Source organism: Mesoplodon densirostris, chromosome 3 (genome assembly GCF_025265405.1).
Source record: "Mesoplodon densirostris isolate mMesDen1 chromosome 3, mMesDen1 primary haplotype, whole genome shotgun sequence".
NCBI classification, from domain to species: domain Eukaryota; kingdom Metazoa; phylum Chordata; class Mammalia; order Artiodactyla; family Ziphiidae; genus Mesoplodon; species Mesoplodon densirostris.
Window position 1 is genome coordinate 160,657,803 of NC_082663.1, and position 144,179 is coordinate 160,801,981.

At 43.2% G+C, this 144,179-nt stretch overlaps 1 protein-coding gene and 1 pseudogene across 1 annotated transcript; one reads left to right on the plus strand and one right to left on the minus strand.

The window, feature by feature from the left end:
* Positions 1-50,992: 50,992 nt before the first annotated feature.
* NSG2 (neuronal vesicle trafficking associated 2) lies at positions 50,993-107,672 on the minus strand. The gene is made up of 4 exons (XM_060092515.1): positions 107,544-107,672; positions 90,854-90,937; positions 54,916-55,026; positions 50,993-51,184 (listed from the first exon to the last, which is right to left on the minus strand). Exons 1-4 carry the CDS (start codon positions 107,670-107,672, stop codon positions 50,993-50,995), a joined length of 516 nt encoding a protein of 171 aa, XP_059948498.1.
* A 3,379-nt stretch (positions 107,673-111,051) lies between these two features.
* LOC132485909 (large ribosomal subunit protein uL11-like) lies at positions 111,052-111,622 on the plus strand (annotated as a pseudogene).
* Positions 111,623-144,179: the final 32,557 nt, after the last annotated feature.

Below are 144,179 nucleotides of genomic sequence, written 5' to 3' on the forward strand. Positions count from 1 at the left end.
CATCTGTAAAATAGACCTTTTAACCTTATAACCTAACAACCTTATAACATTATATGATGTTATACTAATGTCAGTGCCTGACACATAGTGAGCACTCAGTAAGAGGTGGCTATTATTTTCATTATTAAATTTAATTACTACTGTGACAATGGGTAGGAAGGAAATTAACTTCATTCAATAATAGAAAAAATGAGAAAGTACCTACTTTAGAAAAGGTCATGTGGTACCTTTCTTCGAGGGGACATTTAAGCTGGAACTTGAAATCTGAAAAGGCACCAGCCAGGCGAAGTATGTTCCTGGCAGATGGAAGAGCCTATGTGATGCTCTTGAGACAGGGAGTTGGTGGGCCTCTTGGAGAAGCTGTAAAGAAATCAGGTGGCTTCAGCCCAAGCAGGGAAGGGGAGAGAGTAGAGATGAGAGAGAGGCAGGGGCCCCTGCACCAGGGCCTCATAGGCACTGACACGGTTTTGGCAAATCTTGGTAAATGTTGGATGGATAGGTGCCTGTGTTGATGGACGGACAGGTGGAAGGATGGATGATTGGATAGTTGGATGGATGGATGTATACATGGTCAGATGGATGGCCACTCAACTCAGAAGTCACACAGATCTGAGCAAGCCATCTTTGCCTCTAAGCAGCTATGCAAACTCAGGCAAGTACCTTTCCCTATCCCAGCCCCTGCTTCCACATCTGCAAAAATAGGGTTTATAATAGTAGTGATGCCACAGGATTATTGAAAGAATCAAGTAAGATCATGCACAGAGGCTGCCATTTAGTAAATTTCTCTCACTGTCTCCCCTACCCCTGCCATGTGCGTGCATGCACGTGTGTGTGTGTGTGTGTGTGTGTGTGTTTCATACACCCACATGGTCAGGAGCCTTGCCTCAGCTTGGCAAAACCAGAAACAGGACTTGGTGAAGCACATGGAGCCAACTGGGCTCAGAATCCATCAGACTCACCAGAGTTGGATGCATTAATTGGAAGTCATGTTCTGTCATGCCCTGAGAAAGAGGGACTGGGCCATTGAATAAGGTCGGTCTTGGAGGTCATCAGAAGCTGACTAAGGCAGGGCAGGGTAAGGGAATAGATGGATCTCAGCAGCAGAGCAAAGCAAGGGAAAGGACAAGGAAAATGGTGAACGTGTACGCAAGTCTTCTTAGGATGCGAAGCACTTACACAGATTTTCTCATTTGATCCTCACTACAAAGCTAGGAGGAGAGTACTATTTTTATCAACATCCCCATTTCACAGATGAGGAACCAGAGGCTCAGAGAGGTATGTCAGGCTTCCCACCAAGGCACCCAGTTCAGTTAAGGGTGTGCTGAGAAAGTATGGATGGCCTTGGCATTGAATTCCTGACTGGGCAAACTCATCTGTCTTCTCCCTGGCAACAAACAAATGTGTACATTTTCTGTGTGTTTGTTGATATGGGAAATGATAAGCACCAGGGCGACTAATTTACTCAAGGTCACCCACTGGTGAGTGGTGGAGGGGAGATTCAGACCCTGGCTCCCAAGCCCACCCTCCACGTCAGGGAAAGCCCTGCTATGCACACACCCGAGCCCCAAGGTCTCACTCCATGGCCACCCTGCTCTCCTCACCTCCGGCAGGATGCAATCAGTCATGAGCCTCTTTAACCCTCCCACAGGCCTGGCGGGGCAAATACAACTCCATCCGCTCTACAGAGGAGGAAATTAGAGCACCCTTCATGCCCTCTTCCCACTTGTAGAACTTTGTCCAGGCTGTGCCTTCTCTGCCTACCCAGAACAGGGGCAGTGGGGCCGGGATAGACGATGCTTGGTTCTAGAACTTCCTGGGGCCCTCAGTCAGCAGCTCCTTTGTAAGCCTGGTGACCACTTCCTCACCCAGCCTTCCAGGCTCAGCTCAAATCCCACCCCTTTTGTCCCACCCCCAGAAAAACCTAGTGATTCCTCCTCACACCAAGGCTTCCTTACAGCAGCTCTTCCTGGGATTATAACTGGCTCTGAATCAGCAACATCCCATTCTTGAAAGAACTTTGGAGGGAAATATCTGCAGGGTGGAGGGCCATGCACAGGGCTGGGATTTATTGGGAGACAGAATTAAGAGAACTTGGAGATGAAGTGGATGTGGGAAGAATGCTAGAAGAAGGAGGCATAAATACTCCCAGCTCTCTGGTATAAGCAAAGGTGGAAGACGATGCCTTTTGCTGAGAGGGGACGGAGGAGGCCAGCTGGGGCATCCGTGGAGGGGTAATTGGAAGTCCCATGAAACCTGGAGTCCCAGCACCAATGACAACAATCTCACAGCAAAGAAATCTTGACAAGGAGTTGAAACCTTTGGCGGCAGAGTCACCAAAAGGCTCCCTTTCCCTCAAGTCCCAGCCATTACATTTCTAGACCTTTATTTAGATGATGGAAGCACCTAGAAAGAAATGGAACCAGGAATGTTCAGTGTGGATGAGCTCAGTCGAGCTCAGATGGCTAGGAAATCACCCACATTTTTGATTCCAGCTGCTGTCTAATGAACTTCCTGTTTGTGGGGAGGAAGTAGAGAAGGGAAGGGGGAGGGGAGATGAATGTCAACAGCATCTGGGGTCCTGGGCTAAGCAAAGGGTTGGCCTTGGAGTCAGGAGGTCTGCGTTCTGACCCCAGTGCCACCTCTAATGAAGGCTGTAAGTCTGGCCCTTTCTCTGGAATGCCTGGAAACTTTCTCCTTGTTTCAAGGCCCCTTTCTGTGACTCTTGTCTCATTCTCAGCAGAGTTAGACATTTTCCTCTTTGCTCCTCAGCACCTTGTTCATCCCTCAAGTACAGCGGCTGCCATATTTAATTATGATCATTCCTGGTCAGTGGCACAAGTAGAAAGAACCAGGAAATCAGACAATCTGGGGTTCCTGTTCCAAGCTCTTTCTCTCACTATGTATGACCCTGGGGAAGTCCCTTTTCCTCTTTGGGTCTCTAGCCCTCAATGTTGTAAGGTTTCAAACACAGGAAGAAAACTGCACATAAACTGCTTGTTATCATTATGGGCACATGTTAACTGCACAATAAAGATTAGATCCTTGCCCCAAGAAGATGGCAAGCTCTATTAGGGTTGGGACTCTCTATCTTCTGTATCTCCAAGGATCTGGACTTTGCCACCAGCTTGAAGTGTGTTCATGTCCTGGCTCTGCCCCTTACCAGGTAACTGACCTTAAGGCAGGTCATTTTATTTCTCTGAGCCTCAATTTCCTAATCTGTAAAATGGTGGCTTTTGTTAGGAAAAATCTTAAATGTGAAGTGTCTGGTAATGTCTGGCACTCATTACTATAAAAGCCTCAAATTGTTGAATTAAGCCTTTCAAACTGCAGAGTCTGAGATCAGGAACTGTTTCTATCTTCACTAGTGTAACCCCAGGGCTGCCATGTTCAGTTGCACAAATTGTGCACTGCACTATTCCAGAGCACCCTTCATACAGATTTGATGTGAATTGTGCCAACTAGAGTTGTGCAGTGCATCAGCCCTGCAAGTACCATGCCTGACATTGTTCTAGGTGCTGTAAACAGGATCAATTCCTGCTCTCATAGAGCTTAGATCATAGTAAGGAGGGGGGAAGATAAACAAGACAATAAATTAAATGTTACCAATAAATACAAGAGGAAAGAGGGTGATGTGACAGACAGTGACTAGGCTAGGGAAGCCTTTAAGGTGACAATGACATGAGCTGTGGCATGAATGTCAACTGTGCAAATATGGAGTGGGGTGTTACAGGGAAATCACAAAGGCAAAGCATGAGTGTGCAGAGAAGTGGGCAAAGGGCCAGCCATCGTGGGCACACAGTCCCAGGTAAGGACGGCATGCCCTTCTAAGGGCTCCAGGCAGCCTTGGGAGATTTCCATCAGGGGCAGGACATGATAGAGTTTGTGATCTACAAAAGGGAGGCATGGAAGCAGGGACCAACCAGGAGGCTGACGCAGTCATCCTGGTGGGAGATAAGGGCCACTAGGACCAGAGGGTGAGTATTAGAATCAGAGAATCCAGTTAGTGCGTAACAGAAGTAGAAAAGTAGTAGACACAAATGAATGGGCTCTGGAAGAGAAGGACTGATAATTGTTCACGTCTTGGGTGGATGGAGAGCTACTTATGGAGTTGGGAAACCTGGAAGAGGGATGGGTTTGAGGAGAGTTTGCAGTGCTATGAGGCAGCCTCGTGAAGCTGATGAGGCTCAACTGATGCTCAATAAAGCCCACTGGATGAATGAATGAATGAACAAATGAAGGAACGAGGCTCCATGTCCTCTCTAACCTGGGGATAATAATTCCTCCCTTTGTGAAGATCAAATGAGCTTGTGCAGGTCATGGAGAGAGAACGTTGCCTCTGATGCTGCCCTGAAGAGGGATAAATGGTCCCAGTGGTCTGACCCTGAGCTGTCCTCCGTCCTCCCATCCACCCTCTCCATGGTGGATGGGAGGTGGCATTCCTGGTGTCCTGTGGAGGGGCTGGGCCTCTGCAGGACAGAGCTGCTGCTCTTTCGCTGTGCTTTCCTGTAACTCCCTAACCCCGCTGTTCTCCACACTTCTCCGCTCCCTCCCCCCATTTGGTCTTTTCATTTTCTGGCAGGTGTCATCTAACACTGTGGATTTGTGAAAATGTCAATGCTCTTCTTTCTGCCTCATTTGATTTTAAATGCTCTTCAGAGAGATCTGCAACTTCACAGCAGAGCTATGGGGCCAGAGAGAAATGGGCTTAGATCCTGTTAGTTACAAGCTGTGCTGCCTTGAGCAAGTTGCTTCTTGTCTCTGAGCCTCAGTTCCTCACCTGCAAAACGGGCTACTTGTTCAGCCTGAGAGCTTACCCTCGGATGGACCCTAGACCTCCGCAGAAAGTCTGGCCCAGAAGAGCAGCAGATTGAATGCTAATGCTCAGCTTTCTCCCAAATGAATGTAAGACCCCAGGAAGCTCGCTTCCCGGATTCAAACATCTACTCTTCAGCTGTCAACTCATTCAGAAAGTATTTCTTGGGCCTGTCCTGTGTGCCAGGGCCTGGACCAGATATTGGAGCAGATGAAGTGTAAGTGAGATGTGGAATCCCAGTTCTTGGTAAAGGAGAGTCATGTGAATGGGCAGAGAGGGCGCTGCAGGATGACCTGGCAGTCAAAAGTCACCCCCAGTCAGACTCCAGGAAGGCTGCTGAGAGGAGGGGTGTCTGAGCTGAAACCTGGAGGAGAAGGAGGAGCTCCCAAGGTGAAGGTGGGGATGTCATGTTCTCTGAGGCAACCAAAAGCATGACGCTTAGAGAAAAGGAAGCACAAACACAAAGGAGGGAGGAGGAAGCATGAATACGGGAAGCAACGCCATCCCATCAAAGAGCGCCTGGCTCACTCGGCACACTATAAACCACTCACTGTTAAAAAGGGAGGAACTTTAGAAAAAAATAATATAGTGTTTCTGCATTTATATTATGAAGCTGATGTAGAATATCAAAAATTCTTTATTTTGAGAAACAATGTAATCAATTTGACATAATTCATATATATTGAACCTGTGGTACACACACACAATAAAACTTACATTCAAAAAAAAAACAAAGAGCACCTGGCCGCTTCGGGCCACAGGCAGCAGTGCTATTCAACTTAAGGAGTATCCTGAGGGCGCTGGCAGTGTGCGTGGGCTGTGGCAGGAGCACACGATCTGATTTCTGGTTGCTTTGCAGAGAATGAATAGAGGATGGTAGATGAAGCAGGGAGTGCTGAAATCAGGCAGGAAATCAAAGCCGAATTCCCCTTCCACTCATGAGCCCTGGAATCAGAAGGCCCTCGGTTTAAATCTCAGTTCCACCACTGAATATTTAGGTGGGATTGGATAAGCCACTTTTCCTCTCTAAATCATGGGTTTCTCGCCTATAAAATGGGAGTAGTTATAAGATGCATCTTGGAGTCATTATAAAAAATTAAATGAGTTGATCCATGGACAGTGGTTGGCACAGAGCAATTGCTCGGTAAACGGAAGCTATTACAATTGTTCCTTTTCCAACCTGCTGTGGGTGAAATCACCCACCGCCCTAATATACCTTTGGACTTCAAGGTATGTGAAGTTCAAAGTCCCTCCCCATTTTCACAGCCAGTTCCAAGGCAACCGCTGTGAGCAGGTCTGGGTTGAGGGGTGAGTGGCAGAGAGGCCTCAAAGGATTTGTGCTGTAGCTCCGTTGCCTAGCAACAGCATCAGCCTCTGCATCATTGCGGAGCCAGGCCGCATCAGGCACCCTCAAAACAAAGGCAGCAGGAGAGATGACTCACAGCCAGTCTTTGGGAATTGGTGGAAGCAGAGCCTTTTTTGGGGGGTGGGGGGGATCATGTACACCCAAATTCTAGCTCTAGGGAGGGACCAGCCTCAATTCTATCTCGTGCTTTCCCCCCAGGGGACCATCCCTCTCACCATCCCCTGGGCCTTCTGGTACAAGGTGGAGACAAAGAGTTGATTATGTGCCCACTGTATGCCAGAGCACTCTGTGTGCATGATGTGTGCCATCTTCAGAACGGTTCTTTTTCAATTTACCATGGAGGACTCCGAGGCCCGGAGAGGATACCATTCACAGTCAGAGTCTAGCTAGCCTCAAAGCCCATGCTCTTGTCATTATGCTGCAGGGTGCCTCCTAGATCCTGTTCCCCAGCCGTCACCTCTCTGCAGAGCTCTAGACCCAAATAGCCAAGCACTCCTGGAACCCATGGAGGAACCACGAGCACCACACTCCAGAGGATCCAAACTGGGCTCGTCTCCCTCCCTCATCCACCTCCCACCCCTCCTGAGTCCTCTTCTCTGTGATGGCACCAGTACCTACCGGCAGCCACGTCGAATAAAGGAGGTGTCATCGTGGGCCTTTCCCTTCCTCCTCGACCTCAAAGCCACTCACCAAATCAGCAACTGTCCCTTTCTCCCCCCACCCTTTCTTCTCAGTTCATCTGTCCAACGCTCATCTAGCCATGGTCTCCTGGACGGTATGTGCTCACCCCGGGCCAGCCTCAGCCTCCCGCCCCATGCCCCACCCCGCAGCTGCTTCCAAAGGCCAAATCTGACCATGGAACTTTTTTTTTTTTTTTTTTTTTTTTTTTTGCGGCACGCGGGCCTCTCATTGTTGTGGCCTCTCCCGTTGCGGAGCACAGACTCCGGACGCGCAGGCTCAGCGGCCATGGCTCACGGGCCCAGCTGCTCTGCGGCATGTGGGATCTTCTCGGACTGCGGCACAAACCCGTATCCCCTGTATCAGCAGGCGGACTCTCAACCACTGCGCCACCAGGGAAGCCCTGACCATGGCACTTTTTGCTTCACCCTATATGGCTCCACCAACCACAATTTGAAGCCCAAACTTCTTACCAGGGCCTGCAAGATCCCTCATAATCTGGTCCCCGTGCCGGCTGCCCACAGCACATGCACAGACATTCATGCACACACATGCTTACAGACATGCACTCACGCACACACACACAGCCATCCTGGAAGCGGGTCCTACTCTCCATCAAGGCTTCAGATGACCACAGCACCATCCAGTACCTGGATGGACAGCTTCATGAGAGACCCCGACCCAGAACCACCCAGCTAATTCACTCCGGGATTCCTGACCCACCGAAACTGTGAGATAATAAACGTTGGTTGTAAGCTGCTAAACTGTGGGGTAATTTGCTCCACAGCCATAGATAACTAATACCGTTTCCTAGAGTAGATCACCTAACCTCGCTATGCCTCCATTTCTTCATCTGTAAAATGGGGTTAATAAGAACACGTGGACAGGACTTCCCTGGTGGCACAGTGGTTAAGAATCCACCTGCCAATTCAGGGAACACGGGTTCGAGCCCTTGTTCAGGAAGATCCCACATGCCGCGGAGCAATTAAGTCCGTGCACCACAACTACTGAGCCTACGTTCTAGAGCCCACAAGCCACAACAACTGAAGCCCGTGTGCCGAGAGCCCATGCTCCGCAACAAGAGAAGCCACCACAATGAGAAGCCCGCGCACCACAGTGAAGAGTAACCCCGCTCGCCACAACTAGAGAAAGCCCATGTGCAGCAACCAAGACCCAAAGCAGCCAAAAATAAATAAATAAATAAATTAATTAATTAATTAATTTAAAAAAATAGTTACTGACTAGGAACTGCTTATCACAGTGCCCAGCGTATATGAAACATTCAATGATTATCAGGTATTACTATGCTTTGTATTATTATTTATTATAAAATGTTTCTTTTTTGTTTCCAAAGACTCTTTCATTTCCAAAGTGTGACTTTGCTGAGTAACACTGAGCAGGATTTTTTTAATTTCTAGTATTTTATTTTTAAATATAACTTGTTTTGTTTGATAGTTTGTGGAATAACATCCTCCAATATTCTCTATATTAGATGCTAAATATCAAAAAAAGAACAAAATTAAGGGCTTGCCCAATACCTGAACATGTGTTCTCAGCTTATTATGTCTTCCATAAAAAACCTGTGTACGGTGATCGCTGGAAGTCAATGCCATTACTCTGCTGAGAAAAAATTTCAGCCCGATGATTCACAGCCTTTTCCTGCAAAGTGACGCTTCCCCTAAAAAACAATAACAATAACAATAATAATAGGTAACCACTATCTTCCACCTAGTTCTCACTCTGATAAGTGCCTTACGTGCATAAGCTCTCACATTCAGGAGCATCCAGTCAGGGACCGATGGGGAACTTGAAGCTCAGAGAGCGAAGCACCGTGGCTGAGGTCCCCCAGGGAACGAGCGGCAGATCCAGGACACAAACCTGCTCCATCTGACATAAAGGGGCGTTTCGAGACCTGACCCCTCCTCTCATCTCCCCAGGCACTTCCAGAAAGGCTGTCATTGGCTGTGGCCAGAGCTGTACGCCTGCTCTGAAATCAGAGGCACTCCTTTTCTGAGGCTACGTCTTTAGAACATGCTCCCACCTGCACTGCAGGGACACAGGGATGCAGGGGGCCCTCCAAAACTGGGGACTGCCTTTTGTTTCAGGGTGTGGCACATGTCCCTAACCCCCATGCCATCCATTTGCTGCCCCACAGCCCTCTGAGGCCTCCAGATCCGAGGAAGGCCAAAGGCCTGGAGTGAATGAAAGTGCCAACCAGTCACAGCTGGATGATTTCAGCACCCCCTTAATGAGACATCACAAAGGCCAAGGCACCGGAAAGCAGGAGGGGCCTGGCTCCTTGGCTCAGGACTTCCACACAGAGCTCTGCCTTCAACACCCTCCTTGAACTTGTCTGTTTGGCAAGTCCTGTTCCACACCCCTCTCTTACCCAACAGACACCCCATCAGGTGGCTGGCTGTGGCTGGAAGTCAAACAATGACCTCACCAATGGTCACCAAGAAAGCCGTCTCTTCTGGCCCTTTGTCCTGGGCTCAAGGACAGGAGAATGTGCAGGACTTAGACTCTGGCATCGGTGTGCGGCCCATCAGACGTTAAAGTTCAAATGCTTTGGGTCCATCTGCCAAAACGTGGACTAGTTTTCAGACCTTCTTTCTCACCCAGCAGGAAGAACCACACACCTCTCAATTAGAGCCTGAAAGAGGGCAGGCTCTGCTTCTGGTTATCTCCCAGAGGCAGGGGGACAGAGAGCCTTTATGCACCTGGAGATGTGCTGTTTGCACAATCTTACAATGAGAAAGCCAGACCCTGAGAGCGGGCAGAAGAGGCCACGTAGCTTAACTCTCACTCCATTGCCTCCTCTGTCTCCTTGTTTAGGGGATACTCAGCTTCTCCTTGCATACCTCAACTGACGGAGAGTTTACCACCTCCCAAGATGACCCTCTCTGGAACACAGATTTTGGAATCAGAGCCCTGGATTGGATATTCAGTTCAGCACATGACCCTGGGGAAGCCTCTTCACTCCTGTGCGTTCCAGTGTCTCCCTTTCCATAAATAGGGCTTATGGTCTCACAGGTCTGCAGGGAGATTCAAATACAATATTGGCTATGGATGTACTTTTGAAATGGAAAGCTACGTGCAGCAGTGAGGGTTATTTTTGTAGTAATTGCTGTCATTAGGAGGCTGTCATGCAGCACAAATTGTTCCGGAGCTTCTCTGATGTAGAACCCACACTCGCTCCCCATCAGCTCCTACGCTCTGGATCTTCCCGCTGTGGGTTAATCACAGTGGTTGTGGGGAGGGAGAGAATATTTGTCAGCTTTGTGAAGATGCCAATCCAATCTGAGAATTATCATTCTGGAAAAATATAGACCAAGGGTGCGCTCACCTAGACTCCTCACTAACGAGCTAGTCACAAGGCCACGTGCATGCAAGAGAGGTACATGCTCTCACCACCCCCTACTCCTTCTTTCTGTCAGCAAGCATTCTAGTGCCTTCTACGGGAGAAACAGAGAGATCACCCAACATAGTCCCAACACACGGCACCCCTCTACTCTGTCTCCTGCTGATATATTTCCTTCTTTCCGGCTTATCACTATCAGACGATTTTTTTTTTTTTTTTTTTTTTTTTTTTTTTTTTTTTTTTTGCTGTACGCGGGCCTCTCACTGTTGTGGCCTCTCCCGTTGCGGAGCACAGGCTCCGGATGCACAGGCTCAGCAGCCATGGCTCACGGGCCCAGCCGCTCCGCAGCACGCGGGATCTTCCCGGACCGGGGCACAAACCCGTGTCCCTTGCATCGGCAGGCGGACTCCCAGACACTGCGCCCCCAGGGAAGCCCCAGACGTTTTTTATTCATCCATTTCTTCCCCATCTGTACTCTCCTGCTAGAACAGAGCCTCCTCTGTCATGTTCTCCACTAGGTTCCCAGTGCCAGCCCAGGACCTGGCATATGAGATATTGAATCTACGTTTGTTGGATGAATTTATAAATAAATGGTGAGCAAAGTGCAGCCTCTGAACCCAAAGAATTCTGTCTGCTAGGGAACAACAGACAAGCATTCAGGTGGTATCAATTCAATGTGATCATGATAACAGATGAACAAGGAATAGTAAGGACAAAACAAGAAGAGGCAGGAACTCTGCTTCCACGGAGTCCAGGAAGGCTTCCCTGGGCAGAGACTTGAGTTGGGCTTTGCGGGGTGAGTAGGAGTTAGCCAGGTGGATGAAGAAACTGTGGTGCAAAGAACCAGGGTGTCGAACAACGAGGTGCATTGGTGGTAGGACACACTGTTCCTTGTGGCTGCAGCATAGGGAGAGGGCTCTGGAGCACTGAAAGAAGTGAGGCTGGGGTTCTGTTCCTAAAATGCAAGGTCAGGACTTGCGTGCTTCATCAAAGAGCAATGTGGTGCTCTGAGAGCGCTGGGCAGGAGTGTGGTGGGATCAGAATCACAGTTGGGAAGATCACTTCGGTGCAGTGGGTTAGAGAGGGGGTGACTGGAGACAGGGAGGCCAGGGAGGAGATGGTTCCAGGAGAGGGGCAGGTCCAGGAGGGGGCGGGTCCAGGAGAGGGGAAGGGCCTCATGAATGGGGCAAGGACAGGGAGTTAAGGAGATGGGAATGAGAATGTCTAGAGTCAAGATGAGAACAAAATTAGGAACAAAGAAGAACTGAGAGATTTTTGCATGAAAAACTCCTCCGCTTTATGGTGTTAGCACTAGTCTAGATTCCCCAGGTAGAAAGGGAGGAGATGAGACCACACGTTGATATTTACTACGTGCCAGATACTTTTCGTTCATTGCTTCGCTCAGCCCACGAGGTGGGCATTATTCTCTCCATTTAACAGACAAAGAAACTGAGGCTCAGAGAGGTTGAAGAATCTGCCCAAGTTTTCACATGGAGGGCAGAGCCAGGAATCAAACACAGTTCCTTCTGACATTAAAATCCAAGTTCCTCACCTTATATCACCTGCCTCCCAGAAGACTCAGTGGGGGACAGGTTTTGGAAAGAGGGGAAGAAAAGAAAATAGCAAGGGACAAAACTGTGCTGCCTGCTATGGTCTGAATGTGTTCCCCCAAAATTCATATGTTGAAATCCTAATCCCTAAAGATGATATTAGGAGGTGGGGCCTTTAGAAGGTGCTTAAGTCATGAAGGTGGAGCCCTCATAAGTGGGATTAGTGCCTTTCTAAAAGAGGTTCCAGGGAGCTCCCTTGCCCCTTTCACCATGGGAGGACACAGAGAGAAGGTGCTGGCTTGAACAAGGAAGAGGACATTCCCTGGACGGTGGCAACCATGGTGGCACCTTGATCTTGGCCTTCCAGCTTTTGGAATCATGAGCCACACACTTCTGTCATTTGTAAGGTAGCCAGTTGGTGGTATGGTGTTATAGCAGCCCCAACCTACTAAGACTCTGCTCTGGGAGCTCACCTTCAAGGGGGACTTTCTTTCTTGTTGCCAAATTCTGTCTTGTCTAAATGTCAGTAGTAAAGAGAACAAATTATCTTTTTTCTTCTGTGCTAATTATGCTAACATCAAAGATTTTTAAAAATCCTTCCTCATTCCTGATTCAGGCACTAATTTCCTTTTCATACTTTAAATTGAGAGTGTGGAGACATAAACTGTGACCTGCTTTTCTCCCTCTCTTCTGGTGCCAATTGTTGGGAAAACCCTTGGCTTTAAAATGAGAATTTCAAAGCAGACGGTCCAAGCTCTTAAAGAGAAGGAAAATCCAAGTTATTGAATAGCCAAGAAAGTGCTATTACTGTAGGTGCCTTCTATGCAAGATTGTTGAATCGTGACATGTTATCATCTTCATTTTACAGGTGAGAAAACTGTGAGTCAGAGGTGGACTTTTTCACACAGGGTCACACTGGTAAGTGAAGACCGAGCATATCAGGTCCATCATGTGGATCCATGCCGGCATGTGGCAGAGCCTATGGCCATTTTCTCATCACTGGGCACAGCTTGGGCACTGAATAAATGTTTGCAAAATGCACGTGTGGGTAGACAGATGAGTGTCATCTTGCTCACTGTGACATCAACTTCTATACCTGCATTTTCATTTCCAAGTATAGGCCTGATACCTAGTGTTTACTCCATCCAGGTTTGTTGAGAAGGCAGACAAATCATGTCCTCATAGGTGCAGAGTGGCAGAATGGTCTCCTGCTGGGGTTCTAACAATATATCCATAATACAGAGCTGTCCCTGCCCAGCTGACCACGACTGACAGAGGGCCGAGCCATGAAGGTGGGCTGGAGTGGAGCCACTGCAGAGAAGACAGGCTTGGAACTCACCATACCCATTTGTCTAGTTTCCAAGGCACAGAGGGACCTCCCATTTGCACGCAGGTGGAGCCATGTGACTGGAAGAGAGGGTATGACAAGAGCAAAGGTCTTGAGTCAGAAGCTAGCAGGATTCATGCTTGAGGTACAATAAGAAGGAAAGTGTAGCTGGAGTCCGCCATGGTCACTTTTACCTGACATGGCTTTTTTGAGGGTCATACAAAGTTAGATAAGGAAAAAACCAGCCCCAAATGACCATCTAGAGACATCATTCTGCTCTTTGTGTATCAGTTCTCTGCACAAGTAGGGGATCAACAGCCCAGGATTCCCCTCCCCTTCCTTCTTAAGGAGACTTCTGGGCAATGGGAACCAATCAGTCCCCTTAGCCAACCAGGCAGATGGTTTGGATGGAGGAAGAGGAAGTAGAAGCAGTGGGGGAAATTTTGAGTCAGAGTAATCTAGCTCTGCCATATGCTAGTCACTCTCTCTCTGAGCCTCAGTATTCTCATCTGTAAAATGGGGATGGTATCCCCTCCTTGAACCTGTTTTTTTCCTCCTTCTTTTCCTCTTCTTGGACCTGTGGCAGAGAGATGGACCAGCTGAAAAGATGGGCAAGAACTTGAGCTTAATGGGAAGTCGAAGATGATGGGATTGAAGTTGATGATGATCCAGGAGTGTACCACTGTTTGGCTTTCAGTTGAAGTGACAAAAAATAAAACACCCTGACTCTGGTTTCTGTACTAAGAACATTTATTTATCTCTCATAGAAAAAGTCAGAAAGGAAGTGCCCCAGGGTTGGTGTATCCGCTCAGCAATGTTAGTGAGCTAGATCAATACCCCCTGAGTTCTCTTGTCCTTCTTCTCATGGTTGCAGGATGGCTGTCATGGCACCAGGCATCACAGCCTCACTTGACCATCTTCAAAGGCAGAAGGCAGAGAATAGTAGTGGCATGCTGGAACAGAGTTTATCCTCACATGCCTCCTTTTTATTATGGAAAATACATTTCCCAGAATCTTGTCAGTAAATTGACTGGATCACTGGTCATACACTGTGAAGGGACTCGTATTTTAGATTGCTGTGGTCACCATGCCCACAAAGTCACTGCTCAGTCTCTAAAGTAATTCGTCAGTTCAGGATAAGTAGACAAATAAACACATTGAACTAATCAATCAGCCATCGGGAGTAACAACTCATCTTTGAACAATACCTTATAATTATAAAATGATTTCACATATATTGGCTCTTTACATCCTCATAGCCAACTTTTCAAGGAGGGGATACCATCCCCATTTTACAGATGAGAATACTGAGGCTCAGAGAGAGAGTGACTAGCATATGGCAGAGCTAGATTCGTCTGGCTCAAAATTTCCCCCCCTGCTTCTACTTCCTCTTCCTCCATCCAAACCATCTGCCTGGTTGGCTAAGGGGACTGCTTGGTTCCCATTGCCCAGAAGTCTCCTTAAGAAGGAAGGGAAGGGGAATCCTCAGCTATTGATCCCCTACTGTGTGCAGAGAACTGATACACAAAGAGCAGAATGATGTCTCTAGATGGTCATTTGGGGCTGGTTCACATTCTGGGTTCTACTGACCTTTCTTTAGACAGCCGGAGCCCTTGGCATGGCCTTGAGGGGAATCTGGGTTGTTTAAGCAGAAAGACCAAGAGACAGACATGGTGGATGTGTACTGACTCCCAAAATCAGCTCTGGAGAATCAACAGGGGAGGTTGTGCAAGAAGCATGGTGAAGGGCTTCCCTGGTGGTGCAGTGGTTGAGAGTCCGCCTGCCGATGCAGGGGACACGGGTTCGTGCCCCGGTCCGGGAAGATCCCACACGCCGCGGAGCGGCTGGGCCCATGAGCCATGGCCGCTGAGCCTGCGCGTCCGGAGCCTGTGCTCCACAACGAGAGAGGCCACAGCAGTGAGAGTCCCGCGTACTGCAAAAAAAAAAAAAGAAGCTTTGTGCAGAGTTTATGGACCTAGATTTGGAAAAGAGAAGAGGGGGACAGTTAAGCCTCTCCTGCCCCTGCTTGTGCCCCAGGTATGGAAGGAGGGAAGCCAGGGTGTGGAGGATAAGGTGGAATGTGACACCACATTGAGAAGCACAGACCAGCATCAGGAAAACAGGAGGGTACCTGCCGTTCTCAAGCCAGGGACCCCCAGAGGCAGCGACACCAACCCCACCTGTGGATGGTCCAGCGGAGACTTAGAGAAGCTGAGCCACATCCAGAACACTGCAGGAGGACACCTCCTTCCAGCAGCCAGGGTCACATATAAGCTCTCCCACCATATTCCTAGACTGAAAGCTAGGGCCTGTGACACCCACAAGGGATGCTTTGGTGCTGAAGGGTGGCCCCAGCATCTAGGACTCAGGTGGACAGGTCAGAGTCAAAGGTCCCACCACTGATCACATAGGCACAGTCTCTTTGAATCTCAACAATGAGCCTAGAAAAACATATATTGGCATTTTAGCATGATACAGAGCAGGAAACAGACTCAATGAAGTTCCATATCAATTACCAAAAGAAGGAGGAGGTAGGATTTGAACCCAGGACTGTCTGTTCTTTTTCTGCCCTTGAAAAGATTGTTCTGAAATCACAACGTGTCTTCTTCATACCATGCATGTTGCTTATTCATCATTATTTTCATCTATTATATATTATCACTACTATATCTTTTTCATTGTAGAGTATCGTTCTGTCTTCAAGAATTAGGAGTCTCCTGAAAGCAAAGATGCATAGATCTGGAGGAGAAATAAACTAGCCTCACCTGTATTTTAATAGGCTCTCAATCCTCAAACTTGTCCAGAAAGACCTAGAGGCCTGGGGACAGTGATTTCCTCCATCTGCAGATGCCTCCTTACTTGCTTCCTAGCCTTCGCAGTTTCCTCCCCTGGAGAATAGAATTAACTGTCTACTTTCTTTCAAAAAAGAAAGACACAACAGTCTCGTGGCAAAACTTTAAAGTATTTCTGATCTGATAACCAAGTGGACAAGCACAGTCGCTTTAGAAGGCATGTTCACATCCCAGGTAAACTTCTCTTGCTCCTGGGAGGGGGATAATCTTTGAACCTGGTGACTGGTATCCTCTCTCTTCCCTCCTCATCTTCACATTACTTTCTCTGCTCCTTGCCATCCCCTCCCCTGCCCTTGGGCCCATCCTGCTGGCAGCCTCAGGGGCTAAACGTGGGCAACTAAAGCAGAGAAAAGGGAGACTTCCTCCTGGCTTTTAAAAACCTAAACCCTCAGGGCAAGGAAATCTCCTCACAGAGCAGACAAAATATTTAGGAGAAAACATGAAGCTGTATGAACAAGGTCTCCCCTTCCTTTGTAGCTCACCACCCTTGAGATCAGAACCGATTTTTCCAGACTGGGGATAGCTCTCCTCTGAAGAGAGGGTCTTAGAGGAGAATCAAGATACTCTGGGTGGGTCCTAAAGAAAGATCCACAATCTCTCTCCAGGCTAAGCCCCAGGAAGAGAGCCAAATCCCCAAGATATCTGTGCAATTCCAGAGGAGAGAGGACCTGCCCCCTTGCAGCCCACAGGAGCCCAAGAGAGGGGAAAGAGACCACAGAAAGTGATACATGGTGTATCTTGGAAACAAGTCTATGAACAGCCTCACACAGATGTGTCGGGGGCCAGGAGCTGCGGAAACAATGAAATAACCTCTGAGCGTCCAAAGAGCCGGAGACTCAGTCAGGCGCCAGCAGAATCAGCACTGCTGAAGGAAAGCATCCCTTCATTCTCTCTCTCTTCTGTCTCTGTCTCTGTCTCTCTCTCTCTCCTTCCCTTCCTCTGTCTCTCACTCCCTCTGTTTCTTTGTCTCCCTCCCTCTAATCTCTCTCTCTGTCTCTTTACGTGTGTGCGCGCACACACACACACACACACACACTCACAAACACCATTAGAAAATCTCAGTCTGATCCTTCAAAACATATCTACATAAGAGATTGTCCCACTCGTATTATTATTTTCACTTCGACTTTCTCACCATCCTCACACCCTGGACCCAGCCATCACCGTCTCTCACCTGAATTGCTGCATGAGCCTCCTAACTTATTTCCACACTTATTCCACTACAGTTTTTCTGGCCACAGCAGTCAGCGTGATCCTTTAAAAACACAGGTTAGATCATGACATTCTGCCTCTGCTCGGAATCCTACAGCAGCTTTTCATCTCACGCAGCACAAAATGCAAATTCTCTCTGTGACCTACAAGGTTGTACCTGCCCGCCCCTCAGAACTCATCTCCCAGTTACATCCTCTGTGCTCACTCAAGCACCAGCCACTCTAGTTCTCCTCAGACACACTGAGCTCACACCCCACCTCAGGGCCTTTGCACAGGATCTGGAATTCTCCCGGGCTGGCATGGACTTACTCCTTTAATTCATTCAGGTGTTGGCTCAAACACTACCTGAGAACCCAATCTCTATAAGCTCTGAAAGCATGGTTTTGTCTTGTTCTTTCATGTCTGTATCCCCAGCACTTAGGAGAATGCTTGACACTTCCTTTGTGATCAATGACTATTTATTAGATAAACAAATGTCCCATGTTGGCAACCAACCAAGGGCCAGTCAAGTAAAATCCTGAGTTTGGGTTTTTTTTAATTAATTAATTATTTTTTAAATTTATTTCTGGCTGCGTTGGGTCTTCGTTGCTGCACCTGGGCTTTCTCTAGTTGCGGCAAGCAGGGGCTGCTCTTCGTTGCGATGTGCAGGCTTCTGACTGCAGTGGCTTCTCTTGTTGCGGAGCACGGGCTCTAGGCACACAGGCCTCAGTCGTTGTGGCTTTCGGGCTTAGCTGCTCCGTGGCATGTGGAATCTTCCTGGACCAGGGCTTGAACCCGTGTCCCCTGCATTGGCAGGCGGATTCTTAACCACTGCACCACCAGGGCAGCCCCCTGACTTTGAAAGGATGTAGTCAAAGACCAGAGTAGCCAGCCCCTTCTCCAGATCTTAGGCTCCACCCTAGGAGAAAGCGGGGGAATATTTGATCGTGTCCACCACCCTAGAATGGGGACTAAAAATACTATTAATGTAAATGATAGAAAATGACGTTATGTTTCTTGCCCTAAGCTTGTGGTCTGAGATTCTCAGTAGGCACACTTTCCTCGAAGCAGAAATCCTCAGCCAGTTGGTGGCAACCTCTCAACAGCCTCAATGATTTTCTGTTGGACCAGCTCACCTGCTTCCTTCATTTCCAGGCATCCTTAAACAGCACTGAATCCCTTTGATGTGCCATACCTGGGCTAGTGGGTACTAGGCTATTATCAATAATAACGATTAACATTTATTAGACTTTTACAGTTCCAGAAACTGTGCTAAAGGCTTCCTATGGGTGATGTCCTTTAATCTTCCCAGCGGCCTTGTGAGGTTTGTAAGGCTTGCACTATTATTAATCACCTGTTACAGATGGTCCCTGATGTAGAAGCACTCCGAGTTCCATCAGGAAGACAAAGACATGAATCAATTATCATATAGCACGAGCTTGAACAGAAGGAAGCACAATGCTGCAGGGACACAGACGGAAAGCTGATTAATTCTCTTTAGGATGGGGGTGGTCAGCGAATCCTGCCTTTTGCAACTACCAGAACCCTTCCAGCCTCTTCCTTTCTAAGGCTTTCAAATCTATTGTGCCCTCTCAGACACCCCATCCTTGGCCCTTCCCGTGGCTCCTCCTCTTTCAGCTCCAGTCTCCTTCCAAATGTCCCTCCAAAGTAGAGTCCCATCTCCCCCACTGGAATGTAAGCTCCCTGAGGGCAGGGCTCCTTCCTGTCTGGTTCATTACTATATTCCCCAAACCTGGGCAGGTGATTGACACAGCAGAGGTGCCCAGTAAGTATTTACTGAACAAATGTCTGTATGAGTGTGTGAGTGAGTTAACTAATTGAAATTACAACAGGCTCAGTAGGCGGGGGGGAGGGAAGAGAGGAACGGAGAATTCTCCTCTTTGAATGGGTAAAGCTGGAGGGAGGTTGCCAGAACATATGGCAGAGGGGAACAAAGACCCATCAAAGATGTCCTCCACCTCACTCTGCTTAGGGAGCCTCATGGTCAGTTCTCCTAGGCCCTCTCCCCCAAGCAGAGTTCTTAGAACATACTAGTCTCCTGATATGTGATGAATGAGGGAATGACTAGGAATCACCCCAGCTGAGCAAATGCATAGCCAAATGGGGTGGGGCTGCCTCTCCTTAGCATTCCTTCCTCAACGAGTAAATGGTCATTTCACTGTTTTTCTCACTAGCCCATTCATTGGAAGTTTTGATGTCGGGCAGATCTGAGTTGGTACCCCAACTCAACCACTTTGGACAAGCTGCTAAGCCCCTGAGCCCCAGTTTCTGCACCTGCAAATAAAGGTAACAGTACCTGCATGATAGCTGTGAAGATTGAAAGAGATGAGGCCTGCAAAGCCCTCTGCATAATGACCGGTACATAGTAAGTGCTCAATAAAGCACTGGATCAATGAAGGAATGGATGAATGAATGAATGAATGAATGAAAAAGGGAATACGTATTTTTGGCGAGGCCTTAGATTTAGTAAATTTGAGACAGCTTGATGCAAGAGAGGCTGCAAATCCTCCTTTCCAAGCATCTTGAGAGATGGTGCTTATTGAAAAGCATACTGAAGCCTCTTGACAGACTAGAGTGGTGGCTTTCAGGGCATGGGCCAGGGATGCTGACGTGATGATTGGCATCATCCTGTCCTGTGTCCTGGCCAACACAGGGCTGCCCCAGCACACGGAAAAGGGAGCCCACAGAGGGGCCTTGAGGCAGCGCTCCCAGCGAGTTTGTTGGTCCTTTGCAGATTTAGTTTAGTAAGTCTGAGAGTGTGGACTCTGGAACTGCCTGGGTTCGAAAGTCAACCCTGCTTCGTATTAATTGAGCAGGTTTATGCAAGTCACATGACCTCTCTAGGCCTTGGTTTCCAAATCTGTAAACTGAGAATAAAACAGCATCTGCCTCATTGGGTGGTGGTGGGGATAAGTGAGTCCCCACAGGGAAAGCATGAGAACAATGTCTGGCACACTGCAAATACCCAAGAGACAGATATTGGCTGAAAGTATAAATAAAGATTCTGGCCTTATATAACTACCCTTCACTCAGTGTCTCCTCTGTTCTGGATTCTGGACGTGGAAGATGCAGAGATAAATAAGCTATGACCTCATTGCTTCCAGGCTGGTGAGGAAGGCAGCTGTGTAAACAGACAGTGGCCCCCGATGACACTGAGGCTGTGGTGGAAGAATAATTAACAGACCAGGAGACCCTCAGCAAGGGCACCCAAGCCAAGCCTGGGAAACCAGAGAGTCCTTCCTGGAGGAGGTGATGAACTTCAAGTGGGAAAGGGCACTGAGCCGGGAAGAGGGGAGGGAAAAAGCATTCTAGGCCAAAGACTGTGTGAGCCGTGGCCCAGAGACGAGCATGGTTGGCACAGCCAGGGGATAGGAGGATGAGAACACAAGGGCAAGGTGGGAGATGATAGCTGTAGGAATCTTCAGAGCATACTCTGTGTGACAGACCCTGTGCTCAGCATGGGGTACGGGGAGAGTGAACAGCAGCAGCTCTCAAGGGGATTACAGTCTAGTTAGAGAGATGGAGACCTAGATTATGATATTATAGTCATAATAATAATGCCGTACGGCAGGTGCTATGGCTGAGCTTTGTCCAGGGGGCTGTGGGGATCCCTAGGTAAGCAGAGGAGAAGAGTCCTGAAAGACTTCTCAGAGGACAAAATGACTGTAACAGTGTTTCTTCCTTCCTTCCTTCTCCCAAGAGGTAGTATAGGATGTGGCTAAGAGTGCCAACTCTCTGATCATATCTCCATTCTGCCCACTTGGCAGCTGTGTGACCTTGGCCAAGTCTCTTAAGCTCTGTTTCCTCATGGGAGTGTTATAGAATTAAACAAGTTAATATATTTAAAGTACTTAAAACCATACCTACCACAAAAGCAAGTGCTCTCTGAGTTCGATGTGGTAGATTCACTTATTCAGTATCTGTGTATTACGGTGCACTGCATGCCAGACGTGGTTCTAATCACGGGAGACGTGATAGGGGACCAAATAAACAAAATCCTTGCCTTCATGCAGTTAAGATTCTAGGGAGGGAAGATAAGTAATAAAGATGTAAACAATAGATGAACAAGATAATGTGTGCTAGTGGTAAGTGCTGTGATGGAACTACATCAGAGGAGCGGGTGACTTAGATAGTCTGCTCAGGAAAGGCCTTTTAGATGAGCTAATTCTCTGAGGATGAGGAGAAGCCAGCCAGGGAAGAGCTGGAAACAGAGAGAGCCAGACATTGGCCACAGCAGGCCCGATGACCCTCGATGAATGCATGAAAAATCAGCTCAAGACTTCCCACTAGGATATCTCCCAAGATGTCAGGAACCAGCGTGGCATGTTCAAAGAGGGGAAAGAAGATCAGTGTGGCCAGGGAAAAATTCAGAAGAGGAAAAATGGGAGGAGATGAGATGAATAAAATATGGCCCAGAAAGATGGGATTTGATGGAGTTGGGGCAAGAAGACCCTTTACGTGGGAGAGTCCTTATGGGCAAAGGCTCACATGTGTGGGTCTGGCTTGCTCACGGCTATGGCTGGAATTTAGGGTGGACGGTGAGGGTAATGGCTGGAGCAGACGTTGCACGGATAAGAGGGTATTTGAGCTCTAGCTTCTATGCAACGAGAGCCACCACAGACCAAACTTGGTGTTTTAGAAAGATCGCTGTACCATGTTAGTTTCCTCGGGCTGCTGTAACGAAGTGCCACAAACTGGATGGCTTAAAACAGAAATTGATTGTCTCACAGTGCTAGAGGCTAAAAGTCTGAAGTCAAGGTGTCAGCAGAACTGTGCTCTCTCTGAAAGCTGGAGTGGAAAACCTGCCTTTCCTCTTCTGAGCTTCTGGTTATTTGACGGCAATCTTCGGCATTCCTTGGTTTGTCCAAGCTTCCTGCAGAGCTTCAATCTTTACCTCTATTGTCACATGGCTTTCTCCCTCATATGTTTGTGTCTTCTGTCTTTTTTTTCTCCTCTAATAAGGATACCAGTCAAACTGGATTAGGACCCACCCTAATGATCTCCACTTGATTAGTTATTTCCAAGTAAAGTCATATTCACAAGTACCAGGAATTAGGATTTCAACATATCTTTAGAGGATGAAATTAAACCTATAATAAGTATGGATAATACCAGAGTTGTCTCTGGCCCAAATTAGCAGATATCTGTATGCTGGAAAACACAAGAGGCTGGCCTTGGAGAAAAGGTGAAGACCCATGAGAACTGTTTTTTGCAGATTCCAACCATAAGCATTTGCCTTTAAGACCTTCTCGGACTTCCCTGGTGGCACAGTGGTTAAGAATCCTCCTACCAATGCAGGGGACATGGGTTTAAGCCCTGGTCTGGGAAGATCCCACATGCCGCGGAGCAACTAAGCCCGTGCACCACAACTACTGAGCCCATGCGCCAAAACTACTGAGCGCATGTACCACAACTACTGAGCCCGTGCTCTGCAACAAGAGAAGCCACCGCAATGAGAAGCCCACGCACCGCAACGAAGAGTAGCCCCGGCTCACCACAACTAGAGAAAGCCCTCGCACAGCAACGAAGACCCAACGCAGCAAAAAATAAAATTCATTAATTAGTTTAAAAAATGAAATAAATAGAGTCCATAAAAACAGAAAAGACCTTCTCAAAACAGTGTCTAGTGGGATTTGTTGCCTGGATCCACACAGCCGCCACCTTCCTGCTGATGATATGAATCAATAATCTTTTTTCAAAGGCTGTGAAAGTCAGGACCTTATCTTGTGACTGGAGATGGTTTTGCCTTCCCTGACTTCAAACGCACTTCAGAGACACACACTGTTTGCCTGCTACCTCTGCCTGAACAGCAGCGGGCCCCAGGGCCTGCATGCCGGCCACCCCCAAGAGGGGCATCTCTCTGCCTCTCTGGTGTCGGTGGTGGGAGGTAAGAGAAGGTGGTGGGGTGGAAGACTGAGACTTCCCACGCTCTGCCACGTGCCCGCACGGGTGCCGGGCTCCGAAAGGAACCAGAATTTGAACCCAAAGGCACTAAACTTCTCAGCCTTTGACACAGTCACGCCTCACCCATCCCACTCCCCCACCCCCAGCCTGGAAGCGCTAAATAGGCTGCAGGCTTGCAGAGTCCTTCTAGATCCTTCGCGTGTGTCAGGATAGACTAGTTGCTGTAACAAACACATTTCAGTGGATCATCATGAGAAAGGCTCTGGCTTATTCACACAGAAGTTCAAAGTGAGTGTTCCTTGGTGGTAGATTCCCTGGGTAATAAGGAAGAACCGTGCGGGTCTAAGAGATTACCCTGCTTGCAAGCTAGCAAGTTGGCTTGCCACCATTCTGCGGATGCTGGCAGAAGGCACAGGACTCTGAGTCAGAGGCAAAGGACGTGAGTGTCAAGTTCACATTTGTTCTCCTTGTTCCCAAGCTCCACAGTGGAGATGCAGAGCAGCCCAGGTGGGTGCTGTACAGCGGGCTTACATCACAGACGAGGAGCCCCATGCTTCTAGAACCCAAATCTTTTGGCCTGGGTGGTAAGTCGATCTGATCTTTGCCCTGAAAGGAAGTATTATCTTTATTCTATTAGGCAGCAAGCAAACCTTCCCTCTGCTCCAGAAGCAGACACCATCTTTATCTCCCAAAGCTGTTCACTGTTCAAACATCCTTGAAAAAATAGTCTGGAACAAAAGCTGTCAGTGCCTCTGCTCACAAGACATACAGAAAGGAGAAAGCCCCATGAACAATAATCTCCCAAGAGTAGCTCCCCAGTAAGCAAGGACTCAAGGGCCCAGGTTCCTTCCAAACCCTCCTCCATATCCTTAGAGCTTTCTCTATACAGATGGAAAATGGGGGAAGAGGATAAAGGATCAAGAGGGAGAGAGGATTTAACAGTGTACGCTTGAAGTAGTGTGCTGGTATTTCAGTTGCCAGGACTCGGTCACCGAGTCCATGCTTTCCACAGGAGACTGAGAAGTGTAGTGTAGCTTGTGCCCAGAAGGAAGAGAAAAAAGGAATGCTTTGGTGAACCACTAACCAGGCTCTGCTGTTCTGCTTTTTTTTTTTTTTTAATTGAAGTATAGTTGATTTACAATGTTGTGTTAGTTTCAGGTGTACAGCAAAGTGATTCAGATTCTTTTCATATTCTTTTCCTTTATAAGTTATTACAAAATATTGAGTATAGTTCCCTGTGCTATACAGTAGGACCTTGTTGTTTATCTATTTTATATCTAGTAGTGTGTATGTGTTAATCCCAAACTCCTAATTTATCAGTCCCCCACCCCCTTCCCTCTTTGGTAACTATGAGTTTGTTTTCTGTGTCTGTGGGTCTATTTTTGTTTTGTAAATAAGTTCATTTGTATCATTTTTTTAGATTCCACGTATAAGTGATATCATGATATTCGTCTTTCTTTGTCTGACTTACTTCACTTAGTATGATAATCTCTAGGTCCATCCATGTTGTTCCAAATGACATTATTTTATGCTTTTTATGGCTGAGTAATATTCCATTGTATATACCACATCTTCTTTATCCATTCATCTGTCAGTGGACATTTAGGTTGCTTCCATATCTTGTCTGCCATTCTGCTTTAATTCTAAGCTAAACTTTACAAAGATGCTCCAAGGATTTCCAGGAATCTCCTGGGAAATAGAGGTAAGGATAATGGGGAGTGGGACTGAGAAACAGAAGGAAAGAAGGGAGGACCACTCCTCTGAGTATATAGTAAAATATCTATTTAACAAGAGTGCTAGATTTGAAAAATGAGAAGCACAATTTTTTTTTAAGTTGTTGGGGATAGGAGTTTAATAATTTATTTATTTTATTTTTGCTGTGTTGGGTCTTCGTTTCTGTGCGAGGGCTTTCTCTAGTTGTGGCAAGCGGGGGCCACTCTTCATCATGGTGCGTGGGCCTCTCACTATCGTGGCCTCGTTACGGAGCACAGGCTCCAGACGCGCAGGCTCAGTAGTTGTGGCTTACGGGCCTAGTTGCTCCGCGACATGTGGAATCTTCCCAGACCAGGGCTCGAACCCGTGTTCCCTGCATTAGCAGGCAGATTCTCAACCACTGCACTACCAGGGAAGCTTGAGAAGCACAATTTTAAATCCTTGAGACTATACTTCCCTAGGATGACAACCATCCCAGACGGAGTGTTTCTCGAGATGTGGGACTTTGGGTATTAAAACCGGGAGAGTCGTGGGTCAACTGAGGCAGCTGGTCACCCAATGTCTGGGCTGCGTAGTCTCAGGAAATGATTTCCTCTTTCCGAGCCTCACTTTCTTCACTTAGGAAGTGAGACATACCCTTGTAGGCTACCTTACAGATACGTGATGAGGGACCCAAGGAGATGGTGCATGGAAAAATCTTTTATAAAGGCTCACACGCATGTGAGTGTATTTTGGAATATGTTTTTAGAACCCAGAAGGTTGAAGTGAGGCAGAAGAAATCGGATCCAAGTAGGGGGAAAGCTCAGAGATGCCGTCATTGAACAGCTTAACCTATAAAATGAGGAAACATGAGATTCAGGAAAATAAGCCAGAGGAAACGCACCCAAGCCCCACCCCAGAGAGTCTGTGGCAGAAATAGGCCTCTTAGCAGTGAGTTCAGTACCTCTCCTCTGCCTCTCATGGAATTTCTTGCCTTCTACTCCCTCTATCTAGCAGGACCCTGGTGGAGTCCACAACACCCCCCCAAAGATGAGTACTCAAAGCCATTCTTGTTGTAGATGGGGAGACTCCTTATAAATGTTCAAACCCACATTCACCCAGTCCTCTGTCTTTGTGGCTGCCAACTGGTTGGGAAAGGAAATTTTTGTCACTGTCATGAGTATTATTTCCTTCAGTAAACTCTGGCATTGTATTATGAGAGCCCTAAAATATTGATATTCCCCATGATTTGGAGTCAATAAGGAATAAAGTTCTTTGCACAAATCCTGGTTTATAACTCAGATATTTTAAAATAAACTCCAGTATTTCTGTTCAAATTTCAAATAAAAACCTCATATTCAGTCTGGGTCTGCTCAATTTTCTAACCTTCACTGGAGTATAAATATGATTTGCTTTCTTCTTGAGTCCAGAAATTTGCTTTACTAAGTCTCCTAACCATTTTTGTTTTAAAAGGCTAATTTATCATGGCAGCATGTGTAGGATTAAGCGGAGAATCTGCTCAAATGCACTGTCCCAATCTTTATCTGCGATGAAGCATTTACATGCTTCATCATGAACACACCATCATGTATTGACAACCAAAATGGAATTCATTTTTTTTCTCTCCAAACCTGGTTCTCTTCCCAGGTTCCCTGTCCTAGTAATGCCAGCACAGTCACTTAGATGCCCAGAAACACAAGAATACTCTAGACTCTTCCTTCTCGCTCACCACCCCCACACACACTCAATCTGGCAGGTGCCTCATCATCTCCGTCTCCTCAAGTATTATCTTCTAACTCAGTTGACATTGTTGCAGCCCTACTACTTACTCAGTTCAGGTCTTATCTTCTTTCTCCTGGACTATTACAATAGCCCCCCAACCGCGTCCTCTGTCCCCTGGTCTCCCACCTCTGATTTCGACACCACCTAGGCTAGCGGTCACACATCCTTCTGATTGTCTGCATTTTTCTTTATTTCGCATTTCTCTCCTTCCTCCCTGATTCTTTATGAGCATCACCCACCTCGGCACTCAGCCTAATGTGTCTCATATGTGGTCTTAAATATGTGCTGATTCTTATCAGCTAAGTGAGGTTGCTTGGTATAAAATGAGTTTTACTTTAAATAAATAGTATCATGCTATTAAGTTCATTTGGTTTTCCTTCTCTCTCTCAGTTTCGTTGCATGGAGACCTTTTCATGTAGCTGTAAATACACCGAGTTTGTGGTTTCTGGCTTCTGCAGAGTATTCCACAGTGCGCATCCACCATATTTTACTTGTTCTTGCTCCAATGGTGGCCACTCAGGTTGCCTTCCATCTTCTCTTCCCCTTCCATTCAGAGCCTAGCAATGACCATCCTAGGACATGCTCTTTTGCAGAACTTGGAAGCGATTTCTCTGAGCTGTATACCTAGGAATGTGTTAACGGGAACATATGGCCTATGGACATACGCATGCTTCATTTTGCTAAGTGATGCAGGGCACTTTCCAGAAGGACTCTGCCAGTTTATGTTCCTGCTTCTGAATAGGGGAGTTCTGGTCTCCCCACATCCCCATCGGCATGTGGAATTATTCACTTACTAATGTTTGCCAAATTAATACATGTAAATCCATTATCACAGTATTGTTCTCACTTCCATTTCCCTCATTACTAGTGACTTTGAGCCCTTCTTCATATAGTGCTTAGCCATATGAGTTTCCTCTTCTGTTCCACTCCTTTGCCCAATGTCCTATTGAATTCTGTCTTTAAAAAAATGATTTGTAAGAGTTTTTTACATATTACAGGTACCAGCAACTTGTTGATAAGACATACTGCAAAAATCTTTATTCAGCCTGTCATTTGTCTATTAACTTTTCTGGTGCAATTCTTCATTGAGAACAAATCCTCCATTTTGATGTCAGATTCATCCAGATTTGCTCTATGACTTGTCAGGACACCCCTTTCCCCCGCAGTTTACTCCCGGTCCTAACCATGTGATGATGGCTGAGACAGCCACGTGCCTTCAGGGTTATCTTGGCTTTGTGGACACAAATTGGGTCACAGGTGGGCACCTGGCCCCACTGGGCCAGTGATCCCATTATTAAGGGAGGTGAAATGGGGACTGAGTGCAAATCAATCAGTCTCTTTCCAGGTGGCTGTCAAATTTAGGAGCTGTTGATGACTATTTTCTACAGTGATAAAGCTGACCTATAGGATGACACTAAAATGTAATAGGTATGTGGAGAGAAGCAGAGGAAGAGCAGGATAGGAGGGCATCACAAATTTCCTTCCCATTCTCTGGTTCCTGAGTTCCAGCTCCGTAGAACAACCCAGCATATTCTTGACTTGTATTTTCCAGTTACCTTACAAAAAGCCATATTTGGGCATTCAAACACCATTTTTAAATTAACCACATCCTTTCGCCACATCTACTGCCATTTGCTTAATACTATTCTTTCAATTGACCAGATATTTTTTCTTAAAACTTTTGATTTAAAGAGGAAATTTCATATCAAGACTATAAGTAGAAAGTTAGCAGTATTTGCTATACCTAGAGGTAATGATGGAAGTAGATAGAAATAAAACGATGTAAACGTTAACTAGATACCATCACATGCTGAAGAAATGCATTCAGGCAGAGTAGACCTAAACTGAGACTTTCTTCTCAATGTAATCAGGATTTATAGAGATTTAGGGAGATAGATAGTAACCCTTTCTTGGTGTGATTCAATGTTATATAGTGCCTTCTCTCCAACCTCCTAAAAGCATCTCCCTGTCTCAGTGGTACCTTTAAAAGCTAGTGTTCTAATAAATCTTTCCTCTCTCCCTCTGACAGGTTTTTATTTTTCTTTTCCTTAATCTATGTTTAATAATAGGTTTCTGATCATTGAAACCAAAAACATAATAACAAAATGAGGTTTCTGCAGTTAAGGGGCCCAGTAGTTCTAATTTATCATTAAGAACCAGGCTTGTGGGAAAATGGTGTAGATCACCTCCTCGGACAAGTTGTCCAGGACTCAGGCATAGGAACCCCTCCTAGAAGCAAGGGAGTCTGGGAAATGTAGTCCAAAGCTCAACAGCTGATTCTTTGCAACAACTCTACACCATGGAATGAATGCATGGATCTCTTATGGATGGTGTCTGCCACACACTGTCACCAACATCTCACACAGGGCTGAATATGTTATAGGAGCTCAGATGAGAGAGGGAAGAAAGGTAGGAAAAAGGGACAGAGGAAAAATATGTGCCCTATTCCTTTCCTTTAGGTGAGAAAAATTCGATTCATCCTTAAGTCTCATTATTTTAAATGAGCATGAACTACTTTTTCCACAGCTATATGGATAGTCAGCATAAAGCAGTGAAAACCTTATGGTTTTATTAAGCAGATTAATTTTCACTCCCAGAATCTTTCTGGGAGTATATCATGTATAGATTAATTCCTGAAAGGTCACTTGGAAAATACTTTTCTATAAATTAAATCTTGTCTTCCCCTGACCTTCATGATGCTATCAGAGTTAAGTTTCTCTGGGAGCATATTTCTAAGTCTTATCACCTTTAAGAATCCAGTGAAACATATAGTATCACAAACTTGAGTGTGTGTGTGATGGTTCTCAAAACAAGTCACACAATAAAATGGCCTGGGACTAAGAATTGCTCTGAGGTTGTATTAGTTTTCTAAGCATGCAGTAACAAATTACCACAAGCTGGGTGGCTTAAACAACAGAAATTGATTTTCTCATAGCTCTGGAGGCCAAAAGTCTGAGATGAAGATGTTGGTGAGGTTGGTCCCACCCACTGACTATGAGGAAGAAGCCATCCCATGCTTCTCTCCTGGTTTCTGGTAATTTGCTAGTCATCTTTGGCATTCCTTGGCTTGTGGATATATCGCCTTGATCTCTGCCTGTATGTTCACATGGCATTCTCCCTAGGGCATGTTTGTCTTTGTGTCCAAATTTCCCCTTTTGATTGGGACACCAGTCATATTGGATTATATGACCTTAACGATCATCTGGAAAGACCCTACAGTATTTCCAAAGAAGGTTGCATTCTGAGGTTCTTGGGAGTTAGGACTTCAACATATGAATTTGTGGGGATGCAATTCAACCCATAGCAGTCATTGTCTCAAAATCAAAATGTTCAAAGGAGAAACAGTACGGACCATGTAAGAGAACAAAATGAACTGCACGGAAGCCAGCCAGCCTTTGTGATGCCTCCTGGTCCACAGCTAGAGAACAGAAAACACTTCTGATTTCTCCAACCTTCTTTCCCAGGACTTAAAATAGCAACTGACCCCTAAAACAATGGGCTGCGGGCTTGTCGAGAGGATTAGAAGGTGGGTCCTAGAGGTGGACGGCCTGGGCTCTGATCCAGGCTTACACTGAACCAACTATATGAATTTATACATGAGCCTCTGTTTTTTCATCTGTAACCTAGGCTGATGCAGACCTCATAAGATTGTCCCGATGACTCAGTGAGCAAAATGCCTGGTAAGTAGTTCCCAGCAGGCACTGTGCTAAGCGCTGGGTACAGAGTGGTGCTTAGAACAAGCTTACCTTAAAAGAGTTGTATGGTGACCCGCCACACGCCCATCGCCTAGATGTGATCAGTGCTTTGCTGCATCTCCTCCATCACATACCTCTCCATCTCTCCACCCCCTCTAGCCTTCTGTTACTCCATCTCATTTCTAATGCACTTCAGAGTAAGTCACCAACATCAATACTCTACCTCCTCAACATTTCAACATGCATATCATTAACCAGTGTTCAATATATTTTTTATTTTGAGATAAAATTTAGTACAGTGAAATGCACAAATCTTAAAAGCACCCATTGGTGGGTTTTGACAAGTGATATCACTGAAATGCAAGCATTTATCAAGACACAGTACATTTCCATCACTCCAGAACCTTCCCTCATGCCCCTTCTGAGTCAATCTCCACATCCATCTACTCCCCAGAGGTAGCCATTGTCCTGATTTCTATCATTAGAGACAAGTTTTGATTGTTACAAAACTTTATATATGGAATCAGACAGTAAGTACTCTTTGAGGCAAGCTTCTTTCACTCATATAATGTTTTTGAGATGCATCCATGTTATTGCATGTCTCAGTGGGTCGTACCTTTTGTTTCTCAGTCACCTTCCATTGTATAGATAGATCACAGCTTGTTTACCCATCCTCTTACTTATGGACACCTGTGCTGTTTCCTGTGTTTTGGCTGTTCTGAAAAACTCTGCTACGGATATTCTTACACGAGTCTTTGTATGCACATGTGCTTTCATATTTCTTGGGAATGTAATTGTGGGTCATACGGTAAGGATATGTTTAGTTTTATTTTTTTTTAAACTCCAGAATGTTCTACAAAGTAGATAAATCATTCTACACTCCCTTCAATTTCCTAAGATTTTGAAAAAGGAAGATGACCCTGGTGGCCTCTGAGGAAGGTAAACTGGAGGAGGAAGGGTCCAGACCAGGCAGGTGATGGACTGAAAGGCCTTTGCAACATTCTGGAGTAGGTGACAGGAGCTGCACAAGTGCCTCCAAATCACCAAGACCTCACTCTTCTTTTTAAAAGGTTTATAATGCAGCAGGATTTTGATCCTGTGTGTGTCTGCTCAGAATAATCCCAAACTACTACCAGGACAAAAGACAGGGCTGAGAGAGAGAAGTCTTCATTCTGAATTTAGACAGTAATTTCTTGGGAGAAAAGAGACTTATAAATGTGGACTATTTTAACATTTGTGCCAGTGTATTCTCTTATTAACTCTAACGAGGTTTCACCTATTTAATATTGGAGGGGGGCCAGTCTGGGCTGAGAAATGAGGACACTTCCGTGCTGTTTCTCCATTCCTTCACCGCCCTGCAGCTGGTGCAGTGAATGGCCTCCCCAGCAGCTCCCAGCAGCAGGGTGTGTGTGCTGCCCAGAGAGCTAAGCCTGTGTTGGGGTCTCCAGCCCTCTCAATGAAGCTGGGAACCCCTTAGCAAATTGTAATCAATTCCTTTTTCTCCTCTACTAGCTGACAATCTTCAAACTGGGGTGGGGTGCAGATCCCTGAGAGGATGCAAAGTCTCGGGCTTTAGGGAATCAATTTCCAGATCTTCAGCTTCCAAAAGCCCTTGTTTCTAAAATGGGCCCCCTGGTAACTTCCAGGGTCTGCCTGTTCTTTCCCACCTTCTCTTTCACAATCACACCTCTTGCACTTAACAAAAGAAAGGCTTGCTTCTCCTCCAGCTTATTATTGCTATAAAGGGCAAAGATCTCCAGGACCAAATAAAGGGGGAAAATGTCAGAAGGACAGCTCCAGAGTCAGGGAGCCCCTAAGCAAAGACCTATAGTGAGGAACACTGGAAAAACCTCTTTTCAGGGTCCCTCTAACTTTATTCAACCATCTATTTATCTGTCTTTCCATCTATCGGTCTATCTAACTTAGAATTGTTTGTTTATTTTTTAATTTTTATCGAAATATAGTTGATTTACAATGTTGTGTTAGTTTCAGAGTGATTCAGTTATGCATATATATATATTCGTTTTTAGATTCATTTCCATTATAGTTTATTATAAACTATTGAGTGTAGTTCCCTATGCTATACAGTAGGTCCTGGTTCCTTATCTAGTTTATATACTAACCTAGAATTAGAATTCAGAAGTGCGACGGTTGTCTCATGGTCAAGTTTATTTGAACTAAGTGATGAAGTCAGATGTTTTCTTTCAAACACTTTGATTTGGCTGATAGTTTCAGTAAGTGACCTTGCCACTTAGGCATGGGGGCTGACATTTTTCAAAATGGAAAGCACTAAATGTGCAGCTTCAAGATTTCAAAGAAAATATATCTAAATCAAATACTTATACAATGAATAATAAGGTACATCTTTTACAAGCATCTAAACTCGTGACTTAAAAGAATTTATGTTGTTAACCTGAAAAAGTGTGCAAGAGAAAACAAAGCTTTTAAAATTATTATTGTTTCAGGGGGATTTGGAGTAAAATTTTCCAAGACCTCTGCCGTGGGATATCACTCTTCATCCAAACTGGCTTCTCAAGGTGTCTCTTCCAAATAAATACTATGGTGCTCTTTTCAGAGGGAAGTCTGGAGAATTGAATTCTCCCCAGCTCATAACTTAAGGGGAAAGAAATGATAAAGCTGTCCCTTTGCTTTTGGGAAAGGAAATGCATTTGCAAAGGATTTGATCAGCCACAATAAAGCTGCCTGATGGGCCTTGATGAAAGACTGGACATATCAGAGACCAACAGAATCACAGGGTGCTCTTTTCGGCCAATCCATATCCCGAAGGCCTCCATTGAAAGAGGCTTTCTTACCAGAATTGCAGGAAGGGACTGCAGGCCAAAGCCCAACCAAAAAGTACCGCTTGCTGCTTTTCAACCAACAAGACTTTGCCACCTTCACTTGGAGGACAGCACTCTTCCAGCGAGGAGGCGTCCATATCAGCAGCGACCCCTCTGCTTGCTTAGGAAGTGTGGAGAGAGGATGCACCTGACTACAGGACTGGCTCGAGCCCAGCTCCACCGTTCATGCGTGTTGCTGAGAAAAAGGTCAAAGAACAAGTAATTAAAAGCACCACTTCTCACGCTGGAGAAAATACAATAATGACTCTAAAAGATTTTCCTGTTTTCTTTCCAAATGCAGTTAGATGCCAACCACCTTGACTAATCTCAAGTCCAAATAGCTGATGCTATTTTATCTAATTCATGATTACAAAAGCGTTGTAGAGCTAACAGCAAATATGCTAGGGAGAAAGTTTGTTTTCCAGCTCATCTAGTCCACGTGAAGTTTTTCTCCTATTTTTTTTCCTCCTGGCCAGCTCACGGTTGGGCTGCGGTGGTAGGTGTGGCAGTTGTTATTGTCTGTGGAGTGTGCTCCCCTCACCACACTGTGAAACTCCCAGCACCAGAGTTCATGGCGGACTCCCTTCCCATGGCCCCCTCTAAGCTGTGTGTAACACTGCAACCTGCCTTGCAAGGGTCAATCTGGGAGCTCTGTAAGGGTGGCGCCAGGTCCTCCCACCTGTGAGTCCCCAGCAGCTGATCCAGGTAGCCTGGGCACTGCCTGAATGATTGCGGGACATTTAAAAGGATGAAAGAGCATCCTTCTGTAACTGTACGTGTTTGGCATCTGTCACTATCTCCTTGAAGGTGGGGTCTGCATTTTAGATGTCACTGGCTCCCCAGTTTCTAGCGGAGACTCTACATGTGGGAGGTGATCAGTGAACACTGAAGTGGATGGATCACTCAACTTTGTATTCATTTATTGTAACAGCTACACAGTGACCAGTTGCTACACACAGCTCAGAGAAAGAGCACAGCCTTTGGGGTCTGCGTTCGTTTGCTAAGGCTGCCAGGACAAGGACAACCGACTGAGTGGCTTAAAATAACAGAAATTTACTGTCCTCATCGCTCTGGAGGATAAGTCCAAAATCCAAGTGTTGGTGGGTTGACTGGGTCTGGGCTGTGGGACAGAGTCTGCCCCACCCCTCTCTAGCTTCTGATGGTTTGCAGGCAGTCTTTGCATGTCTCGGTTTGTAGATGCATCGTTCCAATCCTCTGCCTGCGCAAGGTGCTCACCTCGTGTCTCTGGTTCTGTGCCCAAACTCACCCTTTTTAAAAGGACACCAGTCACATTGGATTAGGGGCAACCAATGACCTTACTTTAACTTGGCTACCTCCCTAAAGACCCTATTCCCAAGTAAGGTCACAATTTGAGACACTAGGGGTTAGGACTTCAACTTATCTTTTGGGGGAACACATTTTTAAAATTTTATTTTATTTAATACAGCTGGTTCTTATTAATTATCTATTTTATACATTTTAGTGTCTATATGTCAATCCCAATCTCCCAATTCATCCCCCCCCCACCCCGCTTTCCCCCCTTGGTGTCCATACGTCTGTTCTCTAAACTGTGTCTCTATTTCTGCCCTGCAAACAGGTTCATCTGTACCATTTTTCTAGATTCCACATATATGCATTAATATATGATATTTATTTTTCTCTTTCTGACTTACTTCACTCTTTATGACAGACTCTAGGTCCATCCACATCTCTACAAATGACCCAATTTCGTACTTTTTATGGCTGAGTAATATTGCATTGTATATATGTACCACATATTCTTTATCTATTCCTCTGCTCATGGACATTTAGGTTGTTCCCATGTCCTGGCTATTGTAAATAGGGCTGCAATGAACATTGGGGTGCATGTGTCTTTTTGAATTATGGTTTTCTCTGGGTATATCCTGAGTAGTGGGATTGCTGGGTCATATGGTAATTCTATTTTTAGTTTTTTAAGGAACCTCCATACTGTTCTCCATAGTGGCTGTATCAATTTACATTCCCACCAACAGTGCAAGAGGGTTCCCTTTTCTCCACACCCTCTCCAGCATTTGTTGTTTGTAGATTTTCTGATGATGGCCATTCTGACAAGTGTGAGGTGATACCACATTGTAGTTTTGACTTGCATTTCTCTAATAATTAGTGATGTTGAGCATCTTTTCATGTGTTCGTTGGTCATCTGTATGTCTTCTTTGGAGAAATGTCTCTTTAGATTTTCTGCCCACTTTTTGATTGGGTTGTTTGTTTATTTAATATTGAGCTGCATGGGTTTATATATGAGTTTATATATTTTGGAGATTAATCCTTTGTCCACTGATTTGTTTGCAAATATTTTCTTCCATTCTGAGGGTTGTCTTTTCCTTTTCTTTATAGTTTCCTTTGCTGTGCAAAAGCTTTTAAGTTTCATTAGGTCCCATTTGTTTATTTTTATTTCCATTATTCTAGGAGGTGGGTCAAAAAAGATCTTGCTGCGATTTATGTCAAAGAGTGTTCTTCCTACGTTTTCCTCTAAGAGTTTTACAGTGTCTGACCTTACATTTACCTTTAACTCATTTTGAGGATTCTTTTGTGCATGGTGTTAGGGAGTGTTCTAATTTCATTCTTTTACATGTAGCTGTCTAGTTTTCCCAGCATCACTTATTGAAGACCCTGTCTTTTCTCCATTGTATATCCTTGCATCCTTTGTCATAGATTAGTTGACCATAGGTGCATGGGTTTATCTCTGGGCTTTCTAACCTTCTCCATTGATCTATATGTCTGTTTTTGTGCCAGTAGCATATTGTCTTGATTACTATAGCTTTGTAGTATAGTCTGAAGTCAGGGAGTCTGATTCCTCCAGCTCCGTTTTTTTCCCTCAAGATTGTTTTGGTTATTCGGGGTCTTTTGTGTTTCCATACAAGTTTTAAGATTTTTTGTTCTAGTTCTGTAAAAAATGCCATTGGTAATTTGATAGGGATTGCATTGAATCTGTAGACTGCTTTGGGTAGTATACTCATTTGCACAATATTGATTCTTCCACTGGAAGAACATGGTATATCTCTCCATCTGTTTGTGTCATCTTTGATTTCTTTCATCAGTGTCTTGTAGTTTTCTGAGTACAGGTCTTTTACCTCCTTAGGTAGGTTTATTCCTAGGTATTTTATTCTTTTTGTTGCAACGATGAATAGGATTGTTTCCTTTATTTCTCTTTCTGATCTTTCATTGTTAGTATATAGGTATGCAAGAGATTTCTGTGCATTAGTTTTGTATCCTGCAACATTACCAAATTCATTGCTTAGCTCTAGTAGTTTTCTGGTGGCATATTTAGGATTCTCTATGTATAATATGTCATCTGCAAACAGTGACAGTTTTACTTCTTCTTTTCCAGTTTATATTCCTTTTATTTCATTTTCTTCTCTGATTGCCATGGCTAGGAGTTCCCAAATTATGTTGAATAATAGTGGCAAGAGTGGACATCCTTCTCTTGCCCTGATCTTAGAGGAAATGCTTTCAGTTTTTCACCATTGAGAATGATGCTTGCTGTGGGTTTGTCGTATATGGCCTTTATTATGTTGAGGTAGTTTCCCTCTATGCCCACTTTCTGGAGAGTTTTTATCATAAATGGGTGTTGAATTTTGTCAAAAGCCTTTTCTGCATCTATTGAGATGATCATATGGTTTTTATTCTTCAGTTTGTTAGTATGGTGTATCACATCGATTGATTTGCATATATTGAAGAATCCTTGCATCCCTGGGATAAATCCCGCTTGATCATGATGTATGATCTTTTTAATGTGTTGTTGGATTCTGTTTGCTAGTATTTTGTTGAGGATTTTTGCATTTATATTCATCAGTGATATTGGTCTGTAATTTTCTTTTTTTGTAGTATCTTTGTGTCGTTTTGCTATCAGGGTGATGGTGGCCTCATAGAATAAGTTTGGGAGTGCTCCTTCCTGTGCAACTTTTTGGAGGAGTTTGAGAAGGATAGGTGTTAGCTCTTCTCTAAATGTTTGATAGAATTCACCTGTGGAGCCATCTGGTCCTGGGCTTTTGTTTGCTGGGAGATTTTTTTTAATTAATTAATTTATTTATTTATTTTTGGCTGTGTTGGGTCTTCGTTGCTGCTCATGGGCTTTCTCTTGTTGCGGCGAGCAGGGGCTACTCTTCATTGTGGTGTGCGGGCTTCTAACTGTCGTGGCCCCTCCCATTGCGGAGCATGGGCTCTAGGCGCACAGGCTTCAGCAGTGGTGGCATGTGGGCTCAGTAGTTGTGGCTCGCAGGCTCTAGAGCTCAGGCTCAGCAGCCGTGGTGCATGGGTCCAGCTGCTCCGCGGCATGTGGGACCCTCCCAGGCCAGGGCTCGAATCCGTGTCCCCTGCATTGGCAGGCAGATTCCCAACCACTGCACCACCAGGGAAGCCCTGTTGGGAGACTTTTAATCACAGTTTCAATTTCATTACTTGTGATTGGTCTGTTCGTATTTTCTATTTCTTTCTGGTTTAGTCTTGGAAGGTTATACCTTTCTAAGAATTTGTCCATTTCTTCCAGGTTGTCCATTTTATTGGCATAGAGTTGATTGTAGTACTCTCTTATGATGCTTTGTGTTTCTGCACTGTCCATTGTAACTTCTCCTTTTTCATTTCTAATTTTATTGATTTGAGTCCTCTTCCTCTTTTTCTTGATGAGTCTGGTTAAAGGTTTATCAATTTTGTTTATCTTCTCAAGGAACCATCTTTTAGTTTTATTGATCTTTGTTATTGTTTTCTTTGTTTTTATTTCATTTATTTCTGCTCTGATCTTTATGATTTCCTTCCTTCCACTAACTTTGGGTTTTGTTTGTTCTTCTTTCTCTGATTCCTTTAGGTTTAAGGTTAGATTGTTTATTTGAGATTTTTCTTGTTTTTGAGGTAGGATTGTATTGCTCTAAACCTCCCTCTTAGAACTACTTTTGCTGTACCCCATAAGTTTTGGATCATCGTGTTTTCGTTGTCAGTTGTCTCTAGGTATTTTTTGATTTCCTCTTTGATTTCTTCAGTGATCTCTTGGTTATTTAGTAATGTATTGTTTACCTTCCATGTGTTTGTGTTTTTTTTACAGTTTTTCCCTGTAATTGATTTCTAATCTCATAGCATTGTGGTCAGAAAAGATGCTTGATACGATTTCAGTCTTCTTAAATTTACTGAGGCTTGATTTGTGACACAAGACATGATCTATCCTGGAGAATGTTCCATGTGCACTTGAGAAGAAAGTGTAATCTGCTGTTTTCAGATAGAATGTCTTATAAACATCAATTAAATCTATCTGGTCTATTTTGTCATTTAAAACTTGTGTTTCCTTATTAATTTTCTATCTGGATGATCTGTCCATTGGTGTAAGTGAGGTGTTAAAGTCCCCTACTATTATTGTGTTACTGTTGATTTTGTCTTTCATAGCTGTTAGTATTTGCCTTATGTATTGAGGTGCTCCTATGTTAGGTACATATATATTTATAATTGTTATGTCTTCTTGTTGGATTGATCCCTTGATCATTATGTAGTGTCCTTCCTTGTCTCTTGTAACACTCTTTATTTTAAAGTCTATTTTATCTGATATGAGTATTGCTACTCTAGCTTTCTTTTGACTTCTATTTGCATGGAATACCTTTTTCCATCCCCTCACTTACAGTCTGCATGTGTCCCTAGGTCTGAAGTGGGTCTCTTGTAGACAGCAAATATATGGGTCTTGTTTTTGTACCCATTCAGCGTGCCTGTGTCTTTTGGTTGGAGCCTTTAATCCATTCACATTTAAGGTAATTATAAATATATATGTTCTTTTACCATTTTCTTAATTGTTTTGCGTTTGTTTTCGTAGGTCTTTTTCTTCTCTGTGTTCCCCACTTTGAGAAGTTCCTTTAACGTTTGTTGTAGAGCTGGTTTGGTGGTGCTGAATTCTCTTAGCTTTTGCTAGTCTGTAAAGCTTTTGATTTCTCCGTCAAATCGGAATGAGATCGTTGATGGGAAGAGTAATAGTGGTTGTAGGTTCTTCCCTTTCATCACTTTAAATATATTGTGCCACTCCCTTCTGGCTTGTAGAGTTTCTGCTGAGAAATCAACTGTTAACCTTATGGGAGTTCCCTTGAATATTATTTGTCATTTTTCCCTTGCTGCTTTTAATAATTTTTCTTTGTCTTTAATTTTTGTCAATTTGATTACTATGTTTATTGGCGTGTTTCTCCTTGGGTTTATCCTGCCTGGGACTCTGTGCTTCCTGGACTTGGGTGGCTATTTCCTTTCCCATGTTAGGGAAGTTTTCAACTATAATCTCTTCAAGTATTTTCTCAGGTCCTTCTCTCTCTCTCTCTCTCTCTTCTTTTGGGACTCCTATAATGCAGATGTTAGTGTGTTTAATGTTGTCCCAGAGGTCTCTTAGGCTGTCTTCATTTCTTTTCATTCTTTTTTCTTTATTCTGTTCCACGGCAGTGAATTCTACCATTCTGTCTTCCAGGTCACTTATCTGTTCTTCTGCCTCTGTTATTCTGCTGTTGATTCCTTCTAGTGTATTTTTCACTTCAGTTATGGTATTGTTCACCTCTGTTTGTTTGTTCTTTAATTCTTCTAGGTCTTTGTTAAACATTTTCTTGCATCTTCTTGATCTTTGCCTCCATTCTTTTTCTGAGGTCCTCAATCATCCTCACTATCATTATTCTGAATTCTTTTTCTGGAAGGTTGCCTATCTCCACTTGATTTAATTGTTTTTCTGGGGTTTTATCTTGTTCCTTCATCTGGTACATAGCCCTCTGCCTTTTCATTTTGTCTACCTTTCTTTGAATATGATTTTTGTTCCACAGGCTGCCGGATTGTAGTTCTTCTTGCTTCTGCTGTCTGCCCTCTGGTGAATGAGGCTATCTAAGAGGCTTGAGCAAGCTTCCTGATGGGAGGGACTGGTGGTGGGTAGAGCTGGGTGTTTCTCTTGTGGGCAGTGCTCAGTTAATCCGCTTATCTGCTGATAGGTGGGGCTGAGTTCCCTCCCTGTTTGTTGGCCTGAGGCAACCCAGCACTAGAGGTTATAGGCTCTTTTGTGAGACTAATGGTGGGCTCTGGGAGGGCTCATGCCAACAGAACTTCTGCTGCCAGTGTCCTTGTGGGGGGGGGACAGGGAAACATTTCAACCCACAAGAGAGTTGACCAGACCTAGGTAAGTTTCCAGCGGTAGGACCCTATGCTCTAGGGTCCTAAGAGGATGCACCGCCTACTTGTGTGTTTTTCTGCAATATAATGTAAAGGAATATTCTTCCCTTACTGCCAGAGCACCTTGGAATTCCCAAAACATCTGGATCCTTTCTCAAAGTACGTTTCTAGCCATGGTATGTAGTAGGGATCAGCACCCCCACTTCACAGATGAGGAAAGTGTAGCTCAGAGAGGTGAAGTGACCTGACCTAGGGACCGTGGGCAGAGAGCAGTGAAACTGGGATTCAAATCCGGGTCTGTTTGACTCCCAGCCCAGGACTTGGATGCCACCTATTTGCTGATACCTCCTTCATTTTCTCTTTCAAGAGCTCACTGGTCTGAATTGTGTTGTTGTTGTTGTTTTCCTTGTTAATTAGTGGGACAATTTGCATAGAAGGGAATAAATTGCCGACATAGAGAGACACATCCTCCTAATCAAATGTGTTTGTTTAAAGCTGCAGGGGAAAGAGCTGACCTGTGGAGATGCTGTGGATGCTGTCATCCTGCAGGAGAGCGGGACTAGGGGCCTCCAAGCCAGATGGCAGAAGGCCACAAGGAGGATGGAGGATGGCGAGGGTGGGCACAAATGGACTTCACACAAGGGTGCAGAGACACACACCTGGGTGCCAGAGCAGCAGGGCGGGTGTAAACTCCAGCACCTGACCCCTCTGAGCCTCTGTTTCTTCATTTATAAAATGAAAGAATAATAATACCTACCACATATTCTACTGAGTATATAAAGAATTATAAAATAAGTAATGTAATAGAGGAATAGACAAGGAGCTATGGAGGCCCAGAAGAGGGACAAGTCTGTACCACGAGGCTGACGAGAGTGAGCCTGAGGATAGTGAGAAGGGCAGGGAGGGTATGAACCTCACTCCATACGTTCAGGTGGGCAAGATCGCTCTCTTTTTTTCCCCAAACTCAATTAAACTGCTATCTTGAGCCTTCATTCTGCTGGGCCAACAGGAGCTGTAGCCTCAGCCATTCAAGGAATTTGGTTCTGGGATCTGAAGCATCTCTTAGAGACACAGCATGCCTGTCTCCATGGTCTTTTCAGTCTGATTTTAGCCACAGATGAACCCCTACAGTCTTCTGGATGAAGACTGTACAGCATGTCCATTCTCCGGACAGGTCTTTGCTCTCTGGGTCCTAGGTGCCCTTGGGTGGGGGAGGGGGCACTTGGTGCCCTTAGCATGCAGGGTCCCTCTTCTCTCTGAGATCCCCAACCTCTCTGCTCCATCCCCTGCTCCCTTCAGCCCAGGGGATCCTTTCTGGAATGAGACAAATCTTTCTACATGTTTCTTCAAAACACTTCATCTCTACCCAGGAATTATCTCCCCTCTGTGGTGTAGATTTTGGAAACAAAAGCAAGAAGTTCAGGAAAGCGCTGTCTGCTTTCCTTCCTGCCTTATCCTTTTCCCACGCAAGAAGGATACTTATTTCAGTAAGGCATGGTTAGGAGGATGGAGGGAGGAGAATACATGAAACAGTGTCCCAGCTTACAGGGCATTTGAGGCTGTGGGTGCTGTGAAGGGCCATCTTGGTGGGACTGAGTGTGTGTGGTGAGGGGGGTATGGTCCATGGAAGACATGAGGGGGTGGGAGGAGCCAGGGTGCAGACTGCAATGGGCTTTCAATGTCAAGTTTGGGAGACTGGATTTAATCCTGAGGACCAGGAGGAGTATTGAGAGGCTACAGACAGGGGAGTCATGGGGTCAATTTAAGCCAGTGAGAAGGCTGGATGGGAAGAAAAACTAAAGGAGGGAGATTGTAAGGAGGCATCTGAGAGAGGAGTGAGGGGGACCTGCACTCAGATTCTGGCCAAGGAAGGGGCCAACTCAAGTCACTTTGAAACTGGAATGGTCAGAATTTAGCAGCCGATAAAATGTTCATTGATATAAAAGGAAGCATCTAAAATGGCACCTGGGTTTCCAGTCTGGTGACATCATCACCCAATTTAAAGGACATGGGCATATAACATATTTGGGGGAAATAAGATGAAGGTTCAGAGGAACATGTTGACTTTGAGGTGCCCGCAAGGATATTCAGTTAGCAAGAAACAGCATGAAGAGATGTATATGAGTATGAATCTCAATAGAAAGATCTGGGCTGGAAACAGACATTTAGAAGTTATTGGCATAGAGATTTTTTTTTCATCCATCCCTTCAACCATCCATCCAGGAGATCACTGACAAGTAATCTGATAATAAAAATAGATTGTAGCCATTCTGTGATACAGGGATACACAGGATTGGGGGGGAACTGCTATGGAGAATCCTACTCAGTTTGGAGAGATCAGGGAGATCACAGAAAAAGTGACACCTGAACTGAGTCCTGAGGTGTGAATTGGAAAGTGCTTGATGGATGAGAGAACTTGGAGGCTGAGGAGCTCACCTGAGAATGGAGCTGGAATCATGAACTTAACCTCAGAGGAAGGTCATTGTCACAACCAGTCCTAAACAAGGCATGGTGTTCAGATGGAAAATGGATTTCATTTATGTATTGGTCATGGTAATTCTTTTTACTGTAACAAATAAAACCCAGAATTTCATTAATAACACTATAAAAGTTGTTTTTCATTCATGTAACAGCCCAGTGTAGGCAGGCAGCTCTCCACATGGTGATTCAGGGATCCAGGCTCCTTCTATCTTGTGGCTCCATCATCCCCTCAAGGGTCCTCAGCTTTACAACATCGCAGAGTAGGGAGGAGTGGGAAGGAAGAGAGAATAGAGATTCTGCACTACCTGCTTAAAAGTGCCATCCTAGAAGGGACACACACCACTTCCACGTTCCACTCATAGTCAAATGCTGAAAACTAGTATATAATGAAGCTTAGGAACATGAGGGGGTGAGAAAGATGATCCCTTACCAACTGAGGCCCTCATGGTGACAACTCCATGCTATGGAAGGTGGTCATGGACTTTCAATAGAACCAGCGATCTCTGTCACTCTCAGCATCAAAGTGAGCGATAGAAGGAGCATGGAGAACTGTTGTAGGAAAATATGATTTGGCTGCAATAGGGCTCAGTAAGAAAGCTGATGTGACAGATTCACAGTCTTCCATGGGTGCAGATAGGAGTAGTTATGGTATGTGGCCAGTTACTTCCAACCCAAGCTTGATAGCTCTTCCTCAAATTTGCCTTTTAGTGAAGCCCCGTGGATTCATGTTGGGGTCCCAAGTAGAGTGTGGAGGAGGTAAAGGTGTTGTCAATATAATAAAAGAATAAAAGAGCTGTTTGGTTAAAACTCTGTAGGTCACAGGAAACACAAGCAGTCCTGCAGTGGTCTTCTGATGATAGACTGAAATACTAAGGGAAAAGGGCATCTTCTCCCATTACCCCACCAGAGCCTGATGAAAGTGGAAACTACAGGACCCCAGGGCATCAGTGGCCCTGCCCATCAGAGTCTGAGAAATTCTGGGTATCCAGGGAGCTCAGTGGATAACAGACCCCAGCAGGTTCACACCTGTTCTCCAGCACATGTGAGAGTCCACCTGGGCTAGGAAGAGTGGTCTTCATAAGAGGATGGAATCTCCCAAAGGCAGATGGGGGCAGGTGTCTATGACATTTAAGGTGCTATTGTTATTAAGACCCCATCATTACTCTCAGTGGTGAGGCCTGAGAAACTCAGCTTAAATATAACACAATACATTGAGCCGTTCAAAAATGTTAGCTTTCAGAAAATAAGTGGTTCTATATATATGTCTTACGATGAAACACAAATCAAGATGGTTACCCTGGGGCTTCCCTGGTGGCACAGTGGTTGGGAGCCCACCTGCCGATGCAGGGGACATGGGTTCGTGCCCCAGTCTGGGAGGATCCCACATGCCGCGGAGCGGCTGGGCCCGTGAGCCATGGCCACTGGGCCTGCATGTCCAGAGCCTATGCTCCGCAACAGAAGAGGCCACAATGGTGAGAGGCCCACGTACCGCAAAAAAAAAAAAAAAAAGACGGTTACCCTAAAACACAAAGTTAATGAATCAAAACGTGTCTCTAGTGATGTCAGAAATTTTAAATGTCAAAAAAGGCATGTATCTGAAACGACATTACATGTATACGAGAGATGAATAAGTAAATATATTGTAAATAATAGTCATCTTTCTCACTGTCAGAGAAAGAAGTTACAATCAAGCAAAGAGAGGATGTTAGAATAAACCCTTTGCATTGGAACCAGAGGTATCAAAATAAACTTATGTTTGATTTTGATAGAGATAGATAGATAATAGATGATAAAAGAGAAATATGGAGAGAGAGAGAGATGGAGAATGAGAGAGAGAGAGAGAGAGAGAGGTGTGTGTGCATACATGGACTGCTGTAGCTCCATCATTTCCTAACTCTGTCCACTGAGAGGAACTAGAAACAATGACACTCCTCTAACACAACTAACATCCAGATCTTGGTTTCTAAATACGATTCCTCAACAAAAAAGAATCAGAGCTCCTTGGAGTCATGGCTGATTCCAGGACTGGGAAAGGGAGAACACAAGATAAGCCTGGAGCATCTTGTAGTGCCAGAAACTAAGAAAACACTGAAAACAAGTGGGATGTGTATAAAATAGATAACTAATGAGAACCTACTGTATAGCTCAGGAAACTCTACTCAGTGCTCTGTGGTGACCTAAATGTGAAGGAAATCCAAAAAAAGGGGGTAGATGTATACGTATAGCTGATTCACTTTGCTGTACGGCAGGAACTAGCACAATATTGTAAAGTAACTATATTCCAATAAAATTTTTTAAGTTAAAAAAAATAAATAAAGTGGAGAAGACAAAAGTGGGATGTGTCAAAAGGACACAGAACCAACCTGAAAAAGCTTCCATTTACAAAAGCTGAAACAATCTGAGCAACAAAATAGAGTATTTGATTATAACCCAAAGAATATATAAATATCCTTGAGTCCACACTAATAAAATGAATGATTGAATCAACACATAAATGGGGACAAGAAACAACTCTTCCTTTCAGAAGAATTCTGATAAATAAAAGTAGAAGGAATAGAAGAAATAGAAAATTACTACTAGAACACTACAGTAGTAATTGCTGCAGGCAAGACCCACTGATGAATGCTAAAATTAGTGTCAGAAGGTTTAAGGAGAAACAGGATATTTGTACATCCTCCAAGTACCTTCCCCCAAATTTTTACTAATTACAGAGGGAAAAATGGTCACATTACAATGGAGAAACTTGGAAAACACCACCTAAACTGAGGGGTCAAAGTTAACAACACTAAGAATAAGACAGATCAATATCAGTATCAATATCAATATTGGTATCAATATCAATACCCCATAACGTGATGCACTAAGCACGGCATATCCCCTCAGAATCCCCAAAATCATATCTTCAGTGTAACTATGGGAAAACATCAGACAAATACCAAACTGAGGGACAGTCTACAGAACAGTTCTCTTCAAAAGTGTCAAGGTCATGAAAGACAAGTTAAGACAGAGGAACTGTCACAAATTAGAGAAGACTAAGGAGACAACTAAATGTAACATGGGATCCTGGAAGGATTTTAGTGGAAACCTGGTGAAATCTAAATAAAGTCTGTAGTTTGGTTGTTTCTTTTCTTTTTTTTTTTAATGCATGTAAGGAATTTGGTCAAAATTGTTTCTGGAAATGTGATGGAGACCTCAAAGATATTAAATATCTTCATTAAAATGATATATTTGTGTCTTAGTTTAGCAAATAAAAACTGTTAGTAGACAGAGGAAGATGGGATGCATGTGGCTCTGTGTCAGGGAGTCTGCTCTGACGATCTCTGGGAGGCCTGGAAAGAAAAGAGTGTGCCCATGAGCTTCCTAAGGGCCCATGGGAGGAAATCGACTTCTGGGCTATGGGCACTTCACAGCCACTGCATTATTTTAAGCCACAGCAACCCTATGGGGGGGAGGGGGTTATTTATAAATAATTCCAATTTACGAATGAGGAAACTGAGTGAGACTTATTAAGATATAGCAGCCACAATTTGTTGAGTGCCCGCTACAGGTAGAAATTTATTATTTCATTGCATTCTTGCAAAACAAGGTAGATACAATTATTATGCCCGTTTTAGAGATGGGGAAGCTGCAGCTTAGAGAGAGGAAGGGAACTGGCCAAGGCTACAGAGCCAGGAGGAGCACAGCCTGGGAGCCACGCTCCTCCGGGGCTGTCTCACCCTCTGCCACGCACCCCACTTCACACCCTGCCCAAACCCAGCACAGAGCCCACCATGGACCTAGAATTGAAGCATAAATTACAGCAAGTCAGTCCGCACCTCCAGACACCATTTCCCTTGGAAGGAGACAGGGAGGCAGAAGCACAGACAAGGACAGATAAGACAGAGAAGAGACGGAGCAGAGAGTCTGAAAGAGGTGTGGCCACCTCTCAGGGCAACTCGGACTCATGGTCTCTGGGGCTGGGTTCTCAGAAACACATCATTTCTGACAAAAGAGCAGAGTCAGATGAACACCCCTCTGTGCCAGACTGCATCTCATGGCATTGATGTTGCCAAGGAAACCAGCCCTCAATGGTTCCCGAGAGCTATTTTTCTAAAGAGACAGTGTTGTGTACTTCTTGAAAAAATTATCGGAGATTTATTTCTTATTCTTCCTCCACATGAGTTCCCCCTGGGATTAGAGCCCATCGTAGGGGTGGAGGGGGGATAAAGTGATTCACAGCAGCTCCAAGTGGTCTTTCAATTTTCCAGAAAAAATGTACATCTCCCTAATATGTTCAAACCTGATTGACTGCTGGGATCACCCCAGGCGCCATTCCTGCCTCTCCCCAAGGTGAAGCAATTGTGTCTTCATTTATCTCCCTCCCCTTCTCCCTGGCCTGGACCGTGAGCCCCAGGGCAGTGGCAGCAGCTTCCTGTACCTGCTTAAACTTTGCATCCAGCACTGGCACTGGGGAGACATTCCAGGGGCATCTGTGAGGAGCAGCCTTGGGCTGTCTCCTCGGTACCCTTATGACACTGTTCCCATGGCCTGGGAGGACGGCTCTGCGGTGTCTTCTCTCCACCTCCTGATTTCTTCCTGTCAAAATGCAATCGATCCTTCAAGGCCCAGGTCTAAGTTCAGTTCCTCCAAGAACCCCAGGCTGACACCTCTCTGCCACGCTCTCCCCTCCTGAGAACTTCTGTCCCAGCTCCTCTCCTGCACGCCTGATTGTCTGACCTCCCCATAAACTGTGAGCATCTTGAGAGAGGTACCCACTGCTGGAGAGCAGATTAAAAAATGTGCAAAAGCCATGAACAGATCTTGTTCTACAAACCAAGGCACTGTTTTTACCATCATCTCCTGGTTCCCTTTGGCCCTTTGTCAGCCAGCAGCGTCCTGCAAAACCCCATCCTCTAAAACCCAGGGCAGCTTTCCCCTGACCAAACCCCCTTTGGTTAAACTCTTCTAGAGCCAATCTCCCACTCCTTGGATATTTGTGGGAGGAGTTAAGAATCCTCCTTTTTTTCTGATGAGAAAATTCCAACTCCGCCAGGAATAGCACATGGCCCCAGGGTCGCTCCTAAAATCAGAAATCTCTATCCCCGTCTCCTGTCCCTGACATTCTCCCTTCCTTCGTCGTACTCCCAGAGCCTGTTCATTCCAGAAAAAAGATAGCTTTGGTTTATTTTCTGAGGCAATGGAGTGGCAAATCCATTTATGACAGAATGTTTGAACATGTGTTCACTAAGTCTTTAGCTGACTTTGTGTAATTGAGAAAAATAGTGGGTGTTTATGCATTGGCCATATGGATGAGGCTGCCTCTGAGGGTGGGAGGCCAGCCCAGAGCCTGGCCCCTGCCTGCCCAGCTCACCAGTCCCTGAACACAGGCTGCAATCTAAGGCCTTATGGGTGCAGGTGGGGTTGTCTAAGGCCCGTTTGTGCTCAGCCGCCTTTGTGCAGGAGCCGTGCTACCTCTCTCCTCCTTCCCTCCAGCAATGCCTGCATGGCCACCACCCCCAGTGCAGCAGTGAGGCTGGGGAATCAGCCTCCAGCTCTGCCCACAGTAAATCGTGACCTGTCCCCCAATGGTCTGCCATCTGAGGTTGAGAAGAGTTGTGAACACAAACTAGAAACTCCCAAGCAAAAGGCAGAGATAAGCGGTTACTGCTGGAATGGCACTGTGGTTGAGAAGCTGGTACCCAAATATGTGGGTTGGAACCACGCCTCAGCCGCTTCCTAACTTCAGGCCTCGTGTGGAGGTGCTGCGCTGCTCTTTCATCTCAAAATAGGGGTGATGATAACATGATGACGGTGATGTTGAATATGGGGGTACCTACCTCACGGAGCTGGCGGAAGGGTTACAGAAACCAAGATGCTCAAAACGCTTAGTGCTTGGAATGTAGAAAGGGACCTTTAAATGTTTGCTATCCTTAACATCCACTGCTGATACTGAATTCAGGCTGAGAATATGCTGTTCGCTTTTATAAGCGTGACTTGACTTTCTGAGGCATGAACCTTGACAGCATTGCTTGGGGTCTTACAGAAGCAGTCGAGGGGGATAAAGTAGTCATACACACACACCTGGGTTTGAATCCCAGCTCATCCGCTGTAGCCCCAGGGCATCTCTCCATCCCTCTGAGCCTCAGTCTCTTCATCTGTCAAATGGGGACCAATAATCTCTACCTGTCTAGGTAATAATAAGTCTTAAATGAGCTCATTATGAAAAGGGACCACTTATCACCCACCAGCTTCCTCCTTAAGCTGTTGGCCAAATGCATTCTGTCAATGGCACCCTCAGGCTCTTCCTGTGCCAATGTCTGTTTCCACATCCGACCCTACCTCCAGATTTCAGAGAGTGAATATGTGTCATTCATGGCTGAATGCCCCATGCCCAGCACAGCCTGGCCCTCTGCAGATGCTCAGCAGATGCTCTTAGGATGAAGGATGTTGGGCTGCAAGATAAGAGCCAGGTGCACCTCTAGGTCCTTGCCTTTGACCTCAGCATCATTTCAGGCCCTGTCAGCTGAGGATGGAGTTCCCTCCACAGCCCAGATCCAGCCCCAGCCTAACAGAACACTCTGCCCCCAGAGCTCACCCATCCTCGGGGACCCCTGCCCCCAACATCTTCCCCAGCAGGCTCACTGAGCAGAAGATAAAGAAAAATGCAAAGGAAGGTCAAGACGCTCAGACACATCTATCTTTATTTGTTTCCTGTCAGAAAAGTCCAAGGATTACACCAAAAAATACTTCAGCCTCTGCTACCTACTGACAAAAATACACCACAAAATTATAAAGCGCTCAGCAGTTTTGCTAGGGACAACTTGTTATTCCGCTTTAGATGACAAATGAATTTACAAGTGACTCGAGGTGACTGAAAGGTGGGGATGGGGAGGGAGGAAAAGTCAGATGATAGCTTTCAGCAGACTAGTTTGAGTTATGCTTGTCTTATTACCCAGCTATTATGTACGATGATTTCGGCATCATAGCAAGCCACACACAACAAAATGCCCTTTAAATGGCCTGTTTGAGCTTCGTGGGGAGCCAGTACCACATCTCATACAGCCTCTCCCAGCCAGTGCTGGCTTTGCTGGACCTGGAGCCAACACCACACAGAGAGGCTCTCCCCAAAACATTTGCAGGAGAGCTGCGTGGGAGCGCCTGAGGTGGGACCAGGGCCGCGGGAGGCCTGGGCAATATCAGATGCTGCCTCCTGGCTAGGAGCTTCCAGAACCAGACTGCGGAGTTTGGACGGTGCCCCCTGTCAACACAATGGAGTGGCCAACAGACGGCCACAGGTCTTAGCTTCCTTTAGAAATGATTTGGCTTTGCTGCAGCCCCAGTGGAAAGTCTCCCTGGCTGTCACCTGAGGTTCCTGGTTAGGACCCTTCCTGGTCTCCCTCGTGTTATTAGTACTTTGGGAAACAGCAAACAGACACAAATTTTAAACTTGGGTGCTGTGCTGATAGCTTGGCCAAATGTCACAGGCCCATGCTGTGCCTTCTTCTTCCTTCTGCCTCTCCTTCCTTCTCTTTCTACCCCTTCTGTGTCCTGGGCAGGACCCAGGTGTAGGGCTAGAAACACAAGAGAAAGACAAAGAAAGTCTGCCCGCTGCTCAGTGTTTGCTTATACCCTGCACATCCCTAGGCCATGCAGCCCGGCCCCAGCTCCGATGCCCATACAGACAAGTTTGTGCTAACTTTGTAAAACACACGAGGCGGTGGAGGATTTTCTCTCTGGGTTGTATGCATCCTGGGCTTACAAATGCCAAAATCAGTCCTTCTCTCCAACTCAGCAGTTCCTAACTTCCGGTATTCCTCCCCTGCAGACCGGAGGCCAAGCAAGCAGCCCTGCATCACTCACAAGTTCTGTACCTTCCGAAGCTCACACTGAAGCTACCATCTCTCGTGTGAGAAGCCCAGAGCATCTGTGCTCTTTAATACCCTTCAGTGTCTTCCAGGTGCAGCCAGTCTAACCCTTTTTGGTTCATTTTCTTTGTTTCTTTCCTCTTCTGTTTTTAAATTTTCCTAACAAATAATAAGCAGTGGCTTTGAAAATATCTTACATGGGAACAGTCAACACGAAACATGCCTTTGTACATGAGCCTGACTCGGGGACGAATCAACCATACCAAAGGACGAAAAGAAATATTGATTCAGACAACTCCAGTGCAGGAGATTTTCGGTGAGATCCCAACCCCCACCCCCGGCCCCACCCCCGCCCCCATATCCCGGGAGTACAGTGTTGTCTTGTAACTGGAGCTTGGCTTAGCCCACGGGGGTCCCCCTCTCCGCCCCCGATTCTGGCTGGGGGTGGGCCTCTAATGGCCCTGGGTCTTGGGCGGCTTGGGCTCGTGGATGACGGCGGCTGCCGACAGCCACGGCCCGATGGCCCGGGCAGTGCTCTGCTTGGCCACGCTGTAGTGGCTGATGACCGTGTAGAAGCGGCTTCTGGAACTGGGGTCCTGGGATGAGTAGTAAGCATCCAGGGAGGCCGGGATACAGCGCTTGTGCTGGGGAAGAGAGAGACAGAGTCAGGGGCAGCTCAGTGGACCGCTTCCAACCCGCCCTGCAACACGGCCACCCCACCTGGGGGCCACAGGCACGCCAGGCTCTCAGCCAGAGGGCAGGGGATGGTACCTGGCCTGTGCCTGGCCCTCATCAGGCTTTCCCCAGCGTCATCACCATCATCAAAGCTGCCACCTACTTGAAGCCAGAAGAAACTAACCTGATGCTAGGTTGTAGGTTCCCAGAGGTGGTAGGAGAAATGGGTGAAGGTGGTCAAAAGGTACAAATTTCCAGTTATAAAATAAATAAGTCCTGGAGATGTAATGCATAGCATGGTGACTGTAGTTAATAATACTGAAAGTTGCATTTTTGAAAGTTGCTAATAGAGTAGATCTTAAAAGTTCTCATCACAAGAAAAAAAATTTGCAACTATGCAGGGTGATGGATGTTAACTAGACATATAGTGGTGATTATTCTGCAATATATACAAATATTGAATCATTATGTTGTACACCTGAAACTAATATAATGTTATATGCCAATTACACCTCAATAAAAAGTAAAGAAAAGAAAGAAAGAAAGAAAGAAAGAAAGAAAGAAAGAAAGAAAGAAAGAAAGAAAGAGAAAGAAAGAAAGAAAAAGGGAGAGAGAGGGAGGGAAGAAGCTGATGATGATACTAATTCAAGGTCAACATCCTCTGCTTACTGACTGTGGGGTTACAGTAGACACGGTTGGTAGCTCTTTACCTGGCTGATTCACCCATCCCCTAACTCCTTCTCTGGGCCATTGCCTGCAGCCAATTGCTGTCCATTTCATTCCCTTGATTGGATAGTTGTAACTCTTTTCTCTTATACCAAAAGCCTTGGTTCCTGACAACATTAATATAATTATATATTTGCATTATCCTACAATATATATCAAATGGTCACAAAATAACAGCAATATTATGAGTAATAGTTAGACTACTGAAGGAACTATAGGGTTTCTCTGCGGCTCTCTGTGTCCTTAGAATATAGTCCACTGAGGGTGTACAGTCAATATACTGCATTCTACAGTCATTTGGAATATTTATTTTCTTGGCAAGTTTATGTTCCCAACTTGATATACAGCTAGATTTTAGCTTGTTTTTAATTTCAGCGATTACTTTTTATTTATTTATTTTTTACAAATACATCAAACATTGATACACATCAAGGACGAATGTAGAGCAAGATACATCCAGAGAAGCCTTGCTCCCCACCCCGATTCTTTCTGTCCCCTCCCTGCCCACCTGAGTCACCATTTTTCTTAGTTTTTTAAATTTATTCATCCAGAATTTCTTTCTGAAAATAGAAGTAAACATCCCTGACCTCCCCTTTTCTCACTCAAACGTAGCACCTTTTTTTCTTCACTATTATCCTGGAGGGTATTCTGTGTCCATGTCTGGAGCCCCCCCTCACTCATTTTCACAGTTGTTTGAAATTCCATTGTGCAGATACATCATAGTTTATTCCATTGTCTCCTATTGACAGTTGTTGCCAATCTTTCAGAACCTCAGCTTCTAACAAAAATGTCATCTTAGGAAGTCATGTAGCAGCACCAAAGGACATGTGGGGTTTTGGGGGTTTTTTTGTGGGTTTTTTATTTTTTGCGGTATGCAGGCCTCTCACTGTTGTGGCCTCTCCCGTTGCAGAGCGCAAGCTCAGCGGCCATGGGTCACGGGCCCAGCCACTCTGCGGCATGTGGGATCTTCCCGGACCGGGGCGCGAACCCGTGTCCCCTGCATTAGCAGGTGGACTCTCAACCACTGCGCCACCAGGGAAGCCCAGGATGTGTTTTTAAGACAGAACAGTCTCCATTTGATTCCCTCACTTTGAAACATAACATCTGTGATGTCTTAGAAAACTCATAACAAAACGCTCTTAATCTCTGTTTCCTCAGATGTAAAATGGAGGCAATAAAACCTAGTTTTCAGAATGGGTGGAGAGCTCAACTGAGATACTGTTTATGAAAATGTCTAGGAAGGAGGTGACATATAATGGGTACCCAGTAAATGGTAATTTATAAATATTCGTTTCAGCTCTGAAATGTTACTACCACTCACATCTGTCGAGAGCCCATTCTCTAGCAGGCCCTTCGCTGACCGATTTTGCTTAAATTTTCTCCAAAATCCTGTGGGCAGACATTATTGACGCCCATTGCAGGCAAGAAACCTGAGGCTCAGAGGGGCGAGGGGATGCCTGGGGCTCATGCAGCCAGTTCAGTTTTGCAAGGGAAGGAGCACAATCAGAGTGACGGTGACGGGCAAAGGGCCCAGCTGCAGGATTGGGGGAGGCCACCTCAGAAGCTTTGCTCCCTGTCTTCACGTCTCTGCAGGAACAAGAAACCAGCTGTCAAACCAGAAAGACTGAGGATATGGGGAGGGGGAAGTGTAAGCTGTGACAAAGCGAAAGAGAGGCATGGACATGTATACACTACCAAACGTGAGGTAGATAGATGGTGGGAAGCAGCCGCAGAGCACAGGGAGATCAGCTCGGTGCTTTGTGATGGCCTGGAGGGGTGGGATGGGGAGGGTGGGAGGGAGGGAGATGCATGAGGGAAGGGATGTGGGAACGGATGTATATGTATGACTGATTCACTTTGTTATAAAGCAGAAACTAATAAAAAAAATTTTTTTTTTTAAAAACCAGAAAGACTCACACCTAGGCAGAGCGCTCTGGAGGCGGAACAGTCTATTTGGAGCAGGAGTGAGCGCTCCCAGATGCGGATGGGCAGTCCGGAGCGAGGGCCAGCTGGGAGGAGGCCCTCTACTGCCTACCTGAGACCAAGTCCTTCATGCAAGCCTGAAAACTCCTTGCCAGACATATAGGACTTTTCTTTCTTGTAATTTTTTATTTCATATCAAAATTTATTGTGAAGATACAACTTTTTAGAAAATAATTTTAGATTGCCACCATCAGTTTTGTTTTGGTGTTACTTATGCATTTCTTTATACTAACTTTTTTATGTATTTCAACGCCTTTATTGAGTGCATAAGTTTTCTTTTTTATTGAGGTATAGTTGATTTATCATATTTTATAAGTTTCAGGTGTATAGTTTCATGAGTCACAATTTCTATATTTATAGTTAGTATAAAATATTGGCTATATTCCCTGTGCTGTACAATATATCATTACAACTTGCTTATTTTACACATAGTAGTTTGTACTTTTAAATCCCCTACCCCTATCTTGCCCCTCCCTATTTCTCTCTCTGCACTGGTAACCACTAGTTTGTTCTCTATATATGTGAGTCTATTCCATTTATGTTATATTTACTAGTTTGATGTATTTTTTAGAGTCCACATACAAGTGATATCATACAGCATTTGTCTTTCTCTGTCTGACTTATTTCATGTAGCATAATACCCTCCAAGTCCATCCATATTGCTGCAAATGGCAAACTTTCATTCTTTTTGTGGCTGAATACTATTCCATTGTATATATGTACCACATCTTCCTTATCCATTCATCATGGATGGACACTTAGGTTGCTTCCATGTCTTGGCTATTGTAAATAATGCTGCTATGGACATTGGGGTGCATGTACCTTTTCAAATTAGTGTTTCCATTTTCTTTGGACACATATTACATTTTAAACAGTCTGTAGGGAGGTTGCCATACCCAGAATTTAAATGTCAATGAAAAGAAGACATTGATAAACCCTTTAATTGAAGCTGACAGTCACCTGGGCCACTCCCCTGCCAGAAGCCCCTTACCTTATAGACAAATCCTTCTGGGCAGCTGTGGTCATAGGTGAAGGCTTTGTAAACCACCAGGAACACGATGCAGGCGAGGAAAGCTAGGGCCAGGCTGACGAGGATGGTGACCTGGAGAAAACAAAACAGAATCCTCCAGCCTCAGCTTGCCTGCCTTCAGTCCACATGGTGCAGCCTTCGAAACCCAGAGCCGATAGGCAGCCTGGTATGTTAGAAAGAGTAGGGGGTGGCCAGGGGCCCAAAGAACCAGCTCTGTTTCAGTTCTGTCACCAACTTGGAGCGTGAGCCTGAGCAAACCATCTGCAGTCTTTGGGCCTCGGTGTCCCCTTCTTCCAGAAACTCTCGGAAGCTCTGTCTTGGCCCAATGTGTGATTTCCACCCCCTCCCCATTTACTTTTCCTGTTAATTCTGTGGGGGCAGAGGGACGATCGTGAAGCCCTCATGTATGGGGCTTCTGCCTTCCATCACCTCCCTCCCTGCCACTGCTGAATTCCAGTCTCAGGTATCAGTGCTTATTCCACCTCCACTTGGACGTCCAGGACTCACCTGAAGTGCGTTCTCAAACCAAACTCCTGCTTCCCTCCCATCCCAAACCTGCTCCGTGCCCCACATTTTTACCCATCTCAGGAAATGTCAACCCCACCTTTGCAGTCACTCAGGCCAAAAAGTTTGAAGTCAACTCTGACCCTCTCCTTTTCTCACATTCTACATCCTAGTTACCAGCAGAAGCTGTCATTTCTGCCTTCCAACACATCCATAATCCAATCACTTCTGACCCCCTAAATCATCTCTTTTGTGGCCAAAGCCATCATCACCTCTCACCTGCAGTACTGAAACTTCCTTCTAACTAGGGGCCTCCTCGACCCCTACATGTATTCACACACAGCAACCTGAGAAGTCCATTCAAACTTGAAGTCAAGGCATGTCCCTTCTCTGCTCGGAAGCATCTAATGGTCTCCAAATTGCTCATAGTGAAAGCCCAGCTCCTAACCATTATCAATAAGTAAGCTTTTAAAAAAATATAACACCAAACAAACTGAAGTCACCACCAGGATTTACCAGAAAGGACTAAGTAGCTAATTTCAGAGGCACCTCCAGGTTTGCACTGGCCCCATCCCACCGCCTGTGTACAAAGTGGTACAACTGATGAATGGATAAACGAATTGTGGTCTATCTGTACAATAGAATATTATTTAGCAATAAAAAGGAATGAAGTTCTCGTACAAATGTGGATGGACCTCGAAAACATGCTAAATGCAAGGCCACATATTGTATGATTCCATTTGTACAAAAGATCCAGAATAGGTAAATCCATAGAGACAGAGTGCAGACTGGTGGTTGCCAGGGGCTGGGATGCGGGGAATAGGGAATGACTGCTAATGGGGATAGAGTTTCCTTTTGGGGTAATGAAAACATTTTGGAACTAGATCAAGGTGATAGTTGCACAACAACTGTGAATGTACTCAATGCCACTGGATTTTTCACTCTACGTTATGGTATGTGAATTTTACCTCAACTTTCTAAAAAATACCCAGAGCTCCAGCTGACTTTGTCAAATGGACCTTAAACTCCTGCTAGCATCCCCTCATCAAAGCTGCCCCCAAGACTGGGACAGACACACTCACAGTCGCCTCCATGGTCGCAGACCTTGAACATGCAAAGGAAAAGTCGAGAGCTGCAGCCCGCCCTGCCACGACCTGATGCAGGATCTGGGGGAACCCTCAGAGAGCTCCCCCTCCAAAGGACCCCATACAGCCCCAATCTCCGACTGAGCAGAGAGCCAGGCCTCTTAACTGACTCGGAAGCAGGACAAGACTCCAGAGTGGGCGTCCCCAGGCAGGGCTGGACGTTTCTCCTGGTTCCCAGCAGGCTGGTGATGGCGCTGGGAGCTGAAGCAGGGCCCGGCAGGCTGGCTGTGAGACAGGTTCCCTTTATGGTGTTTTTTTTTTTTTTTTTTTTGGTGTGTGTTGGGGGGGACCTCTTTCATTCCTAACAGCCCTGAGTTAACAGCCTCCACCTAGGAGGGGCAGGATCTGATTCACCATAGCACTCCTATGGCTTGACGGGGTGAGCACAGCAAATGTTTCTGAAAAAAGAAAAGAGGGAGGAGAGGAGAGAGAGAGGGAGGATCCTAAAGGATTCCGTGCTGATGCCTAGACGGCCACCACCCCATTGGATTCTGATTTACCTGGTCAGGGATGGTGGGTCCAGGACACTCTCCAGGTGATTTTAATGTACAACAAGACATGAGAACGACTACTCCAGTATGACTATGTATGAGGGTTCTTGAGCTTAGAATCACCTGGGCAGGGTTTTAAGCTCTCAGACCAATTACATCAGATCCCAAGGCAGTTGCTGTGTGCAGGCAAGTATCCAGAAGAGCGCGGGACACAGATCCCAGGCAGGTGGCCTATACGACCATCAGAGTCAAGGTCTGCTGCTGACTGGGACGCCAGGGGTGCAGCCCACCTCAGGGCATTCTTCCGAGCAAGGCTAACTTCTGCCACGTGTTCCATAGCCCCAGAACGAGGGTGACGGGAGGCCGTTTTAGGTGAAGATAAGTCTGCCTCCCCGCCCTGAATCTTGGTAACTTCTGCAACAACTAGAGGTCGGTCATTCCTTAAGAGCCTGTGGAGGTCAGAGAGTTCAGGGCTGTGAATCGGGCACAAGCCCTCCCTCAAGGCTTCACAGCCCACAGGGCGGGGGAGAGGTGGACAGGAGGACACAGGCACTTGTAACACAAGGGTGGCGCCGTGAGTGAGGACATCGGCACAGAGGGCGGCTGGACCTAACCAGCCTGCGGGTGGGGAGATCAGGGAAGGCCTCCTGTGGGAGGTGACTCCGGAAGTGACTTCAGGGAAGAATGCCAGGATAGGGGAGGAAGAAGGTTCTGAGCGGGAAAGTCACACATGACACAGTGTAGAAGCTGGGGCTGTTCTGGAAACATCATATGGTTTGTCATGGCGGGTCTGGAGGATGCAATTGAGGGAGAGACAGGCCTTGGGCAACGGGTAGGTAGGAAGAGAATAGATAAGGAAGGACCAAGCTAAAACTTGGGCTTTATCTCCAGGGTGGCAGAGAGCCCCTGAAGGTTTTAAGCAAGGGAATGACAGAATTAGAATTACGTTTTGGAAAGATGGTATGGTGGGGGAAGGGAGGAGGGAGGTGGACATGGAAGCGGGTTTGCAGGGGCAACACTGGAGGCAGGGAGGCTGATGCACCAGGATATATGCCCTAAATAGGCCAGACCTGGGGCTATAAGGGTAGAAGGGGTCAATGGCTTGAGAAGGCCTGGGAGGTGAGCAGAGTGGTGTGAAAAGGAAGGAAGAAGGGGCTGACCCCCGGGAGAAAGGAGGATGTTGAGCTGGGTCTGGATTCCTGTTCTTAATGACAGAGTCAGTGTTGGCTATTGGCTGGGGTGGGATGGGGAGACCAAGGTTTCTGATTGGTTCCAGGGTGAGATTTTTTCCTGAAGGCGGGTCTCCGTGGGGCATCCTGAAGCTGGCCTCTCCCTTTCCAACGGATTAGATTCTTGGAAGTCAGAGGTCTTAGTGCTTGGTCCCTGCAGCAAAGCTCCCGATGTGGCAGGGGAGCCTCAGAGGACCTGGGAGAGCAGTCCCCACTTCCCCCATAGAGCACCTCTGAATGTGAAAGCCAGCAGCACATCAATATTGATTGACTCCGTTTATATAACCTTGTTGCTTGGAAACATTCTAAAGCCCTTGGCTTTACCTCCTGAATGTAACAGCCTGGGATTAGAAATAAACAAGTTCTAGATGCTGATTTGAGTGTTTCCTTAGAGATCTGGTCCTCCCTGCTCCCCATTTCCCTGCTCATCCCTTCATTCACTCAGCACATGTTTATTAAAGGGCCCACTGTGAGCCAGATGCCGCCATACAGGGAGAGGGTCAGACGCTGAACTAGCAAATCACCAAATAAATAACTTCAAAACAAGACCACAGCAGGATCTGGAACAGCGAATAGGAGGGGAGCCTCGGATATGGTGGGCAGGGGTGGGAGAAGGAGCCCCACACATGAAGACCCTGGGCCAGAGCCACCTAGACTGAGGCACAGCCCCAAACTCCTAAAAAGAAGAGGAGCTCAGGGTCTCAGTGGACCTGGAAGAAGCAGTCTGACTGAGATGGGAGGAGGGGCAAGGGGGAAAGAGTGCTGAGGTGAGGCCCTATAGGCCTTCGGAGACCAAGATTACCCTAGTCCTGCCCAGGAGAGGAGCTTTCTCCAGCTTCCATCCAGTGCTTTCCAGGTAACGTCCTGCTCAGCCTGGCCTCCCTCTGCCACCCTCCAGCCGCCCCCCACCCCCAGGCTGCTGAGGGCTCCTGCTGTCATGCTTATCCGTGCCTTGCCCAGCCCTGGAACACACCATCCCCACTACCGTGTCCTTCCTCATCAACCTCCTGGTCCAGCCCTGGGGCCCCTTCCCTGAACACCTGATCCTGCCCTGCTCTGTACCTGGAGCCTGCTTGGGCTGCCCTGATGGGACCCACCATGCCGTCCTTACCTCCTCATACCTCTGAGCCCTCCCTCTGCTGGGGGTGCACTGGGCAGCCAGCAATCTCATCCTCTCCTCTGTACCCAGCACCATGGCTCCCACAGTGGGGGGCACCCGTAAACATTTCCTGAACTGAAATGCTGAATTGACTTAAGACCTGGAGGATGAACACACCCTTATACACGTGAACACACACACATGCACACCCCTTCTCCCCACATACACACACGCAGACACTCAACCTGGTCCAAACCACATCACATGGGATGGGGTGGGGCACTGAAATATCTGTACTTCTCCAGCCCCTAGTCTCAACCCCTTCCACCACCCGCCCATACACATGCTCAAAATAAAGTACCTTAACCTTGAAAAAACTCAGGATTTGGGTTAGTATCAGCTAAGACCTGGCCAAGGTCTCTCCTCCAGCTTTTGAGCATAGGTCAGGGAGAGAATCGAGGAAGAACTTAAAACAGCATGTGCAGCCAGGGCCTCTGGTGAAGGTGCACTGAAATGGCAGTCATCGTGACCGCCCTGTGATCCACACCTCCATATAGTGATAATAGCAGCAGTAGTGGTAGTCACAGTAACAAAATATGCTAAGAGTTATTGGGAGCTTACCGTATACTAATAACACCACCATCATATGAAGAAAGTAGAATTCTTAACCCCATTTTGCTGATGGAGAAACTGAGGCTCTGAGAGGTTAGGTGACTTGCTTCAGGTCCCACATTTAGTAAAAGATAAGTATGAACAATGCTTTGAGGTACCTCAAGGGCACCTTGAACTCACCATGCCAGAACCAGCCTGCTGTCTTCCCCTCAGCTGTGGTGGGAAGCAGCTCTGCCCACTCGCCTCTGGACCTCGCCCTCCTGCAGCCAACCCTGTCATCCATCCCACTTCTCTCCCCAGCCCCACTCATCAGCCACCATTTCCCGGAGCTCCTGCCTCTGGTGTGGTTTGTTCACTTCTCTCCACCATCTTCATCATAACTTCCCTGGGTAGGACCACCATCACCTCACCCCTGCATGCAGCGGCCTCCCTGATGCTCTCCTGGCCTCCAGCCTCCCGGTTTCTAAGACCACCCTAGACTTTCTAACAAGCCAACCTGAGCATGCTGCTTCCTTGGTGAATGAGCCATCACACCTACAGGGTCAAGTCTGAACTCGTTACAGAGCAGACAAGGCCCTTCCTGATGGAAACTCGATTTGCCTCTTCAGCCCCAACCCCTCCCCCACTGTCTGATTGCACCCTCATTTCCCCCACCTCGAAGCTCCGGCACCTCCTGGTCTCTCTGCCAAGAATGCCAGCTTCCCCTCCCAAGTCCGTCAAGCTCCTGCTCATCCTAGACCCAGGTCAAGTTTCTTCTCTTACTCAAAGTCTTCAGGTGGTATTTAGCCACTGCCCTGTCTGCTCACCGCTCCTGAGACACTTTTCCCAGAGCACTCTAATTAACCACCACCTGTATGCCTCCCCTCCTGAGAGGCAGTGTGGAATAATACAGCACACTTCCATTTACTAAGCACTGATTTTGTGCCAGCCAATCTTCTCAGCACTGGATGTGGATCTATTCTTTTTTTTTTTTAACATCGTTATTGGAGTATAATTGCTTTACAATGGTGTGTTAGTTCCTGCTTTATAACAAAGTGAATCAGCTATACATATACATATATCCCCATATCTCTTCCCTCTTGCATCTCCTTCCCACCCTCCCACCCTATCCCACCCCTCTAGGTGGTCATAGAGCACCAAGCTGATCTCCCTGTGCTATGCAGCTGCTTCCCACTAGCTATCTATTTTACGTTTGGTAGTTTATATATGTCCATGCCACTCTCTCACTTCATCCCAGCTTACCCTTTCCCCTCCCCGTGTCCTCAAGTCCATTCTCTAGTAGGTCTGCATCTTTATTCCTGTCCTGCCCCTAGGTTCTTCATGACCATTTTTTTTTTTTTAGATTCCATATATATGTGTTAGCACACAGTGTTTGTTTTTCTCTTTCTGACTTACTTCACTCTGTATGACAGACTCTAGGTCCATCCACCTCACTACAAATAACTCAATTTCATTTCTTTTTATGAGTAATATTCCATTGTATATATGTGCCACATCTTTATCCATTCAAGTGGATTTATCCTTACAACAGCCCTACAAGATGGTACATTTACACTTTTTAGACTAAGGCACAGAGAGGTTACATAATCTTCTCAAGGTCACACAGCTAATTAAGTAATATAGTCAGGAGTCTAACTCTCTAAAGTATGGCCTGGGATCGTAGCTTATGCTATACTTCTCATAAAGCATTTATTCACTAAATATTAAGCGCTTACATGTGCCAGAGAGAATTCTACACACTGGGCGTACAGTGCTGAGGAGGACAGTGAGGTCCCTGCTCCCGTAAAGTTTACCTTTAACTGTTTCAACAAGTGTCCACTTCTGCAAAGGGGAGTAATAGTAGTGTCTGCCCCTCAAAGTTCTGAGGATTAAATCAGATAACGGATGGGAAGCCCTATAGTGCATTGAATGGTGGCCTCTCAAAAGATATGCGCACGTCTTAATCACCAGAACCTGTAAATATGATCTCATTTGGAAAAGAGGTCTGTGTAGATGTAATTAAGCTAAGGCTCTTGAGATGAAATCATCCCTGGATTGTGCAGGTGGGTCCTAAATCCAAGGACAAGTCCCGTTATGTGAGACACACAGAGGGAGACAAACATACAGAGAGAAGAGAAGGGCATGTGAATAGGGAAGGAGGCAGGGATTGGAGTGATGCAGCCACAAGCCAAGGGACACCTGAAGCTACCAGAAGCTAGAAGAGGCAAGGATAGATCCTTCTCTAGCCTTCAGAGGGAGCATGGCCCTGCCAACACCTTGATTTTGAACTTCTGATCTCCAGAACTGTGAAAGGATGAATTTCTGTTGCATTAATCCAGTGTGTGGTCATTGGCTGTGGCAGCCCCAGGGTGCTTTCCCACAGTGTCTGGCATATGTGCTATATAGATGTGCACTCCTCCGTCTCTCTGTATCATCTGCAATGCTTCTAAGCAGGTACTTCAAAGGCTCCAACCACTCAGGTAGACTGCCATTTCTCAACATGTATTTCTCTTGTATACCTTTTCAGCCCTTTTTTCCTTGGAGTACTCCTGGTCATGCTTCAAAGCCTAACTCACAACATCTCACCTCCTCTGGGAAGACTTCCCTTGCCAATTTGTGTTCTCACCACACTTTTTTTCCCTTCACCACTTAGCACTCAGCCCCCTGTATCACGACTATCCATTCTATTGTATGTTTGCTTCTGTGGTCCCAGCTCATGACCTGGCACAGAGCAGAATGTACATCCCACATTCCCTACCCCCACACCTCTTTCTTCATTTTTGGCACAAAACACTACCAAGAGTGAATTTTAGGGCCCCTTTTAACTGTTCCACACCTGACAGGGTAACTGGATAAAATCATTGCATTGGGTCATCTGAAGTAGTCTGTATGATGCCGGGAAATGATTCATTTTGCCCCTGAAACAATCTCCTTGTCTGCCTGCTATGCCCTAAAAGACGGGAAGCTTTTCTCTGATGGCTGGGTGAATTAGGCCTTCATTCTAGTCAACGTCCGTGCAGTTCTCTGCAGTAGCTGTGGCCCCATCCCTACAAGGTTCCCATTCTGCTTCTGCCTCTGATGAGCTGTGTGACCTTCAGCAAGATGCTTCACCTCTCTGAGCTCCCGTTTCCTCTTCTGTTAAATGGAAACAAAAATCCCACCGCACAAGATTGGTGTGATGATTAAATGAGATGATGTGTGTAAATTATCCAGTGTTTTCCTGGTTTCTGGGCTTAACCAATAATAGCAATCACTTACTGAGTGTAATAGTGCACTGGTACTGTGTCAAGAGCCTTTCATGTAATATCTCCTTTAATCCTCATGATAGCCCTATAAGCCTAAGTATTACCCCCATTTTACAGTCCTCCCGTGCACACTAAGGCACAGAGTAACTTGTCTGAGCTCACGTGGTTACTGAAGTAGCAGAGCCTGACTGGAGCTCTGGAATATCTGATTCTGAAGCCCTCAATCTTAAACACTATCTTAACAGACTTTCTGATAAATATTCCTCAGTCCTGCTGCTGCATTTGCTTGCAATACTGCAATGAAGCAAGGCGATGTGTACTGTAAACGTATTCTAGGAGGATGTGTCACCACAGACATGAAACCCCAGGAGTTAGGAAGAGAGAGGAGAAAAACAAAAACCCTCCCACTGTCCACCAAGCCAGGGTGCTGATCTAGGACCTTCATTATGCCAGGAAACATGAACTTCATTAACATTCATGTGCTGCAGCATCTCGGCACCACGATACCAAATAAACGGTCCTTCTTTATGAAGAATGCAAACCCTGGAAATCTCAAAGCAATAGAACCACTCATAACAGGGAAATTAAACTTTGAGGGGAGATAAAAACAGAGCTGCCCAACAGACATTCCTTTTTTGTATGTGACAGCTGGAACCTCCAGAGACAGAATTAGACCACCCGACACCCTGCTCCTGGCTCTGCCCCAAAGACCCTGACAATAGGGCTTAAGAGGAAAGTGTGAAGGCATCACGGAATCCATAAATTCTGCCCAAAGGACACCCTGGTTTCCCTGGCCCTCTCCCTGGCACCAAGTAATGAATAGAGTCGAGTCTTTGGAGCCGGATTGTCAGTCTGAAAGCCCAGCTGTGTCACTTATTACTGTGTTCCTGGGCAAGCTGATTGCCCTTTGGAATCCTCTGCTTACTTCTCTCCACTGGCTGTTGTGAGGCAGAATGTGCTCGTGTCTGAAGCCCTCAAGCATAGGCCCGGCCCAAAGTAATGACCTTCATTAGCATCCAGGGGGAGCACACACATGGTACACCATTTTGTGTCCTCACAATTCTATGGGGAAGGCACTATCAATGTGCCCATTTTACAGATGGTCTATCAGAGGCAAATGGAAAGACTTTAGCTATATGAGGTGAGAACTGAGTATTTGAACTCAGGTCTGTCTAACTCAGAAGTCCAGCTGCCTAACCATATGCTATATTGCCAGTAAATCTATAACTATGTTAGAGTTTATTTTTATTAAAAATGTATTGTACCAATATAAGAACAATATTGGAAATCCAAGAGGAGAAACACCCATTACAATTCTGCCACCATCTCCAGTCCGTTTTTACACGCTTGTTAGCTACTCCTATCCACGTGCCTCCCTGCATAAATCCTGATTCCTTCTGCTCCTTCCCATTTCACCCATTTGTGGCCTATCCAACTTTCTCTGATCACATAGAACATTGTCACAAGCCTAGTCCGAGCCACCCCAGAAGAAGAGAGGCCTCAACTTCACCATCTGCAAAGTGGCCCCAAATCATTACACTGATCTACACAAAACTGTCATGAGGTACAACCAAGATGAATAATGCAAACAGCAAATTGCCATGTAAAGGCAAAAATGATAAGCTAATGCTTCTTGTTTCCACCACTGTTATCATTACAATTGTACAACATTAGAGCTGAATTTGGTTCAGTTATTTCCTCAGCACGAGGACCTTCAGCTGTTACACTGTGTTACCATCACCTGTGACCTGTCCTCCCAGACCAACTAACAGCTGCCCCTCAAGGGCAGGGCAGTGCCATGTGTCTTTGGGCTTCTGAGGGCCTGAGGGTCCTACTATTTAAAGGATTTGCTGGTGATTCATGTTGATGGGGGAGAAAAGCACCTCTGCCATGGGCCATCTCCTCCCTAGTCTCTGTTGCTTCTCACTCCTGACCCATCATCCCTGCCGGCCACCAATGGGATCTTCCTATATTAAATTACCCCTCTGAACCTTTCACGGTAGGGCTGAAGATCCCACATGAGCCTGCTTTGGAGCAGATTTTGTGTCTTGACACAGTGCGTCCAGGATCTTACTGAGCATCAGAGCCCTGATGCATCAAATAAAGGCAATCGATCAGATGCAGAGCCCTGGACCCTGCACCCAGAGATCTGGGTTCCCTTGGTCAGCCCAGCACTCACAGGTCAGCATTTCCACACAAGTCCAGGAGGTTTGGGGGCAAGTGACCTGGAAACTGTAGTTAGATCAAGATGAGGGCCAAAATGCTTTGGCTTCTGAAGAGAAGAAAGCAAGGAGCTCACGTCCCTGATGGTCAGATACTCAGCATTTTCCATAGACGATCTCGCTCAGTCCTACCCAGGGTCCCATAAAGTGGGTACTGTGCATGTTCCTGTTTCTCAGATGATGAAACTGAGGATTGCAGAGGTTGCATAATTGTCAGGATTTTCCAGACCATCAGTGGTGGAGCAAGTCCCAGAAGCCAGGTCTGTCTGGATCCAAAACATATTTTCTTCCCTCAGCACTGCACTGTCTTCATCCTCTGGCCCCCACTTACCTGTCCAACAGCACCAATTGCTTCGGCCCTAGGAGCCCTCACACACACACAGAGAAATGCACTGAGACACACACAAACACATGCAGACACACATACGCAGTTATACAAACACAGACTCACACGCAGCCACACAGAGACACATGGAGACACACACAGACACACACAAACACACAGACACACACAGACATATATAGACACACACAGAGACACATGGGCACAAACACACACAATAACGAAGACACACAGACACAACAAACACACACGGACTCACATAGATAGACATATCACACAGACACACACAGACCTATGCAGACACACACACACATACACACACACAGTACAGTCTTAGTTCCTGAAAGTTCTAGGCTTTCTGCTACTGGCATGCCTTTCCAGCTTTCTGCTACTGGCATGCCTTTCCACTGTCTTCGCCTGGAGGGTGTCACCCACACACACCAGGCAGCCTTCGCAGATCTCTCCCTTAGGAATGAGGTCTCTCTGGGTTCCCCCTCACTCCATCCTCACCACCGTCCTGTGTTGCTCTGTGTTATGATGACTTCTAGACCTGTCAGCACGCCCCACTGCGCCGTGAGCTTCTCAAGGGCAGGGAGTGTACCTCACTGACCTCCTGCCCAGCTCTCAGCTGGGGCTCCGCACCAAGAGCACATCTGTGAGCTTCGAAGGCCTCACATCCCTTTGCTTCAGCCAGCCCAGAGCCAGGCCCCAGCGCAGGGCAGGTGGTCTCCTGCCCCAGATGGCCGGCTACACGCGTCCTGGCCACAGTCGGAGGTGCACCGCTGCCTCACCGCATCCCAGCCGAGGCTTTTCTAGATGCAGCCTGCATCCGCATCTCCATGGAAACACCAACCCTGCAGGCCAAATAGCCTGTTCCATTAAAGCTACTTTCATTTCTCAATCCCCTTTCTTGGCAGAAGAATTGATTTAAAAAAAAAAAAATCAGGTCAGCAAAATTGGTTTGGAAAATTAGAAATCATCTTCTCCAAGTTCCAATGTGTAGCACTGCTAAGCGTGCCAGTGGGGGGTTCTGAGCCAGGTAAGCTACTCCACGTCTTCCTATAATTCCTGCAAGGCTGAGAACGAATGCCTGCCAATAACACAGCAGCACACACAGCAGGATCGCCTCTGGACAGAAGGTGGCCATCTCTGGGGGAGGCAGCGTTCCTGCCTCTCCTCAATTTCTGCCTCAGAAACTACTCAGAATTAGTAGTTTCTGCTACGTTTGTCCATGAGGAGGAAGGAATCTCTACCCAACCTTCTACCTCCTCACGCCTCCCGCCCTACACACACACACCCACACAGACACAGACACACACTCCCTACCTGGGAGGAGTCCTGGAGTGTTTTCACAAAAAAGAGTTAACACAGCAGACCTGAGACAGCTGCCCTTGGAAAAGTCCACTTGGGAGGCTGAGCCCTGGCTGGCGTCCTGGAACTTGGCTATCAGGAGGGATCCCACAATTCTCAGAACTAGTAAAACGGGCTCACCCTGCCTAAACCGTGCAAACAACGTGGTATAAGCTGAACACCTGCCTTCCTTCTGGAGTCTGGAACTTGGGTACGTGCTAGGCAGCGGGTGCCAGCCCCCAGCAGAAACCTTGGGCACTGAGTCTCTAATGAGTTCCCTGGTCCACCACTCTCCATGAGTGTGCTCACAACTCGTTGCGGGGGGGAAGGGAGCGTGTCCCATGTGACTCCACTAGAAGAGCCTTCTGCAAGCTCCTGTCTGCTTTCCTCTGGAGGGCGCCCCCTGCACCTTCTACCTTTGCTGCCTGTGCTTTGTACCCTTCCACTGTAATAAAGCATAGCCAAGACTACAGCTATGCCCTGAGTCCTGTGAGTCTTTCTAGTGAATCATCGACCTGGGGGTGGCCTCAGGGACCTCCAACACAACTCCCGTTGCTGTCCCCTTTTCGGTTTCCCCTGAAGGAGAGACACCGTGATCTTAGGTTTCAGAGCCTGGCAGCAATGGCTGTGCTATACTATGGATCCTGTGCCTTCCTTAAAGGCAGCACCAGGTTCTAGCTGTGAACTCTTCCCTTCCTGCCTCCCAGAGCCCAGGCCCCATGAACACCTCTTCTCTGACTCCCTGCCTCATGGGTCAGGATGGCTGTAAAGTTCTCCCTCTTCCTACATGCAAGAAGCCTGGGCCATCTCTTTCTCGTCCATTCCTCCCCTCCCCTGCAGCACCTTGACCAAAGTTATCTCTAGGTGAACCTGATATCAGGAATCAAGAACAGACACTCTCTCTCCTACCTCCCACCACAATTTTCCCTCCAGGGATGATGAGTATCCATCAGTATGAGATCCCTTCCTGGGGTGAGGGTGGAAAAAACAGGGTGAGAAGCTAGAGAACCACTTAGGCCTCCCATCCTGAGCCTCATGCCCAGCTGTGCTCATGGGAGAAGCTACCTCTTGGGTTATTGGGTGCCCATCAGGTGAATAAGGCAGTTCTTCATCTGCCATTTGGGGTCCATCCTTACGTACAGACCTCCTTGGCAGGGAGCCTCAGAAGGAAACAGCAGAAGGATTTTGGCACCAAAAACTCTTCCAACCCCTTGTCAATCTGTGGGTATGTAGGCTGACCCCTCAGCTACTTGGCTCTGTCAAGGGTTCACCATTCTCACCGTCAAGCAGCACCTAGAAGTTGAATCTACCCTCCAAGCCCAAATGTTCTCAGACCAGCTATGCATGTGTCACTGTGGCCTCAGATGGAAAACTTTCCATCCGTCTGTTCTGTTTCAAGAAAGAGAGAAAAATGGGGTGGTGGCCAGAGCCTTGGCTTGGAAGCCAGAAATGCCCGTGTCTGGATTCTAATCCCAACACCTCCTGGTTCTCTTATTACATTTCCTGGGCCTCAGTTTTCTCATCTGGAAATTGGGATCCTAATAACTATGTTGAAGCCCCGATGTAAAGATGAAATGAGATCGCTATGTGAAAACACAGACGGCGACACCTGGCACAGAGCTGGTGGCCGGAGATGTTCCTCCCAAGGATCTGGAAAGAATGAACGCGCCTCAGGGTCTAAAACCATGTGCCCTCTGCCTGTCCCATGGTTCCATGCTTTGAGTGATTTCTTTTTTCATGCCAAACAGACGGCATTCACTCAAGGCTAATGAATTCATTCTCCTATTTTGGACACATCAGACTCACGCACATAGCTGTGAATGGGAAATAACCAGAGGGGCCAAAACAATGACCCATGATGCTTTTGTTGGTTTGTTTGGACTAATCAGAAGAAAACAAACCGTTTCCTTTGGGTTTTATGAACTATTGGGACGAGGCTGCAGATGGCCATCGCTACTAACCAGAGCCAGTCTGGAGCCAGTGCAGACTCTGAGAACTTATATGCTCCCCATTGGCAGCTCCACCCCTACTATCTGTATGACTTCAGACAAGTTCTTTGACATCTCTAAGGCTCAGTTTCTTCATGTATGAAATGGGAGTTACAATGATCCCTAGCTCCCAGAGGCTTTGAAAGGCAGCATGAGGTCATACAGATCACCTGCCTGGCTTTGGTCTGAAGCAGTGTTCAGTTAAGTGCCTTCTAAGTGAACGTATCAGAATGATTTCTGTTGAGATGTTATCTCTTGGGTAGAAAAGCAAGTGCTGAAATGGCAGATCAGATCTGGAGGGTGAGCATCCGTTCTGTTTACTGCCCATATTCTGTTTCACTCCTCACTTGGGGTCAATTCCTGAAGAAAGAGTTGGCTTTGCTTATGGTTTTGCTTTATTTCTTATTGAAAACTTTTAAAACCAATCCTATAAGGTAGGTCTTATCATTTTTCCTGTTTTATAAATGAAGAATGTGTAAGACCCAAAGAAGTTAAGTCCCTTGCCTAAGTAAACTCAAATAATGAGTGGAGAAGAAGCTGAACTCAGGTGTGAACCCCAAGGTTACGTGTACATACACTTCCTCTGGAATGGCTGCTACCAGAGTGGCTGTTTGGAATATGAAGGTTCTCTCCATCCCAAATCAAAAAGATTATGTTTGGTCAGACTCTTTGGTCAGCTCCCCATGGAAGCCCCCCAAAAGCCATTAAAGAAGCCCATTCTCTAGGGTCCCAGTGAATCCCACTGAGGTAATTGCCTTTTGAAAGGAAAGGGAAAATGAAACATCTGTGGCCTCAAACTTTATATGAGCAATAATTCAAGAGTCTCTTTCAGAATCCAGAAAAGGCAGCTCCCCATGGAAGGAGGAGCGGTACAGAAGTGTGATCCCGGCCAGAGCCAGGAGTTCATTTATATTAGTGGAAACCTTAAAAGAGAAAAGGCACAATTTAAATTGGAACATTCCAAAGCAATAACTCATTTTCCAATTGAATTTTCTATTGGCATAATTATTAGAAAGAAGAAACAGGGGACCTGGGGCCCAGGTTATGCAGGAGATAAATCTCTGGACTCCTGAGGTATTTTTCATTTTGCAAGGGCAAACCATTGTTCAGCTTGGGCCAGAGGATATTAAGACCTTTGAGAGTAAACCTCTTACAGGTTGGAGAAGCTGAGGCCTTACTTCACAAGGTTGTGTCTTTATCAGCCGATAATCAAAGGCAAAGGCAGAATAGAGATCTTAACCAGTGTACCTAGATCTAAACAGCCTATCAAAGGGAGAAGCCATCCTTTCCTGGTCACCTACTATGTGCAACCACACAGCAGACAAGCCACGTAACTGAGGCAAGAGGGCCAGGTGTGGAGACGGGAGGGAATAGAGGAAACGTGTCCCATCCACATGGGGTAGCTGCTCAGCCCCAGACAATTGTCAAGGATGGGAATGAGGCCCTAATATGGCTGTTCTTCTGCTTTTTCAAGAAAAGACAGAGATTCTGCCCATATGTGAAATGTCCCAATTTTTAAATTGGGGGCAGCAGATACAGCACTATGGTTTCTTTCATTATTCATTCTAAACCTTTCAGTGACTCTGTAAAGTCAGTCTTTTTAACCCTATTTTATAGGAAATAAGGTTCCAAAAAGTGGTTGGTCCAGGGTCAAACAGCCAGTAAAAGCTGAAACCAGGACTTGCTCCCAATTTGTTCTGGGAGGGAGGTAGCGAGGTCCAAGGTGATGAGCTAGCAAGTGTGACTGGTCTGGGGCTGAGTGGAGAGCCAGCCCAGATGGCACCCAGAGCACCTGTGACACTTACTGTACACGGCAGGGTGGGGGATTAGAGGGGTCTGGAGCACATGTCTAGGAAATAGCTGCAAAGAGGCCCAGCACTGTCTATCATGGAGGAAGGATTTGGGGGCATGGAGAAGGAGGACCTAGGATTTATTGAGCAACTACTAGAAGCTAGGCCCCAGGCTCTACATGCACTGCTTTACTGAATCCACACAACAACTATTTGAAGATGGTATTATTCCTGTCTTTCTGAGGGGACTTCTCAGGACCACACAGCCAGCCCGGGTTGAGCCTCTTTGTTCTAACATTTGCTCAAAACACCTGGACCTTCCTCCTGCCCGGATTTTAGGCAAGGAGAAGCCTGGAGCTTCCACTGCAGTGTGGTCAATCACCAGTATTTTGTAAAAACCGGTCTGGGCCAGAAGGCCTCACAAATCTTACCAGGGTTATTTTGCACAAAGTGGAAGTCAGTAAATTAAGATGTTGCACAAGCCTTGCTGTTTCCATGGGGAGGGATCATAGCTACAAATCTGTCCCAATGTGCAGGCAAATGGACTTTGAGCAGATAGGTCATGAAGTTTGTTTACTGCTGCTGTGATTATGATTTTTACTTATTATTAAGAAAATGAAAGGTGTCCAAGGGTCCGGGGTAAAGGCGGTGTGGCTGTCCACTTTCAGCTCTGCAGAGACTGGGATGCAGGCGTCTAAAAGGGAAGCAGTGCCAGGTGGTACAAGAAGGAGCAAGGCTGTAGCCCCAGACTGGCCTGGATCCAGTCTCTGCTCCACCACTTACAGGCTGTGTGACCTTAAGCATGTGATGCCACTTCTCTGAGCCTCAGTCTCCTTAGCTGCAAAAATGGGATGAATCCTAACAGCCACTACCAGGCACATTGGTAGGACTCCCAAGGACGCTGGACGTAAAGCTTCCAGCAACGTTGGATATCATCACTGTCGTTATTATTAAAGTACATTCTGTAAGCAGTCACCTATAAAACCACCTGCTTGATGCCCTGTCACTAAAATAGCATGATGCATGGCTGGACCTCTTAATTTCATCAAAACGGTCTGTTGAGTCACAGCTTTAATTAACTTTCCCATGGTTTCACTGGGAAACCATGTTTCAGGCCCTTGCCTCTGGTCTCCTATCCCTGGCTCCAAACAATGGAAGTTCATGTCTCTTATAAACCAATTCTGACTCTGCAAAGACGAGCAAATCACCCATAGACCCACAGGGTTGCACACACAGCTAGTCCACGATGCTGCAGAGACCTTTCCACAGAGCATTAAGGTAAGGGTTTGGAACCTAAGGAAACTGCCTTTCCTCAATGAGTTCCCTATACTGGCTGCAATCTGGGTCCCCGGTCTGTGTGCATATTCAACTGTGACCTCCTGCCGTGTCTTCCCAGCAGTCCTGGCAGGATGAGCTGGGCATGGTGACACAGAGCAAAGGATCATTGTGTTTCATAGATATGTGAAGCTGCTCTTTGCAGGGTTGCAGAAAACCACAGGGCTGGGGGTGAGGTTCAGGTCAGCGTTGCTTCCTGCATACAGAAAATAAAGCAGGACAGAAGAGGCAGAATGTTCTCAGCTAGAGGCTCCATGGTGGGAAATCACAAGCCTGCTGAGAATGCCTATGCGGGACTTGAATTTTGACTGAGCTGTTTCCTCCTTGGTGGCCCCAGCCCTGAGGATTCATCTTGGTAGCCCCTGCATTTGGCCAAAGCTTGACTGCAGTAGGTGCTCAGTAAATCTGTGCTTAGTAAATAAATGCCCCTAACTAGTTTCATTCATCTTATTTTCATTACACCCCTATCTTTTTCCAGAAATGATTTAAGGTGCATGATTTAATAATCATTAACATTCGGTAAGTGCTCCCAGTGTGCCAAGTTCTGCCCTGAGCATCTTGTATGGTTTCCCCATTATGTCTTCACAGCAATCTTTGTGATAGGTATTATTATTACAGTCTCCATTGCACAGATGAGGAAAGTGAAGTAAATGAAGTAAATGAAAGTAAATGAATGAAGTAAATGAAAGGAACAAGGATGGACATACATCAGAAGCAGGTGTTATAACAGTGCCTGTACTTGCAACAGGGGGGCAAAAAATTGGTACAAGATTTTCTGGATGCCTAGCCACAGATAGGAACTGGATCCTTTATAACATTCAAGAGTCCAGAAGATAAAAACAAACTGATTGCTCAGAAGATGCACAAAAGGCTCCTATCTAACATGTGTGGCCTTGGTCAAGTCACTTCTTTCTCACCCTCTGGTTCTTTGGTTGCTTTTGGTTTTGTTTTCTGTACAAAGAGAGTGATTACAATAATGTCCCCAACACAGAGCAGTTACGAAGGTCAAAGGAGATGATAAATGCGGCAAGCCCAGTGCCTGGAACCCAGAAGATGCTCCATCAGTTATTCACCCTGTCATATTTCTGGCCTTTTCTCCCCCTCCACTTATTGAAGGAGGTATCTTGGAGTGTGGGTGTTTAACTGTAAAATCATCAGCGAGGCTGCCCAGCCAGCTCATTGTTGCCTAAAAAGAGGAAAGGAGGGGCTTCCATGATGGCGCAGTGGTTGAGAGTCTGCCTGCCGATGCAGGGGACACGGGTTCGTGCCCCAGTCCGGGAAGATCCCACATGCCGCGGAGCAGCTGGGCCCGTGAGCCATGGCCACTGAGCCTGCGCGTCTGGAGCCTGTGCTCCGCAACGGGAGAGGCCACAAAGTGAGAGGCCCGCGTACAGCAAAAAAAAAAAAAAAAAAAAAAAGAAGAAGAAGAAAGGAGCTATGCAGGGCTTTTCAAGCACGCCTGCTCCCGAATTTCACAAGCAGTGGGCGACTGAATTGTTCGGTGAGTTCCAGCCTGGGCCCCACTTAAATCCACGTTAAAATGAAACGTGCCTCTAACGTCCCATTATGGGGCCGTGCCCTAGGAGGCTCAGGAAAGTCATGCTTTTCCATCGTCTCCTGCAGCCAAGAAATGCAATTGATTTTCCTGGTCTTATTTTCATATTTTAAAGAACTGTTTCCCCCAGACTCCTCAGAGAACTAAAATGGAGAAAATCTCATTCATATTTTACCATGTAACCCAAAGACTAATCATGCACCTGACAACAGATACTGGTGGAACACCTGGTCCATAGCAGGTCTAGACCAGGCACATGGGATGCAGGGATGACATATGTGTGGCCTCTGCCCTTAAGAAAGACTTTAGAAGGCAAAGTGAGCAGCACTGTGATGGAGAAAGCACTGGGTAAGGGGTTCTTAAGCCAGCCTGGAAAGAGAGGGAGAAAGGGTGATTGAGGCAGAGAGAACAGTCTGTGCAAAGATATGGAGGTGTGGGTGGTACATGAAAGATGACGCTTAAAAGGTAAACAGAGGCAAGCTCAAGAAGGAGCATGGGTGTCAGACTAAAGAGTTTATTGTGAGCACTCTAGAGCTAACAGATGTTTGACATCTGGTATTCACTGACATGGCTCCATTGTTTTAAAATGGAAATTGGATGGGTGGAAATTGAATTGGATGGGATGAAATTCGGAGGTAGGAGAATCAGTCGAGAGCTCTAAAAATAGTCCAGACCTAAACGAGTATTCCATGAATGTCTTCTTCACAGCCCAGTGCTGAGCTAGGTACTTTGGGAAATACCAAAAAAAATGGGTGCCAACTGTGTTTTGATGCTTTACATTTACATACTCATTTAACTATCACAAAACAGGATTAGTATCTCCATCTTACAGATTAAAAAGTCTAAAGTTCTAGGAGGTAAAGAGAAGTGAGTCACACTGGGAAAGTCCACGAGTAAGGCAGGTCTGACGGGCTCCACCCACTGCTGACCGATGTGGCCCTACCCTGCAGACCAGCATCAGAAACGGAGCAGGCTCAAATACAGAAAGGAAAGACAAATTGTTGCATCTCTGTGTGCAGCCTGGGGTGAGATGTTTTACTCTAGATCCAAGAATGACGAATGTGTGCCTAAAGGGTGATCTGTAAATACAGAGCCCCGAGCTCTATTAATATTCAATGATGAATGATGTTTCTTTCAAATCAAATTCACATAAATGGAGGTTTCAGCAGTATGCCAGCTCCTGGGAACATTTGACTGTGGGCCATGTCAGGTACTTCCATGAATCACCTGTACCACCTACCTCAAGGCCGGGGACACAGTGGCTACTCTATAAATAATTGTTGACTGAATGGGGCCACTTTGAGAAAAATCACTGAAGGGAGTTACAATTAGGAGAATGACAGTGGGTGCATCTCATAATGTCATCTTTTAAAGCTTTAGAGAGGTAGCTGGGTACAAATGGAATTTTTTTATTAATTCTTCACGTATTTACTGAAAACTACCCACACCCTCCCAATAACACTAAGCCAGAGGATTTTATGAGTTAATTCTGTTTTATAAAAGACTCAAAGAAACATTATTTCTCTACTCTTTCCAATTTTCTAGAACATGGAGAAAGGAAAAGGCATGTATATTCTCTTTACAAACACAGCATAACACTAACAACCTTAACTGACAAAGACAGCACAGAAAAGAAAACTCAACACAACCTCACAATATTATTAAAGCAAAAATTTTAAATAATATATTCGCAAACAGAATTCAGTGGTACACCATGACCAAATGAGGCTATGTAAGAATGCATTAATATTTAAAAGTCTATCAGTATAATTTACCATAATACTAGGTCAATGAAGACAAACCATGTGATCATCTCCATAAATGCAGAAAGGGCATTTGAGGGGGAAAAAAATCCATCAAAATTTAAATGGTGAAATGCTAGAAACAGCAGATCTGAAGGTATTCACCAATGCAATTAGACAAGAAAATGACATTAGGAGTCTAAAAATTTCAAAAAGGAAATAACCTAAGAAAACTAAGTATCAGAAAAGGGAAGCAATGTTAGTATTATGGACAGATGATACAATTATATATGTAGAAACCCAAAGAATCAAATTTTTTAACAAATTATTTGGAACAACAAGAGAAGTTGGTAACTGCCTAGTGGCAAATAAATGTACAAAATTCAAAAACATTTTTATTAAGTATAAATAAAAACTTAATAAAAATTAAATTAGAAAATATAATGGAAGAAAAGGGCCTTTTACAATACCAACAAAAAATAGGTAAAATGCTTCGGAATAAATTTAATAAGAACTGTAAAGATGATTTTAAAGCACAGTTGAGAACCTCAAAAGAAGATGTCAACAAATGCAAAGTTAAATCTTGTTTCTAAATAGACTCAATACTTTAAAGATGTAGCTTCTCTTCAAGTTAATCTTTGAATTCATGTAACCCAAATTTAAAAAGTTAGCAGGAGTTTTTTGGACCTAAAATATATATTAATATTTACCTGGAAAAGTAAATGTGCAAGAATGTATTAGGAGTTCCTGAAATGTAAAAGGAATAAGAGAAGAAGATTTTACACAGATTTTAAAATGTATTATAAAACTACGTAATTGAGACAATTTAGCATTGTCTCTGTTATCAATAGCAAATAACTGTCAGATCCATGGAAGTAAAGAGAGCAGAGAAGTAAACTCAAATACATATGGGAATGCAGTATCTAAAAACTGTGGCATGTCTAGTCAAAGAGAGAAAGGATTAACTAATAATCATAGATCATCTGTCAAACTGCCATTCAAAAAGAAGTCAAGTTGGATTCCTACCCTGCTCTTTACAAATTCCAGAGGAATCCAAATTTTAACATAAAAAAAAATCATAAAAGCAGCAGAAGAAAACATGACTTTAGGGTGAGAGAAGGCTTTGATTTTTATAGAGTCAAATGTACCCATAATTTCCTTTATGCCTTGTGGAGTGTGTGATTAATTTGAGTTATAAAGCAAAAGTAAGAATTACTGAAGATATAAGAAAGAAGTTGCACCATTAACAAAACAAAAAGGCAAAGAACAACTGAGAAAATACTGAATAAGTGAGAATGACTAAGTTCTCAGCTTTTGGAAGAGGCCAATCAAATCAACAGGAAGGAACAGCAAGTGGTCCAACCAAGTAGGACGTTTTCCGGGAAGGACACAAACAGGCAACTGGTAAATGGAAAGAGGCTCGAACTCACCAGTAATGAAAGACATACAAACTTAAGCAAAGGTGAGGAGCCATTTTCTATATATCAGATTGTTGAAACTTTTAAAGTTTGTTAAAACTGGTGCTGGCAATGGAGAATATATATGTGGTGGGAAATTTTTGGAAGGTAATTTGGCAAAAGCTATTAAAACTGAAAATTCACATTCACTTTGGCAAAGTTTTTAAGATAAAGATTCTCATACATTACAAATATACTTGTAAAATACATGAAAGATGTGTGTGTGTGTGTGTGTGTGTGTGTGAAAATACACATACTAGGAATATTACTGAAGCAGAGTTCTTAGCAGCAAAAGACTGAAAGCTAAAACAATAGGGGACTGATTGAGAAAGATTGTGAAAATCCTCAGTCTACAGTCATTAACAAGAACAAAAAGGGATCTCAATGTGGTGATGTGGAAAGTTCTCCGAGATATATTATTAAGAGAAAAAAAAGCAAGGTACAGAAGAATGTATATAAAATGGTCCCATTTGAGAAAATGAAAAAGAATATCAAATGTGTGTATGCATATATAAATACAAATATGCTGACATGTAGAAAACGCCTCTGTATAGAAACATAAGGAGATATTCCTAGACTGTTCTATAGAGCTTTCTGCAATATGGAAATGTCCTATAAATCTGAGCTGTCCAGTATGGTAGCTGCTAGGCTCATGTGGCTATTGAGCACTTGAAACGTGGCTTGTGTGACTGAGGAATTAAATTTTTAATTTTATTTTATTTTGACTAATTTAAATGCATATAGCCACACGCGACTCGGAGCTTCCAATTTGGATAGCACAGACTTAGACAATGGATAGTTTGGGGAGAAGGATTATGAAAGGAGAGAAAGGGAGATTATTTTTCAGTTTATGCCTTTCCATAGTGTTGGAATTTTGTGCGTGTACTATATGTGTTACTTTTTTCATAGTTTAAAGAAGATTTTATTTGCCTTCAACTTATTATCTGTGTAGAATATACTCTACACCGCAATCTGAATGCTCTTCAATGGGCATTTGATTACACAGAATCTCCAAAACTTTTACTTTATTTGTTTTTCTTCCAGTTTTATTGAGATATAATTGACATACAACACTGAATAAGTTTCAGGTGTACAGCATAATCTTTTGACTTACATACATTATGAAATGACTGCCACAATAAGTTTAGCGAACATCCATCCTCTCATGTACATACAAAATAAAAGAAAAAGAAAAATAGTTTTTCCTCGTGATAAATACTCTTAAGATTTACTCTCTTACCAACTTTCATATATAACATCCAGCAGTGTTAATTATATTTATCATGTTGTACATTACATCCCTATTATTTATCTTTTTATAAATTGAATTTTATTCCTTTGACTACCTTCATCCAATTCTTACTCTCATTTAAAAAGTTACTGACCACCAAGGTCCCAGGGTCGATAGTCATAGTAGAGGATTTAGAAGTGAATCAAAGGTGGTGTCTGTCCTCAAGAGTCCAGGCTTTCTTCGGGCCATGGGAAAACATATGTAAGGAAATAACTGCACAGAGGAGGTCAAGTTGACAAACTCCCCAGTGAGTAAGGTCCCAGAGGAAGAAAGGGTCAGTTCCACATCTGACAGTGGGGAAGAGAGGAGGGGCTGTTAGAACAGGCTTCACCCAGAAGGTGATGTGTGAGCCAGCCTATGAGATGAAAAGGTTCCCGCTAGACCATGGGGGAGAAAAAAGCACTCAGGGCGGAGGAAACAGCTATTTGGAGGAGTGGAGGCAGGATAGGGCAGAGTATGCCCAGGATTCCACAAGTAATTTTGGTTGGTGGAAGGGGTGTGAAGTCAGAAAGGGGAGGAGGTTGAAGAGAGGAGAAAGAGGTTCTGAGGACCAGGGACAATAGACTAAGGAGTTCAGATTTCACCCTGAAGGCCAGGGAAGCCCCAGAATGGCTTTAAGCAGGAGAGAGAACTGATCACACATGACTCTCAGAAGAGACATCTGTCTGTCTATGACTTGGAATGTCAAAATCAAAGACAAGCTGGAAAATGAGGGATGCAATTGAAATATTTTTATCCTGTATAGAAAAATAATAAAGCTGTTTATGGATTTAAAATTGCATTTTGTACATTTTACTTTGCCCATGAACAATCACCTTTGATCCATTAAGAGTTAAGAAGTACCAAGGGTAAAGAAAATTCAAAGGAATTAATTTTTCCCACCTCCTGTGACCATCTCATATTTTAGTAAGTCCCTTAGGACCTTGAGAGGTCTTTTGTCTTTTTACTAATTTTTCTAGGGCTTCAAATCTCCAGGAGATGGCTAAGATAAGAAACTGAATACTCAACAACTCTGACATGTTGTGGTGGGATGTAATTCCTATTTTCAGACAAACAAATATGGCGATAAATCCTAGGCCAAGGTTTTCTCAGCGTTGGCACTATCGATATTTTAGGTAGGATAATTCTTCATTGTGGAGGGCTGTCCTGTGCATCATAGGATATTTCACAGCATCCTTGACCTTAACCCACTAGATACCAGTACCACATATACATACAAACACACACACAGAATGGTGACAACCATAAATGTCTCCAGACATTGCCAAATGTCCCCTGGGGAACAAAAGCATCCCTGATTGAGAACCACTGTCTTAGAACATCTCAGACAGAAGAGCCCTTGGGGACTGTCCCACCCAACTTCCTCATTTTACAGATGAGAAAACTGAAGCTCTGAGACTGAGACCAGAAACCAGGTTTCCTTACTCATTTTAGAATTTTTTTTTTAGAGATCAGATATATTTCTTTTTTGCTTTTTTTGAACTTTTTCTCCAGTTTTACTGTTTATTTTATTTATTTTTTGGCCATGCCATGCAGCATGCGGCATCCTAGCTCCCCCGACCAGGGATTGAACCCACGGCCCCTGCATTGGGAGTACGGAGTCTTAACTACTGGACCGCCAGGAAGTCCTGAGATCAGATGTCTTTTTCTTAGCCTCAGAGAAATGCAATTTTCCAAAAAAAAAAAGTTGGAGGAATTTTAAATCAAATCAGTTGCACATGGATGGACCTGGAGATTATCATATTAAGTGAAGTAAGTCAGACAGAGAAATACAAATATCATATGATATCACTTATATGCAGAATCTAAAAACAAAAAATGATGCAAATGACTTATTTACAGAACAGACTCACAGACTTAGAGAACAAACTTATGGTTACCAGGGGAAGGGTGGGGGGGAAGCTATAGATTGGTAGTGTGGGATTGACATGTACACACTGCTATATTTAAAATGGATAACTAATAAGGACCTACTGTATAGCACAGGGAACTCTGCTTAATATTCTATAATAACCAAAATGGGAAAAGAATTTGAAAAAGAGTAGATACATGTATATATATAACTGAATCACTTTGCTGGACACCAGAAACTAACACAACATTGTAAATCAACTCTGCTCCAATGCAAAATAAAAAAATTTTTTAAAGATAAGGAAAAAAATAAATCAAATCAGTTTCATCTAGCTGAATATTCATTTATTTTTTCTCTCTCTTCTCTCTTTTCATCTCTCTCATTCTCTCCGTGATATACATGACTCAGCCTAGAATTTTGATTTACTAACTTGTTTTTCTAGCTACAAATGCTACCAAAATTAATAACAATAATGATGATGATAATAATAATAAAAGAATATGAAAACATCCATCCTTCTCTAATTTAGCATTTTTCTTCTCTCATTTGTTCACAGTGAAGAGGTGAATGGGAAGACGTCTAGTATATATCAGAGTTCCTGTGTGCCAGGCACTCTGCCAGGCGCATCCTAAACACAGTCATTACAACAACCCTCCGAAGTGGGCATTGGCATACCCATGTTACTAAAGAGGAAACTGAGGCTCATGCAAGTGAGATGACTTGCCCACGTAGCCACTGAGTTCTAGAACCAGCATTCAAACCCAGGTCTGTCAGATTGCATAGTAAAACTGAGTTCGGGTTGTGGAGTCTTAGAATGCGTTCATGATTATCGCCCAAGTGAGAGTTGAATCTCCTCTGAGAACCAAATCCGCCTGCAACTGCTCAGATCACAGAGCCGAGGAGTTTGCCAGCATTTCCAGGAGGAAGCCAGGCCTATGTGGCAGTTGCTATGACGACTAGTTTTCTTATAATTATAGAACATGGTGGTGACACGAAAAGCCACACAGTCACTTTGTTAGGACCTGTCTTCCTCTGACAGGTCCAGGAGCTTAAACATCATCATTTTTTTTTAATCCCGTTTAAAATAATCACACATTGCAGCAGCAGAGGCCCAGAGAGTAAGACAGTCAGGAGATTAATCCTCCCACTGTGTGAGGAGACCATGAGACAAGCCACATGACAAGCCATGAGGAAAATGGCATGTCTTCCTTGGGAAATGTTTGCTTCTCTCTTCTCTTTTGGATCAATGCATTTAGGACTTGGCCAAACAGTGTATTTAAAGAGAAAAAAGAAGAGAGCCAAAGCAAAAATTGGCCTAATGCTTGGCAAGTAACAGGGATAGGCAGCAAAATTTTAGTATTCTAGCAACCACTTTTCAGTTTAGTTTAAGTTAGCCAATTACCCATATGTACAGGGTTTCCTGCTTTGGAAGCTGATAGAGACAAAAGAACACACACATACACACATACTCTCATACACATACCATAGACATACATACCCCTCTGGTCCAGAAAAGCCTGCCTCTTGCCACTTATTGGCTGCATGGCCTTGAATACCTTAATTAAACTCTCTGACCCTTGGTTTCCTCATCTGGCTATCAAAAATAATGCCTACTTCAAGAGTTAAAGATAAAATAGAAAATGACTAGCAAACTACCCAGCACATAATAGGAGCTCAGTGAAATGAAGTTATTGTTATTAATTAATTACAAGTAATAATTTTTTAAATCTTGTTTTACTTTCCACAAGCATCTTCCTTTCATTACCCCAACATGGGTTGTGAGAAATCTTTATGAAGCCCTACCTTCTGCACTACTTTCAGCAATCCAGCCAGGTAGCAGGAGAACTCTAGTTGAAGCCAATGTGGCATCTCAGAGCAGTGGTGGGTGCAGGCAAAGGCTGGGACATTCTCCAGATGAGAAATTGATGGGGAATCAAGGACAGGTTTCTGGAGGAGGTGAGCTGGTCCACAAGGTGGAAAACGTGGGCTGGCAATAGAGCCAGAGGAAACTGCACGGGCAAAGACCTGGAGGGCTGAAAGGGCATGGTGGTTTTACAGAGCCATGAGAGGCCTGGAGCTCTGAGGACACTGGAATGGTGGAGGGACTTAGCAGCAAGGACCACCTTTGCAAAAGCCTGCAATATCACGCAAAAACCTCACATTGTTGCCTGTCGGAGTGGGGAGCCATCAGAGATTTCTCAAGCAGGATCTGATGATCGTTCTGACTACATAACAGGTAGAAAGGGGAAGGTGGGATGAAGCTGGAAGGTCAAAAGCTGGCCCAGGAGGAATGGTGGGCGAGGAGGAGCTACTGAGCCAGGGCAATGTCAGTCGAGACAGAGGGCCTAGTGAGATGGAGCCAGGTGTGGCTTCCCACTGAGACCCACTCTGGGTGGAAACATTCCGTCTAGCCGGATGACCAACTCCCCAGCAATGAAACTATCACATAACGACAAGAGGCAGCTCACATTGATCAAGCTACCATGGGGCTCATAGCATCTCATTTTGTCCTCAGGCCAGGCCTATGATGTAGACAGCATTATCCCATTTTACAGATTGGGAAGCACAGGTTCGGAGAGATGCAGTGACTTGCTTTAGTTCGTACACACCCACAGTGTCAAACCCCCGGCCCATGTATTTCCCCTTTTCCATAGTGCCCTTCACACGAGTGTGCTGGTAAACCCTCCTGGGCTGAGAAAAGGGGGTGATGCATGATTTACAGTGTTTGCTCATTTCCATGGTGTCAATACTCCCACCATGGTTGGCTACAAATTTCCAACAGTTTAACAAGCAGCGTGCAAACTTTTAATCAGCCAACTCCTACAGAGTCCCATAGGAAATAAGAATATTCACTAAACTCAAGAAGTCATCTACACTAAACTTATAAACAAGTGACTTGCTTTATTACAGCATTTATTTGCCAATGTTTGAGTCAATGAGAATGAGAACCTGGCAATAAAAGCAGCCCAGTCGTTAGGCTGTGGAGTGGTCACTGAATCTCCCAGAGTCCCCCATCCAAACCCTGAGCACATTCCTCCTGAGATAGCACCACAGCTGTTTTCTCTCCCAGGGAAAGGTTTGTTAAAAAAAATTAAGCCACATTTGCTTTTCAGTTCTCAATAATATATGTTTTTGAAGGTCACTCTAATGGTACCATTCCATGAGGCCAGGAGAAAGCACCCAGCCATAAACATAGGCCTACATCTTTATTCTGATTTTTGATAAAACCCTAGCCAGAAGTGCAATAATAAACATCAAATACTATTGCAGATTTTCTCCGCCAAGCACTCACATGTAAATTCTTTCCGTTCCAGCTGATGACTCTGCTCCTAAGCCAGCAGGCAGTGTTTTTAATAACTTACCTTAAATGTTCCTCAAAAGTTAAAAAAAAAAAAAGAGGGCAATAAAAACCAAGATAACGGATAATAAAGTAAAATCGCTTATCCCCATTTGCTGCTGTCAGCAAATATTAGAATCCCACCAATGGAGGGCAGCCCCTGGGGTTTTGATGAAAAATTGGTAGAAGCAAATGGCAAAGCTATAAATGAGGTCTCACCTCCCAGGGAGTGTGACATCAAGAAGAGGACATTTATGAGAATGTGTCATCAGCAAGAAGCTTAGAAGCAAAGATAGAGCCCCGATTTTAAATAAAGATATTGAAAAGGAGGCAGCCAGAGCTCTGGTATTTATCAATGTATCATTTTCCATCAGCCAGATATTTTTGTTTGCTAATTAACCTGTTTATTTAGTCATTAAAGACATCATTTGGTGCCTAGTGTGGGCCGGCACTGGCTAGGTTCTTGGGGAGCAAAGATAAAGAAGACACCATCCCAGCCTCAAGTCAGTAGGAGACACAGCAGGTAATGTTGATGCCAACGCTGTAGAACTGGAGGGTTATATAGCAGGTGCAGAATCCCGAGGAGGAAGGACAGACTGCGCAAGGGCTGGCAGGCAAAAAGCCCTCACAGGCCAGAGCCATCTGAGTTGGGTGCTGAGGGATGAATAATGATGCCCAATTTGCCCAATGATGGAGGTGGGAAAGGCATTCCAGTGGGAAGGGACAGCACGACCAAGACAAGGAGGCGTACGAAGTATGGTGTCACGAGGAAAGGACCAAGGCTTCGAGCAGGTCAGGGAGAAGGCAGGTGAGTGACGGAAGCTACAGCCGGGTGAGAGGATGGCAGTGTCCTTGCAGGATATGCACATTAGAAAGAGTCCTCCTCTGGGGAGGTGAGAAGAACGGGCAGGAGGGGGCTGAGAAAGGAGGCAGAGGGACCCAGAAGGAGGAAGGGCCAGGAGATGATGGGTGAGGACAGAGACCAGAGAAGGAAGCACAGTTACCAGAGACGGTCAGGAAGCAGAGGGGCCTGGACTCTGCCGGCTGTTAGATGGAGCCCTCTCCCCACACCCCGCCGGGGAGGCTGATTCTGGTGTTTTGCCATGTCTTTCCCAGGTTGGAGTTAGAAGGAATGTGAGCAGAGTTGAGGCCTGAGACAGAGTACAAACACCCCCATCCCCTGGCTGGGTGGAAGAGAAAGAGAAGGAAAGAAACATCTGGCAGGGAGACTGGTCCAGAAGCATCCCCCAGGAGCTATTCACTGGTCGTCAGGCTCCCTTCCACTGGCGGCAGCTTCCCTAACCTCTTACACCCAGTCATGGCCCCCTGCTTAGGACCTGCGAGGACATCCCAGCTCCACGGCCTCCTGGGCGTGGAACTTGGGAACATTCCCAGCCTCTCTGAGCCTGTTTCCCTCACCTGCAAGTGGGGCGCCCATCTCGCCAGCCCCGTTTGTTGGGATCACTCAGTGGGATACCTTACACAAAGCGCCAGTCACAGGTCAGGTCACGAGAAGAGCAGAAGCCCAAACAGTTGAGTGGATCAGTGACTGGACGGAACACTGAAACATCCGCACCTATCATATTAGGCCTGAAGCCTCAACTGGATTTTTGTTTATTTTTCTTTTGTTGGTTTGTTGTTGTCGTTTGTTTTTAATAATAGCCCACAGACACCAGCTCCTTAAAAACTGCTAATCTCGGGGCTTCCCTGGTGGCGCAGTGGTTGAGAGTCTGCCGGCCGATGCAGACGACATGCGTTCGAGCCCTGGTCTGGGAAGATCCCACGTGCCACGGAGCGGCTGGGCCCGTGAGCCACGGCCGCCGAGCCTGCGCATCCGGAGCCTGTGCTCCGCAACGGGAGAGGCCACAACAGTGAGAGGCCCGCGTACCGCAAAAAAAAAAAAAAAAAAAAAAAAAATTGCTAACCTCTCACTTCTAGTTCTCCCCAACCAGCTTTATTTTAACACGTCCATTTGCTTGACAGGAATGGTGGGTTCTGGTCCCTTTACACTAATGCATCCCTCCCATTCTGGATTCTCCCCACTGACTGTGCTCAGGGTCTGGTCTGTAGGCATCCCCAGGATCTTTCCCCATGCGCCCAGACACCCTCTAATCTGAGCTTATCCAGGCCATAGCCACCAGAGTCAGATTTCCTGAACCCACTCAGCATGTTATTGGGGATGAATACTGAGGCGGTACCAAAAGGCTGGGGCTCAAGTTGCAGCACACATGACACCCACTCTATGCCAGGCCCTCTTCTGGGAACTAGGGACACAGGAGTGGGCCAGTGTGACCCTACCCTCCAGGGACCAGAGGCTGGAGGGGGCTGAAGATGCCAGAGTAGCCAGTTACAGTACAGCAGCATTCGAGAACCCCATATGATCTGCAGAGCCCAGAGGAGGCACCAAACCCAGCTCAGAGGATCAAGGGAGGCATCCTAGAGGAGGTGACCATACAGGGACAGTATTCCAAGAAATTGGCCAGAACACTCTTGTCTAATCCACACCTTTGCAAGCTCCTCCAGAGCAAGGATTTTGTCTTGCATATCCGTGTGTCTCCCAGCAACAGGCATCCAGCCCAGCCCAGAGCAAATTTGATCAAGACAAAGAAGAAAGGGGAGAAAGGGCAGGAAGGGATGAAGTCAGGCAGGCCACAGTTTGGCAAGGACAGTGGCAAGGTGGCATCAGGTGTAGCACAGAGAGCAGGATGTGGAGCCCTAGGGCTGGGTTCTTATTTTGTTCTCACACATCCTCGCTGCGTGGCCTTGTCAGACAATTCACTTCTTTGAGCCTCAGTTTCCTCATCCGTAAAATGGGGATAAGAATAATGGTAACAAGTACACAGGGTTGTTGTTAGCCTAAAAAGTGGATGTAAAGGCATTTTTAACAGGTACTAGGATTATTCATTTTATAATGGATGTGTTGAGAAGTAGCCTACCAAAAAATATTGCCTACACTCCCCAGGAGGCAAAGAGATAGCTCCCTAGGTCACTGTAGAGAGACAGAGGCCACCCATGGATCCTGACATTGAACTGGCTACACTTAGAACAGTTCCTCCAGGTTTTCCCAGCCATATTTCCAGGGAGAAAAATCCAGGAAAGGGAGGACCAGGTCTGTCTCAACCAACACACAAAATTCAGCTAATTAGGTAGCGAGCTAAGAATCCAGGCTGAAGCAAGGGGATCTGAACAGGAAGAGAATAAAATGATCATTCATTGAGAGCTAGAGTGCGCCAAGGACTTAACACTTTGTGCTGTTGTGTCCTGGTTTACTGGTGAGGAATCAGGCGCTCAGAGAGGTGAAGGGACTTTCCCAAGGTCATGAAGCTAAGAGGTGACAGGGGTGTGACCCAAGTTGTCAAGTGAATCTAGCCCCAAAGTGCAGGTGCCAAGCTCTCATCAGCTTGGCACAAACAGCCTCCAAATGCAAGACTCAGTTCCTTCTCACAGGTGAGCCTGGGGACAATCAGGTCTGATGGCATGGCCGGATGCACCAGCTCCTTCGATAGCATAATCAGCCTTAGAAGAACCTCCAGCTCCCAGGACTAAGAAAGAAGGAGGGGCTTCTCTCTGCATGCCCCCATCTTCTCAAAGAAGCCTGATGAACGGCCTCTCAAGTCTGTGGCCCTTGGCAATGACTGCAAGAGCCTTCATGTTAAAAAAAGTTCCAGGCGATTCTTTCAATCTTTCTTAGTTCGTCTCTCCCTCCCTGCTCTCTCCTCTCATACTCTCTCATAGAGAATTGTTATGAGCTGATCTCCCCAGGTCAAATTTGAGATGTGAACTCACAAGCTGTTCCACCTCCATGAAGATATTGGAATGAGGGAGGGAGGCATCTTTGCCATCCCCATGGTTACTTCTGCCACGGGCAATATCCTGGAGGGGCAGCACGGCCACTGTTTACCAGCATTATGCTCTCTAAGATAAACTGGGAATTCTCTGACTTCCAGCCCCTGTGGTCTAGCTGAAATTTCCATTCTGAGCTCCAGACCCGTTACATCCAAGTGTGGCCAGACTGCCTCTGCCCCACCCCTCCCATGGTCCCCAGGCACCTCCCACTCAATGCGTCTCCCACTGCCTGGTCCCCCACCACTACCCAGTGGACAGCATCCCCCCGCCATCTCAGTCAGCCAAGCCAAACACGGAGGAGCCCCTGATGCCCCTTTCTCCAACCAGGAACAATTCCACCTCCATAACAGCCCAGCTGAACCCCCGAGTCCCACTGCAGCTGACAGCTCAGACCCTCACACTCTTCTTTTTTTTTTTTTTTTTTAACATTTTTATTGGAGTATAACTGCTTTACAATGGTGTGTTAGTTTCTGCTGTATAACAAAGTGAATCAGCTATACTTATACATATATCCCCATATCCCCTCCCTCTTGGGTCTCCCTCCCTCCAACCCTCCCTATCCCACCCCTCTAGGTGGTCACAAAGCACCGAGCTGATCTCCCTGTGCTATGCGGCTGCTTCCCACTAGCTATCTATTTTACGTTTGGTAGTGTATTTATGTCCATGCCACTCTCTCACTTCGTCCCAGCTTCCCCTTCCCCACCCACGTCCTCAAGTCTATTCTCTAGTAGGTCTGCGTCTTTATTTCCACCTCAGACTCTTCTTAGTCGCCAGCAGCACAACCTCCTCCCTAGGGTGCTGCATCCACCTTCACCCCAGCAGATGCATCCTCCACGCGGCCCAGGTGTAGCACTCTTTAAGGAAGTGAAAAGCCAGGCTAATAAATGCTCACAGCTCTACAAGAGCAAACAATTTTGCTCCATTTCTCCCATTTTGTTCCAAGCGGCAGGGCCCTCCGCCCACACCTGACAGTCGGTGCTGACAAAGGGCTGCCCCCAAACCCCAACGTCCTTTCTTCCCACCCCCCAGGGCCAACTGAGTCAAGCTGCGTGGGGCGCTTCCTCAGGCCCTGGACCCTGACAAGCCACTCATTTTCTCTTAGCTGACTCGCTTCTGTTCTAACCCATAGTTACCTACAGCAGGCGGCACAGGTGAACAGAAAGGCAGGGGGCCATCTCTCAGCACTGGCCCTGCCACTTGCTAGTGGGTGAGAAGGTCATGTCTCTGCTCTGAGCCATAGTTCCCCTTGAAAAAAACAGGGGATTATATCAGCTTCTCAGGGACTCGTGGGCATCAAATATGATAAAATTGCCACATCACCAAAAGTTGCCAACAAAGAGGAAAAAAAAAAAAAAACAGTGACAACATCGTCCAACACCACGGCTGATAACACAGCCACAAACGACATTTTGAGACATTTCTTTCCATGTCCTTTTTCCTCTGTATACTTGTGGTTTTTTTCATAGTTCCAACCATAGAAAACATACAATTTTAATCTCTGCTTTTTTCACTCAGCTTCCTCTATGAAGTATTTGCCCAAATTATTGCATGTTTTCATAACCATCATTTTAAATGATTGCTAAATAAGGAATAATTCCATCAAAAACTGTAACACTCTATTTGGTAAAAAGAGCAAATTTTTTAAATATTCTATTTTTTTTCTGATTATTGTAACAATTCATGCTCATGTAAAATTGAGAAAGTAAAAGAAAGATGAAAATATCTCGTAAAGCCCATAATTCAGAGTAAACTAAATAACTCTCCCACCAAAAGTGATTCCTAAGAAACTGTTGAAACAGCCCATCCTATGCATGTGGTCTTACATATGGAATCATGAGAAAGCTGCTGAAAATCTAACATTGTTTCCAATGCTTCGATTTTACAAATAACACTGCAGTAAACATTTTTTGTGCATGAATCTGGGCATACTTCTGATGATCTCTGCTGCCAGGAGGACAGGTCAGCTTTATTCCCTGGCCTGATGTCCATACATTATGCACCAAGATACTCCCACCCTCCCCTCACAACTACCTGCTGGTTCTTGCAGATACCTGCATGCAGTTCAGGCCAGGTCAGCGTTCACTGGGCCCATGCTGTGTGCCAGACACTAAAGCTACAGCCAAAAATAAAAGCAATTCCTGCCCTCAAAGAGGGGGGTCAACATCCAGGGAAGTCCCACATTCTGGGGGGATGTACACAGAGGTGCCATATTCCCTCCCAGGCTCACACACCCAGCTGCTCTGATACATGTAGCAGGGAGAAAGATAGGGACAGAAATGGACCAATATGTTTATGCATGTATAATACATACTCCAACCAAGTATGCATTATACAAATACATACAGACAACCAACCAACAGCTGTTTTCACTTCCAAAGCCCTCAGCCACAGTTGATACAAAATAGTTACTATTAATCATGCACTTATCATGTATAGATCCAAGTGCTTTGCATGTATTCTATATTCCATTCTCACAGTAACCTTCTATTATCGTCATTTGATAAATGAGGTTTATTGACTAGCTTGTGGCCACATGGCTGCTATGAGGTGGAAACAGGGCTCAAACCCAGCCAGACTGCTTCAGTATCCATCCACAGAACCACTTATTCTACTGCCTCCATGGCTGATATTGCCTCCTAAGTATCTTTTAGGCCTCTCTCCACTCACCTTCCTTTGCTAAGCCACTATTGTTTTTTTACTTGCAGTAACCCAGCAGTCTCCCCACCCTCCCTCTATTACTCATGTAAAAGCCAGCATGCTTTTTCCAAAAACCCAGTTTAATCATATCCTTCTTCTTCTTGAAGTCCTTTGGGGTTTCTTTCATGCGTCTAGCCTAAAATAATAATTCCTCCATACAGCCTACCATGCCTGGGACTGTCTGCCCTCTGCCCAGTTTTCATACCTCATCTCTGTCTGGTCCCCACACCCCTCCTAGAGCTGAGATTCACTGCCCTTTTTCCTATTCAACGTTTGGTTCAACTTCCCTCCAGCCTCAGGGCCTTTGCACAAGCTGTGCTCTCCTTAGCCATCTAAGTGACTTCCCCAGGGTACTTCCCTGAGCTTCCTCCATACATCCTCACAGAGCAGCCTTCATGACTCCTTCACACAATTCATCACAGTGATATGTATTCATCAGTTCTCCTAGTGACCCGGCCACCAATAAATAGAAAATTAACCATTCGGTTTTTACCACTAAGAAGTCAACTTGTCTCTCCCTTTGTCTTTTTTGTATTTGTTGCAATCAACCAATGTCTAAAATTTGAGTTTCTTTATACATTTCTATCACATTTCCTGAAGATTGTGATGGAAAGGCAGAGAGACAGGGACAGGAGGAAAAAGAAGAAATGAGACACATTTATCAATTATCAAATTGAACATTTCAGAGTAGGAGAGAGGATAACTTGTCCTCAAGAGGCAGAGCTTTAGTTATTTGATTAGACTCAGTGACCCACACCCAGTCTTTCTGTTACACCATCAAGACACTGACCGTAAATTCAGCGATTTTCGGCACCCGGAACTTCCCTTTGTTCTTCTGTTCGGGCTGATATTCCGTTCTTGTCTTCACAATCACCTGAAATGTTCAACCAGTGTTAGCATGCATAGAGACTTGAAAGACTTTTCTATTCCTTTTTTTTAGTAACTAGAATTTACTGTGTATTGCATAAAGATCAGAAAATAAAGAGCCTCCCACTCAAACAAACACAAGAAAATAGAAAATTCAAATTACCCATAATACTTTCCAATTCCAGCAGACAGCCATAGGTGAGAATTTTGGTCTCACCTTTCCAGTTTTTATATGCATATATATGCACATATTCTGCATATGTATTTGCTATTTATGCAAATATATACTTTTATGAAACAGATTCATGCTTCATTTTATCACACAACACTCTACTAACATTTTCTCCATGTAGAAAAGTACATGATTTCATTTTGCCTTTTGATATAGTTTAATATTTCATTGTATGTATATACCACAATTAATCTAACCAGTCTTGATGGTTGAACACGTAGGTTGCTTCCACAGTTCAGAGTATATAAACAAGTTATGATGAACATCTTGTAACAAAACTTTTGCACATATACTTAATTCCAATTTCATTTAGGGACTTCCACAAAGAAAAACATAAAGGTCTATTGAATCTATTGTATCATCTTATTTTTCTGAAGTCTGAATATTTTGCAGAGGTGGTTAATATCTTTTCAAGATAAGCTGTCAACCTGCCAAGACATTTATGGAACTCCATCCCACTGTGTAGGCAAAGTGGAAGAAAAAAGAAACTTGACATATAATCAATAACTATTGCCAAGTGTCACAGTGTCATGGGTAACACAGAAGCTGTCTGAGTCTTGAGGCCTCAGCTGTAAAATATGGACGATAATCATAATCATAACCCCTAGTTAACAAGGCTGTTTTGAGGGTTGAATGAGATGATAGTGGGTAATACTTTTGGAATAATTTATTATGTGCCAGAGCTAGATCAAGCCCTCCATATACTTTATCTACATACCACTGCTATTTCTATTCTCCTGAAAGGAAAACTGAAGCACGGAGCTGTCAAATCACTGGTCCAAGGTCACACAGCTCAAAGGAAGCAATCTTCTAACTATGATCATTCTTCTCATTAGTGCTTAAATTAACCAAATTTTCACTGAAAACTTTCACCAAGTTTTCCTAGAGACAATAATCAAGTGTATGTACTCCTGCAAGAATCCTATGAAGAATTTTCTTTAAGGTCTGTGAGGCATACCTTGGAGAAAATATAGCTCAAAAAGGAAAGGATGGGGAGGAACTACTATTATTGAACATCTACGGTGTGGCACTTAAATATGTTAGTTAAGGAGGATCTGGGTCCCAGCTCATCTAGAACATCACTCCTTCCCTGACATTTAGAACTCATTTGCAAATGTAAATTCTGTTGCTGTGCTCCACCCCCTTTGGATTCTGCTCCTCCAAATATTAAAAAGTGAGCCCTGGCTTCCTTAAAGAAATGGTACAGCTAAACAAGGATGAGGGTTTTGTGGGGGAGTGGGGTGGGGAATGTTCTTTTTATTTTTTTCTATCTCCTGTTCCAAAGAATAGGAAGGCAGAAGCTTCTTTGCCACAAGTAATAAAAATATCCCTCATGCTTTGCAAATTTACTATACAGCAGACACTGAGCGCTTGACATGAACTATCTCACTTAATTCTGTACTGTGGGGCAAATACTGATACTGTCAATATTGTAGGGAGATGAAACATTGTGCTTTGGGTTTGAATCTGGCTCAAGTCCTATGCCTTCTGTGTCTTAGTTTTCTCATCTATTAAATGGGAAAATAACCATCACTACCTGTTTGGGTTGTTAGGAGGCTTAAATGAGTTAATATAAGTTAAGCACTCAGACTGTTCATTCAATAACAATGTTTTTTTGAACACTGACTCTGAGTGCTGCCAAATGTTCTTCCAATAGATGTCTGAGGCAGATATGGAATCGGGCCTCACTTGCACCTGTCAGCCTGCAGGTCCTCCCTATCCAGCCCTTTGAGAGCAAGGCAAGGATTTCTCAAGAAAAATACTGTTCAAGCATGGTCTGAAAAAAAAGGTTTCAAGGGTGAATAGAAGTTTGCTGGGTGAACAAGACAAGATACTTTATGCAAAGTGCACCACATGGTGAAATAAACAAAAGTGTAAAATAGCATGTAATCTACACATTTGGCTGTTTTGGTGTCATGTGAACTTCAATGTGTTAGTGAGAGTTAAGAGCTAATACAAATGTAAGAGTAAATGCCAAGGCATGGTTCACAGGCTAAGTGTTTCTATTAGAAACTCACAACGTTCTGGGAAGGGCCAAATGAAATGATGTATGTGCAGGTGTTTTGTGAACTTAAGATATATTCTACAAATTGTAATGATTAAAAATATTTGGAATATCACTAGATCAACTGACAGGCTATGAAGTATATTGAAAATTTAGGTGTCTGATCATTTCTCTGAATCCACATTTTTAGAAATATTCACAAACTGGGAATTATAGTTTCTTCTCCCAATCACCCATGTTGTGTGTGTGTATATATCTAATGTCTGTATGTATATATAAAAATATATTATAATACATCTCAACGTCTATTTCTAAGATAGTGAATTTCCTGGTCAGTGTGCCATGTGACCTATAAGTCTTAGGGCAATAACTGCTTTTGCCTTTTATGATAGACAGCATTCTAAGATGGTCTCCAAGCTTCCCACCCCTGTGTACATGCACTGTATAATCTCCTCCCTCAAGAGTGAGGACAGGACCTGTGAATATGATGGCATAGTCACTCCCATGAGTATGCTATGCAAACTCGGTCACAGCAGACTGGAGAGAGATTCTCCTGCTGGCCTTGAAGAAGTAAGTCAACATGTTGTGAGAGGGCCATGCAGCTAGTACCTGAGGGTGGACTCTAGGAGTTGAAAATGACCCCAATCAACAGCCAGGTCACTCAAGAAAATGGGGACTTCAGTCCTACCACCACAAGTAACTGAATTCTGCCAACAACCTGAATGAGCTTGGAAAAGGACCCCAAGAACCAGATGAGAAGGCAGCCTAGCTGACAGCTTGATTTCAGACCCATGAGACCCCTGAGCACAGAACCCGTCTAAACTGTGCCTGAACTTCTGACCTATACAAACTGTGAGATAATAAACTTGTGCTGTTTTGAGCCACTAAAGCTTTGATAATTTGTTACATAGCAACAGAAAACTAATATGCCTTCCCACATTGCCAAGCCCATCTTAACCATCTCTTAGCTTGAGTCCTTCATTTCTAGATCCTTAGCCATCAGACTGGTCTCAAACATAACACATCAAGTGTTAAGAAGCATTTAGCTTCTTAGTTCTTAGCTTCTTCTTAAGCTTCTTAGTCTTTCCCTCTGCCCCTTTATTTTTATAAACATCTTTCCCAAAACTTCTCAAAAAGCCCTAAACCATTTATATCATTCCATGTAAATTTTCAAGACCTCATGCAGAGGCCAACATGTTGAGATAGGAGACAAAACTAAACAAATAGTACTATTGGAATGAGACAATGAATAACCATTACAGCCAATATCATTATAATTGTCATAATAAATATTTTGTGGTTGCTTCTCTAACATCCATTTCCTTCTTCAATCAAACCCACCCCTGCCGCCTGATATTGCTTTCAAGAACTCACTCCTGTCCCATGTGGCAGCCCTGTGGTTTGGTGGAACTGATGCCTTTCTTGATGGCAAGGATGGACCCTAATTAGGTTAAACCAATCAGAGCCTATTATTCTATTGATCACAAAATTTGATTGGCTCAGAGATGGGCATATTACCTAAATTGAATCAAAGAGATATGAGGCAATACAGACTGGGAACTTGGCGGAAGACACCTCCTTGCTCTTTATGAGTGTTCCCTAAAGAACATGTTCTTCCCCTGGATGGTGTGGTGAGGATTTATTTCTGAAACAGCTGAAGCAATTGTTGCTACTATGGGGAGGAGCCAAGATGAGGTCAAAGGCAGCATACAAAAGAGGGCAGAGCCAAGAGGACCCCGGAGAAGAGAAGATGAGCCCTGATGACACCCTGCCCTCTGGATCACACCTTGCCTGAAACCAGACACATGCTGTACCCTGCAGTCATGGGGGCGGGGAGGGGAGCAAATATATACTCTTTGAACCTTAATCCAATTTAGGTTGTGTTTTCTAGTACTTGAGGTGAAAAGCTTTCTATCTGATAGAAATGTGTTCCAAGAAAAAATGAATTGAAAATCTATTCGAATTTAGTAAGATGGTCAAGTACTAAATAAGTATAACAAAACCAATAGATTTTCTTGGCACCAGCAAAAAATCACCTCAAAATATTATGAATCCGGGCCTCCCTGGTGGCGCAAGTGGTTGAGAGTCCGCCTGCCGATGCAGGGGATACGGGTTCGTGCCCCGGTCTGGGAGGATCCCTTATGCCGCGGAGCGGCTGGGCCCTTGAGCCATGGCCGCTGAGCCTGCGCGTCCGGAGCCTGCGCGTCCGGAGCCTGTGCTCCACAACGGGGGAGGCCACAACAGTGAGAGGCCCGCATACCGCAAAAAAAAAAAAAAAAATTATGAATCCACCAAAAGATACACACAACAATGTTCATAGCCACTTGTTTCATAATAGCACAGAACTGAGAATAACCCAAATGTCTATTAACAGGAGAATGGATAAATTGTGGTTTATTCATAAGATGGAATGTTACACAGCAATGCTACATAGACATGGGTGACTCTCACAGACTTTATATTGAACTAAAGAAATCTGATGCAAAAAAAAGTATTTTTTATGTCCCGTGTGATTTCATTTATATCAAGTTCAATATATAAAAAGTAATGTACATATTATCTGAATAAATATATATATTTAATATACCATTTACCATTTGCAGGAGTGATGTTGAGTTTAAGCAGAGTTGGGGTCATAGCCCTCCTTCAAATCCATATACTACTTTGCCCTGAACCCCTATGAGATGTTGCTTATGCCCTGAGTGAGTTTCTAATGAAAACACTTCTTTTGGCTTCAGAACACTTCTCAAACCACTGAGTTCAAACTAGGCCAACAGACAGGTTGACTGACCCTGTGTCAGTCCTCAGTCATCTGCTCCTCTCTTTAGCTATACCATATTTTCTCCAAAAGCAACCCAGGTAATATTTTACCTTTGCCCCTAAGGAAGTGTTAGCTCATTAGAACCCCTTCTCCATGACAAAAGCAGGTCTTTGCCCATTTGCCTGGAACAAATGGGCAGTCTGCTGGCCTCATCTTCTTCGACCTCTCAGTAATATTCTTTGACCACTCATTCCTCCTTAAAAGTCCTCCTCCCGGAGCCACAGTCTTCTCCCTGCTCACTGACCAGCCCTCCTCAGGCTCCTCCTCAGGTTCCTCCCGCTCTGCTTGACTTCTCACTGTTAGAATCTCTCAGGGCTAGGTCATGGGCATGCTTCCTTCCTACAAGTCCCTTCTGAGTGTTCTTACTCCCATCATTTCCAAGTCCATCTTTATTCTCATAACTCTCAAATTTACATCTCCAATTCAGACCCCACCCAGCACTCAGATTACCCTACTGGACATTTGCCCTTGGATAGACACACATAAATTTACCACATCCACAGCAAAGCACTTGGGTTCCCTGACCCACCTTCCCCAACCATCTTGCCCTCAACATTCTCTTCCCCGTGTAATCGCCAGCTAAGAAAATAGCAGCATGATATGTCATTGTTTATGTCAAGTCATATACAGGAATCTCTCATAATCCATCCCTTCCCTTCAGTCTCCAAATCCACTCCAATCACCAGTTCCTGCTTCCTCAAAAATTTCTCTCAAATAAACCCATTTGTCCAGTTACACTGCCAACACCCTAATCCACAGCATCATCCTCTCTCCACGAACTTTTGCTCTGACAGCTTCCTTGTTTCCATCCTTGCCTCCCCAAACCTAAACAAAAAGAGATTTCTAGACCAAGAGAGCATCATAAACCAGCAAACATTCAGAAGACATCCAGGAGGCTGGACCTGGGAAAACCACAAAGACATAGTTTTGAGTGGCCAGGGAACAGAGCAGGTGAAGTGAGCGATAAACAGAGGCTGTGAATGCCATGCCTAGCATCTTGAAGACGAACTTGAGAATAGTGAGGAACTGAGGAAGGATTATAAACAAGAGAATGGCTCTCCAGGTGTGCATTACAGGTAGAGGAGAAGCCTCTGGCACAGTGAAGATACACTGGAGAGATGTAGAGAGCAGGGAAAACCAGCCCTACAGTTACTGGAATCAACCAGGTATTGGGCATGTCATGAAGTGTGGTGTGCTGCTCCCATGGACTGGAGCCAGAAACAATTCCCTTCTATAAAAAGAGATATAGTGGGCTTCCCTGGTGGCGCAGTGGTTGAGAGTCCGCCTGCCGATGCAGGGGACACGGGTTCATGTCCCGGTCCGGGAAGATCCCACATGCCGCGGAGCGACTGGGCCCGTGGGCCATGGCTGCTGAGCCTGCGCGTCCAAAGCCTGTGCTCCACAACGGGAGAGGCCACAACAGTGAGAGGCCCGCGTACAGCAAAAAAAAAAAAAAGAGAGAGAGATAGTAACAGTCACTTTTTTTAGTACTATGAAGGGGAAAGCATAAGAAATGTTAGCCAATCATTATGAATTGTACCTTGGAGGAATCAGCTTGCATACGCAAAGAAAGAGACAGAAGAGAAAATAAATTTGCAAAGAAAGACTCTATTTTCTGCAGTTGAAAAAAAAAATGGAGCAAAACAGAGCCCTGAGCTCCTTGATTAATAACAGAAATGGGAGGAAAAAGTGGAGAGAGGGGAGGAAAAAAGTTTTTCTACTCTTGTTATTATTAAAAGTGGGGTTTTATAGACACTTGGGAGAATGAAACTCCAGGTTTTCAAATATCATTGTGGATATGGGCAAAGAAATACATTTGTTTTCTTTTCATATCAATACATCAGTCCCCATTGTTCGGTCAGCAGCTGATATGAAGAACATAATTTAACATAATTGGCATTGTGAAAATGGGATAAATTATTCATCTGAAAGGACCCCTCATCTGGATATATTCCCCCTTTGCTGGCAAGGCCAGATAATACATGGTGGTTCAGATGGTGCAAAGTACAGATCATAAAAATTTAAAATACTACTTCCCAGAATTATCAATAATGAAGAGGTTCCCACATGGAGAGGCCCCAGGATTGGCAGGAACAATAAATAAAAGTGCAGAAGTGCTGACAAGGAGCATGATTGTATTTTTATGAGCTGGACTTGCACAGGCCAAAAATAGACCTAAGCTGTATCCTTTGGCTCATTCCTGCAGCAAACAGAGAAGTTTGGAGCAGTACAATGAAAGGCTAGCCCCTGAGCACCTCTTGTGCACCAGACACTGACCTACAGGTCCTACTGATGTGTCCTCAGTTAGTTCACAAAACCCCCCTCTCCGATCCTCACATCTCTCCTTTAAGATCATTATTATTCCCATTTTTCAGATGAGGAAATTTAGCCTCAGAGACTTCAGTCACTTACCTGTGATCAAATGACTGGTAAGTGGTTGAGCTGGTATCCAAACTCAAGAACATGTTGCTCTTTTCTACCATTTTTTTAAGGTACCAACTATGTGCCTGGCACTGTACCAAAAGCTTTACATCCTATATCTCAGTAAATCCTCTCAATCACTCTGAGGTAGGACTGATTATTCCCATTTTATAGGAACCTGAGTCTCAGGGAGCAGAAATGACTTCACAACCTCACATAACCACTAAGAGGCAGAGTCAAGGCTTGAACCTGAGCCTCTGGCTCAGATCAAGGGCCACTAGTAAGGTCATCATTCAAAACTCGTAACAATCAAACTCTGATCCTATGGCACCTGATGCTCCATAAATGCTATTAACTGAATGAACAAATGAATGAATCCTTCATCTAAAGAGACAAGGTGAAGTCACCCCAATGGGGCCTGAGTACATAGTTGGGAACCTTCTCCCATTTACTGCCTCACTCCTCAACCCACACTCCATCTCTTTGGGTTGGAGTCTTTCCCTGGACCCTTGAAGTTTGGTAGTGGGCCCAGAACACAAGGTAAAATGTCAGTGCTCAGAGTACATTAGTGGCAGTGTTGTCCAATCCCACCCATTCACCGATGGGGACATGGAAGCCCAGAAAGGGGGAGGGATTTGCTGGAGGTCACATAACAAGGCAGTGTCAGAAGTAGGACTCTAGTATGGACATGCTGAGTCCCAGTCCAGGGCTCTTTCTGTGGAACTGAGTCTCTTTTACTTGCTGGGCCTTTGATTTCTCAGGGCAGAATGGAAGGCTGGCCAGTATGGCCTCAAATGGATGGGCTAGCCCAATAAGTCTATGACTCTCCAACTCTCAGGCAAGACATAGAATTGGGCAAGGTGAGCGACTCTTCATTGGCTCCTACAGGGACGGCCAGCTCCTGCTCTGAGCAGAGGCTAGCTGCCTGGGCCAGAGTCACTACAGCAAGGCCAGCCCACAGCTCTGCCACCCAGGCCTGTCCCCTATAGGGCAAGGCCCAGCCCACCTCTCTGCTCAAGCCTTCCTACAGCCTGGGGCCAGACCCGTGCACTTCAGGAAGGACAATCCTGATTCTGGGACTGAACTGATGATGATGGTTGTTGGTTTATCCAACAACCTTGCATTAAGCAGTTACTCTCTGCCGGGCACTGTGATAAACATTCAACATGCATTTTCTCATTTTACCCTTTAAACAATTCTTAGAGGAAGATATTCCTGTCCTCGTTTTAACAACGAGAAAACAGAGAGACATAGTGGTTAGTAAACTGGCCCAGGGTCACACAGCGAGTAGGTGGTGGAATTAGGATTCAAATTCAAACTGCATTGCTATAATGCATGTGCATCTATACAGGCCTCCCTCTACATGCAGGGGCACTAGCTTGTTCCACAGTGGTCTCTCCGTGTGTGAACGTGAGCAAGTAAGTAAGTCACTTCAGCTCTCTGAGACTGTTTCACCATCTGTGAGATGGAGGTGATTTTTTAAAAATAGAAAATTTGATATATGCTCATGGTAAAAAAAATGCATGAAAATTGTAGAATAAAGTTTTCAAATGGACCCCAACCACTCCATCCATACTCTAACCATCTAATGGTTTCTTGTGTGTCTTTTCAAGACTATTTTACGAATTATAAGAATGAAATATACACACGTTTCCACAAATGGGATCACTCTATACCACACTCTTTAAAGTTGTTTTAACAGATCAATGTGTCTGTTGCTTTTTCCAAATTAGCGCAAACACAAGCAAATCTGTCCCATCCTCATAACAATTGCTTACTCTTCCACATCCATGCACCAGGGTTTATCCAACCACTCCAATCTCATGGAACATTCCAATTGTTCTTTATATGTGTATATATATATATATATATATATATATATATATATATATATATATATATATATATATATATATATATATATATATATGCCTTTGCATACTTGAAAAATATACCCATAGAATAAATTCCTGCCAGTAGCAAGCATACCAGTTAAATAGGATATACAGTTTAAATTTATAAACAATATCCAAATACCCTCTAAAAACCATTGCATCCAATTTTAAAACCAACCGGAGTACAATGAGAAGATCTGCTTTCCCCCAGTGTTAGCAACACTAGGCACTATTACATTTTTTTTTTGCCAATCAGAAAGGTAAAAATTTATGTTTCATTAAAATTATATTTTCAAATTATAAATAATTTTTAATCTGCTTATGGGTCATTTTTTGTCTATTTGCTGGAATCACCTAGTCAGAGCCTTTGCCCTATTTAGGGTGATTTATAATCTTGTGAGTCTCTGAAGAGAAGAACAAGGGGGCTCAATGAGCCTGGAATCGGCAGAGGTGTGCATTCTCTGCTCCCCAGGGAAAGGCTGACAGTTCTCTGATCCTGTGTATCAGGGAGAAAAAGAAACCCTCTAGTGAAGCCATGGGGAGAGAAAGAAACCCTCTAGTGAAGCCATGAGAATGACCAAGAAGGCATGGAAGATTCAGTGACAGGAGAAGCATCTCCTTTGCCCAACATCTTTCCAGATCCGTCCCATCGGACCCCTGCATCCCCGCTGTTGAAACCCCATCCTTCTCAGCATGTCTCACATTTACAGTCATCCTCCAAAAATGTCACCTTCAGGAGACATATTCCGAATATCCAGTGAAAGAAAGGAAACTCTATCAATGAGCACCATCTTTGTGCCATTAGACAATTTTCACTTTTTTTTTTCCTCACAGTAACCCGGTTAGGTAGCTATTATGTTCATTTTACAGAAGAAAAAAAAAAAAGCCCAGAGATGCCAAGTAACTTGCCTAAAGCCACACAGCACATAATTAGTTTAGCTGAGAGTTGAATCCAAGTCGCTAAGACAACCAAGCGCATGCAGTCTACCACACAAAGTGAAGGGTGTTAAACATCAATAATTGATCTTTTAATGTCTGCGTTCCTTTCCTCCCACAAGCAGGTGAGCCAACGTCCTCTAGGATGTGTAAAGACTTAGTAACCAGTAGAAAGGAAAGGTACCTTTGTCTAGAGCCTGGCAGCTGGCCTGATGAATACACAGTTCATCTGGGGCTTTGCCAAGGTAGGGTTGTGCCGGTCTGTGGCTTGCTTTCCGCAGACCAGCCATCCCTTAGCTGGCATTTCCCAGCACTCTTGGGTGCAGATCTTGGCTGCACTGTTTTCTTTTGGTGTGTCCTAGGACAGCATTCCCCTTCTCTGAGCCTGTTTTGCATGGTTACTCACAGAGGAGTTGTGGGGACATCTGGGTTATCGTGGTCACTTAGATAAACCAAAGGCACGTCCTGGAATTTGGTATCTACAGACTGATGTTCCAGCTTCTCAAGAGCTTGCTCCCATGGCCTAGAGAGAGCCACCAGACTGCCTAGATTCAAATGGAAAAATTAAGCCCAGCCTTACCCTAGGCAAGGGGCAGGTGGTCTCATTCAGCCACCATTTCCTGCTGCTCACCATAGGCCAGGACTAAGGCTACAAAGATGAGACAGAGCCAGGACCCTCAGGCCTAGTAGGAAAAGCTCCTCAGTGCTGACCCAGCACCAAGTCTCCATCAATCCATCCACCGCCCCATTTCTGCTGCCACCGTCCTAGTACCCACCACCACCATCCCCTTCATGAGCACAGCAGTAACCCTCTAGCTGATCTCCTACCCCCCACTCTTTTCTTCCACCATACATGGCCAGGGCTGGGGGGTTGGTGGTACTGCAGGAAACCAGGTAGCCTCTGTTTGGGGGACTTTTCTCTGGTGCTGCCTCATTTGGAAGCTGGATTGGAGAAAAGAGGAAGAAGAGACCAGGAGACAAGCATGAGTCCCTTGGCCCTAGGGTGGCCCACTGCAGCCGGAGGAATCTTCCTAAAAGAGAAATCTGATCCTGTTACTCTCCTCTTTAAGCCAGCCTCTTCAGAAAAATGCACGGGGCCCCTCATGAACTGGTGCCCACCCCACGTCATCTCCCAAGTCTCTCCCCCTCCCTCAGCTGACCCAGCCAAACCGACCTCCGGACTGTTCCTCCCATTCCCTCAGTGCCTGTCCACATGCTGGTCCCTCTGCCTCCTACTGCCCTTACCAACCCATCCTCCATCTCTCAGTCAGGGCTCCTTCCTCAGAAGGACCTCCCCTGACCATCCTGCCATCATTATTTATTTATTTATTTATTTATTTATTTATTTTTTGTGGTACGCGGGCCTCTCACTGTTGTGGCCTCTCCCGTTGTGGAGCACAGGCTCCGGACGCGCAGGCTCAGCGGCCATGGCTCACGGGCCCAGCCGCTCCGCGGCATGTTGGATCTTCCGGACTGGGACATGAACCCGTGTCCCCTGCATCGGCAGGTGGACTCTCAACCACTGCGCCACCAGGGAGGCCCCATCATAATTTAATCCTCTTAAGTCTTATCGTCTCTTAACAATACAGCACCTTATTCTTTCCTTAATAGCCCTTCTTGCAGTTTGCATCTCTGTATTTCTATTTGTGTGCTGGCTTGTTTGAAGTCCCTCTGCCCCACTGAACAGGAAGCTCCATGAAAGCAACGGCCATGCCTGACTTTTCATGGCTGTATATACATAGCCTGGCCTGGCACATAGAAGGTGCCCAATAGACATGCTGGATGAGAGAGTGAGTACCTTCCAGTGTAATAAGTATAACCTTAGCTATAATTGTGGGTGGTTAGGGAAGGTATCCAGGAGAGCTGCTCTCTGAACTGCGCTTAGGAAGATGAGCACTGGCTTATCAGACAGGCAAAGAGGCAAGAAGAGCATTTTGGACAGAAAGAATGGCGTGGGCAAAGAGGAGGGAGCAAGAAATACCCTAGAGAGTGTAGAAAGTTCCAGGGCGGGGTTTCTCAACCTCAGCACTGTTGACATTTTGAGCAGGGCAATTCTTTTTTGGGGGGGTAGGGGGTGGAATTTTGTGCATTGTAGGATATTTAGCAGTATTCCTGGCCCAAAACATCCCTCCTCCTATTGTCACAACCAAAAATGTCTCCAGACATGGTCAAATGTCTCTCTGGGGGGAAAAGACACCCCCGGTTGAAAACCATGGCTCTAGGTAGTTCTGACCTGCTGGTGTTCAAGGTACAAAGGGAGGAGTGATAGGAATGGAAGCCAGTGGGGCAGATAATGGAGGACCTGGAGCGCCAAGGTCAGGATGTGAGGACTGTACCCTGTGCGGGTGACTGGAAAGGCTTTCCATGGGAGAAGGACTGGTCACAACTCCAGAGGCACTACTGCAGGCCCGCTGTGGAGGATTGATTAGCGTGATAGAAGAGGTGGGGAAACAACCACGAGGCCAGTCAATCTCGTCTCCTAATGCAAGCACAGTCCCGCTAGCACTGGGTAGGGAAGGAGCCCTGGAGGCCATGACATTCTCTCTGCAGGATCGCCCCAGGCCCCACCTGCATGTCCAGGAGAGCTCAAGAAGAAGCCATGGCCATAGATGAGGGAATGCAGAGTTTGAGGAAGCACTGCCTGGGGATGGGAGGCTTCTCATTATCGAAGGTAGCATGGTGCAGAGGGGAAAGCTGTGGTGTCAGGTGCACCGGGGTTCCAACCCCAGCTCTTCCACTCTCTCTGTGAAGCTTGGACAAGTCACTCCATTGATCTGAGCCTCAGTTTCCCAACCAGTGAAATGGGTGCACTAACACCCACCTCACAGGGCTGTTGGGAAGATTAACTGAAACGACAGCTATGAATGCCCTGCATGGCCCATTCCTAGCCCAGAGCAAGGGTTTCAGACATGCTCATCCTCACCACTTAGCCTCAAAAGCTTTTCCCCAGAAACTTGCATTCCATACTAAAGAGTATTTAGTGAACAAGATAATTGTCAGTATTACACACCAAGCACACTCTGTATTGTACATTTTCAAGAGGAAAACCCATGATGTAACATTGGGGTTAAATATACTTCCTTCTGATAACCTTTTTAGCTTCAAACCCTCACCATCTGGCTGGACATAATGAGAGAGCTGACAACTGTGTCAGAACTCACCTTGCCTTCTCTACAGCCCCGTGAGGTTGAGTCCCCCCTCTACCCATGAGGAGGCTGAGGCTGAGCCAGTTAGAGAACCTCACTCAAGTCCTCAGCCAAGGTAGGCTCATAAAAGTTAGAGCAGTGAACCCCCCAAGGGAGGGGCTTCCGAGTCTGTGCTGGTAAACACAACACTGCTCTCAGCATTTGGCTTCTTGAGTGGAATTTACTGTTAACACATCTGTTCTAATGTCAGGGGAAAAAACCTGGTTTACTCTTGTAAACATTATAAAATCTAAATCCTAGCACAGAAAACTGCTGATATAATTTCCCACTCAGAGAAGAGAAGACAGAGGTCTAAGGGAAGAGAAACAACTCACAGGAGTTGAGCTGAGGTTGGTGACGGAGCTCTTGCTAGAGTCCAAGTCTGGGGACTCCCAGACCAGCTGGCTCCCTATTCCTGCTGAGGTGGAAGGTTCTAGAACAGGTAGCCAATACCCAAAATCTCCAGATTTTGCCAGGAGGCTTACCAACTCTGCACTTTGGGAAGTGACTTTACCACTCCATGCCTGAGTTTTATCGTCTTTAAAAATTGGATCAGGGCTTCCCTGGTGGCGCAGTGGTTGAGGGTCCGCCTGCCGATGCAGGGGACACGGGTTCGTGCCCCTATCCCGGAGGATCCCACATGCCGCGGAGCGGCTGGGCCCGCGAGCCATGGCCGCGGAGCCTGTGTGTCCGGAGCCTGTGCTCCGCGACGGGAAAGGCCACAGCAGTGAGAGGCCCGCGTACAGCAAAAAAAAAAAAAAAAAAATTGGATCAAAGTAGCAACTCCCTTATTAGGTCCTTTAACTATTGCAAGGATGAAAGAACATTGTGTGTGTGTGTGTGTGTGTGTGTGTGTGTGTGTATGTACTTGTGATTTACAGCAGCATCTAGCATTTAAGAAGCACATGAAAATGATAATTTTTATTCTCTTATGGTTAGTTTTGTTCCAGGCACTTTATTTATAAGGCCACATCTAACTTTGCCCCAACCATTGTGAAGTAGGTGTGATCCTCCCCACTTCATAGCGGAGAACACTGAGGTCCACCTGGTACAAGGACTTTATCATGAACATCAGAGTGAGTCTGTGATGTGCCCCTGTGGCAATGTGTTCCTTTAGAGTTTTGCATCTTACAGGATACTTTGGTTTCCTTTCCATGCATGCAAGTCCACAATGTATTATCTTCAGGCTTTGGGACATCTGGACCAGATGCGCAGTGCTTATCAGGTGTGTCTCCTCTCTTAAGGAAAGAAAGAAGCCCTTGGAGGTGGGAAATGGGGTGGGGAGTAAGGGGAGACAGAGGCCATGATACCTCTGGATGACCTGCAGATGTGCGTAGAGCTAAGAGGAGAAGTGACCTCACCACAATCCCTTTTCCTTGCATACCTGTCAGGGACATACAGATCTTCGAGGCCGTAAAGGGTAAAGATTCTTCCTGAAACTTCACAAAATCTTGAGATAATATTCCCTCTGCTCCTCCTCAATTTCCATTACATCTGGGATCAAATTCCAGCATTGCCACTTACTCCTTCTGTGAATTTGTATAACTAATTTCTCTGGTCCTTCACCTTTTGCCCACAAACATGGATGTATAATCCCTGGGTAATGTGCATCTAACACAGTGGTGCTCAACTTTGGCTGCACACAGGAGTCACCTGGGAAGATTTAATTAATATTGACACCTGGATCTCACCCCCAGAGATTCTGATACAATTGCTCTGATACAGTTATCAGGATTTTCAAAAGCTCCCCGGGTGACTCTAATATTCAAGTCAAAAACTGAGAACCTCTGCTATGTAGGTAGCCAATACCCAATTAATACTGTTCCTTCACATTTCTTTAGTGCTAACTGCCTGTTCAAATTTTATTTTCAAAAGATCTTGCCAGTGTCTCAGAATGGCTCAAGGATTCTTTATTTCTGCCACCCTTATGCACATTTTCATACTGACAATCTCTGCACTTTCAAAACAGATGACTCAAGCCTTAGCCAATCAGCCAGGACGTTTATCTAGCTTTGGCTCCTCTTCTGTTCATTGGATAGAGCCAATTGGTTAAGACACACAATGCCCTCCTGTAGAAGCCGATGAGAAAATCAAACAAATGGAATGATCCATTGTTCACTCTTCAGCAAGGGAACTTCATCATTTGCCTCCAAATCTCTCTCTTATGGTATGTAAAAGCTCACATTATAAAACCCCAAGTTCTCTCAGATGGATCTTAAACAATATCCTTTCTCCCACCTATGTCCATGGGATAACTCTACCACTTTTGTATAATTGCTCACCTCCATTCTTCATGGACTACTCCCATGTCAGGAGATGTGCCATCAGCCAGTCACTCATTTCCAGCCACGCCTCCGCCAAAGACACTCTACTTCAGTCATGCTATTTCCCAAAAGCTCTCCATCCTTTGCATACGTTTGCCCTTTGCCTTAAATGCCTTTTCCTCTAATGGTCTACCTGGGAGGTTTTTACTCACCTTTAAAAGCCAAATTCAAATGTTCTCCTCTGCAGCTTACCTAATCTGTCCTCCCAGTCCCCTCTCTGCCACAACAGAGTTTAGTTTTTTCCACTCCTGTGCTCTCACAATCTTTGTAATGCTCAGGCACTGCATTTACCATGATGCTTTATATTAATTTAAGTGTTATACTGAAAAGGGATTTTGTAATGTGTCTTTTTAAAACCAACTTGCAGCATAGGAATGGGGCCTTAGGAGGTGCAAACTAAATGCCTGTTGGACTGTATCCAATTCTCTGTCCTCAAATCTGTAGCAGTCAATTTTTGAAACACCTTCCCAAAATAATCAAGACAATTTTCTCTTTCGTCATCTAGAAGCTTATTAGTAGTCATCTACTATGATGAAACTTTTAGGAGGAAAGATTATTTTCTTGCTCATGTACATATATGTGAACAAAAAAAAAGAATAAACACTTACCATAAATCTGATATAACATAAGAGATGTCATGTCTCTGGAAGGAATAACTACATTTTACAAGAAAGGGAACGTATTTGGCTGATGAGGGAATGAAAGGGTTTGGGGGAGGTGGAATTTTTTGCTGCTTTATTTCCTGGGAAGGGGGGAGCATGGGGGGCTGATGAGGAAAAGAGCACCTGCTTTACCTTTTCCGGAGCAGGTAGCTGTAAGTGATTAACCTCCAAGGGAGTGATGAGGGGGACGGTCTGGAAGCCATCCTCAACCGAAGGCGGCTTGGTTCCCTTCTCACTGGGGTTACTGTTCAGCTTCACCATCCTTACGCCTTTCTTCCCAGACCTAAGGCAAGCAGTGGGATTCTAGTTACAGTGGGAAGTGAGGCAGGAAAACAGAGGGCTGACGACCGAGAAAATAGAGCTGTCCTCAACAGTTCCACTCCAGCAGCTTCAGTGTACAGATCAGTCATCGATCTTCCGCTAGATTTCCTGACATGGTTCCCATTATCCAGTAAAACTTCTTTAATCATCCAGATATGCCACCTACCCATGGCACTTAAGAGCTTTCAAATTTAAGAAACTCAAGGAAAATCCTAGGCTCACATACAAAATATACAATCATAAAAAAATATCCAAGACACTAGAGCTAATATAATCATATAATCTCAGTGGAAAGTTTATTCTTAGTGCAAAAATAAATCTTATTATTCTGGGTCACCCTGCAGTATGATAAATTTCAGCTTACCATCTTGGTTGCTATTTTATTATGTTGTTGTTTTTTTCCATTAATCTCCCTAAAATACAATAAATACATTCAATGCCCCTATGTGTAGTGTACCCTTTTACTCAATATGTAGGTTGTACAGGAGATACAATTTCCTAAAACAAAAAAGGTTTGGCTTGAACCTGATCCTGTTATTCAGCCATGGAATGCCTCCATTTCCTCAATAGCAAAGGGCCTTTTTTTTTTTTTTTTTTTGGTTCCATGGAAAGTTAGCAATCCCCATATTGCAAGATTGCCAACTAAATAAACAAATCACATTTATTTCTTTCCAGCTCCCTTGGAAGTGAAACGGTGATCCCACCCCTGCCCCAGAAGCCCAGCACAACTGAATTTTTCTTGTCAATCCTGCTGATGGAACGTTATTAGACAAAATAGGGTTGTTGTGGGAGTGAAAGGGAAAGGGTTGGAGGACATTGGGGAGTGGTTATAGCAAAAACAAATGCCTACTTACTGTGCTGCACTCTTGGGTGGTCAGAGCAGATTCAAGCCAATTTGAAGAGGAGGACGGCCAGGAGTCCTCCCTCCTCAGCCGGAGCTTGTGGTGCTGAAAGGACAGCGCCTTGCGTGCGTCTGGAGTGAGAGCTTCTGAGAGCGAGGCGCAAGCGAGCGGGCTCCTGGCAGCTGTCTGCCTGCTTGCTTGCTCGCTCGCTCGCGCCCCCTCCTACCGGGAAACAGGCTCCCACACCATCTGTCATCTGGCACCACCTGCTGTTTCTCATGCATGGCCACAACCACAGGATGGGACAAAATGGTTTCAAAAGAGTGGGAGGGATTCTGGCCATAAAAAATAAAAAAATTAATACGCACCATATTATAAGCAATCCTTGAGCCTTTAGAAAAACTGGAGAAGGAGGTATATTCATTAGGAGAACGGACCACTCCTAAGATCTTCCAGAAAAATATTATGAAACAGAATTGTTCAGGACATGCATCATGCTCTGACCTGTGTGAGGAGAGAAGGAGAACTAATATTCATTATCTCCCATGCAGTGGGGACTTTGCCAGGCTCTTTCAGACTATTTCCCTCATTTGCAAATTGTGATTTCTAAGAGTACCTACATGATGGGGTTAGTGTGAGGTGTGAATGTGATAACTTGGGGAAAGCATCTAGCTCAGAGCAGGGTGCATGGCAAGCAGTGCATAAACATAAGCTCCTATTCTCACAATGCTACTGTCATCATGCAGGTCAGCTAAGGTCACAGAGCTGGTATAGCACCAGGAACTGGGATTTGAGCCCTGATCCAATGCTGTCAAAGTCTGTATGCAGTCCATGACATTACGGGGTTTCCAGGTTGGTGTCTGGAATCAGAGAGGGCAAAGTCCTAGTGTCAGCTCTATGAAATTCTGGCTGTGGGGATCTTAGACATTTTGCATTCACTCGCCAAGCCTCCATTTCTTTATCTCTGATAATAACACCTCCCTTGTAGACTGGTTGTGAATATGAGAAGAGATTGCACTCAAGGAAACCCCTTTTAGTTCGGGTACAGGGATCTGAATGGCTGAATTGTTTCATCCCTGGGAGTTGCTCTTACATGCCCTTCAAATCCTCCGAGGTCAAGGCTGTTTCCACTGGTTTCTCCCAGCTGTGTCCAAATCACATTCGGCCATTCATTCCCAGCTGCAGTGCTGTTTATGATGCACTTCATGAGGTCTTGGCATTAGTAATAGCATCCCCTTTCACTTTCAAAAGTATCCTGACTTACATGATAAATTATTTGGTCACCTTATTTGGTGTTCACATACTGAGCATATAGTCTCCTAGCTAAAAGGCCAGGAGAAAATATATACATTACCTGTACTGTTTAGGAATGAAAGGTGTGTGTGTGTGTGTGTGTGAAAAGAGAGAGATGTTTCTGAGACAATAGAGGCTATACTACATCAGAGCTGCGTAGGGCACTTCTGTTAATAGAGGTATGCGTATATATGAGAGGGAGGTATTCCAATAAATGTTAGTCACCCACTCCCTGCTTTTACAAAAACCTGGAGGATTTTCAGGTGTAGGCATTGACTAAGGACAACAAAATGTAGACAGCTACATGGAAACAATTGTGAACACTTGTATTTGATTCTATTATTGCTGCCTCCAAAGGAAAAGGGAAGTTCCTTCAACACCGCTTGTGATTGATTCACAAGCAGAAACTGTGCCTTTAATAACTCTAAGCCACAGGTCCTGACAGTTTAGTAAGGTCCAGGATAAGGGCCTGTCTCATGGAAATGGAAAATCCAGGCTTCCTTATATGTGAGGACAGGAGAGAGGGTGCAGAAAGAAACAGGGGGCCAGAGTGATGTGGAGAAGCCCCTTGTTGAAGAATTATATTGAGGGGTGCTAAATATAATAGACTATTATTCTCCTGTAGAGCTCTGGAAAAGATGTTTGACAACTGAAAACAAAAATTATGATATTTTCTGATGAGGTTCTCCAAGTATGTAGATGTAGATGTAATATATTAGACAACTGCAACATAATAAGTGAAGGATAAAGGGACCAATCTGGTGGTAATATATATTCCACTTGAAGTGGTAAAGTACTGAGTCCAACTAAACTGTGAAAACTTAATTATGCTATTGTAATCGCTAGTATAACCAAAAATATACTGAGATAAAGTCCAAAATGTGATATATAAATTTAAATGGAATACTAAGAAAAGTTCAAATAGCCCAAAAGAAGGCAGAAAATGGAAAACAGAGAAACAACAACAACAAAAAAGAGAGAACAAGCAGAAAACAAATAATGAAATAGTAGCCTTAAATTCAAACATATCAATAATTACATTAAGTGTAAGTGGTCTAAACAAACCAAATAAAAACAAGAGTTTGTAAAAATGAAGGAAAAGCATGAACCAAATATATGAAGTCAACAAGAAACTCACTTCAAATAAAATGATACAGGTAGGATAAAAGTACTGGCTCAGGCTTTCAGCTCAAAGGAAAACAAAGTGCAACTCTCTTCTGTCCTCCCACCTCTAGATTCATCTGACACTAGCTGCCTCTGTCATGCCACCCAAGTGTGACCCCAATGAGATCAAAGTCATGAACCTCAGGTACACCTGTGAGGAAGTCAGTACCACATCTTCCCTGGCCCCCAAGATCATCCTGCTGGATCTGTCTCCAAAAAATGTTAGTGATGACATCACCAAGACAACTGGTTACTGGAAGGGTATTAGGATTATAGAGAAACCATTCAGAACAAACAGGCCCAGACTGAAGTAGTACATTCTGCCTCTGCTCTGACCACTAAAGTCCTCAAGGAACAACCCGGAGACAGAAAGAAGCAGACAAACAGTAAGCACAGTGAAAATATCACTTTTGATGAGATTGTCAACATTGCTTGAGAGATGCAGCACTGATCTTTAGCTAGAGAACTCTCTAGAAACATTAAAGAGGTGCTGGGGACTGACTAGTCGGTGAGCTGTGATTTGATGGCCTTCATCCTCATGGCATCATAGATGACATCAACAATGGTACAGTAGAATTCCCAGCTAGTTAAAAACTACAAAGGAAAATATTTCACTAAAGGATTATTTGACAACAACAAAAAAAGGTAATGAGATGGAAGAAGACACATCATGATAATGCTAAACAAAAGAAAGCTGGAGTAACTATATTATTATCAGACAAAGTAGACTTCAGAGCAAAGAAAATTACCAGAGATAAAGAGGGACATTACATGGGCTGAAAGGGTCAACTGACTAAGAAGACATAACAATCCTAAATGTGTATGAACTTAATAACAAAGCTTCAAAATACATGAAGCAAAAATTGACAGAACTGAAAGGAGAAATGGACAAGTTCACAATTGTAGTTGAAGACTCAAACACTCCTATCTCCTTAATTGAAAAAACAAATTAAAAAATCAGCAAGGCTATAGAACAGAGTTTCTCAACTTCAGAACTATTAACATCTTGGACTGAATAATTATTTCTTGTGGGGGACATGGGCTGTTCTGTGGACTGTAAGATGTTTAGCAGCATTCCTGGTCTCTACTACTAGGTGTCAGCAGCATCTTCCCCCAAGTTGTGGCAATCAAAAATATCTCTGGACATTGACAAATGTCCCCTGAGAAAGAAGGGCAAAACCACTACCAGTTGAAAACCACTGTTATAGAAGAACTGAACAACATCATCAACCAACTGGATCTAATTGACATGTATAGAAAATTCTACCCAACTACAGAAGAATATGTATTATTTTTAATTGAACTTGGAACACTTACTAGGATAGACTATATCCTGATTTACCAAGATATACTATATCCTGAGTTATAAAACAAGACTGAACACAGTTTTTCAAATTGAAAATTATATAAAGAATGTCCTCTGACCATAATAGAATTAGACCTGAAATCAATGACAGAATGATAATGGGCAGTTCTCCAAACACTTGGAAATTAAACAGCACACTTTGAAATAATCCATGTGTCAAAGAGAAAGTCTCAAGGGAAATTTAAAAATGTCTTGCACTGAGCAAAAATGAAAATATGAGATATAAAAATTGGGGGAGTGCAGCTAAAATGGTGCTTAGAGGAGACTTTACAGCATTAAATGTGTATAACCTAAGATAATAAAGGTCTCAGATTAATAATCTAAGCCATCACCCAGAAAAAAAGAAGAGCAAAATAAATCCAAAGCAAGCAGAAGGAAAGAAATAATAAACAGCAAAAATCAATAAAATTGAAAGCAGAAAAAACAATACAGAAAATCAATGAAACCAAAAGCTGGTTCTTTGACAAGATCAATAAATCAGATAAACTTCTTGAAAAACTGACAAAGAAAAAAGAGAGAAAATACAAATTACCAATACCATGAATGCAAGAGGGAATAACACTACAGAGCATACAGACATTGAAAGGATAATAAAGGACTAATACAAACAACTCTATGTACATAAGTTTGATGAACTAGTTTAAATGGATCAATTCCTCAAACACCATAAATTACCAAAACTCGCCCAAGATGAAAGTATAACCTGAATAGTCCTAACTATTAAGGAAATTGGATCTGTAGTTAAAAATCTTCCAGAAAAAAAATATCTCCAGCCCCAAATGATTTCACAGTGAATGTAACCAAATATTTTTAAAGAAATAACACCAATTTTACACAATCTCTTCCAGAATATAAAAGAGGAGGGAAACAATTCCTAATCCATTTTGCAAACCCTGCATTACGCTAATACAAAAACAGACAAAGACAGTATAAGACAAGAAAACTACAAGTCAATATACCTCATGAACATAGGTGCAAAAATCTTCAAAAAATATTAGAAAATCAAATCTGTCAGTAGACAAAAACAATGAAACACCATGAACAAGTGGGCTTTACCATGGGGATGCAATTCAATGAGAAAATTATTTTAATAAAATTTAATATTCATTCATAATAAAAACTCTCAGAAAATTGGGAATAGAAGGGAAGTGCCCCAACCTGATAAAGGGCATAAGAAAGAAAGAGATAAAGGCAGGAAGGTAGGCAGGAAGAAAGGAAGAAAGAAGGGACAGAAGGAGGTAGGGAGGAGGGAGGGAAGAAGGGAGGAAGAAAGGAAGAAGAAGAAAGAGAAGGAGAGAGGGAGGGAGGGAGGAAGGAAGAGAGAGAAAGAAAGAAAAAGAAGAAAGGGAGAGAAAGAAAGAAAGGGAGAAAGGAATGAAAGAGAGAGGAAGGAAGGAAGGAAGGAAGGAAGGAAAGAAAAGCTAATGTCATAATTAATGGTGAAAGACTGAATGTCTTTCTCCCAAGATCTAGAACAGGCAAGCAAGAATGTCCATTCTCACTACTCCTAGTCAACATCATACCTGGAAGTACTAGCCAGTGCAACAAGGCAAGAAAAATAAATAAGAGGCAAACAGATTGGAAAGGAAGAAATAAAATTATCCTTACTTGCAGACAACATGATTATTTACATAGAAAATTCCAAGAAATCTATTCTTTCATTTCTGGGACTAAATGTAAATTTAAATCTCTAGTCTAGCAAAGTAGCAGATACATGGATGTACGAAACTTAATATTTCTATATTTTAGCAGTGAACAATTAGAAACCAAAAGGTTTTTAAGATATCATTTAAAATAGTGTCCCCAAATGAAACACTTAGGTATAAATCTAGCAAAATATGTACCAAATCTGTATGGAGAAAACTATGAAATACTTATGAAAGACCTCAAATATATAAATAACTGAAGACATACCATGTTCATGAATAGGAGCAGTCAACACAATAAGGATGTCAACTCTAAAAATTTATTTATGGATTAATTATCTATTATAATCTTCAGTAGCAATTTCTGTAAGTAAATCTAGATCATTCTAAAATGTATATGATAAAAAAAACAAACAACCCAATCCAAAAATAGGCAGAAGACCTAAATAGACATTTCTCCAAAGAAGATATACAGATTGCCAACAAACACATGAAAAGATACTCAACATCACTAATCATTAGAGAAATGCAAATCAAAACTACAATGAGGTATCACTTCACACCAGTCAGAATTCTCATCATCAAAAAATCTGCAAATAACAAATGCTGGAGAGGGTGTGGAGAAAAGGGAACCCTCTTGCACTGTTGGTGGTAAATTGATACAGCCACTATGGAGAACAGTATAGAGGTTCCTTAAAAAACTAAAAATAGAACTACCATACGACCCAGAAATCCCACTACTGGGCATATACCCTGAGAAAACCATGATTCAAAAAGAGTCACGTGCCACAATGTTCATTACAGCTCTATGCACAATAGCCAGGACATGGAAGCAACCTAAGTGTCCATTGACAGAAGAATGGATAAAGAAGATGTGGCACAGATATACACTGGAATATTACTCAGTTGTAAAAAGGAATGAAATTGAGTTATTTGTAGTGAGGTGGATGGACCTAGAGTCTGTCATACAGAGTGAAGTAAGTCAGAAAGAGAAAAACAAATACTGTGTGCTAACACATATATATGGAATCTAAAAAAAAAAAAAGATTCTGAAGAACTTAGGGGCAGGACAGGAATAAAGACACAGACGTAGAAAATGGACTTGAGGACATGGGGAGTGGGAAGGGTAAGCTGGGACGAAGTGAGAGAGTGGCATGGACATATATACACTACCAAATGTAAAGTAGATAGCTAGTGGGAAGCAGCCACATAGCACAGGGAGATCAGCTTGGTGCTTTGTGACCACCTAGAGGGGTGGGATAGGGAAGGTGGGAGGGAGACGCAAGAGGGAGGAGATATGGGGATGTATGTATATGTATGCTGATTCACTTTGTTATAAAGTAGAAACTAACACATCATTGTAAAGCAATTATACTCCAATAAAGTTGTTTTAAAAACAGTAAAATAAAATTAAAAATAAATTTAAAAAAATAATAAGAAAAATATAAAACATAAAATGTATATGAATAGGCAAAGGAACTAGAATAACCAAAACCATTTTTTAAAGAAAAATAAAATTGGATGAATCACACTGCCCATTTTTTAAGACTTACTATACACAGCTACAGTTATTTATACAGTTATTTGTATTAGTAACAGGATTGACATATAGATTAATGGAAGAGAATAGAGACAACAGAAATAGACCCATATAAATAATAGTCAATTGTTTTTTGACAAAGTGCAAATGCACTTCAATGGATAAAAGATAATCTTTTTTAAAAATGGTGTTTGAACAATGAAACTTGACTTAAACCATATACCTTATACAAATATATATATCATAAATCTAAGTGCAAAATATGGAACTATGAAACATTGTGAAGAAAACATAAGAGAAAATTCTTTGTGTCCTGGGGTTAAGCAAACAGTTCATACACTTGACACCAAAATCACAATGTATAAAAGATTGGTAAATTAGCATTCATCACGTTTTAAAATTTTTGTTCTGCCAAAGACACTTTAAAAAGACAAACTACAGACTGAAGAAAATATTTGCAAATTATATATACCTGACAAAATACTTGTATTCAGAACATATAAAGAGCTTTCAAAACTCAACAGTAAAAAAAAAAAAAATGAAATTGAACAAAAGGCTGAAACAAATGCTTCATCAAAGAGAATTAATAGGTGGCAAATAAACACATTAAAAGATGTTCAAATATCATGAGCCACTAGAGTCCTAGAAGAGGACATAATTAAGTCAATCAACCTTTGTGTGAATGAATGAATCTTTATGACCCCTTCCAAGACTTCATAGAGAAAGAAATTGAGCATGATTAAATGGAAGAAAGAAGCTTAAAATGCTTTAAAGGTAAACTTCACCTACTTCCCAGAGGCAATAATGTGAAGTGGAAAAAGCATGGATGATGAGGTCAGACATGGGGCTTTGAACCCACCTCCAACATGGTTCCAGATCTTGAAGAAGTCACAGTCCACTAAGAGTCTCAACTAGCAGGCAGATACCTAGTCCTTCCTGTGTGCCAGGTACTGTGATAAAGATTTTGTATGCATTTTCTCTTACACTTCACAACAAACTTCTGAAATAACGATAATAATATTTAACATTTTTTGAGTACTTACTATGTGCCAAGCAATAGTCTAAGCACTTACCATGTAAAATGCCATTAAATTCTCACAATTACCTTATAGTGTTATTACCCCCATTTTACAAAAGAAAAAAAAATCAAACTCATAGAAGTGACTGCCCAATGTCAAGCAGCTAGTAAGTCACAAAATTGGAAGTCTCTCTGAATCCAGACACTAACATGACCAGTATAATAAAGGGAAGCACAGATTACAGTAAGATTACTGAGATTCCACTACCCAGTACTAGCCTAGGAACAGGAAAGATTTCCCAGAGGAAGTCTTAGCTGAGATCCGAGGACAAATAAGAGACAGGAAGGCAAAGAGGGTAGAGACATGTTCTGAGGCTTGGACAATTCCCAGGAATGCAGAGTAGTTTGGTCTGGCTGGAGTTCAGAGTTCAGAGCATGGAGTTTAAGCTGCAGAAGAAATAAAAGAAGTGAGCAGAGGTCAGGTGAGGAAAAACTTTCCTGTGTGTTGTCATTAATCAGGACTCTTGTGATTTCAAATAACAAGTTTGTGGAGTCACCTTATATTGAATCAGAAATGTATTTGCTCAAATAGTCCAACTGTAGGGACCACAGAGATGGATCAATTGATTAATTTGTCTATCTTTTTTCTGCTTCTCTCTGTGTTGACTTTATTTTCTCAGATCATTTTCCTCCATAAAACAAAAGTTAAGTTTAACAACAGCCTTCAGGATTGCCTCTTAATGGATAGTGAGATTCCCTTTCTCTGAAGAGTACTGTTTAATGCCCAAACATTTGGGGATTTTTCTAGATATCTCTTTTGTTATTAATGAATACCTTATTGCACTGTGATCAAAGAAAATGTTATTTAGGATTTTATTCCCTTGAAATTTATTAAAACAGACTTTATGGCTCAGCCTATGGCCAATTTTGTCAAATGTTTCATGTGCACTTGAAAAGAATGAGTATCCTTGAATTGTTGGGTGCAGGATTCTGTATAAGTCAACGTGGTTAGGGTTGTTTATCATATTGTTCAAATCTGCACATTGATTTTTTTCATCTGTTTGTTCTATCAATAACTGCAATAGGTGTACTAAAGTTTCCTACTGTAATTGTGGACTTACCTACTTCTTTTATTTCTGTTAGTTATTTAATCCCTTTTAAAAATATTTATTTATTTTTTTGCTGTGTTGGGTCTTAGTTACGGCACATGGACTCTTCATTGTGGCACGGGCTTCTCTCTAGTTGTGGCTCACGTGCCCAGTAGTTGCAGTGCACAGGCTTAGTTGCCCTGTGACATGTGGGATCTTAGTTCCCCTACAAGGGATTGAACCCACATCTCCTGCATTGGAAGGAGGATTCTTAACCACTGGACCACCAGAGAGGTCTTTATTTCTGTTACTTTTTGCTTTACATATTTGAGTGTACAAAATTAAGTAGATACAAATTTAGAATTGTTTCTGTTGGCTTAACCCTTTTTTGTCATTATTAACTATCCTCTATCTCTACAGCTGCATCTTGTCTTAAAGTCTTCTATATCTGGTGTTAGCATAGATGTACCAGCTTTCTTTTGTTAATGTTTGTACAGGAAATACTTTTTCAGCCTTTGATGAAATCTTCAATCTCTCTGTGTTCTTATATTTGAGGTATGCCCCATGCAAGCTGCATATACCTGGGTTTAAATTTTATCCAATCTGAAAATCTTTGTCTTTTTACTGACTTGCTAACACTGAATCTAATTATTGATATATCTGAGTTTAATCTACCATCTTACTATTTCTTTTCTATGTGTCCTATATATTCTTTATTCCTTTCTCCTTTTTTATTTTTTTGTGTTATTAAAATATTTTGTTAGTTTTACCTACATTTGTTTTAATTATTCCTTTTTTATTACTTTGCTCATTAAATTGCAGATTGCAATGTGCAACTTTGATTTATTATAGTCTAATATAAATCAATTTTTATTTTTCAAGGACCTTAGAACAATTTAACCACACTCTACTACTTTTGAGATCCTGCTGTCATAAATTTTACATTATACATATATTGAAAACCCACCACAGATTTTTTCTTTTCTTTTCTTTTCTTTTGAATTTTATTTTATTTTTTTATACAGCAGGTTCTTATTAGTTATCTATTTTATGCATATTAGTGTAAATATGTTGATCCCAATCTCCCAATTCATCCCACCACCACCACCACCCCACTTTCCCCCCTTGGTGTCCATACATTTGTTCTCTACATCTGTGTCTCTATCTCTGCCTTGTAAACCAGTTCATCTGTACCATTTTTCTAGATTCCACATACATGTGCTAATATATGATATTTGTTTTTCTCTTTCTGACTTACTTCACTCTGTATGACAGTCTCAAGGTACATCCACGACTCTAAAAATTACCCAATTTCATTCCTTTTTATGGCTAAGTAATATTCCATTGTATACATGTACAACATCTTCTTTATCCATTCATCTGTCGATGGGCATTTAGGTTGCTTCCATGACCTGGCTATTGTAAATAGTGCTGCAATGAACATGGGGGTGCATGTGTCTTTTTGAATTATGGTTTTCTCTGGGTATGTGTCCACTAGTGGGATTGCTGGGTTATATGGTAGTTCTATTTTTAGTTTTTTAAGGAACCTCCATACTGTTCTCCATAGTGGCTGTGTCAATTTACATTCCCACTAACAGTGCAAGAGGGTTCCCTTTTCTCCACACTCTCTCCAGCATTTGCTGTTTGTAGATTTTCTGATGATGCCCATTCTGACTGGTGTGAGGTGATACCTCATAGTAGTTTTGATTTGCATTTCTCTAATAATTAGTGATGTTGAGCAGATTTTCATGTGCTTCTTGGCCATCTGTGTGTCTTCTTTGGAGAAATGTCTATTTAGGTCTTCTGCCCATTTTTGGATTGGGTTGTTTTTTTAATATTGAAGTGCATGAGCTGTTTATATATTTTGGAGATTAATACTTTGTCCATTAATTCATTTGCAAACATTTTCTCCCATTCTGAGGGTTGTCTTTTCATCTTGTTTATAGTTTCCTTTGCTGTGTGAAAGCTTGTAAGTTTCATTAGGTCCCATTTGTTTCTTTTTGTTTTCATTTCCATTTCTCTAGGAGGTGGATCAAAAAAGATCTTGCTGTGATTTATGTCAAAGAGTATTCTTCCTATGTTTTCCTCTAAGAGTTTTATAGATTCAAGTCTTACATTTAGTTCTTTAACCCATTTTAAGTTTATTTTTGTGTACGGTGTTAGGGAATGTTCTAATTTCATGTACATGTAGCTGTCCAGTTTTCCCAGCACCACTTATTGAAGAGATTGTCTTTTCTTCATTGTATGTGCTTGCCTCCTTTGTCATAGATCAGTTGACCATAGGTGCATAGGTTTACCTCTGGGCTTTCTATCCTGTTCCATTGATCTATATGTCTGATTTTGTGCCAGTACCAGGTTGTCTGATTACTGTAGCTTTGCAGTATAGTCTGAAGTCAGGGTGTCTGATTCCTCCAGCTCTGTTTTTTTCCCTCAAGATTGCTTTGGCTATTCAGGGTCTTTTGTGTCTCCCTATAAATTAAAAAATTTTTTGTTCTAGTTCTGTAAAAAATGCCATTGGTAATTTGATAGGGATTGCTTTGAATGCATAGATTGCTTTGGGTAATATACTCATTTTCACAATATTGATTCTTCCAGTACAAGAGCATGGTATATCTCTCCATCTGTTTGTGTCATCTTTGATTTTTTTCCTCAGTGTCTTATAGTTTTCTGAGTACAGGTCTTTTACCTCCTTAGGTAGGTTTATTCCTAGATATTTTATTCTTTTTGTTGCAATAGTGAATGGAATTGTTTCCTTAATTTCTCTTTCTGATCTTTCATTGTTAGTGTATAGGAATGCAAGAGATTTCTGTGAATTAATTTTGTATCCTGTAACTTTACCAAACTCATTGCTTAGCTCTAGCAGTTTTCTGTTGGTATCTTTAGGATTCTCTATGTATAGTATCGTGTCATCTGCAAACAGTGAGTTTTACTTCTTCTTTTCCAATTTGTATTTCTTTTTCTTCTCTGATTGCTTTGGCTAGGACTTCCAAAACTATGTTGAATATTAGTGGCAAGAGTGGACATCCTTGTCTTGTTCCTGAACTTAGAAGAAATGCTTTCAGTTTTTCACCATTGAGAATGATGTTTGCTGTGGGTTTGTCATATATGGCCTTCATTATGTTGAGGTTGGTTCACTCTATGTCCACATTCTGCAGAGTTTTTATCATAAATGGGTGTTGAATTTTGTCAAAAGCTTTTTCTGCATCTACTGAGATGATCATATGGTTTTTATTCTTCAATATTTGATATGGTGTATCACATTGATTGATTTGTGTATATTGAAGAATCCTTGCATCACTGGGATAAATCCCACTTGATCATGGTGTATGATCCTTTTAATGTGTTGTTGGATTCTGTTTGCTAGTATTTTGTTGAGGATTTTTGCATCTATATTCATCAGTGATATTGGTCTGTAATTTTCTTTTTACATAGTATCTTTGTCTGGTTCTGGTATCAGGGTGATGGTGGCCTCGTAGAATGTGTTTGGGAGTGTTCCTTCCTCTGCAATTTTTTGGAAGAGTTTGAGAAGGATGGGTGTTAGCTCTTCTCTAAATGTTTGATAGAATTCACCTGTGAAGCCATCTGGTCCTGGACGTTTTTGGAGGGGGGAGATTTTTAATCACAGTTTCAATTTCATTACTTGTGATTGGTCTGTTCATATTTTCTATTTCTTCCTGGGTCAGTATTGGAAGTTTATACCTTTCTAAGAATTTGTTCATTTCTTCCAGGTTGTCCATTTTATGGCATAGAGTTGCTTGTAGTAGTCTCTTATGATGATTTGTATTTCTGCAGTGTCCGTTGTAACTTCTCATTTTTCATTTCTAATTTTATTGATTTGAGTCCTCGCCCTCTTTTTCTTGATGAGTCTGGCTAAAGGTTTATTAATTTTGTTTATCTTCTCAAAGGACCAGACTTTAGTTTTATTGATCTTTGCTGTTGTTTTCTTTGCTTCTATTTCATTTATTTCTGCTCTGATCTTTATGATTTCTTTCCTTCTACTAACTTTGGGTTTTATTTGTTCTTCTTTCTCTAGTTCCTTTAGGTGTAAGGTTAGATTGTTTACTTGAGACTTTTCTTGTTTCTTGAGGTAGGATTGTACTGCTATGAACTTCCCTTAGACCTGCTTTTGCTGCATCCCATAGGTTTTGGATCATTATGTTTTCATTGCCATTTTTCTCTAGGTATTTTTTATTTCTTCAGCAATCTCCTGGTTATTTAGTAATGTATTGTTTAGCCTCCATGTGTTTGTGTTTTTTTTATTTTTCTCCCTGTAATTTATTTCTAATCTCATAGCGTTGTGGGCAGAAACAATGCTTTGTATGATTTCAATTTTCTTAAATTTACCAAGGCTTGATTTGTGGCCCAAGATGTGATTTATCCTGTAGAATGTTCCATGTGCACTTGAGAAGAAAGTGTAATCTGCTGGTTTTGTATGGAATGTCCTATAAATATCAATTAAATCTGTCTGGTCTATTGTGTCATTTAAAGCTTGTGTTTATTAATTTTCTGTCTGGATGATCTGTCCATTGGTATAAGTGAGGTGTTAAAGTCCCCCACTATTATTGTGTTACTGTCGATTTCATCTTTTATAGCTGTTAGCATTTGCCTTAGGTATTGAGGTGCTCCTATGTTGGGTGCATATATATTTATAATTGTTATATCTTCTTCTTGGATTGATCCTTTGATCATTATGTAGTGTCATTCCTTGTCTCTTATAAAGTCTATTTTATCTGATATGAGTATTGCTACTCCAGCTTTCTTTTGACTTCCATTTGCATGGAATATCTTTTTCCATACCCTCACTTTCAGTCTGTATGTGTCCCTAGGTCTGAAATGGGTCTCTTGTAGACAGCATATATATGGGTCTTGTTTTTGTATCCATTAAGCAAGGCTGTGTCTTTTGGTTGGAGCATTTAATCCATTCACATTTAAGGTAATCATCAATATATATGTTCCTGTTACCATTTTCTTAATTATGTTGGGTTTGTTTTTGTAGGTCCTTTTCTTCTCTGTGTTTCCCACTTTGAGAAGTTCCTTTAGCATTTGTTGTAAAGCTGGTTTGGTGGTGCTGAATTCTCTTAGCTTTTGCTTGTCTGTAAAACTTTTGACTTATCAAATCTAAATGAGATGCTTGATGGGTAGAGTAATCTTGGTTGTAGTTTCTTCCCTTTCATCACTTTAAATATATTGTGCAACTCCCTTCTGGCTTGTAAAGTTTCTGCTGAGAAATCAGCTGTTAACCTTATGGGAGTTTCCTCATATGTTATTTGTCATTTTTCCCTTGTTGCTTTTAACAGTTTTTCTTTGCCTTCAATTTTTGTCAGTTTGATTACTATGTGTCTAGGCATGTTCTTCCTTGGGTTTATCCTGCCTGGGACTCTCTGTGCTTCCTGGACTTGGGTGGCTATTTCCTTTCCCACGTTAGGGAATTTTCAACTAAAATCTCTTCAAGTGTTTTCTCGGGTCTTTCTCTCTCTCTCTCTCTCTTCTTCTCAGACTCCTATAATGCAAATGTTAGTGCATTTAATGTTGTCCCAGAGGTCTCTAATGCTATCTTCATTTCTTTTCATTCTTTTTTCTTTATTCTGTTCCACAGCAGTGAATTCCACCATTCTGTCTTCCTGGTCACTTATCCATTCTTCTGCCTCAGTTATTCTGCTCTTGATTCCTTCTAGTGTATTTTTCACTTCCGTTATTGTATTGTTCATCTCTGTTTGTTTGTTCTTTAATTCTCCTAGGTCTTTGTTAGACATTTTCTTGCACCTTCTCAATCTTTGCCTCCATTCTTTTTACGAGGTCCTGGATCGTCTTCACTATCATTATTCTGAATTCTCTTTCTGGAAGGTTGCCTATCGCCACTTCATTTAGTTGTTTTTCTGGGGTTTTATCTTGGTCCTTCATCTGGTACATAGTCCTCTGCCTTTTCATTTTGTTTATCTTTCTGTTGTTGTGGTTTTTGTCCCACAGACTGCAGGATTGTAGTTCTTCTTGCTTCTGCTGTGTGCCCTCTGGTGGATGAGGCTATCTAAGAGGCTTGTGCAAGCTTCCTGATGGGGAGGACTGGTGGTGGGTAGAGTTGGGTATTGCTCTGGTGGGCAGTGCTCAGTAAAACTTTAATCCACTTGTCTGCTGATGGGTGGGGCTGAGTTCCCTTCCTGTTGGTTGTTACCCAGCACTGAAGGCTATAGGCTCTTTGGTGGTGCTAATGGTGGACTCTGGGAGGGCTCATGCCAAGGAGTACTTCCCAGAACTTCTGCTATAAGTGTCCTTGTCTCTGCAGTGAACCATAGCCACCCCTCTCCTCTGCAGGAGAGTAGGTCTGGTTCAGTCTCCTATGGGGTCACTGCTCCTTCCCCCTGGGTCCTGATGTGCACACTACTTTGCCTGTGCCCTCCAAGAGTGGATTCTATGTTTACCCCAGTCCTGTCAAAGTCCTGCAGTCAAATCCCACTAGCCTTCATAGTCTGATTCTCTGGGAATTCTTCCTCCTGTTGCTGCACCCCCAGGTTTGGAAGCCTGACGTGGGGCTCAGAACCTTCACTCCAGTGGGTGGACATCTGTGGTATAATTGTTCTCCAGCTTGTGGATCACCCACCAGAGTTTATGGGATTTGATTTTATTGTGATTGCGCCCCTCATACCATCTCATTGTGACTTCTCCTTTGTCTTTGGATGTGGGGTATTTTTTTTTTTTTTAGTGAGTTCCAGTGTCTTCCTGTCAATGATTGTTCAGCATTTAGTTGTGATTCCAGTGTTCTTGCAAGAGTGAGTGAGCACATGTCCTTCTACTCTGTCACCTTGAACCAACCTCCCCACCATAGATTATTGTTTTAATTAAGTTTTATTGTCAATATTCATTTAGATTTACCCAGATGTTTATCCTTCATATCACTTTTTATTGCTGCCTGAATTTTGCACTTCCATCTAGGATCATTTTTATTCCAAAATTTATTCTCAAAGAGAATAGTCTTTAGTATTTACTTTAGTATAGCTTTATTGTAATAAGATCCCTCATTTTTGCTTGACATTGGCTTTCTATTAAAAAGGATATTTTTGCTCAGTATAATGTTCTTGGTTGGCAGTTGATTTTATTTTTCAGCACTTTAAAAGGTGGTATCATATTGTTTTCATTTTTCTTGAAAAAGCAACTGTCTATCTTATTGTTTCTCCTTTGAAGATAATATTTCTTTTTCACTTTGTATCCTTTTAATATTTCTCATGGCTTAATTTTCAGAAGTTTTATTATGATGTACCAAAATGCGTTTTTAATTTATCTTGAATAGGGTTCATTGTACTTCTTGAGTCTGTGGTTTGATGTCTTTTGTCAGATTAGAAAAATTTTCTTAACTCATTTTTTAAATAGATTTTATTTTTTTAGAGCAGAAAAACTAAATGGAAGGTACAGAGATTTGCCATGTGTCCTCTGCCCCTACACATTCATAACTTCCCCCATTCTTAACATCCCCCACTTGAGCGGTACATTTGTTATAATTGATGAATCTACATTGACACATCATCATCACCCAGAGTCCATGGTTTATATTAAGTTTCACTCTTGGTGTTGTACCTTCCATGGGTTTGCACAAATTTATACTGATATGCATCTACCACTAGACTATCATACAGAGTAGTTTCAGTGCCCTAAAAATTCTCTTTATTCCACCTATTCACCAGCCTCCCCCCAATCTTTTGCAACCACTCCGTCCATAGTTTTGCCTGTTTGCTAATGTCATAATTAGAATCCTACAGTATGTAGTCTTTTCAGATTGACTTCTTTCACTTAGTAATATGAATTTAAGTTTCCTCCATGTTTTTTTATGTCTTGATGGCTCATCTCTTTTCAGTGTGAATAATATTCCATTGTCTGCATGTACCACAGTTTATCCATTCACCTACTGAAGGACATGTTTGTGGCTTTCAAGTTTTGGCAGCTATGAATAAAGCTGCTATAAACATATGTTTGCAGGTTTTGGTGTAGACATAAGTTCTCAATTAATTTGGGTAAATACCAAGGAGTTCGATTGCTGGATCAAATGATAAAAGTATGTTTACTTTTGTAAGAAATGGCCAAACTTCTTCCAAAGTGTCTGTACCATTTTGCATTCATACCAGCAATGAATGAGTGCTCCTGTTGCTCCACATTCTTATCAGCATTTGGTGCTGTCATATGCTTATTTGCCATCCATATATCTTGTTTGTGGAGGTGTCAGTTAAGGTCTTTGGCCCATTTTTTAATTGGGTTTTTAATACTGTTTAAGAATTCTTTGTATATTTTGGTTAACAATCCTTGATTAGATACAACTTTTGCAAATATTTACTCATAGTCTGTGACTTGTTTTTTCATTCTCTTGAAGTGTCATCTGCAGAGCAGAAATTTTAATTTTCATGTAGTCCAGCTTATTCTTTCTTCCATGAGCCATTTGTTTGTTGCTTTATCTTAAATGTCAACACCAAACTCAAGGTCATCTATAATTTCCCCTATGTTATCTTCTAGGAGCTGTATATTTTGGCACTTTACATTTGGCTCTTTGGTCCATTTTGAGGTAAGTTTTTTGAAGGGTATAAGATCTGTGTCTAGATTCTTTTTCTTTTCTTTTTTTGCATATGGATGCCCAATTGTTCCAGCATCATTTGTTGAAAAGACTCTTTTCTCCATTTTATTGCCTTGGCTCCTTTATTAAAAATCAGTTGTCATATTTATGTAGGCCCTATTTCAGGGTTCTCTATTCTGTTACATTATTCTACTTGTCTATTCTTTTTTTTTTTTTTTTTTTTGTAGTACGCAGGCTTCTCACTGTCGTGGCCTCTCCCGTTGAGGAGCACAGGCTCTGAATGTGCAGGCTCAGCGGCCATGGCTCACGGGCCCAGCCACTCTGTGGCATGTGGGATCTTCCCAGACCGGGGCACAAACCCATGTCCCCTGCATCGGCAGGCGGACTCCCAACCACTGCGCCACCAGGGAAGCCCTACTTGTCTATTTTTTCAACAATATCACACTGTCTTGATTACTGCAGCTTTACAGTAAGTCTTAAAGTCAGGTAGTTTCTGTCCTACAACTTTGTTCTTCTCCTTCTACATTGTGTTGGCTATTCTGGGTCTTTTGCCTCTCCACATAAACTTTAGAATCAGTTTGTTGATACCCATAAAATAACTTTTTCTGGGATTTCTATTGAGATTGCATTGAATCTATAGATCAAGTTAAGAAGAACCCACATCTTGAAAAAATTGATTTGTCCTACCCATGAACATGGAATGTTTCTCCATTTATTTAGTTCTTTGATTTCTTTCATCATATTTTTGTTTTCATCAGATTTTTGTTATTTTCCTCATATAGATCTTGTACATATTTTGTTACACTTATACCTAATCATTTCATATTTTAGTGATACTGTAAATGGTATTGTGTTTTTAATTTCAAATTCTACTTGTTCATTGCTGGTATATAGGAAAGCAATTGACTTTTGCCTATTAAATGTGTTTTCTGCAACCTAGATGTAATTGAGTATTAATTCCAGGAATTTTCTTGTTGATTCTTTTGGATTTTTTACATAGACAATCATATCATCTACAAACAAAAACAGTTTTAATTTTTCCTTCCCCATCTTGTATACCGTTCATTTCCTTTTCTTGTCTTAATGTATTATCTGGTACTCCCAGTATGATGTCAAAAAGCAGTGGTGAGAGGAGACATCCTTGCCTTGTTCCTGATCTTTGTAGGCAAGCTTCCAGTTTCTTACCATTAACTATGATGTTAGCTGCAGTTTTTTGCAGATAATCTTAATCAAGTTGAGGAAGTTCCCCTCTATTCCTAGCTTGCTGAGAGCTTTTATCATGAATAGATGTTTGATATTATCTAATGCTTTTTTTGCACCTATTGAAATGAACATGTGACTTTTCTTCTTCAGCCTATTGAGGTAATGGATTACATTAATTAATTTTCAAATGTTGAACCAGCCTTGCATACCTGGGATAAATCCCACTTGGTTGGGTGTATAATTCTTTTTATACATTATGGGATTCAATTTGCTAATATTTTATTGAGGTTTTTGCATTTATGTTCAATAAAAGATATTGGTTTGTGGTTTTCTCTTTTTGGTAGGGTCTTTGTCTGGTTTGGGCATTAGGATGATTCTAGACTAGGACTAGGATAATGAGTTTGGAAGTTTTTCCTCTGCTTCTATCTTCTGAAAGAGATTGTAGAGAATGGTATCATTTTTTCCTTAAGTATTTGGTAGAATTCACTGGTGAACCCATGTGGGCCTGGTGCTTTCTGTTATGGAAGGTTATTAATTATTGATTCAGGTTCATTAATAGATATAAGCCTATTCAGATTATCTATTTTTTCTGTGTCTTTCAAGGAACTGGTCCATTTCATCTAGGTTATCAAATATGTGAGCAAAGAGTTGCTCATAGTATTCCTTTATAATCCTTTTAATATCCATGGGATTGGCAGTGATGTACCCTCTTTTATTTCTGATATTAGTAATTTATTTCTTCCCTCTTCTTTTTCTCTGTTACCTTGGTAAGAAGCTTATTAATTTTATTGATATTTTCAAAGAATCATCTTTTGGTTTCATTGATTTTCTGTTGATTTCCTGTTACTTTATTTCTTCAGATACTTATTAGCACCAATTTATCCTCTTTTTCTGGCTTGCTAATTACATATGCTTTAGATTTTGTCCAATATCTCTTATAGTATTTTCTGCATTGTCCATCTATTTTTATTTTTCCTCTACATACTTTAAATATTTTCTATCTTCCACTTGACTAATCTTTTCATCTGTGTAATCTTTATGGGTTTTATTTTCTGTTTATCAAATTTACTGTTAAATCATCTATTGAGTTGTTGATTTTAGTTATTAAATTTTTTCTAAGTAGTTTTTATAGTTCTTTTTATCAAATTCAGGTCTTTGGTGACACTCTGCATCTTGTCATTTTTTGATGCTATTACTCACATATATTTTTAAATCCATGTTTGATAATTTTAGTATCTGTATCTCATGTGAATCTCTATTATGTTTTTTTCTCTCCTGACTTTTACTAATTAGATTATGGCATGCCTATTAATTTTTTATTGAATGTCTTACATTGTATATGAAAAAAAGTATAAAGGAACTAGATACTATTTTCTTCTAACAAAGTTAAATTACTTTAATTCTCACAGGGAGTTAAATAGGAGCAATTCACCTTGGTTCACTTAGGGATTGAGATAGAGGCTGAGTTCAGTTCTTGTAAGTTCTGGTCAATATGGGGTTTCAACAGTCCCTTGGGGGTTTCAAACAGAAGCCTAGGTCATTTACCAAGACTCCTCCTCCAAGGCAGACATTGAACTCCAATTGTTGTCTCTTGTGGCACCAGGAGGCTTCAAATGTTCTGTTTAAGTTTCTTAACCTCATCATATCCACTTTACATTTGGGCCATCAGTCTCAAGTACAGATTAGGAATCAGAAAACACCTTGAGGAAAAAAAAATGGTAGAGAAGTTTGGGCTGACTGCTCAGCAGTTCCCTTTTCTCTGGGAACATGTCCCCTTCCAGTCCTGGATATCTTGGTAGCAATGAACTCCAATGTTTGATTCCCCAGTCCCAAGAGACTGTTGAAAGCTCTTGGCCACTGCTTTCTTCTCAGCTTCTAGGTCTGCTATCAAGAATTGGCAGTGTGAAGGAGGAAAGCAGTAGAGAATCTGAGGCTTGCCCCAATCCATTATTAACTTCTCTCCAGAACCACAGCTCTTCAGTTCCTTGCTTCATTGGTCCCTCTCTTTCAAACAGCTTTTTGGGGCTTTGTTTTGTTTTTAATTAACAGGATTTGTTTTTAAAAGCAGTTTTACGTTTACAGAAAAATTAAGTGGAAAGTACAGAGTTTTCATATATCCTCTCTCCTGTCACCACCCATCCCACACATGCACACACAGCAAAACACATACACAATTTCTCCTATTATTAACATCTGACATTAGTGTGGTACCTTTGTTACAATTGATGAGTCAATATTTATATATTATTATTAACTAGAATCCATTGTTTACATTAGGGTTTACTTTGTGTTGTACATTCTATGAGTTTTGGCAAACGTTTAATGTATCCACTAGTACAAGTATGTAATATACTCATTATTACAGTATCATACAGAAGAGTTCCACTGCCTTAAAAATCCCTTGTGGAAACCACAGATTATAAATTCCACTTTTCCAAAATGACATAAAGTTGGAATCTTACAGTATGTTGCCCTTTCAGATTGGCTCCTTTCACTTAGCAATATCCATTTGAAGTTCCTCATGTCTTTTCATGATTTGACTGGTCATATTTTACCACTGAATAGTATTCCATTGTCTGGATGTTCCACAGTTTATTTATCCAGTCACCTATTGAAAGACATCTTGGTTGCTTCCAAGTTTTGGCAATTATGAATAAAGCTACTTTAAACATGTATGTGCAAGTTTTTATGTAAACATAGTTTTCAATTCATTTGGATAAATACCAAAAACAGTACTATTGGATAGAACAGTAAGAGTACGTTTACTTTTGAAAGAAACTGCCAAACCGTCTTCCAAAGTGTTTGAACTATTTTTCATTCCCACCAGCAATGAATGAGTGTCCTTCTTGCTCCACATTCTCACCAGCATTTGGTGCTGTCAGTGTTTTGAATTTTAACCAATCTAATAGGCATGTAGTGGTATCTTATCGCTGTTTCAAGCAGCTGGTTTTATTTTAACCAAAATTTTAGTTGTTCTCAGCTGAAATATTGCTAAGATAATCTTCTCCTTCATACCAAAGAACAACATGAGACTTGTTCTCTGAGGTCCTAAGTTCAAAACTTCCAATGAAGGACTCTGGTAGGCACAATTGAATCCAGTGCCCATTTCTGACAAGAGAAATGAGATCTGAAGATGACCCCCTACTCAAACCAGATGGTTGATGGGGACAAAGCCATTTCTTGGAAGAAAGGAAGGGAGTATTTAAAAAGTTGGAAGGAGTGTTGAGCACTCAAAAAAAAAAAAAAAACCAAAACAGATGTGTGTATACCGCAATCCCCTGATGAACAGTTTAGTTTATCAACTTTACTTTTAAATTAATAATACACACTTAAGGTAGGGTATAGGCACTGGCTTGGATGAAACAAAGAAATAGTTATTCTTTTGAGCATTACCTGATAATTCCAGGTGACTGTTACCATATATTACTTATAAAGAATATGTTTAAATTACCCATGTTTTTAGCATAATATCATATGGATTGTTTTCACTTATAAATTTTTAAATTGCTATTTATTATTTCCATGAGCTTGTAACTATTTTCCTTCATAAATGTGAGTATAGTGTGAGAATTAAGGACATAGTCTTAGCAGCCAGACTCTCTGGGGTCAAATCTCAGCTCTGTCACTTGCTAGATTTCTGATTTGGGGTAAAAGTTACTTAACCTCTCTGTGCCTCAATGTCTTCATTGTAAATTGATAGTACTAGTAATACTTCATAGGCTCATTATAAGGATTAGATGAGTATGTATATGTATATATATATATATATATATATATATATATATATATATATATATATATTTGCTTAGAACAACACCTATAAGTAAAAAATATTTACTCTTATTATTCAATTATTAGATAAGCATTTTTTATAACTAGTTCAGGGGTTTTTCTTTTAGTTTTATAATTTATTAACTTATTTTTAAAATTATTTTCTTATTCTTCATTCCCTTGTTTGTATTCCATTTTTCTCTTTTGAACTTCCTGGAACAAATATCTAGTTTATTGATTTACTTTCTTCCTGTTCTATAATGAAATAAATTAATGTTATTACTTTAATATATCTCTGATTAGTGCTGCTTTTTTATTATCCTCCTTCAAACATTGTATAACTGAAGATTTGCTTCTCTGACTCAAGAGTCATTCAGTAAAATAATTTTGTTTCATTTTAATTCCTAAATGCTTGGTTTTCATTTTTACTAATTTACATCTCTTGAGACTAATTTCTGGTTTCATTACATGTAGTCCAAGAGTGTTTTCTGTTTATTTTCTGCTTTGGGGAATGTAGTAAATTTTCATTGTAGCCTAACATATGAACTATTTCTGTTAAAATTCTCTTAGCATAAGGAAAGAAGTCATATTCTATATAAATATATAAATACAGATTTTTATACATAACTATTAAATCAAGTCTGTTCCTTAAGTTATTTAAATCTTCTATACCTTCATTGCTTTTTTACTTGATCTGTCAAGAAATGAGAGAGGGGTGTTGCTGTTTTCCAGTATTGTTGTGATGTTTCTCCTTGCATTAAAGCTACAAAGTTTCATGATGCCACATCTTCTTATGAGTTTTGCTTATAGTTGTAAAATAACCTATTAGTCCTATTTAATATTTCATGATTTGGATTCCTCTCTATGTAAAATATAATTGCAACCCCTTCCTTCTGTTGTTTGTATTTTGCTCTTACTGGTCTTTTATAATTGGACTTTATTTCTTGACTAGGTCACGTTAAGTAACCTTTTAAAAATTTTATTTATTTATTTATTTTGGCTGCATTGGGTCCAAATTGCAGCACACGGGACCCTCTCTGCAGCATGCGAAATCTTTCGTTGTGGCGTTCAGACTCCTTGCTACAGAGCTACAGTGGGTGGGCTTCTCTCGTTGTGGCGCAGGCTCCAGAGCACATGGGCTCAGTAGTTGTGGCACGCAGGCTCTACAGTTGTGGCATGCAGGCACTAGAGCATGCAGGCTTAGTTGCCCTATGGCATGTGGGATCTTAGTTTCCTGACCAAGGGTCAAATCTGTGTCCTCTGCACTGGCAGGTAGATGCTTAACAACTGGACCACCAGGGAGGTCCCTAAAAGCAGTTTAGGGGACTCCCTGGTGGTGCAGTGGTTAAGCATCTGCCTGCCAATGCAGGGGACATAGTTTCGAGCCCTGATCCGGGAAGATCCCACATGCCGCAGAGCAACTAAGCCCGTGTGCCACAACTACTGAGCCCATGTCCACAACAACTGAAGCCCATGTGCTTAGAGCCTGTGCTCCACAACAAGAGAAGCCACTGCAACGAGAAGCCCACATACCTCAATGAAGAGTAGCCCCCACTCGTCACAACTAGAGAAAGTCCATGTGCCGCAACAGAGACCCAACACAGCCATAAATTAACTAATTAATTAATTTTTTTAAAAAGCACTTTAGATGTCTCATTATAAATCTTGTTTAGTTGTCAGTTTAAGAATTTATTCCAAATTTAATGGTATGATAGGAATATAAGCTTTTTAGAAATCTGTCCTAAGACTCTCCCAGAGGCAAGCATAAAAGGAAGTTATGCTCATATTATTGCTAGGAGCTCTATATTTAAATTTCAAATAACATCAGTCAGAAAGGTATGAAAAGCTTGAGATTCTCTTTCTTCTTAAAAAGGGAACGGGACACTGCCTACTTTTGATTTAAAGGGAAAAAGAACAATAGAGAAGCAGAAAGGCAAGTGGCAGAAAACCCAGTGCAAATGTCTCCTCTGGTTGGCTAGAAATAGATGAAGAAGGAGGCACTGTAAAGGAGGCAAGCCCTGGGGGTGAAAATTGACATCAGCTTGATACAGGAAGGCTTACAAAGAACCATTCCAATTAAGGGCTGGGGATCCACTTAGAAAGAAATAAGCTGATAAGAATAAAGGCTTTTTGAGAATTTTTTAAATTTTGCCTGGAAATGTATGGTTTAAAAGGCATTCCAAGGGGCTCTCTTCCTGTTAAATGATCGATCCTCTCATCTGTCTCATCTAACAAAATACTTCCCAGTCTATGCTGTAAAATAAGTCTCAACTGAGTGGAAAGTTCTGTTGTGGGACAGGTTTCTCCAAAAGCCAATTTTGAGAGTTAGAATGCAGAAAGTTTATTCAGCAGTGCTCTCAGGATAAAGAAGGGAAGGGAAGAAAGCAGAATTGGTTAGATGGAGAACTTGAATGGTGATACAGTCTCAACAAAGCCCTCAGCCAATCTCACAAGTACCTATAAAGCTGGGATGGCCCTTCATAGTTGTCCTGAGTTGAGATGCAAGTGAACGCCCTTCCCAAGAGGGCAAGACCTTGGCCAAAGTGTCACTCTTCAGCCAAGGGCAATTCCTGGAGAGGGTTAATAGCTAAGGCTGTCAGCCAACAGCCAAGGGACAAAAGACTTTCCAACCTGAAGGGGGATCTATCTGGCAGCACAGCATCCACCACAGGCTCTATCCTAGGCTGTCCTCATATCATATTCCTTCACTCAGCAATCACACCCTGAGACTTCAAATACCATTCATATATAAATAACTCCTAAATTCCAACAGATAGATTTCTTCTAGACTCCAGACCCCTATATACAACTCTTTCCTTGACATCTTCATTTGGATGGCTCACAGGCACCTGAATCTCAACATGTCCAAAACTGAACTCCTGGTCTCTCTCTCAAAAATGCTCCTCCTCCTGTGCTGTCTTTCAGTGAATTGCCCCATCATCCATCCATTGCTCCAATCAGAAAACTGAGAGGGACCCTTGAGGTCTTCCTAACTCCTACATCCAATCACCAAGTCCTGATAATTCTCCCTCCCAAGTATCTCTCACACCAGTCCACCCCTCCCTATGTCCATGACTCCCCCTAATTGCTCTCTATTTCCCTACCTAACAAGTCTCCTGACAACTGTGCTTTCCTCCGCACCAATCTATTCTTTAGACTATAGTCCAAGCAACTTCTATAAAATAAAATTCTGGTAGTGTTATTTCCTTGTTTACTCTTGAGGCTTTTCTTCTTTATTTTTAAAAGATAAAGACCAGGAGGGATCTTCAAGATGGTGGAGGAGTAAGACATGGAGATCACCTTCCTCCCCACAAATACATTAAAAATACCTCTACATGTGGAATAACTCCTACAGAACACCTACTGAACGCTGGCAGAAGACCTCAGACTTCCCAAAAGGCAAAAAAGTCCCCACGTACCTGGGTAGGGCAAAAGAAAAAAGAATAAACAGAGACAAAAGGGACAGGACCTGCACCCCTGGGAGGGAGCTGTGAAGGAGGAAAAGTTTCCACACACTAGGGAGCCCCTTCACTGGTGGAGACGGGGTATGGTTAGGGGAACTTCAGAGCCACGGAGAAGAGTGCAGCAACAGCTGTGCGGAGGACAAAGCGGAGAGATTCTCGCACAGAGGATCAGTGCCGACCAGCACTCACCAGCCTGAAAGGCTTGTCTGCTCACCCACCAGCGGGGGTGGGGGCTGGGGGCTGAGGCTCGAGCTTCGGAGGTCAGATCTCAGGGAGAGGACTGGGGTTGGCGACATGAACACAGCCTGAAGGGGGCTAGTGAGCCACAGCTAGCCAGGAGGGAGTCCGGGAGAAAATCTGGAACTGCCTAAGAGGCAAGAGACCATTGTTTTGGGGTGCACGAGGAAAGAGGATTCAGAGCACCGCCTAAACCAGCTCCAGAGATGGGCGCGAGCTGCGGCTATCAGCTCAGACCCCAGAGATGGGAATGAAACGCTAACACTGTTGCTGCAGCCACCAAGAATCCTGTGTGCAAGCACAGGTCACTATCCACACCACACACACACACACACCCCAGCCTCCCACCCCCGGGGAGGCTGTGCAGCCCACAACTGCCAGGGTCAGGTGATCCAGGGACAATTTCCCCGGGAGAACACACGGCATGCCTCAGGCTATTGCAATGTCATGCTGGCTTCTGCCACCACAGACTCGCCCCGCATTCCAATTTTAACTACCATACCCCTTCCTGCCCCAGCCTGAATGAGCAAGAGCCCCCTAATTAGCCGCTACTTTAACACCCTCCTCTCTGGGTGGGGAACAGACACCAGAGGGCGACCTACATGCAGAGGTGGGGCCAAATCCAAAGCTGAACCCCAGGAGCTGTGCGAACAAAGAAGAGAAAGGAAATTTTCTCCTTGCAGCCTCAAGAGCAGTGGATTAAATCTTCACAATGAACTTGATGTACCCTGCATCTGTGGAATACCTGAATAGACAACGCGTCATCCTGAAATTGAGACGGTGGACTTCGGGAGTAACTGTAGACTTGGGGTTTGCTGTCTGTGACTGATTTGTTTCCGATTTTTATGTTTATCTTAGTTTAGTTTTTAGAGCTTGTTATCAATGGTGGATTTGTTTATTGATTTGTTGCTCTCTTCCTTTTTTATTATTATTATTTTTTAATTATTAAAATTTTTTTTCTTTCTTTTTTTCTCCATTTTCTTCTGAGCCGTGGGGCTCACAGTGTCTTGGTGCTCCAGCCTGGGGTCAGGCCTGAATCTATGAGGTGGGACAGCCGAGTTCAGGATATTGGACCACCAGAGACCTCCCATCCCCGAAATATCAATCGGTGAGAGCTCTCCCAGAGATCTCCGTCTCAACACTAAGACCCAACTCCACCCAACGGCCAGCAAACTCCAGTGCCGGATGCCCAATGCCAAACAACTAGCAAGACAGGAACACAACCCCACCTATTAGCAGAGAGGGTGCCTAAATCATACTAAGTTCACAGACACCCCAAAACACACCACCAGACGTGGCCCTACCCACCAGGAAGACAAGATCCAGCCCAACCCACCAGAACACATGCACCAGTCACCTCCACCAGGAAGCCTACACAAGCCACTGAACCAACGTCACATACTGGGGATAGACACCAAAAACAACAGGAACTATGAACCTGCAGCCTGCAAAAAGGAGGCCCCAAACACAGTAATTTTTAAAAAATGAGAAAACAGAGAAATATACAGCAGATGAAGGAGCAAGATAAAAACCCATCAGACCAAACAAATGAAGAGGAAATAGGCAGTCTACCTGAAAAAGAATTCAGAGTAATGATAGTAAAGATGATCCAAAATCTTGGAAATAGAATGGAGAAAATACAAGAAATGTTTAACAAGGAACTAGAAGAACTAAAGAGCAAACAAACAATAATGAACACACAACAAATGAAATTAAAAATTCTCTAGAAGAAATCAATAGCAGAATAACAGAGGCAGAAGAATGGAAAAGAGACCTGGAAGATAAAATAGTGGAAATAACTACTGCAGAGCAGAATAAAGAAAAAGAATGAAAGAATTGAGGACAGTCTCAGAGACCTCTGGGACAAATTAAACCCACCAACATTCGATTGATATGGGTCCCAGAAGAAGAAGAGAAAAAGAACGGGACTGAGAAAATATTTGAAGAGATTATAGTTGAAAATTTCCCTAACATGGGAAAGGAAACAGTCAATCAAGTCCAAGAAGTGCAGAGAGTACCATACAGGATAAATCCAAGGAGAAACACACCAAGACACATATTAATCTAACTATCAAAAATTAAATACAAAGAAAGAATATTAAAGGCAGCAAGGGAAAAGCAACAAATAACATACAAGGGAATCCCCATAAGCTTAACAGCTGATCCTCCAGCAGAAACGCTGCAAGCCAAAAGGGAGTGGCAGGACATATTTAAAGTGATGAAAGGGGAAAACCTACAACCAAGATTACTCTACCCATCACGAATCTCATTCAGATTTGACAGAGAAATTAAAACCTTTACAGACAAGCAAAAGTTAAGAGAATTCAGCACCACCAAATCAGCTTTACAACAAATGCTAAAGGAACTTCTCTAGGCAGGAAACACAGGAGAAGGAAAAGACCTACAAAAACAAACCCAAAACAATTAAGAAAATGGTAATAGGAACATGCATACTGATAATTACCTTCAATGTAAATGGATTAAATGCTCCAACTAAAAGACACAGGCTGGCTGAATGGATACAAAAACAAGACCCATATATATGCTGTCTACAAGAGAGCCACTTCAGACCTAGGGACACACAGAGACTGAAAGTGAGGGGATGGAAAAAGATATTCCATGCAAATGGAAATCAAAAGAAAGCTGGAGTAGCAATTCTCATATGAGACAAAATAGACTTTAAAATAAAAACTATTATGAGACAAAAAAGGACACTACATAATGATCAAGGAATCAATCCAAGAAGAAGATATAATAATTGTAAATATTTATGCACCAACATAGGAGCACCTCAATACATAAGATAAATGTTAACAGCCATAAAAGGGGAAATCGACAGTAACACAATAATAGTAGGGGACTATAACGCCCCTCTTTCACCAATGGGCAGATCATCCAAAATGGAAATCAATAAGGAAACACAAGCTTTAAATGACACAATAGACAAGATAGATTTAACTGATATTTATAGGATATTCCATCCAAAAACAACAAAATGCACTTTATTCTCAAGTGCTCATGGAATGTTCTCCAGGATAGATCGTATCTTGGGTCACAAATCAAGCCTTGGTAAATTTAACAAAATTGAAATTGTATCAAGTATCTTTTCTGACCATAACACTATGACACTAGATATCAATTACAAGAAAAAGAACTGTAAAAAATACAAACATATGGAGGCTAAACAATATGCTACTAAATAACCAGAAGATCACTGAAGAAATCAAAGAGGAAATCAAAAAATACCTAGAAACAAATGTCAATGAAAACACGACGACCCAAAACATATGGGATGCAGCAAAAGCAGTTCTAAGAGGGAAGTTTATAGCAATACAATCCTACCTCAAGAAACAAGAAAAATCTCAAATAAAACACCAAAGCTTAGACCTAAAAAATTAGAGAAAGAAGAACAACAACAAAAAAAAACCCCAAAGTTAGCAGAAGGAAAGAAATCATAAACATCACATCAGAAATAAATGAAAAAGAAATGAAGGAAACAATAGCAAAGATCAATAAAGCTAAATGCTGGTTCTTTGTGAAGATAAACAAAATTGATAAACCATTAGCCAGACTCATCAAGAAAAAGAGAGGACTCAAATCAATAAAATTAGAAATGAAAAAGGAGAAGTAACAACTGACACTGCAGAAACACAAAGGATCATAAGAGATTACTACAAGCAACTATATGCCAATAAAATGGACAACCTGGAAGAAATGGACAAATTCTTAGAAATGCACAACATTCTGAGACTGAACCAGGAAGAAATAGAAAATAATAAACTGACAATCACAAGCACTGAAATTGAAACTGTGATTAAAAATCTTCCAACAAACAAAAGCCCAGGACCAGATGGCTTCACAGGCGAATTCTATCAAATGTTCAGAGAAGAGTTAACACCTATCTTTCTCAAATTCTTCCAAAATATAGCATAGGGAGGAACACTCCCAAACTCATTCTACAAGGCCACCATCACCCTGATACCAAAACCAGACAAAGTTGTCCCAAAGAAAGAAAAATACAAGCCAATATCACTGATGAACATAGATGAAAAAATCCTCAACAAAATACTAGCAAACAGAACCCAACAGCACCTTAAAAGGATCATACACCATGATCAAGTGTGGTTTATCCCAGGAATGCAAGGATTCTTCCATATATGCCAATCAATCAATGTGATACACCATATTAACAACTTGCAGGATAAAAACCATACAATAATCTCAATAGGTACAGAAAAATCTTTCGACAAAATTCAACACCCATTTATGATAAAAACTCTCCAGAAAGTAGGTATAGAGGGAAACTACCTCAACACAATGAAGGCCATATATGACAAACCCACAGCTAACATTGTTAGAAATGGTGAAAAACTGAAACTATTTACTCTAAGATCAGGAACAAGACAAGGTTTCCCACTCTCACCACTATTATTCAACATAGTTTTGGAAGTTTTAGCCACAGCAATCAGAGAAGAAAAAGAACTAAAAGGAATCCATATCATAAAAGAAGAAGTAAAACTGTCAATGTTTGCAGATGACATGATACTATACATAGAGAATCCTAAAGATGCTACCAGATAAATTCTATAGCTAACCAATGAATTTGGTAAAGTAGCAGGATACAAAATTAATGAACAGAAATCTCTTGCATTCCTATACACTAATGATTAAAAATCTGAAAGAGAAATAAAAGAAACACTCCTAGTTACCATTGCAACAAAAAGAATAAAATACCTAGGAATAAACCTACCTAAGGAGACAAAAGACCTGTATGCAGAAAACTATGACATTGATGATAGAAATGAAAGATGATACAAAAGAGATGGAGAGATATACCATGTCCTTGGATTGGAAGACTCAACATTGTGAAAATGACTATACTACCCAAAGCAATCCACAGATTCAGTGCAATCCCTAACAAAGTACCAATGGCCTGTTTCACAGAACTAGAACAAAAAATTTCACAATTTTTATAGAAACACAAAAGACCCCAGGTAGCCAAAACAATCATGAGAAAGAAAAACGGAGCCGGAGGAATCACACTCCCTGACTACAGACTATACTACAAAGCTACAGTAATCAAGACATTATGGTACAGGCACAAAAACAGAAATATAGATCAATGGAACAGGATAGAAAGCCCAGAGATAAACCCATGCACATATGGTCACCTTATCTTTGATAAAGCAGGCAAGAATATACAGTGGAGAAAAGACAGCCTCTTCAATAAGTGGTGCTGGGAAAACAGGACAGCTACATGTAAAAAAATGAAATTAGAACACTCCCTAACACCATACACAAAAATAAACTCAAAATGGATTAAAGACCTAAATGTGAGGCCAGACACCTTAAAACTCTTAGAGGAAAACATAAGTGGAACATTCTATGACATAAATCACAGCAAGACCCTTTTTGACCCACCTCCTAGAGAAATGGAAATAAAAACAAAAATAAACAAATGGGACCTAATGAAACTTCAAAGCTTTTGCACAGCAAAGGAAACCATAAATAAGATGAAAAGACAACCCTCAGAATGGGACAATATATTTGCAAACGTAGCAAATGACAAAGGATTAATCTCCAAAATATGCAAGCAGGTCATGTGGCTCAATATCAAAAAAACAAACAACTCAATCCAAAAAATGGGCAGAAGACCTAAACAGACATTTCTCCAAAGAATATATACAGATCGCCAACAAACACATGAAAGGATGCTCAATATCACTAATCATTAGAGAAATGCAAATCAAAACTGCAATGAGGTATCACCTCACACCAGTCAGAATTACCACCATCAAAAAAATCTATAAACAATAAATGCTGGAGAGGGTGTGAAGAAAAGGGAACCCTCTTGCACTGTTGGTGGGAATGTAAATGGATACAGCCACTCTGGAGAAAAGTATGGAGGTTCCTTAAAAAACTAAAAATAGAACTACCATATGACCCAGCAATCCCACTACTGGGCATATACCCTGAGAAAACCATAATTCAAGAACAGTCATGTACCAAAATGTTCATTGCAGCTCTATTTACAATAGGCAGGACATGGAAGCAACCTAAGTGTCCATCGAGATATGAATGGATAGAGAAGATGTGGCACATATATACAATGGAAAATTACTCAGCCATGAAAAGAAATGAAATTGAATTATTTTTAGTGAGGTGGTTAGACCTAGAGTCTGTCATACAGAGTGAAGTAAGTCAGAAAGAGAAAGACATACCGTATGCTAACACATATATATGGAATCTAATTTAAAAAAATAAAAGGTTCTGAAGAACCTAGGGACAGGACAGGAATAAAGACGCAGACGTAGAGAATGGACTTGAGGACACAGGGAGAGGGAAGGGTAAGCTAGGACGAAGTGAGAGAGTGGCATTGACATATATACATTACCAAATGTAAAATAGATAGCTAGCAGGAAGTAGCCACGTAGCACAGGGAGATCAGTGACTACCTAGAGGGGTGGGATAGGGAGGGCGGGAAGGAGGCTTAAGAGGGAGGGGATATATGTATACGTATAGTTGATTCACTTTGTCTTACAACAGAAACCAACACACAACTGTAAAGCAATTTTACTCCAATAAAGATGTTAAAAAAAAAAAAAAGGCCAACATCTCAGACCTAGCCTGTAAGGCTCTTTATGATTTCTCCTCTGACTGCTCCACAAGCTTCATCTGCTGTCACTCTTCCCCTTGCAACTACATTTCAGGTTTCCTCACCTTCCAAAGACACACTTCTTCCCAACCCAGGTGACTTTCCACGTGATGTTTCCTTTGTGATTCCCTGTTGAGGACGTGCTCTTTCCCACTCCTTTAATTAATGTCTTGTGATTCTTCAGAGTCATTTAAATATTACTTCCTCAGACAAGTCTCCTCTGAGACCCCAGACTATATTCAACTTCTCTTGTACTCCCTTAGTACTCTGTTCCTCTATGCTGAAATAACTGTTCTTAAACAGATTCTTAAATTATATGATTATCTATGTAACTGTGGTATATTGAGAGTAGGGATTGAGTTCTTGCAACCTAAATATCAACAATCAGGGGGTGAATGGGTGAATTTTGGTTCATCCCATATGGTGAAATATTATTCACTCTTTAAAAATGATGTAATAGGATATTGAATAACGGGAAATGTTTATAATGTTGAGTAAAAAGAGGAATCAAAATTGTATAGACATTATCTCAACTATGTGAAAATATAAAGACTGAAAACCAACTACTAAAAAGAAAAAATAATTATGTAATGTGATAGAGGTGCTAATTATTGCTACTATGGCAATCATATTACAATATACAAATGTATCAAATTAACATGCTGTACACCTTAAATTTACAGTGTCATATGTCAAATATATTTCCATTAAAAATGGACTGTAAGAAATAAAAATGCTTATAGGCTTTTTTTCTGGATGATTTTATGGGTGATTTCATTCTTTTCCTAATACTTTTTGCTCATCTCCCCAACACATATTATTTATTTTTAAATCAATAGACAAAAACATGAATAATTTCCTGCTAGAGAAAAAAACTACCGAGTTCTAGAAAACATAAACATTTTTTAGAACAGTGAATTTACAGAGAGACTAGTAAGTCAACATGGTGAAATCAGCTAGTTGAATATAAGTTCACTGGGTGTTATAGAAGACCTATGGAAAATTCCTTTCATTTCTCTCTGATACAACAGAGAGGATTAATGGATTATAAGCATCTATGTTTTTCTTCCAACTTTATTGAGATATATTTGACAAATAAACCATGTATGTATTTAAGGTGTACAATGTAATGTGTTACTATACGTATACATTGTGAAATGATTACCACAATCAAGCTAATTAACACATGCATCACCTCATATAGTTTCCATTTGTGTGTGTATGTGGTGAGGACATTTAGGATTTACCCCCTTAGCAAATTCAAGAATACAATACAGTATTATTGACTGTAGTCACCATGCCGTACACTAGATCTCCAAAATGTATTCATCCTGAATAACTGAACTTTGTACCCTTGGACCAACATATCCCTGTTTTTCCCTCTTGCCTCAGTCCCTGGCAACTACCATTCTATCCCTGCTTCTATGAGTTTGACTTTTTTAGATTCACATATAAGTGAGATCAGACAGTATTTACCTTTCTGTGCCTGGTCTAATCACTTAGACACTTCCCTTTAAAAAAAAAAAAAAATATATATATATATATATATATATATATATATATATATATGCAGTGAACATGGAAATGCAGGTATCACTTCAAGATACTGATTTCATTTCCTTTGGATATATACCTAGAAATGGTATTGCTGGATCATATGGTAGTTCTATTTTTTATTTATTTAGGTACCTCCATACTGTTTTCCATAGTGGTTGGACCAATTTACATTCCTATCAACCGTGCAGAAATGTTACCTGTTCTCCACTCACTTACCAATAGTTTTTATCTTTTGTCTTTTTTTTTTTTTTTTTTTTTTTGCGGTACGCGGGCCTCTCACTGCTGTGGCCTCTCCCCTTGCGGAGCACAGGCTCCAGACGCACAGGCTCAGCGGTCATGGCTCACAGGCCCAGCCGCTCTGCGGCATGTGGGATCCTCCCGGACTGGGGCACGAACCCGTGTCCCCTGCATCGGCAGGCGGACTCTCAACCACTGCGCCACCAGGGAAGCCCTCTTTTGTCTTTTTGATAATAGCCATCCTAAAAGGTGTGAAGTGATATCTCACTGTGGTTTTGATTTGCATTTCCTTGATGCTTAGTGATGTTTAGTGTTTTTTCATATACCTGTTGTTCTTAAAGTACAACCAGAATATGAGTGTCCCTTCCCAGAAAATGGACTGTGTATCTCCACAAAGGAGTGAGAGCTTATAATATTTGCAAATTCCCTGTGAAAATTTCCCTTTTTGTAGAGAAATTTTACTTCCTTGACTTTTTATGTTCATGTTAAAGAATGGGAGAAAAACTGCCCCCCACTGACTCATATAAGGTAAGAAAGGCCTGCCTCCTCTCAGTTCATTCTCAAAACAATTGCCAAAGTAGTTCTGTTAAATGTTAGTCAGTTCGTGTCAATCCCCTGCTCAAAACCTTCCAGTAGTTTTCCATCTAAGTAAAGTCCTCAAAATAGAACACCTCACTCTCTACCTTCTCACCTTACCTACTATTCTTTCTTACTCCACCTGAGCTCTTCTTTTTTTTCTTTCCTTTTCTCCAGCCTCAGGATATTGGCCTCTAAGCAGAATGTTTCTATGCTCTTTCTGCACGTCTGGCTTCCGA

Bases quoted from the DNA above. Each gene is read 5' to 3' on its own strand.
- NSG2 (XM_060092515.1), bottom strand. From the start codon at position 107,672: ATGGTGAAGCTGAACAGTAACCCCAGTGAGAAGGGAACCAAGCCGCCT. The intron at 90,938-107,543 runs GTAAAGCAGGTG...TGAACATTTCAG, and splicing joins AGCTACCTGCTCCGGAAAAG to GTGATTGTGAAGACAAGAAC. The intron at 55,027-90,853 runs GTCAGTGTCTTG...TGTTTTCTCCAG, and splicing joins CGAAAATCGCTGAATTTACG to GTCACCATCCTCGTCAGCCT.